The 142245-nt window shown below is 42.8% G+C and overlaps 7 protein-coding genes and 1 non-coding gene across 26 annotated transcripts; 3 read left to right on the top strand and 5 right to left on the bottom strand.

Moving 5' to 3' along the window:
* Positions 1–43636: 43636 nt before the first annotated feature.
* kcnk15 (potassium channel, subfamily K, member 15) lies at positions 43637–45117 on the bottom strand. Its single transcript, XM_034538009.1, has 2 exons — positions 44829–45117; positions 43637–44631 (listed from the first exon to the last, which is right to left on the bottom strand). The coding sequence occupies exons 1-2, from the start codon at positions 45109–45111 to the stop codon at positions 43637–43639; spliced, it is 1278 nt and encodes a 425-aa protein (XP_034393900.1). The 5' UTR covers positions 45112–45117.
* A 5813-nt stretch (positions 45118–50930) lies between these two features.
* On the top strand, positions 50931–56517 carry ogfr (opioid growth factor receptor). 3 transcript variants are annotated; one of them, XM_034537927.1, is made up of 7 exons: positions 50931–51335; positions 51918–51983; positions 52093–52174; positions 52265–52343; positions 53292–53358; positions 53792–53940; positions 54028–56517. In XM_034537927.1, exons 1-7 carry the CDS (start codon positions 51000–51002, stop codon positions 55139–55141), a joined length of 1893 nt encoding a protein of 630 aa, XP_034393818.1. In that variant the 5' UTR covers positions 50931–50999; the 3' UTR covers positions 55142–56517. The 3 variants fall into 3 exon arrangements, with proteins under 3 accessions (XP_034393818.1, XP_034393821.1, XP_034393820.1); XM_034537930.1 differs by lacking the exon at positions 50931–51335 and adding an exon at positions 51354–51796 and having other exon boundaries at positions 54028–56067; XM_034537929.1 differs by lacking the exon at positions 50931–51335 and adding an exon at positions 51354–51799 and having other exon boundaries at positions 54028–56067.
* A 1696-nt stretch (positions 56518–58213) lies between these two features.
* Positions 58214–71737, top strand: col9a3 (collagen, type IX, alpha 3). Its single transcript, XM_034537907.1, has 32 exons — positions 58214–58427; positions 59267–59335; positions 60463–60498; positions 60714–60785; positions 60876–60929; positions 63015–63050; positions 63377–63400; positions 63601–63654; positions 64604–64657; positions 64757–64798; positions 64885–64941; positions 65071–65124; positions 65231–65284; positions 65428–65481; positions 65588–65641; positions 65775–65828; positions 65941–65994; positions 66088–66141; positions 66236–66289; positions 66375–66419; positions 66515–66568; positions 66678–66731; positions 67290–67343; positions 67440–67511; positions 68133–68168; positions 68371–68415; positions 68769–68801; positions 69350–69496; positions 69595–69649; positions 69735–69917; positions 70261–70338; positions 70639–71737. The coding sequence occupies exons 1-32, from the start codon at positions 58362–58364 to the stop codon at positions 70821–70823; spliced, it is 2037 nt and encodes a 678-aa protein (XP_034393798.1). The 5' UTR covers positions 58214–58361; the 3' UTR covers positions 70824–71737.
* Positions 71738–72462: 725 nt separating this feature from the next.
* Positions 72463–75346, bottom strand: LOC117733972 (transcription factor-like 5 protein). Its single transcript, XM_034537967.1, has 6 exons — positions 74808–75346; positions 74556–74694; positions 74302–74464; positions 74010–74199; positions 72998–73139; positions 72463–72588 (listed from the first exon to the last, which is right to left on the bottom strand). Exons 1-6 carry the CDS (start codon positions 75344–75346, stop codon positions 72463–72465), a joined length of 1299 nt encoding a protein of 432 aa, XP_034393858.1.
* Positions 75347–77687: 2341 nt separating this feature from the next.
* Positions 77688–107418, bottom strand: LOC117733921 (death-inducer obliterator 1-like). Of its 3 annotated transcripts, XM_034537861.1 has the most exons (17): positions 107300–107418; positions 105986–106063; positions 105824–105886; positions 104573–105722; positions 104207–104465; positions 103648–103974; positions 103280–103460; positions 89488–90016; positions 88921–89080; positions 88677–88793; positions 88453–88554; positions 88143–88311; positions 87434–88055; positions 87175–87328; positions 86990–87079; positions 86696–86891; positions 77688–86310 (listed from the first exon to the last, which is right to left on the bottom strand). In XM_034537861.1, exons 3-17 carry the CDS (start codon positions 105852–105854, stop codon positions 78254–78256), a joined length of 12144 nt encoding a protein of 4047 aa, XP_034393752.1. In that variant the 5' UTR covers positions 105855–105886; positions 105986–106063; positions 107300–107418; the 3' UTR covers positions 77688–78253. The 3 variants fall into 3 exon arrangements, with proteins under 3 accessions (XP_034393752.1, XP_034393755.1, XP_034393753.1); XM_034537864.1 differs by lacking the exons at positions 77688–86310; positions 86696–86891; positions 86990–87079; ... (5 more) ...; positions 88921–89080; positions 89488–90016 and adding an exon at positions 97739–99241; XM_034537862.1 differs by lacking the exons at positions 77688–86310; positions 86696–86891; positions 86990–87079; ... (5 more) ...; positions 88921–89080; positions 89488–90016 and having other exon boundaries at positions 99489–103460.
* Positions 107419–107531: 113 nt separating this feature from the next.
* On the bottom strand, positions 107532–127203 carry LOC117733742 (protein kinase C-binding protein 1-like). 15 transcript variants are annotated; one of them, XM_034537592.1, is made up of 24 exons: positions 127031–127203; positions 125825–125885; positions 125343–125586; positions 125014–125190; positions 124005–124745; positions 119627–119697; positions 118884–119047; positions 116943–117164; positions 115568–115681; positions 115267–115359; positions 114948–115035; positions 114797–114852; positions 114605–114682; positions 114375–114490; positions 113780–114255; positions 113454–113582; positions 113171–113332; positions 112317–112835; positions 111220–111678; positions 110990–111126; positions 110813–110893; positions 110646–110724; positions 110268–110507; positions 107537–108754 (listed from the first exon to the last, which is right to left on the bottom strand). In XM_034537592.1, exons 5-24 carry the CDS (start codon positions 124016–124018, stop codon positions 108570–108572), a joined length of 3483 nt encoding a protein of 1160 aa, XP_034393483.1. In that variant the 5' UTR covers positions 124019–124745; positions 125014–125190; positions 125343–125586; positions 125825–125885; positions 127031–127203; the 3' UTR covers positions 107537–108569. The 15 variants fall into 15 exon arrangements, with proteins under 15 accessions (XP_034393478.1, XP_034393479.1, XP_034393483.1 ...); XM_034537591.1 differs by lacking the exon at positions 124005–124745 and having other exon boundaries at positions 125014–125222; XM_034537595.1 differs by lacking the exon at positions 124005–124745 and having other exon boundaries at positions 119627–119761.
* trnak-cuu lies at positions 126532–126604 on the bottom strand. Its single transcript has one exon. It is a non-coding gene; the product is annotated as a tRNA-Lys (tRNA).
* On the top strand, positions 126821–134263 carry zgc:113278 (uncharacterized protein LOC541528 homolog). The gene is made up of 12 exons (XM_034537603.1): positions 126821–126910; positions 128173–128724; positions 129504–129564; positions 129681–129799; positions 130894–131010; positions 131097–131155; positions 131824–131908; positions 132199–132269; positions 132740–132844; positions 133543–133686; positions 133856–134016; positions 134170–134263. The coding sequence occupies exons 2-12, from the start codon at positions 128605–128607 to the stop codon at positions 134241–134243; spliced, it is 1116 nt and encodes a 371-aa protein (XP_034393494.1). The 5' UTR covers positions 126821–126910; positions 128173–128604; the 3' UTR covers positions 134244–134263.
* Positions 134264–142245: the final 7982 nt, after the last annotated feature.

The following is a 142245-nucleotide window of genomic DNA, read 5'->3' as shown; positions in this document are numbered from 1 at the left end:
AGACTTGGGACAAGATTCACATGACCTGGATTAAACCTTTGACCTAAAAGTCACGTATGTTGCAACCATTAAAATACAGGACACAACACAAATAAGGCTCACCACCTGAATTATGAACGAGCCAGAGGAAAATATCTGTTATAAAACATGAGTTTCCTGGCAGAAGGTCAGATTGAGTCTCCTTTCCGCAACACTCCCCCCCCCCCCCCCACTAATCAGTTGTGCTTCACCGTTTAAGGACCTCATCTCCACGAACAGATTGCGTGGCGTTACACGCGTTTGTTCTCTTGAGCAGCGACGTTTAATTAATGTTTTGAAACAACTACAACATTGAAAACTGACCTTACAACCCTCTAATCAACTTACTAAGTGGTTTTACAATTATTATTGTTTTTTTTTTACAGATCCAAAAGCACTTCCACTAGGAGTTGTGATAACACCTGAGTGGCCTGCAAGGATTCAAAGCAAATAGTCAAAGGCCTCTCTATCCTGGGATCATCTCCTTTGAAACATCAGCGTATTCAATCCAGACCGACGTACAAATATTGGAGGCATCGCCTGGAAATCGTATACAGACATTCAAATGTAATAACTTGGAGCTCCTGACATTTCACTAGGACCTTTATAACTTTGGTTTATGACCAAAATAACTGCAAAACGAATGACACACATCAGCCTCAGCTGTACTTTTTGTTAAGCTAATGTTAGCGTGCTTAAATACACTAAAACTACGATGGTCGAACATGGCAAACATCAGCATGTTAACATTCTGATTATGGCCGAGGCGATAGCTCAATAAAATAGTGGATCGTCTTTCAATGGAATCGTATCGTGAGATGGAGATATCGAGATACACCTTTACGTAATACACCTTTACGTGGTCTAAAGCAAGCACATGCCAAATGCCTGAAAATCAGTTCGACCTCAGTCAAAATGAAGACAATAAATAATTCTCATTTTGCAATACATAAAAACACTGTAGTTACCATGTCGCTCTATCATATAGAAAAAAAAACACGCTTTATTGTGATAAATATCGTGAGAGATATGAAATGACCTATAATGCGATAGAAGAGCCCAGTGATATGACTGTTAGCATTTAGCTTGCTGTTGGATCAACACACACGAGCCATCACTCGACACTGATTGCCGTCATTATCTTCGAGAAGTTGTATTAATAACTCTTATTTATATAACGCCCCCCCCCCCCCCCCCCCCCCCCCTTCCCTTCACCACAGGCGTAACTGAACTGACACCCTCGGTCTCCTCTCTGCCGTTAACAACACGTCTTCACAGGAAGAGGTGAGAAATGTAATTTGGAGCTTCGAGTGCTTGAAAGAGAATGAGATATATCGCCCGGCTGCGTACCCCCCCCACCTCCCCCCCCCCCCCTTTACTGAAGTCGAATATGTTACCAAACAGATCAATGTGTCACTCTCAGGAATATTAAGTCAAAGTCTGTAAAAAAAAAAAAATCCTCCTTGTGGTTGTTTTTCCATTTAAAAAAAAAAAAACTTTAAACAACAAATAACACTCATATCTAATTATGTGAACTATATGTGTCAGTTGCACATGAATATTGCTTTGAATCACTTGTGGAATACATAGTGATGGAGCAAGTCTATTTTTGGCAACATTAGTAACTGGAACTATCCTTCTCCCCTCTGGCAAAGATTTTATTTTTTTTTAAAAGGCGAGACTCGGTCTGTACAGGATGGATTGGTTTTACTAATCTTACAGGAATTATCAATGAGCCTCCATCCAAGTTCCTCCGTCTGAATTACATTACCGAAGTTTTTGCAGGTTTCCAAAAAAAGTTTGAAGCTCGATTTGCACTGCGAATTCTTTTCCTTGTTTTGCCTTCAAAAAAACTAAAAAAAACTTTTCCACAATAATTATATCACTATGACTATAACATACTTTTCTGCCTTTGCGTTTGTCGTGTCTGTGATTTTCTCACTGGTTATCGGTGGGCAGATGGAGGAGGTTGAGGATTTGAGGATTTCTCTCTGCACCAATTTGAGTTTACTGACATATTAATCAATCTATGTGACAGTTTTGGAGCGGCTTGTTTATATTGTCAGGCGACTGTCAATTAAATCTGATCAAACCACAGTACTGAGGATGAGCTGACATTCAAGTCTAAACTCTCAGTAACTTATACAAGTTTGTTTTTATGTCACAACTTTGACTGATGCTTGTTTAGGCATCAATATTTAAAAGGAGAGAAAAGAAAAGAGAACATATTGTATATGTTGCTTGTGCTTCTCTGAAAAAATGGACTGAAAATTCCCAAACTATGTTTTCATTATTGTGATGAATATTTTAAAGACCTTAGCTTAAAGGGGACATATCATGCTCATTTTTTGTTTCTACTGGAACATATTTACATGCTCTAAAAACTCATACTGTCCGTCTGAATATAACTGTATTCCCCATCTGAACTGATCTGTTTTAGAGCCCGTTTCATCAGCCCTCCTCCAGGAAAATCACAGTCTGTTCCGTTTGGTTTGCCAGAAAACGATAGCGCACCTTTGCACAGGTAGTTCTCAAGCTGTGGGTGGAGCTACTCAGATAGGGGGCGCTATATTCTAATGGTTCTTGCATGTGACACAGGAAGGGAAGCCATACTGAATGGCTTGTTGAATCACGTGTTTTTCCAATCTCGGCAGTCCACTATTCATAATAATTACAACTTGACGCTATTTGCCGTTTAGTGATGCGCGGGGTAGCATAGGGTGGGTTTATCCGACGTATTTATACTAAAAGAAGCTGCCCACTGCGACTGAAAGAGTGAAACTAAACCATAGCAGTAAAATTACAGGCCGAAAAATACAGAAACAATGAGCTGAAAAAGGCTAAAAGGGAACTGTAGAGTCGGGGGAATTATCCTCTGTGCGTCACTACAAATTACCTGCTCACAGTCGTCATTCGACGCATTCCTCCTCCCTCGCCGGTTCGTATGATATCTACCCAAATGTGATCTCGTTATTTTTTGGGCAATCTTTTACAAATGTCCATCAGCATGAGCCTTTAGTGAGCCTGCGTCGGCCATCTTTCAGGGCTCAGAGACTGACCTCTCGTGTGGGGTCGTGCTGCGCGCTACAATACATCACACCAACGCAAGGAAAAGCGGAGCAGCTAAACTTATTACGATATTTAAAAATCATAACAAATACCCTAGTGTAACGTAATTCAGAATGCCGGCTCGAGATTACTGTTAATACTGAGGAGCTTATTGAGAAAAATAAGTTTTCAGGGACTTTTAATTTGTTCCAAAACGCCAGTAGAAAGGTAGCAGCCCAAGGTTGTGCTTATATTAATTTTGCAAAACTAATGAAAAGTTCACCGACAGTCCAGCAAAACTCGCTGCCTGTTTCAGAGTCGGAGAGACCAGACAATTCACACTGTGTTAAGGTTGTTTGTTGAATGAATAGTTTTTTAGTGACATCAAAGCGATCTGATGTACAAGTTGATAAAACAACACTGACATTCATTCCTCACACTCTTGGGTGTTTGGCGTGGTTACATGGCTCTGTGAGCAGCCTAAATAATTGAGGAGCAAAGAAGAAGAAGAAGAAGAAGAAGTAAGGGGGAGGAGTAAGAGGAACAAGCTTCAGTCTCTGTGGCGTTGGCGTTTCCAGCCTCCCATCTATCATCCAGATTAATCGGCTGTTCCTGTGGATGTAACGGCAGTCGAGCACATGCGCAGGTTTCACTCCTCAACCTCTAATGTAATTTTCCTAATTAGCTAATTCATGGTTTATGCATAACAAGCCAATCTATTCGAATATATATATATTAATGAGAGATCCGAGTTTGATTTTGTTATCGTCTCTCACTTTGTCATTATATCATATTAATGAATGAAAGCTATTAGTCCTGCATTTTTAAATTGTTGCCAGACAGAGAGAAATTAGTGTTTTCCCAAAGAAAATTAATTTTCACAACATCAAGATCTGGAATTTCACAGCAGCTGCCGAGAAAAAGAGGAACAAGGACCCCAACCCACCCTCACCTTTTTGTACTTCATTTTAAGATTATGTTTGCGGTGCATCATTATGACACTCATTAAACGCTCCTATGCTGAAACAGCGTCAAATGGGAGGGGGGGGGGGTTATCCTTGGCTGCTATCCAACTCATTAGAATCCCTGATGACGCTTTATGGGTACTTTTTGTATTATTATTTATTAGAAGCCACTATTTACCACGCAGCAAAATGTAAAACTATTTCAGTAACAACTTATAATTGCGCGCAAGTCCAACTGTTAATTTGAGTCGGAGAGGCAGATTGAGAAGTGTGGTTTGTTCGCTGTGCCAACGGTCACAGAGGTGTGACGGCTGCGGCCTCGTCAACGTGGTCGTCTGTTGTTTTGGCCCAAACATCAGAGCGCTGACTGCGAATGTGACAATACACACGGCTCGCGGTTTTGGCGAGAAACGCAGCTGACCGCAGTTTCTCCACTTTGGAGTCCGGGCTCCCGGTGTGGGGGGTTACAGAAAAAGTGGGGGTGTCACGAAAGATTTCTAAGACTCGTCCGTTTCGTAAAATAGCTCTGCACGTGCTTCTGAAATGCTATATTTAAATTCACATTGTAACAGAGTAATAACTCTTTAATTTTATAACTTGAGAATGGAGACATCCTTTTTTACCGTTTATATTGAATGTATTAACATTTTTAGACTTATATGAGAAGGTCGATACCAGAGGTGCATTAAGTCAAGTCCAGTCAATTGTCTTTATATAGCACCGTATTACAAATTCGCCTCGAGGGGCTTCACCGTCTGCACAGCATTCAACATTCTCGGTACGAGGAAAAAAAACTCCCAAATAAACCCCTTTTTGACGGAAATAAAAATGCAAGAAAGCTCAGAAACAAAAGGACAGACATGCAATAAAACAAAGTTATAGTATAGGCAATCAGCATGAGGAAATAATAGATTGTAAACATATATGAAGAATGGATGTGGAGAAACTTCCAGGTGCTGACAAATAATCCATTAGTCTTTTCCCTCATTACTAGCGAAAGCTAACCACCTCCATGGTCCCTAATCCAGGTGGCAATTATGTTCCAAACAATTGTTACACTTTTCACATTTTGCCGAATAAATTGCCTCTTTCGGCTCAGTGTGTGGTACATTTTTCTAATGCAATGAGGACCGGCAATTATGTTTCCTCCAATATTTTGCAGTCAGTTTTGCAGACACATAATGTTTCCTCATTATTGTGGCAAAGCAATACGAACGTCAGAGGTTCAGGATGACCATTTGACATCTGGTTTGGAGTCCAATCCATGATTATTCTAAATATATTATATCACGATTCATTTATTAATTTTATCATCAAGAATAATCAAAACGAGGTCTTTGTTTTGACGGTGGAGTGGAGAACTATCAGGCGTTTCAAATACGAGGTCCTTGACAAGCTATTTTAAGCCCGATCTCTTAAGACAAAGGAAACCGCTCCCTTTCCAAAGAGATTAACAACCTCTCCACTCCTGAGTGACACATTAGCAATTTCGATCATGTATCTTTGAGGTAAGAAAAATTGAAGGTCGCTATCCACATAAGTACCGTTTAATCTTACCAGACAAAAGAAGGAAGGCTGTGTCTAGATTACGTGCAGGGGGGCTGCAGACCTGAAGAATTCTACATCTTGATTGCACCCAAAGCTCAGATGTTCTCTCTCTCTCTCCTTGTGCTGCCAAATTAAATCCACCGAAAATGAACTCCATCTCACTCTTAATTAAAAGGTGCGTGTCCATGTGTGGGATTGTTTTCTCATTACGTAAACCCAAATCGTCTCCGGACCGCAAGGAGACGAGGATTGAGAGTGTAGATGTGGGCTTTGTTTGTGTAGATGTGGACTTTACTTGTGTAGATGTGGGATGTGGACTTTACTTGTGTAGATGTGGGATGTGGACTTTACTTGTGTAGATGTGGGATGTGGACTTTACTTGTGTAGATGTGGGCTTTGCTTGTGTAGATGTGGGCTTTGCTTGTGTGAATGTGGGCTTAACTTGTGTAGATGTGGACTTTACTTGTGTAGATGTGGACTTTACTTGTGTAGATGTGGGCTTTGATTGTGTAGATGTGGGCTTTACTTGTGTAGATGTGGGCTTTGATTGTGTAGATGTGGGCTTTACTTGTGTAGATGTGGGCTTTGATTGTGTAGATGTGGGCTTTACTTGTGTAGATGTGGGCTTTACTTGTGTAGATGTGGGCTTTGATTGTGTAGATGTGGGCTTTACTTGTGTAGATGTGGGCTTTGATTGTGTAGATGTGGGCTTTACTTGTGTAGATGTGGGCTTTACTTGTGTAGATGTGGGCTTTGATTGTGTAGATGTGGGCTTTACTTGTGTAGATGTGGACTTTACTTGTGTAGATGTGGGCTTTACTTGTGTAGATGTGGGCTTTGATTGTGTAGATGTGGGCTTTGATTGTGTAGATGTGGGCTTTGCTTGTGTGAATGTGGGCTTAACTTGTGTAGATGTGGACTTTACTTGTGTAGATGTGGACTTTACTTGTGTAGATGTGGGCTTTGATTGTGTAGATGTGGGCTTTACTTGTGTAGATGTGGGCTTTGATTGTGTAGATGTGGGCTTTACTTGTGTAGATGTGGGCTTTGATTGTGTAGATGTGGGCTTTACTTGTGTAGATGTGGGCTTTACTTGTGTAGATGTGGGCTTTGATTGTGTAGATGTGGGCTTTACTTGTGTAGATGTGGACTTTACTTGTGTAGATGTGGGCTTTACTTGTGTAGATGTGGGCTTTGATTGTGTAGATGTGGGCTTTGATTGTGTAGATGTGGGCTTTGCTTGTGTGAATGTGGGCTTAACTTGTGTAGATGTGGACTTTACTTGTGTAGATGTGGACTTTACTTGTGTAGATGTGGGCTTTGATTGTGTAGATGTGGGCTTTACTTGTGTAGATGTGGGCTTTGATTGTGTAGATGTGGGCTTTACTTGTGTAGATGTGGGCTTTGATTGTGTAGATGTGGACTTTACTTGTGTAGATGTGGGCTTTACTTGTGTAGATGTGGGCTTTGATTGTGTAGATGTGGGCTTTGATTGTGTAGATGTGGGCTTTACTTGTGTAGATGTGGACTTTACTTGTGTAGATGTGGGCTTTACTTGTGTAGATGTGGGCTTTGATTGTGTAGATGTGGGCTTTGATTGTGTAGATGTGGGCTTTGATTGTGTAGATGTGGGCTTTACTTGTGTAGATGTGGACTTGTGTGTGCCGGTGCGTAAACATTTTCACCTCGCCTGAGCCGTTTGTACATTTAAAAAGGGGACATATTATGTTCATACTTATATTATATTACAAAATGTTTACATGCTTCAATGTTCTCTTTATTTTCCCTCATACTGTGTCCTTGTATACCTGTATTCACCCTCCGTATAATTTTTTTTTTTAAATCGCTCCATTTTAGCGCCTGTCTCTTTAAGAAGAAAAAAAAAAACCCAGTCTGCTCTGATTGGCTCGCGAGAAAAATACAGCGCACCTTTGCAATGGTATTCTCTTGCCGTGGGCGGTATATGCTAATTGGCCTGCAAGTGAAGTGGACCCGAATCTGAATGGCTTGTTGAAATAACATTTTCTGATCTCGGAAAGCCCACGAAAAAAAACCCGACAGGGAATTATCTTATTTCCACAGTGTGTGTGGTGGTATGCGCTCCACATAGCCACATGTGTGTGTGCACAGGCACTGAAATAAAAGTGTGTTGTCCACGATGAGTCCCTTTTTTTTAAAAGGTGGTCGGATGTATTTGTTCGGACGCCTAAACCATCGTATTTTCCCCGTAGTTGGAGACACTCATGCACTTTTTAGAGTGTTCTAGACTGAACTAACATCTATAAATCGCCTGTTCGGTTTCCTTCTGAGTCGCTTAGAGGTCAAAGATCCATGACCTGGGATCTTCCTGCAGTGTCAGCCTTGTGACCCTCAGGGGGCCAAGTGTCAGCAAAAGGGGCATGCGTTCATATTCTGCATGGTGAGGTTCAGCCTGTGCCTGTTTAAGGTTGTATCCTAGTCTGTATTTTGACATATTGTTGCTTTACTGCATAATAGTTTTAGAACAATAGACATGTGTTGTCATCAATCTTGTGTGTTTATCTGTGATTAACAAAAACACATGTACATGTGAGGTAACGGCAGAGCAACGCCAAATTGCAATGCCTTGGCTACAGATGAAAATGTTTTTTTTATCATCAATTGTTTCTGGAACGGGCACTAAAACTAAAACAAAATCATATCAGCACACTCAGAGAGATGCACAAACAAAACCTATTGTCTCCCCGGTGATGAGATTTTGAGCGTCGGGTGATAGACTGTGCCGGGATGGGGGATTGGCAGCGTCTCAAGATGGCTCTGAAGGCTTCTCTCTCTCTCTCTCTCTCCCCGTGCCATGCTTTATGGTTAAGAAGCCAACAAATTGGGGAAAGTGGCTTTATCTAATTAGAAAATACATTCCTTTAGCGAGCAGTCCCCCAGGCAGAATCATCATTATTTAAGCTGGCTGGCCTTGAGAGAAGCAGAAAAAGCGTCATTCAGATACATGTCGGAATGCTCGCCATGGAAATAACGATGTGCAGCAGATATGCTCATTGTACAATTATTGGATTTTATTCTTCCCCTCTCTCAACATAATGCACTCTTTTCTCCATCGCCTTAGTCTGCATAGTCTGACACATCTCCATTGTATATTAAAAAGGCCAAGTAATAATTATTTTAGTGCCTTTTTCATTAGACAATTTTCATGCTGTGGTGAAAATGGTCTTGCAGATTGTGAGAGTGTGTTGTTCCTCCACATTAACGCGTCAGAAGTGGCGCAGCAATCGCCAAAGGAAGATTGTTCTCGACGCCTTTTAGATATAGCAGCATAATAGACATGATATCTTGTAATTATGTGATATTTTCCCCCGACGTATTGAGACAGAATTGTGTTTCGCAATAACACAATTGCAGCTGCATACTTTAATGTAGGATTAAAAAAAGAGAGCTAATGGACCGAGGACCGTCCACCATCTTATTTACTGAACGGCACGACGCACACCGTCATAAGCTTTGATTTTAAACCCACAAGATCTTTGTACACTGCACATGGCTGGATTTTGCACTACACTATTTTGGTATGTGTGTGTGTGTGTGTGTAAGGCCACTTTGAAGCTTTTGTTTGTACAGTGAACAGTCTTTCAGTATCTTCGGCTACAGTGAGCCCACCTTTCGCCCAGCACTGTTAATGAGGCCTCTGGGAATGGACACGGTGTGTGTGTCAACACATAAATCTTTTTCACAAGTGTGTGTGTGTGCGCCTGTGTGTGTGTGTGTGTGGTAGAGCGATAGAGGGAGATTACAATCTCATTTTTTTAACATTTGGATTAGGTTCTCTCCAAAAGTGGAGAAATTATCATCATCCACATCTGCGCTGATGGATTTCTTCAAGTTCAAGTTAAGCAAACACACTGCATTTCCTTCTCGCTTCATTCTATATCTATTGTTTTCTACAGGACTAAAAGTCAAGCCAGGGGCTGCAGTCATCACCACAAAAAACATATTGTAAAATAGATAAAGCACGGAGGAAAAAAATACTAATAAACAAATGATTGTGTTGTTAAATCCGCACCACTAATGGGGCAGAGTCACGATCGTTACTGACCAAAATCAGAAAAACAAATTGTACTCTGGACAAATTGTCCAATAAACATTTCTAGACAAAAAAAGCACTGCTTCTATAAACAGGTTATTTTATTCATATTTGATTACTCTTATGAGTTTTGTAGTCAAATGACTCTAATCGCATTACATCTAATGGGGCAAAATTGCATTCACAGTATAGTGCATATGGATTCCCATCAGATGAAAACATGACGCTGCTTGCATCACCTCTGTCCAGATGTGTATTCATATCTATATGTTGACGTGTTTCTGTGTGTGTGTGTGTGTGTGTGTGTGTCTCAAGAGAGCAGACAAAGTCTAAAGATCAACATGCTGTAAATCATTAAATGTCTCCCGTGGATCAAATTGTCCTCACATTCTTCCATCGACCCACCCTCCCACACTCCTATAAGCCTGGTTGTCATTCCTTATAGTTTGAACCCTCCAGGGAGGCCTTTCACGGCAGTTGTGGACCTAACCAGTGTCTTCCTCTGACTTTAACAGAGTGGGTCACGGATTCGAGGCCCTGCAGAGAAGGTGAGGAGGTGGACGGTGTCTTGTGTACAGTGAAGTCAAAATGTGCTTATGAATACGAGAGGAAGAAAATTGAAGAACTTGGAAACAAATAGACTGGCAGGAGAAGAAGCGGTGGCCTTTACTAGGAGATATCTTCAGCTTTTCCAACACGATGTGTGAATACACCGGTTCTTTCGTGTATTTTGCGTTTGTATTATTTGATGCGTTTCTCTAACGTCACCAAAAGGTCCCGAACAACTCATTATTTTTCCAACTGTGTTTGAAATGTCAGAAATATGAATATTTCCAAGAGGGGGGGGAGACGTTGGACACGAGGCGGATGTGCAGTCGTCTCGCTTTCTGCATGAGGGGAGGCCGACTAAAATACCCCCGGTGTATGAAACCAGTCTGGTGCCATAAACATGCATTTTTTCAAATGGTCAGCAGGGGGCGACTCCTCTGGCCCGTAAAAATAAGTTAGATTGTATAGAGGTCAATGAGAAAATGACCCCGCTTCTCACTCAGTGTATTCCCTCTGTGAACATTGTGAACACGAGATTATGGTCTCAGTCGCTATTTTCAAGTTTTCCTTAATGTTCATTTAGTAGTAAAATAAACCATAAAGCAGGATACAGTTTAGGGTGTGGCTAACGTGATTGACACGTCACTACCACAGATTTGTCCGGTGTGGACGTTGTCCGTGTTTTTGTCTTACGACTTTAATCCTTTTACAGTGTGTTTTCAGTTAATTGGAAAATGTTTGTGTTGCCTAAAAATGTCATATTCAACATTCGGTTGTACTTAGCTCCGCCTCCCGTTTGTCAAGATGGCCGACGACCAAAATGCCAAACTCTGATGTATACGAACGCATGTCAACATTCTTGATAGTAAAAGAAACTAAACTAAAATTCAGTATCCTTTTGTTTTTTAAAAAAAAGATCTCTGGATGCAATGACAATGCTGCAGCCGAACCCGAGGACAAAGAGCCTGACATTAAAAATAGAAACAGAATGGGATCAAATATTTCGTCAAAAAAAGTGAAGGTGCAGAAAAGTATGGAAATGGTGAGGCATGGCAGAGTGGATGAGATATGTATTTAACCTCTTACAAAACATAAAAATAGTATCAATGGAGCTCTCTCGTGCTGTGAGTGACGATGTAAAAGGGCTCTTAACCTGGATTTCCATAATGACAGACATTACCCAGGCTCAGCTAGCTTGTGTACAATGAACTATATCATTGAATGAAAATGAACTCCTTGAAAGCCGACTGCTTGAGATGGTCCAGAGTCACTCTTCACGAATCCAGATTTCTCAACAAAAAAAAATGATTAAAATCATTCTTGTCTGTCCATAATAGAATTAACACGCAAGGAAAATTAATTATGCATCGCCGTGATTGAGTTTTTGCTTTTAATCACGACAATTTCAGGCTTGACCAAGCTTCGATTGGCCAATTTAAGAAGAGGTTAATGGCTTCTTATTATGGTTTGATTTCTCATTGCGCAACGAGGAGTGCCTGGACAACAAGGAGAGCCCGAGTGACCGAGTCCTTTTCATTGTGGAGAACACTACACACTTATCTCCCTCTAAATGTAAAAAAATAGGAAATGATTTGAGATTGTTGAAGGCTACTGGATACTGGACACACGGGGAAGAAAAATAAAGTGCTGCTAATCTCAGAGGAATCCCATTATGTTCCCGTTATTTACAGAAACTAGGGCTTGGTGATGTAACCCTGCGTATTGTCAAAATCGTCCAGATATGTCCATAAGCTCCGGCAAATGGTAAATAACATGACCAGCCAGTGAGGATAATGAGCGAAGATGCTCAAGATTTTTTTTTACAATGCAATCTGGGGGGGGGGGGGGAGGGGCTGAATTTCACGACTGCACTACGACAATTTGGGGAATTTGGATGCAAAGAAAAAAAAGGAGCCAGACTCCCTGGGCAGATCACTTTGTACTGATTTAGGGGGGCCGGGAATCCTAAAGCTGCTAATGGCTACCCCCCCCCCTCCCCCTACTAGACCAAAGTGGTTTGAACTGAGGGACCGACATTCTTACCTCCAGAACTTGGAACCCCGTCCTCTCGGGGCTAATTACTCAGTATGATTTATTGCTTTTTGGGGAATGGTACAATATGTATATCCCCCTGTAAAGACTCCAGGAGCCTGCAGTTTAAAGGTTGTTGAAAGTTGCATTTCTTTGTCAGCTAATTCAAGACCCCTAAATTGCACTGGGATCAAACAGTCAGTCTAATGATGAAGCATTTTGTGCAACAAACTTTTTTTTTATTAAAGTTTGTTATTCGGGTTCATTTATACTGGCCACACAGTGCTGTTTATGGTTGTGCTGATGTTTTCCCTGCGCGACCTCATTCTCTATTTTATACAATACTCGCAGTGGCATCTGTTGTCTTGTGCTTTATTATTATTATTATTATTATTCTCAGGAACAGCCCGTTCTCATTCCCAGGGCGTCAAATACCTTTTTTTTTGCTTTCAAGTAACCGCAAGGTAAACCCATCCGCTTCATTATTAGACGCCCAGAGTGTGTGTGTGTGTGTGTGTGTTTTTCATACACCAACCTAAGTGGTGTTTTTGTTTGAATACATAACCATAACCACGCCTTTGCTGCGTGCTGGAGGATTATAGTTTGACGCACTGGGAAGGTAAAGGGGTTGCTCAGTTACAGTCAATGTGGACTCTGTTCTGTATACTTCGTAGAGGACATGTTCCCGTCACACAGTCAAATATCTATTTGTCCCAATAAACAATTTACAATTTGTCTCGCTAATCTGACTCGTCACATTGAGACGGCATTCTTAAAACCCTCTTTTTACGGTTTGACAGGATCTTTTAAAAATAGCCGAGGCTCAGCGAATACAGAGCTGTGACAACATACAGAGGACTATTGTCCCTCCGCCCACAACTCCACAATTAGACCACAACAACACACTTTAGAAAATATAAACAAAGCGTTGGCAAACAGATGCACACACACACACACACACACACACACACACACACAACTCTGACCCACAATACCGCTTGCTAAAAGTTATTCAATGTCATCTACATGTGAATGTGTTTTTTGTTGGTTGGTTTCTTATCACAATGAATTCCAATTGTTTTCAGTTTCTTCAGTTCTTCATCTTCATCCTCTTCACATAAGAAAAACCTCTCCCCCCCCCCCCCCCCCCCCCCCCCCCCCATCAAAAGCACGACTGTTTCCTGCTGCAGGAGGACGCCGCGGCCTGCAGTTCACAGGCTTTTGATGCAAGGACAGCTCGGAGATGCTCGCGGTAAATAGAACTGAGGGAGGAAAGTGGTGAGAAAATGCAAAAGAGCTCCTTTCTTATTGAAAATAAAGTTTTCCGTCGGGCATCTCGAACCAATTGACAGAGAGAGAAAAGGAGAATTGATGGTTTTCATATCACAAAGGCTGTCATGCTGACGACAGAGAGCTCCATAGAAACTGATAACAAGAGGTGTAAGATGGCAGCTGTAAGCTTCATTTCAAGGTTCATTACTGTTGTTCCGACGTGAACACGGTAGCACTCTTAATACTTGTAGGTTCATTCGTAATCTAATTGCCAAAGTATTTTTCTTCTTATTTATTTAGATAATTACTCGCGGACTTTTGGGTCACTGGAGCACAAAATTGCCGCGCGAAAAAAATGTACGCCGTTCACTGCGCGGCGGAGTTATCGTCTCCGTGGCAACCGGTCTATTTACTGTTATTTAAAAGCGAGACAATAAAGTTCACGAGTTCAAGAGTCACGTTTAAAAAGGCTAAGAAAGCGGGGATGTGGGGGACTCGTAGCGAGACAGAAGATTAACTTTTATAGCGAGAGGACGCCATTGATTTGTCTCGCCAACAGCATCACATCCGACATAAAACAATCACACAGTACACAACTGGAGTACACACAGTCGGGCTCAACAGCGTCGTCTGTTTAAAGCTGGATTTATGTCACACCATCAGTGAAAGCATCACCCGGGGCTTCAGACTCAATGGTCAACTGAGCAATAAAGTAACGCGCCGCTTGCTTAACTTAACTACATAAGTGAGTTGACATTTCAACTCCAGCTGTTTTCCCCCATCAACATAGTGTTGTGGACAGATGTACTCGTTTTTATTTTCACGATCCAGATTGTAAACACTTTGACCCCAGATGCTCTCCAGACGAGAGGAGGTCTGCTGGTTTACTAGTGACGAGTTTTTAAGTTTTCTTTTTTTTTTGGAGGGCCCCAGAATTTATTTATGAGCTTTTTTTTTTCCATATCAAACAGAAAAAGACTCTGTTTCTATCTTTCTATTTTTGTGCCATTTAAAAAAAAAAAAACGTGCTCAATTTAATATTCAGAGCTTGCGATGGCTCCTCAACATGGCAACGGCTGAGTCCGCAGTTAATGGTGCCAACAGTGCAAACATCGACAACAGTGCTGACAGAGATAACAGTGTTACCTTGGGGGGGCAATTAGGGGGTTACCCCTACTTCCTGCTCCGGTGTTGTGCCACATTTTGGTGGCCTAGAAATCATCTTGTTAAACGTTTGGTTGATACATGATTTCCTATGAAAAGTGAAAAATGAGTCCTCATCCTGCAACACACGGCAATTTCCGCTTGTTACATGCAATGCAGTCTTTTCAAAAATAAACTTCCTTCTTCACAGGAAACTCACCTTTTTTTTCCTCACAGGTATTACTATGAATGCTAGACGAGACCAGCCTGCTTGGCTCCACCCTCTCCTGTTGCACAATAAACCAAGATGGCGATGGCCAAAACTCAGGCGCAGAGGAAATAGGCAGGTAAAGTGAAACAAAAAAAAACTCTCTCTTTACTGAGGAAAAGGTCGAACATGGAACTCAGGTAGAAGGCGAAGTCACACAAGAGACGAACAACAGGAACAAATATATATATATATATATATATATATATATATATATATATATATAAAGGGGGAAACCACAGATGTAGGCCATGAGCAATCAATTCAATTCAGTTTATTTTGTATAGCCTAATATCACAAATTACAAATTTGCTTTACAATCTGTACACATACGACATCCCTGACCTTTGACCTCATATCGGATCAGGAAAGCCTGAATACACCGATGAACGGTTACCGGATTGGATGCAGACGTCAGAACCGGTGAATCTGAGTGCGGAGAGTGAATTCAACATCCATTCTACTTTCGGTAAGGAGATCCTATACGTTGTTGAAAAATAATGAAATGCTATCAATTCCTGCTTTTGATCTCTCTCTCCGATGCAGCTCGCAAGTAGATGGAAAGAAGGAAGAAAAAAGAAAAGGAAATTGGTAAATCCTACGACTTTAAGAAGTGTAGCAGTCAAAAATAAAACCTCCGGATACACACTTTACATTTTAAAATACACATTGCAGAAATGTGCATTTTTCAAAGACAGTAGAGAAGTGTGTGCTCTTATGCATTTTCTTAAAATCATTATTCAATAGCTCTTTAAGCCCTATTTGGAGACTATTGTGATAAATAGCATTGGTCAAAGTGCCAATACCTCACTGGTAAAAGTGACTCACTGGGTACACGTTTCTAATAAAAGGGTGTACACACACGCTGTAACAAAATGAAGACGCACATGGATCTATTTTTGATAGCAAATGTACATTTTCGTCCTGACAATGCATTTCCTGTTTACCAGAAAGAAATACTTTATAAAACGTAAGAAGAGGAAATCACTTTAATGAGATCCACGCTAGATTCTACGATTACGGAGGTGTAGAAATGTGTCTCTTGGAAACCAGTAACGACCAAGTAGAGGCCTCACTGATTAAGATTATTCATGTATTATAATTATATTTAATCATAGATTTACCTGGATGCCAATATTATGGATACATTAATTGATGATCACATGTGGAACTTAAACTTCTATTAGATGGCAAAAGCTAATGAGTTCAGTTGGTGTCCCTGTTGGACGGGAGCTTAAGAAACTAGAGAGAAGTGCGCACACACACACACACACACACACACACACACACACACACACAGAATCATCACTGTAGGACTGATCTTTTTTTTTTCCCCCTTTCAGTCGTTTTCCTACCCAGGAGCCTCGCTGCCTTCTGAGACTTCTTTACAACACACACATACCGTGGGATATTCATGTCTACTCCATAATGTGTAAATCCTCTATTACCGTAAGTCTTTTTTATCTTGAAAGAGCTTCGCGAGAAATGAAAAAAGAAACGCCAGTAAATGAACACAGGAACATGAGAGAGAGAGAGAGAGAGAGAGAGAGGCTTGCATAGAAGAAGAAGAAGAAGAAGAAGAAGAAGAAGAAGAAGAAGAAGAAACAGACAGACCAAGAAATACATTTAAAAGAAGGAAAAAAAAGTGAATGAGGCCTGATGATGAAGACTGGGGGCAGGGAAACGTAACTGCTCAGAAGCCATTCATTCCCCAATCCCCCAACCTTCAGATCTGCTCAATCTTCCTCCATTACAGGCCCGATGCACTTCCCAGTGTGTGCCGCTCCGGTGTCGTTTCCATCTGACACTTTGCTCTTACCTCTGGTGTCACTGGAAAATGAAAAAAAAACCTGAAAACCACAGCAGAACTTTCTGTTCCACACACCACAGGCTGAAAATTGCCCTCTTTTCACCACCGTGGCTCCCATTTCGTCCAGTAAATGCGTGTTCGCTCGCTCGAGATCCATGCCAGACCTCGGCGATTCCTCTCTGCGCCGGCGCATCCATTACTCTGAATGTATGAGAGACATTAAGGCAGTTTGCATAGTAAAAATGCACATAAATCAACTCGTCCTTGTCTGAATGACATGTAATATGCGAGTTGTGTGTTTTTTTTCTCCTCCTTTTAATCAAAAATGATATGTGGCAGAGAGGGATTAGAAATCCTTTTCCTGACTTTCCTTAAAGTGTCTCTAATCCCACTTAATTCTGCTCTGGCTCCTGCGCTGCTGTCCCTGTGTTGTTTATGTAGGTCTACTTTAGTCAGATTTAGCACCTGCCATGCCATCCCATCACCCCCACACGGGTACACCCAGAAACCACTTTCAGAAATACTTTCTCCTGCTATCTCTTTCATGCAAGTGCTACTATTTATGGGCTTTGTCTTTTTGGCTGGATGCGTGTGTGTGTGTGTGTGTGTGTGTTTATACTAGTGTGTCGTGCACATCACCTTATGCCTGTGAGTGTAGTGTGTCTATTTATAAAAAAGTCCATACTTGAAAATGTCAACTATATTCCATCCTTTAAAAAATTAAGGTTAAAGAAAACAACTCGATCTTAAACTCAATTTAAAAGTACAAATCATAGCCAATAGATTCACCACCATGGTTTTAGGCCTCCATCAACCACTCATGTTACAGTTTACCCTCCATGTCCGTCCATATAGTCTTCACTTTTATTTTATCCTATGAGACATTGTGTAAAAATAGTTTTCAAAGCATATGAACGCTTGAGGTTTTGACCTTTGACCACCAAATTCGAATCAGTTCAACCTTGAGAGCAATTTGGGCGTTTGTGCCAATAAACGGAGACATTCGAATCGAGGCGTTTTCCCGAGATGCAAGGCGGGGGGGGCCGTGCGGTCACAGTGGCCTTGACCTTTGACCTCATACATCTAATGAGTGGATTGAGTGGATTTTCTCTATTTCAATACAGCTCTATCTTAGCATGTTCCAGCACCGTCTATGTGTTCAGAGTTCCACCATTAAACATCCATCAGATTAAAAAGGATTTTGACCTTTTTGCCATCATTGGTCCTTTCTTTCTCGTTAAAGATACTCTTTTTTTTTTTTTAAGTGTCTTGATCCAACTGTTGAATGGTTTTGTGTAGGCAGTTAAAACACTTTACGGTTTAGGAAAGAAGTGAAACATTTAACGGAGTAACCTTCAGAAAAGTGCTTTTGTTGCCTGAACCAAACCACATGTGGCTCTCAGGGAGCAGACCGTGGGCTTCAATATCAAAGTCTTCTTGCATTTTTCTGTAGTGACAAAAAGACTTAACATTCAGCTCTTTCACTTCGACACTCTGACCCTCAAAACCATCACGTCCTCCAAAACATAACCAATGTCACCAAAACATGTAATGCGTCTGACATTTTCAAATATCTCCTTTCCTTCTACTGATTGTTCAAGTCATCAATCCTTTCAAACTGATTCCTGCAGCCCTCATCTGAAGAAGCAGACCTTTGCCCTGGAAGCTTTGTTCAAAAAGATTTTTTTAAAAATACTTTCTGCCAAGCTGCGCAACACTTTTTAGAAACCTTTTTGAGAGGATTGCGTAATGAACCTGCCGATGGAACCATTGCTTTTGTTTTCTCCATTTGATCAACCGCAGGTCTTTTTTGATAGCCACGTGTTCGCAGTTCTTGAAAGCGTCCTTCAACCACCGGAAGGGCATTTCAGAGATGTGCGTAAAAAAAAAAAAAAAAAAAAGGTTGTTGTGTCTTGCATAAGTCTCCAGAAGCTCCCAATACATCCAGACCAGCGTATGCGAGAACTTGAATAACAACACACTGTGCTGGTTTTTCTCCTCCAGGACAGAATTCAAACAAATTAAAATGTGATGTCCTGACTTTACAGTGGAAAAAGCAACCTTCCCTTAGAAAAAATCTTCAAAAAAAACCCCACAAACTCCCCATGGACCCCCCTGAGGTCAAACAACATCCTGCTGCCCCGAGCCCTCAGGACTATAGATCCACATCACTGGGGACTGAATTTCCTGTGTAGCTGCACTCCAACGGTGGAACTGCTCGACCACCTGAGGTCACCACAGACGGTGGGGCTTTAATAATCATAGAAATGCAGCTACATAACCTGTGGATTGAGCTCCGGTGGAGCTGCTCAGTGGCCACGCTGTGGTTTCACTGGACATCTTCCAGGTGTGAATGTGTATCCGACTGTGTGAAGGAGGTCAGGGCGTTCCTGAAGAAGGAAGAAACTCTCCCTTTTAAATAAATAGAGATGAAAAATTATGGTTTCTGTTATTTTTGTCTGATTTTTTTAATCAAAATAAAATAGCTTAAAATGGATTGCCTTCTTTAGAGGCTTAGAAGGAAACCATCCTGCCTAAAACCTGCTCCTTCTATGCGATATCTAAACTATGCAAACTAAAGAGTAATTAAAAAAAAACTTTTGTTGTATGTGCGCCGTAACTTTAAGTATTACAACGTCTGCCACGTTGCGGTCGCTGGTTGAATTTCGACTTTGACGACGCTCTAGTTTTTATTCTCACGCCACAGAGAGGTTTTTGGGGTTTTAAGTGAAATCAAGTTAAACACCGGATCAGTATATAACATTTTAGCATTAGACAGACTAAAATGAGAATAGCTTGTTAACCTTCAAAAGGTCTTAATGGCAATTGCCAGTTTAGCCGGTGTGCATAAAATCAATCGGATGTCTAGCCAAACACACGTTCATGTTTCCTTTCAAAATGATTATAATAACGCAAGTGATCCCATAACTTTTCGTACATTTTAATACGTTTTATGACCAAATACCTGAAAAAACACAAATCTCCATCAGCTGTACGTTGTGTTTATTCCTATTCGTGCAAATGTTAGCATACCTGCTGGCAGGTATGCTAACATTTGCCGACATCAACCCTCAGCTCAAAGCAACACAGGCGTCTGGCCTCGCACGATTATGGTTTATGTTCGGGCAGCGCTCCGTTGAGTTTAAGTAGCGATCATTGTCTGTCTTTGGAAAAGAGGAGAAAAAAAGTGATTTGATGCGCAAGATTGACCAGAGTTCACATCCAGAGTCCCTAGCTTTGCATGCTCATCACTACAGTTCACACAGAAAGAAAAAAAAAACCACTCGACGGTGAACATAAACTAAACAGCAAATTACATTTTCCCCTCAAAGCGTGGATGTAAACAAAAATTCACGTGATATAAATCCTGATTTCGAGGAGACGGCGTTGCGCAAACAGACCGTAAACCCAATCTGGAGCCACGTGAGTGAAGCGTGTACGAGATGTTTGTGCAACACGCTGCTGCGGCACAGCTATTTTTAACTGGAGAATTGCCGACCCTCTGATGATGTACATCTGGCTGCTGGTGAGCTCACCTGGAGCTACAGGGTCTTATCTGCCTCCGCCGCAACAAAAGTGAGAGTTGCTGCTCCTCAGAAGTGCCTCGGCAAAGCATGCGGGTTTTGAGTTACGGACTCGGTCGGTAATGGAAACTCAGCCTTCGGGGGTCGTATTGGACGCACGAGTTTTCTCATCAAACCGGAGAGCATAATAATATGGTTGGTGCAGGGACACCTGTAGGGGTCGTGGGGATTGTGGGGGATCGGGGGGTGGTCGCCGAGGTTACTTAAGGCTTTGAGGTGATGATGTGAAAAAAGCTAGAGAAATCATTATGCTGTTGGATGAAGGCTGGTATTATTACAAAGTGCACATTTAGCGAGAGAGGAATGTTTCTCACATTGCCGTCTTGAAAGTTGTGTTTTTGTGTGTGTGTGTGTGTGTGTGTGTGTGTGTGTGTGTCTGTGAATGAGATGCTGTCCAGACTTTGAGGATTTTCTAATTTCCTGTCGAAAGAATGATGTCTTTCTGAAATGTTCAGCCGCGACACGTCCCGTAAACGCATGACATTCTCGCGAAATTAAATTCTCCCAGAGAGAAGAAAAAAAAAGGGGCGCGTCAAAGCCAGAAAAAAAAGAAGTAACATCTTAAATATTACTTTGAGAGTCCGTATCATCGCAGGCTTTTTGTTCCTCCTTTAACAAACAACGTGCAGCTTAATGTGGCAAAGAGACAGTCTGAGTGATCTGAAAAGGGATTTCAGAGAAGAAGAAGAAGAAGAAGAAGAAGAAGAAGAAGAAAACCGACTGCAGCCTCACCAAGTGTACCAGGCAGCCAAGCGTTGATAGCCTTATCAGAACACTCCACAGAGAGCTCGCAGACAAACTTTTCACATCAGTGTGCAGGCCTCTGTTGTTTTTATGTTCAGTGGAAAGACAGAAAATGTGTGTGTGTGTGTGTGTGTGTGTGTGTGTGTGTGTGTGTGTCTGTGTGTGTGTGTGTGTGTGCGAGAGAGAGAGAGAGACCGACAGCCAGAGATAGATACTCTATAATGAGTTTCCATAAAGCACTCTCGGTGTGCTATCATTGTCGTGATTTTATGAATTCATCATAAAAGAGTGAGTAAATGTCACAGCTGAATGTAATAGAGCGCGATGCTGCGTTGGAAAAGGCAAACGAGTAAGAAAATGAAGAAAGGGAGGTGTGTAGGGGGGGGGGGTTGAGGAAATTGTAGGAGCTCCTGAGATGATTGGGCCGATAGCAGAAGCCACGGCTGGTGTTGTTCATGTGTGCCGTCTTTACCCGTGGACGAGAGAAGAGATAGAGTGTGTGTGTGTGTGTGTGTGTGGGGGGGGGGGGGGGGGGGGGGGGGGGGGGGGGGGGGGCTGACCATGTCTCTAAATAAAACATGACATTGATTTACGAGCGTGAGCAGAAGGTCTTCACACACACACACACACACAATCACAGTGCAGTTAAACCACTGAGTATACTCCTGCACTGTACATCTCAGCGAATTCCACTTTGCTTCTCGACGGCACACCTTTGGGGACTTTAAAAAAAACACAAAAGAACTTCTCCTCCTAAGCTTCAGAAATATACTCGTCGGACAATCGAACGAACTTCAAAGCGTGGCAATTGTTTAATTAATTTAAAAAAAACAATCACTCCGCATTTGCGTGTGCAACATGAAAGCAATAAGTAATAAACTCTTCCTGGAAGCGCCGCTTTATGAAGTCACTGTTATGAGTTGTAGATGTTGTATTAACACCAATTGCTGTTATCTTGCTCTGAGTATTACGCCTTTTGACTCATTTATGTATTGTTTTAAAGGTTTTTAATAGTGCAATGTTTATTTACTGTCTGAGACAAATGAGCGAGATTCACCAGCAATAATGACTCACGACTTAAATTGACGTTTTGCAGGAGGCTGTTGCAAATAGTTTCATATATCTCCGAAAAGGTCAAAAGTGTCACATCAGGAAGAATATTTAACTTGAAATTGAGAGTTTTCTAGAATTGACTCGCATGCAGAAACAAGTTGGCATGCATTTACTGTAGGTATTTTAGCATATAGGTATTTTCAAGGTTATTCATTTAAAAAAGGAGTTGATGGGCTGTAAACTTCACATCAGCAAGGAAGGAGGAGGAGGAGGAGGAGGAGGAGGAGGAGGAGGAGGAGGAGGAGGAAAAGTTGAATGTGCTGGCTGGCTGCAGGGCAGGACTGAAGGAAACATAAACCAGTAGGTGGGGAGAAGCAGTAGAAGAGTACTCGGGCTGCCAACGAATATTCTCATATTCCATTTCATTATCCAAACCGCTTGTCTTATTTAGGGGTCAAGGGGGCACTGGAGCTGGATCCCGGCTGACATTGGGAGAAGGCTACGGACAATTAATTGAGTCTCCATTCACTTGTCTTTGGACTGTGGGAGGAAGCCGGAGAACCCGGAGGGAACCCACGCTGACACGGGGGAGAACGTGCAAACTCCACACTGAAAGACCGCCCCGGGGTCAGGAGGGGGGGGGGGGGGGTCAAAACCCAGGCCCCTCTTGCTGTGAGGTGACAGCCACTATCCCATCGTGTCATATTCAAAACTCATTTTGGACAGTTTTTTGGAGGGAGTTTTTAGTACGACTTAACCAGATGAACAGGAATATAAATTTAAAAAACTTCAGCTGTAAGTCTGAGACATCAGAGATTCCAAACACCTACGATAGTTCCTATTTATTAAAAAGGAGAAGTGTGATCACACTGACTGAACTCTAGAGGAATAGTTCAATTTATAAATGTACCTTTTTTTGTTGCTGAGAGCTAGTGTACTAGCACTTGCCCATCTAGTCCATTTAAATCGAATAGCAATGGCAGTAACCATCTTGGAATGATGCTTGAACAAATAAGAAACACAAAGAAACTGGAGCAACCGACCCTTTGCTGAAGTCCCGCCCCCTGGAGCGCAGCCCGACAATCATCGAGACCAGGGACCAGGGACCAAGGACCAGGGACCAGGGACCAGGGACCAAGGACCAGGGACCAGGGACCAGGGACCAAGGACCAGGGACCAGGGACCAAGGACCAGGGACCAGGGACCAGGGACCAGGGACCAGGGACCAAGGACCAAGGACCAGGGACCAGGGACCAAGGACCAAGTACCAGGGACCAGGGACCAAGGACCAAGGACCAGGGACCAGGGACCAAGGACCAGGGACCAGGGACCAGGGACCAGGGACCAAGGACCAAGGACCAGGGACCAGGGACCAGGGACCAGGGACCAGGGACCAAGGACCAGGGACCAGGGACCAAGGACCAGGGACCAGGGACCAAGGACCAGGGACCAGGGACCAGGGACCAGGGACCAAGGACCAGGGACCAGGGACCAGGGACCAAGGACCAAGGACCAAGGACCAGGGACCAGGGACCAGGGACCAGGGACCAAGGACCAAGGACCAGGGACCAGGGACCAGGGACCAGGGACCAGGGACCAGGGACCAGGGACCAAGGACCAAGGACCAGGGACCAGGGACCAGGGACCAGGGACCAGGGACCAGGGACCAGGGACCAAGGACCAAGGACCAGGGACCAGGGACCAAGGACCAGGGACCAGGGACCAAGGACCAGGGACCAGGGACCAGGGACCAGGGACCAGGGACCAAGGACCAGGGACCAGGGACCAGGGTCCAACAAGTATCCGGATCTGATCCATTGTCCCGGCATGAATTTCATTTTATTCAGTCTCGAGTGCCGGTTGATGAGATCTGTGATCTGCAGACTTTAGCTTCCATCTTTATCCTTTGAAATGTGTTTTGGAATCAGTTTGACATATTGAAGACCCGTCTGTCAGCTTCTCTCTCTCCGAAAAATCGCATTATTCTTTTTTTTTCTTCCAAAAGTAACATGATATTTATAAAAGGGAGTGCAGTCGGCGCCGTGGTGAACTGACGGCTAGGGGGCGGGGCTTAACAAAGGGTACATCTGAGGAGTAATCAGGACAATGAGAGGCACGGTTTCAGGAACCGTGACGCGATGCAAAAGACTCGCACGTAGTTTGACCCATTTCCACTTAGTTTGACCTCCGGTCGGCTCGGACGCCGTGCAGCAGTCACCCCTCGAGCAGCACCAAGTTAAAGAAAAGCGAGAAGTATTTTTAGATTAATGATGTATGATTACCGTCTGTAATTTTTCTTCTTTTTTTTGTACCCGGCAGTACTTTAGAAAGCTAAATCTGCGATCCATTAAATTAACCAAAGACCTTTTTTAAATGAGGCAAATCAAAGAGCCAGCTAACAATTAATACCGCTCTGAGAATAGCATCAGCTGAGCTGACACAAAATCCCGAGCTCAGTAAAGAGCAGTGGTCCAGATTAACATGAAAACTTTGGGAAAGAAAGGAGAGCAGCACGGGAACTTTAGCATATCTGTGTAATGTATGAACGTCATCCAATGATGGTCGTCCAATAGGTTATTAATGCAGGTACAATACAGCATGTTTTGTTATCGGGAAGAAGTTTTTGTCATATTTTAATCGTTAATTAATCTCCAAATGTGTTCTGTTTCCAGCACAGCTTTTGTAGCTTAGGAAGTGTTTGCTCAAAACACACACACACACACACACACGCACGTGCACATGCACATGCACGTGCACGTGCACATGCACGCTTGTTCCACCGCCACTGCATGTGCTGTCTGTGATTTCTGTTTTCTCGTTTCATCCTTTTGATCGGGCACAAATAATACCAAAATGAACGTGAGGCGTTTGATTCTCCTGCTTAATGTTTTAAAACAAACTATTGCTATACGACAACAAACAAAACCTGTGTGTGTGTGTGTGTGTGTGTGTGTGTGTGTGTGTACCTGTGATAGATGGAGGGTAAAATAAGAAAACAAAGCTGCCAGAGTTGTCAGAAATGCTACAATCAGTGCCGTGCATTGTGGAAAATTAGCCACAGCAGCAGAAAGAAGGGACAAACGCAAGGCGGATCTATTCTTATTATGTTCTGAAAGACGAAACAATAATCAAGCTTTTATATTATATCACTTTTTTTCATTCTTGCCATTTCCTTTTTGTGAAACGTTGAATGAATGTATTACCCCCTTCAGTGTAGAGCGGGTGTGTTTTTAATGAGTATTATCTCTCCATGCAAGGTTTATCACAATTTATTTAAACTTAACAGCAACTGCACTTCTAAAATGGCATCCATTAATATGTGGTATTTCAAAAGCCACATTCAACAAAGGCCGCTATTATCCATTATTATTTTTTTCTTCTTTTAGACGGAGGAACTTTGTGGGATTCACAGCAGAAAAAACAATGAGACGGTCGACTGAAAGGTCTGCACGGCTGCAGGCGGACAAAGCGGATGGATTGGAAAAACGTCCCCGTCGTCACCGCTGAGCCCACTGCGCCACTGGTCAGTCCCATTGGCTGTGGGAATCGGACTCAGCCCGCCAGTTTGACACCTGCTGAGCATTTATTATTTTATTTTTTTAAACATGTCTGAAGACTTTTACATGTGAGCTCTCTGGCAATATTCAAGACGTTCCTCACGATGTGGAATCTGGTCTCAAAGCACACAACATGTTCTCTCACCCGTGTACTCATTTCTAGTTGAGGCGGTAAACAAATAAACAATCAATTTGTTGCGTTTTGTTTCGTCTAATTGTCTGTGGTTATGTTTAATTATTATTACAATAATCGTTGTTACTATAAATGCATGTATCCCCCCCCCCCCCCTGGGTTAGTGAATGAGGGACAGATATTAATGTAATTACTATTTATTTACGAATGTATTTATTATTAGGATTACTATTCATACTTATTTTTAATTTCTTATTATTTCAGGGTTTAATTGTGTCTTGTCTGCAAAACTGGGAGGATAAAGAAGCACAGCGAGTATCATATAGGTGCGTGAGTATGAAACTCAGAGGATATTTATTGCCTCCGGCGGCCGTCAGCTAACAGCGTGAAATACGCCAACTGTGCCAACTGTGTTCACCTGATGGAGGAACTGGAGGGTGGACGGTGCGCAGCGGTCAATATCCTGTAAGTGTAATTAATCATAATGCGTCTTTCATTTTGTCGTCTCTGTCCGAGGAAGCAATTCTAATCAAATGTTTCACCTGAATTCAGAAGTGAGAGTAAGATATTCAAATGCTGAGGCAGGAGAACCTATTTGTTGGCACCATTGAGACAATGTTGGTAAAATCATTTAAATGAATAGTGGAGCAGAGGAAAGAAGTCAAAGCTAATTCAATAATGTAATCAACTGTTATGATAAACAATAGAATGAAAGGTTATCCTTCTTTCCTACATGTTGGAGTCATTCATCTCAACAAAACCACAAAGTTCTTCTTTTCCATTCTTGCGAGAAATTAATCAGTGACTGAAAATACAAACGCTGACATCGGCGTTTCACAAGCATTTGCTCAGGTTCACGTTTGTCTATTTGTTGCATTCATATCACCTCTATGTGTCACCTTTGGTGGTAACATTTACAAATAAAACTTGCGCCTTCTTGCAAAAAGAACAACGGGAAGGTAACAAGCAAAAGCAACAAATATATTTTTTTAAATATTTTAAAGAATATTGTTAACAAATATTTAAAATATATATTTAAACAAATATTGTAAAAAATATTGTAATAAATATTTAAACAAATATTTTAAATATATATATATTTTGCGAAGACGTTCATTCCCTTCAGTTTTTGGGTTAATCTACTCTTTAAAAACACTGAGCTTCATTCACTTTATGCCCATTTCGTGTGACTCCAGTTTGAGTGCGAGGACGACGTCGTCGTGCCGTTCCCGTCGTGTCACGCCTGCATATTCATATTTTGCGGAAGCTGCGGCCTGTATGAATGCATAAGATGAGAAACAGAAGGGTCTTGTATGTTGTCGAAATGCGCGCTAGAGCAAGCGTGAGGTTTAAAGTTTCATGAGAAAGCGCTCGGGTCTAAATCGCATCGCTTGAATATTGGATCAGACGAGCAAAAGAAGCAAAAAAAAAAAAAACTGAACAATCGCAATGTGTCAAAATCAACAAGCTCATCCCATAAACGTAATCACTTGGTGAGGGCTCTTTTCGGGCACCGGTAAACAGTCTACCACTTATTTCAGCAGGCTCACTGCGTCCTCAGAGTCAGTCATTTGAACATGATGCACATCCACAGCTCTCTGCTGCCAACATTGCTCCGTCATGCGAAGCGGTGCCAACTTTTACAAAGTATTCAAAAAAAATAAATAATAATAATCTGTCTGTGTGTACCGACAGATTCAGGAGCCTCAAACCTGTGGGGTTGAGTTATGTAAAGACCTTTTTCTTTAGAGGGCTTTTTAAAAAGGTAACAAAATCCAACAAAACTACAATACAACGAGCGGACGTCACCTTGTGCCCTTTAGCTTTCAAAATATCATTTGTGACTAAGCATTTTGCACGTGTATTTTGGAGGCCGCTGCTTTCGGTTGGATGAGGAGTCGAATTATCTTTTCTTTTTTTTCTTTTTTTTATAAAAAAACAAGGTCCGTAATGTGTTTGAGCCCAGTGGCCACATTTAAAGTGCTGCTTACGCTACTTGTATCTCAATGGGACCTTCCTGGGCTAAATAAATGAAAAGAAAATAAACTGTGTGGCAGGATGTAGCAGTTTTATTATGTACCAATAAGCCACCGGCACCACCTCCTCTTTGCTCGTCTCCTCGTCTCCTGTGCACCTTCTCGTATGTGAACAGAGCTCTGAGGGTTCACTGAAGATCACATCTGAAAGAGGAGCCGCTGGTGCATACGCTATCGGCATGGCATTTTTTTAAAAAAAGAGAAAATTGCGTGTTCAAAAAAGACGAGGTTGACAAGGAGGGGGGGGTGGGGTCTACCGCGCGCCAACAAAGTGCCTTGCGCCTCTGCCTGCTGCTGCTGCTGCCTGGTGTGGGGAGGGAGATGCAACCTGTCAGAAAGTGAGGGGGCTGGCTGAATGACTTCACATCACCCTTTCAGCTTCAGCAACTTCCCATTTATATTGTAATGCAAATCCACGGCCTGTCCCAGATGGTGCTTTTCCGGCATCGTGGGTGCATAGAAATATGATTATTTATCCCAAGCACTTCTAAAGTCTTTAATGCACCCTCCTCCGTCTGCTTTCTATCCCCTCCTTTTCCCACTGGCAACGGTTTTAAAAGTCTGTGCAGTCTGAATGCGTCGCTCCCTAATGGCAAGGAAGGGGAAAGAATAGACGGTAAATTTAGGGAGAATTTAACAAGGGAGTACCTAAGAGATTACCCTGAAAAAAAGCAGGGGAGAGACAAACCTAAGTGCATGAGTCAAGGAAAAAGGGATGGAAGAAGAAGAAGAAGAAAAATGCAGGTAGATAATTTTCTTGGCCGAGAGGCATAAGCAGTAATTCTCACGAAAAGTGCTTTTAATCACCTCTGCTGAGCAAAATATAGTTCACAAGCCCATATCGGCACTGAACATCATGTTCCAGAAGGCACTGAATTAATTCTCCCCCATCTCTGCTCTCAGCGAGGTACACGGACAACAGCTTTGAAATCAAATGTCTCACAACACGCTTGGAGATTTTCATACACGACTGGGGCGGCATTTTTCTGGAACCGAAGTACGACTCCAGATAATAATGGAAAGTCTTCAAGGAAAATCACGTTACACGTCGCCGATGAGTTGTGAAATAGGGCGCCCTTTGCAAATATTTCTGATCCTCCCCAAAAAAATCACGTCACGAGTCCATTTTCAGACGTGACAGCACTTCGTGGTCGTCGCTCTCGATGCGATCGTGTAAGCGGGGTTATGCACAGTCGCATAAACGGCAAAAAGCTGAAGGTTTGTGTGTGTGTGTGTGTGTGTGTGTGTGTGTGTGTGTGTGTGAAACAGGCACATCCCGAGGGCCGGGTACTATAAGTCGCTCCGTTATATTGTCAGCATTTCTTTACTTCCCCCGCCACCAATCTGGCCGCCCGACTCAGAAGCATTTAGGCTGCACATCACACTTCCTACACAGAGTAATTAAATCACATCAACTCACCTCATTATGCTATATGTTCTGACGAGCATCTGCACCTCAAACTTACGTTGCCATGACGAAGTTCGAGTAAGTCGCAGGAAAAGAAAATGTAAAGAGTCGCAGAATAATGAGGATTACTTACGGATGACGGCCAGCAGTAAAAAAAAAAAATGTTAAAAAGTATGCAGGTGGTGCAGCGGCGTCTTTTTTTTCCAAAATGAAATGTTTCAATTGAAGAAAAGGGGAAAAAGTTCTATATATTTTTGTCTTTACTGCTTCTTAGAGGGTCAGTTGACCTAAAGGATGCAACCCAAAGCTTCAGCCGGCGTCCGTATCGGTTCATGCCACAAACTTATCTGTCATCGCGTCCGCAGCATATATTAGGTTGGACAGAACTGCTTGTTGTTAGAAAGGTTCTACTCTGCTTTGTTTTCCACTGGCATTTATACTCCATTTATACTCCATTAATACTCCATTAATACTCCAACTACCAATGTGGTCACATTGAACCATGGCCTTCAATAAATATAATGATCAAATGTGTTTGTGTTTAAACCACGGCTTTAAAAAAATAAAAACTTTCATGACTCATAAAGGGCTGCACGGTGGTGTAGTGGCTAGCACTGTCACCTCACAGCAAGAGGGCCGTGGGTTCGATTCCCGGTCGGAGCGGTCCTTCTGTGTGGAGTTTGCATGTTCTCCCCGTGGCAGCGTGGGTTCTCTACGGGCTCTCCGGCTTCCTCCCACAGTCCAAAGACATGCTGCAGGTTAATTGATCTCTAAATGTCCCATAGGTGTGAATGTGAGAGTGAATGGTTGTATGTCCCTACATGTGCCCTCGATGGACTGGCGGCCTGTCCAGGGTGTCCCTGCCTTCGCCCTATGTCAGCTGGGATAGGCTCCAGCGCCCCCGCGACCCTAATGAGGATAAGCGGTATTGAAAATGGATGGATTGGATGGATGACTCATACATGTGCACATTTTAACGGTCACAAAGACATTAATAAAAAAATGTGTTTATCGGCCGGTCACCTGTCACGGCCGAAACCCGCACGCCCTGACGTGAAGGAGGAAGCAGATGCCTCAGTTCTGCATAGAAATGAATGGGACATGAATTTTAATCCTACTGGACCGCACTAATGCAAAAGTTAAGATATCCGTGCAGTGCATATTCGGATAATGTATCCATATTTGTTTCAAACCCCCTCTACTTTACCCAAATCCCCCCCCCCCCCCCCCCCCCCCCAAAAAAAAACACATTTTCTCACTGCAGATAGTTTTCGTTTAATGCACTGAGGCTTTCAGATGTTTGCTGCAAAAAAAAACTTCTGCTATGACCTCAATATGATGGAGGTGAACAGAATTTCATTTTTTTTTTTTGTTGCTTAAAGCATTAAAAAGAAAAAGAAAGAAAAAGAAAACACTTCAATTTTGGAGAAAAACCCAACTTTAAAAAAAAAAAAAAAAAAAAAAAAGCAACCTCCTGATTACTGAGGATCATCCAAAAAGACTTCACCATCGACAGTTCTCCTTGCGGCTATTTAAGCAGGAAAGTATCCCCAAAAGAAAACAGCTAAATCTATAAGAAGCGCTTTACCGGTGCTTTTTATAAATAAATATTATAAATAACCCATTATATTTAGGGGATTAAAGCAGTTCAATGTCTGCCATTCACCGAGTGGCGTACGGTACAGCCAACATTTTTCACTGCCGCAGAGATTTTCACAATTTCTGTACGTCTTGCATGCAGCTGGCTTTTTCTTTTTTTTAAACCAATAACAAAACAACACTTTATTTTTCTCAAGCTTTCCAAATAGAGGCAATCTAACTTTAAGCAAATGTAAAATGGCTTAATGGAGCCATCCCCTGTAATTGCTCCACTCAGTCAAGCGTTCATTAAGTGCCGGGGAGGTTGGCTGCTCTGTAGCCTTTTGTACAACAACTTTCACTTCACTTTCAGATTCTTTACATCACAACGTTTATAAAAAAAAAACCTCTTCGGAGGGGGCGCCTAGTCTTTCCTTTTCGCTCACTGGTTCCACTTCCTCAGCTCGGATGGTGAAGAGCAGCTTTTCGGGGGTTTCATTGACACTTGGTGGAGCTGCTATCACGGAGCGATCCAAACGGGGTCCAGATGCACTGCAATGTGTCCCAGAGTTCCCAAAGAGAGAACAAAAGGAAAAAGGGAACCGACGGTCACGAATGGCTTCCACTCGACAGGAAGTGGCCAAAAAGCACAAGCAATTAAATCCATTTTTCTCCACGTATAGCCGACCCCAATACAGATTGCAGAATTAAACACTGGACATCTCCAGCATGGAATTGCAAGTTTCCCAATTAGGCCTTTTTTGTTGTTGTTGTTTTTTTGGGGTGTTTTTGGGGGGGGGAAACAAACAGCGTTCGTTATTCAACGATCCGAACCGTCGAGCGATTGTAATTTTTTTTTCTCCTTTTTGTGCGGCCTGTTGTTGTCCATTCCACATCACTCTCCAAACAGTTTACCTGCCCACACAAAGAGCAATAGTTGGCCGTGAGCCTGGATGGTCCCCATAGTTTCCTGTTGCTCACCATCTGCGCTCAAGGCAAAAAACCTTGCTACGGCCATTACGGCGAAGGGCCAATGAAAGAGATGAGCCTGGGAGGTGAACGGGAGGTTAATGCAGCGGCTACTCCGCACTGCACATTTTAGAGAGGAAGACAGACGGGGAAAATTAAGTTTGCGAAAATAAGGACAACGGCCGTGGAGCGTGTGGTCGGAGGCGATTGACCCGGTCGCTGAGCACACCCCACCCCCCACCCCCTTAGTTACCGTTGCTATGCGCGTGAAGCTTTTCCGCTCCGACGCAGAAAGAGTCGATTATACGACTATAAAATGTCTGGAGGAGGCAGACATCAGCATCCTCACCGAAGAAGGCATAAGAGGAGCATTGGGGTAGATCCCTTGTACTACATCTAGTATTATCAATAAAAGATCATGGAGATGTCATTCATTCGAACACTTGGGAGGTTGCAAAGCTTAACGTTGAATATCCTTCTTGGACAAGCAACACCGTTGTAAGATTGGATTTTTTAATAACGTAACGTTATCCAACCAGTTTGGGTGAGATCTCTGGAGTCAAAACTTGAGTGAAACTGTAACTACGTGATGCAGTTGGTTTACCTTTTATAAATAGTATTGTTCCGTCTAGTTACCCAAAGACACCCGGTTTAATCCGTACTTTACACTTTTGTCGTCGTGTATTTTGGTCGTGGAAGCTTGATCTATAAAGGACAATCCTCACCGAACTCTTTCAATGCTGAATATCTGATTTTACTCCAACCCTGTGAGACGTGTAAAAGGCCTACTTACGGTTTCTAAGCTATGATTGCACAATTGCAGTTCAGGTTGACCAATCAATGGGTCGAATTACTAGGAAAAAAAGGTCAATTCTGCCATAACACCAGGAAATGGGTAGAATCATTGGACGCGATCAATGGCAACAGATTGAGACTCGGGCCCGAAAATGACGTCGATCAACTAAATAAAGATACCGAGCCAACGTAATAATCCCCAAAAACGCAACAAAACAAACCTTAATCCATAGCAGGGTGACGCCTGCAGCTTTTGACCACATGTTTTCTATATTTTTCAGGAGGTTTGATCAGACGGAGCACACACACACACACACAGAAAGAACTTCGTGGTGCAGCATCACCATCTAAAGGCCGGGGACGCAACGGCACTCTCTCTCCGGGAGCCCCCGTGACAACAGCTGCCTCTTGCACAGTGCCTGTTCGCCCCCTGTAGACGCACACCGGGCCTTTACGAAACACCGCTTTCAGAATCAATCACTCACACACACCGCAGGTCACAGAACAGTTCATTACCGTTCAATTACCAGCGAATGTTCAAATAGTGAGCCAAGACAAGTAGCACGTTTTATAATGACACTATTAAAAGATGAACAAGAGATGAGTGCAAAACAAATAAATGAAAGCGGATCATGATGAGCTGAAGCGGATTGAGCTGGCTTCCTATTGTATTGATCTACTGTACTCCACTGCCATGCCATTTATCTCACTGAGATCCATAACAGCAGTATGATCTCTGCTAATGCCATTTCAGCAGCACGATAGATTAAAACTAAAGAATACATGCACACAAACTGCATCGCCGTCGACTGCGATGCACCCGGAGAGGTTAAAGTCTCTGCTGCAGCTAATTAGGTCACACTCGACACACCTTTTTTCCCTTCTTGCTCCCCGGCAATTATTCTAGCAGATAACACTCCTCGGTAAAATAGAAAGTTTACTCCTTCCAGATTTGGGATTTAATATTTCTTTTTTTACCCTCCATTTTCAGCAACCTCCCCGAGTGGAAAACCCCGGCACTTTGCTTTTAGTTTCATCAGAACAAAACAAAACACTTCCTGAAGTGAACGATTTCCCATTGCCCCGGTAGGTAATTAGGTAACATCCAATGCACGTGTTCCACAACGTTTAGCACTCTTGGAGTGATTTTACACCCAAAAAAAAACACATTTTTAATGAGATTTGTCATTGTTTTTGGAGCAACATTTAGCATGTTCTCGTTTTTTTTGACGTTCAAACGCGCTCTCCGGGTGGCAGTGGATTATTATTAATATACTGTGCATCATTTTTGCCCAAACTTCATCCCTTGTGTAGACATCTCTGTGGACAGTCCCAATAAAAGCTGCCGACGGTGAGGCATGGCTGCTTTGGGAATTAGGTGTACTAATCCTTTAACAAATACCAACAAGATGATTAATTATCTATCCATCCATCCATTATCTTTAACCGTTCATCACAGAGCTTGACGTGTAAATAAACCATTCACGCTCACATCCACACGTACCCACAATTTAGAGCCATCGAGTAACCAAAGGATGAATTTAAATACAACGTGCCACTGTGTACGTAATGAGGAAAGCTTGAAACTGTGGTACAAGGTGACAAGTTCCTTTTATAATAGGAATAGTATTATTTACGATAAAACGTTATCATTTGATCATCGTTTCATACTCGGCTCATCTTTTAAGACGGACTTATGAATCAACACTGACAAATTTTTTTTTATCTCCTTTGCTTCGCAGCGGGAAAAAGCTCTCAGAAAGTGGAAGTTTCGATGGAGCTAAATTATGGCTCCAAACATTAAAATGAGCGTCGTATTCCTCCGACAGTCGCCATTAGCTGCTATCGTTGTGGTGGAGAGGGAGGATGACAGATCAGGCTCGTGATAACCCTGTCATCAGCGCGATTAATGCAGTCATTATGCAAAAATGAAATTATAATGGCTTTTATTTGTCATGGCAGAAATAACTCAAACGGGGGTTTATTTGTCAGAAGCTCACTCATTAAGATATTTTGCATCAAAGAGTTAAATGCGTGCGTATTAAAAACAATCACATTTTAGAAGAACTGCAACGAGCGACACGACTGCATTGCGAGGTTTGAAAGCCATGAATCAAGCAGGGGGACAATGAAAGTGTCAAAATGTTGAATTATTTCAGAGAACAGTGCACGTTTGATCGCGGCTTTGAATCGTCCATGAAAGCACATTTTCCTTCTTCAAACGCTCCCCGCCGAGCGCGGCCTCGCAGCGAGAGAAATGAGACAGAAAGAGCGACGCGAGAGAAAGTTGGCTGGCCGAGCGACTTTTTTTCTCTCTCGCAGCACCCGGCCAAGATGGCCATATTGTGTCTCCTAAACAAATCGAACAGGTTGGCACGGCGACGGGCCGGGGCCTCCCCGCGGCGCTCAGAGTCACCGAGTCGGCACGACTGAGCTCCTCCGCTCCCCAGGTCACCGCATGCAGCGGCCAGCAGGGGGGTGGGTGGGTGGGGGGGGGGGAGACTCGGACGTGTTTACTCGACTACTGTTTGGCGAATATTCCAGCTAAGGCCTTATTTTAATCCTTTAAAGAGTTGGATGTTTATCCCCGGGGTCGAGGGTTTCACTGACGCATCAGAAATACCTCGCCATGCGTCATCTTGTGTTTTTTTACAACCTGAAAAGACACAATATGGTGAAGCTTATAGTACAAGTACACCAAATAAGAATATGTTAAGCTACCAAGACAGTTACACTTAACTTTCATTACCTGAAATCACATTGTAAGCTATAGCTACGCCCTAAAGCATACACTGCTTTATCGTCTATTTACCCAAAATGGGACCATAATTTACTAAATGAACATCATGTTGTGTTGAAGAAGACGTGAAACTAGCGAAAGAGACCATAAACTCATGTGTACAATATTTACTACGGTAATAAATTGAAGTAGGATCATTTTCTAATAGACATCTGTACAATCAGACGTTTTGCAACCAGAGGAGTCTCCCCCTACTGGCCATTAGAGAGAATGCAGGTTTCAGGCATTGGCTTCACGTCTCTGTACTGGAGGTTGCCACCGGAGTACAACACCGGTACCTTTTTGAGCTCAAGTTGAATCGGCAGCTGTCTGACAGCTTGTGAACATCACAAACTTCTTACATTTGGTATCTATATGATATGACTGCTGTGTTGGATGGTATTATTGTGCTGGATACTTTCTAAAGAAGCTCACACTGTCAAAAACATGTCATATATACACGTATATAGGGCTGCTCTCTCTGGGAAAATGAAGACAGCGCTGTAAAAGAAACGTCTTTGTGCGGCACACACACACACACACACCTACACAAAGCGCATGTACACACCACATACGAACTCACACAGACATGAAAGCCTCAGTTGCCCACGTCCATTATAGCGACTTCCCAACGACAGCTCTTTACAGGCAAATAAAGGGTATTATTGTAAGAGCTGTAAAAACACCTCCCGTTATGTGTGTCAGACAGTCAAACTCTGAGGGAGAAAAAAAAAAAAAAAAGATGCAAGATGTCCAATGTGAGATTAAAACAAAGCACAAAAAGAATCGATAAAAAGGGAAAGATGGAAGGTGGAAAAGGGAGGAAGATTAGCCACAAACTGCTGTGTACTTACTGGGATGCAGACAGGCTAATTGCTCCGAGACCAACATGAGGCACTGAAAATGGGAGCGTCAGCAGCTCTGATCGATTGTTAGAAGTCGTGCGCTCGTGTGTGTGCGCGTGTGCGCGCGTGTGTGTGTGTGTGTGCGCGTGTGTGTGTGTGTGTGTGTGTGGCCTACAGGGATGATTAAACTGATCAGATGACCAGCAGATATTCGCAGTGGAAGACGTATTATGATCCTCTGTGAGGCTAAAAGTAGACCAGGGATGGATAGAGCGCTACATTATTTAACAAGAGCACAAGAACTGTTATTTTAAATACATTTAACTCGAGTGTAAAAGTAATTGTGAAAAGACGTACTTAGATGAAAGTCAAACGGAGGTCATTCACAATATCGCAGCCTTACATTTATAAAAAAAAAAGGGTAATAGAGGGGTGGAGGGAGGACAGGAGAAAAGAAATGTATGATGATGATGATGTTATATGATAGATCTATTAAATGAAATGACCCATTCAGGCTGCAAACAAGGTGTATTAACGTGTCAACGCTACACGTCACACACCGCAGAGCCCTAAAGTCCAAACAAACCATATATTCCTGTTTTATAGACGGCACTTTGCAGCCTGTGCACACAACCGATTATTATTATTCCTCCGTGTATCCTTACAAGAAGACACCAGAAATGAGATACAGCGCACAATTAAGCAAAAATTGCCCGATTGTTAAATAGGAAATATGGACAGCGCGGCGGGTGCAACGACGAGCATTATTCAGCCACATGTATTAAATTACCTGACAATTCTTATTGACTCAAAAACAGTATAAAATACATCACCGAAGCAGAGAAGACATGGATAAACAATATCAGCTCCACAGCAGCAGCAACGCACGAATTACAGCGAAAGAAAAGGAAAAGAAGAGCTGCACAGTTTTAGCACAAAGTGTAGTGCGCGCACGCACACACACACACACACACACACACACACACACACAGTGACGTGTAACGTTACTCACCTGTCTTAATGTCATTCTGCTCTGGTGCACCACAAAGTTTTCCTCAATCGGTTCAACTCCTCCGCTCGTTCATCCTCAAGAGCACAATAAACCCTTAATTTTAACTAAAAAAAGGTGATCTTTTCCATAACCTAAGGAAGTAAGGTTGTTTCCTAAACGTGCAGATACACCTGGAAGAAAGCCTCTCCCACGTGCCCTTCATTTATGTTCCCAGTGCATCATGGGAGCATGGAGGAATTATACAAACTAGCTAGCTAACTAGCCAGGAGTAAGCTTAATTAGTCAAATTTGACAATTTAATATTTCATCACACACACAGACTTCTTCATTGTTCATCGCTATTGCCGGAGAATCCACCAATCACAGCACAGTACTTCCAGCCAATCACACGGATGTAAGAAGAGAACTGGATACGGGGTCGGAGGCGACGACTCGGTTTTTTTCTATGAAAGTTGCTCACCTGGATGCTCATCAAAGGGCGCTTTAAAACCCGCCTTCCAGCCCTCGATCTCGGCCTCATTCATAAATACTCGGGACATAATGATTTAAATGAGGGATATTCAAGGGTTTGTATTGGGAAGTTGACCTAAAAAGATCTCTTCCATTCAAGTTCATGAAAATGTTGCGCTAAGCGTTCAGGTTTACTTAGCTCCACCCCTCACTTCTGGTTGCAAAATAAAACCAAGATGGCGACAGGACAACATGTAGAACACATGGCTTCAAAACTGCTCAAACCAATACATCAGGTTCTTACAGTCTGCGGGGGAAACAGTAGCGGCTTTACGACTTACAAATAGATGTTGTGGAATAAAAAGTACAAAGAACACCCCTGAAATGGACAAGTAATGAAGTGGAAGTGTAAAGTAGTTTATGCTTAAAATGGAAATACTCAAGTAAGGTATTGCAGTACTACTTTGTTACTTTCCTTCGCCTGTGATGTGAAGATTATGTGCCAGCGCTTATATATATCGCTGATTATATCAGTTGAATTGATTATATGTCGATGGGAAGCAAAAGAAAATGTACGGCGTCAGTGTCATTTGTTAACCACGGTGCAGAAGGCAAAAAGAAAAGCATCATTTACGCTGACACAATGAACAATGAGTATTGGCTATGAAAGATTCCACTTGTCATCCTCGGCCACCTAATTCCATTTCACACACAGATCAGTTGTATCGGTGGCAGCTCGTCCTCGTTTAAAACCATTAACGACTTTCCTGGAGAGAATTCAGCAGACTGGATGTGATTATTCTGTCCTCTTTTGTGTGCGTGTGTGTGTGTGTGTGTGTCCAATGTGTCCAGTTTGAAGTAAGTGTTTAATTATTGTGCTGTTTGAGCACACTCAGTCAACATTTGTACTGAAATGAACAATGAAAGATGTTGCATATAAGAAAAATCTCACATTGATATCGGCCCTTTCTTTGGTATCTGTTCACAGAGATCCTAATTGTTATTCATCATCGTTTTTAGTTGTGGGGGAGAGGGGGGGGGGGCAAAAGAGCTACAGCTGGGCAAACATAGGAGGCACATTGTGCAGCCATTTAGTGCGCCACTGCCTCCTAGTGGTGACTGCAAGTGCTGCATGGCTCGTGCATCTTCCTTCAACCACCAACTCAGTTTTTGGTTCTAGCGACTCTGTCTAGTGTGTGTGTGTGTGTGTGTGTGTGTGTTCATTGCTTTCAAAGCAGAACATTTAGGTCGTTGCCTGTGCTCAAACTTCTGGGAATTACACCTAAAGAGCAATTTAGGAGTTAAAAAGTTCTTAGCTGAGTCACATTACATCTCTCTCTCTCTCTCTCTCTCTCTCTCTCTCTCTCTCTCTCTCTCTCTCTCTCTCTCTCTCTCTCTCTCTCTCTCTCGCTCTCTCTCTCTCTCTCTCTCTTGTAATAAGCAAAGTCAGGAAAGTGCAACTTTGTAGAAATAGCCCCATGTTAAAAGAAACTACTGCAAAGGGGCGGCATCTTGGAGGGTGTGATATGGTAAAGTCCCCTCTGGGGTGTATTTTATTGAATAATCTGCATAGTTCATGTTTTTTTTTAAGGCGTAACAATCCCTTAATGGGACTTTCATTTTTCAATTAAGGTCAGGGCTTCATCCCAGAGCTGTGTTTATAGATAAATAGATAATATTCTACTTTTTTCAGTGCATATTTCATATCAGTGCGATAAAGAAATCCGACATGAGTTTATTGATTTAGTCTTCAGGCTTTTGATGCATGCTTTCTGTACTAAATGGAACAGACACTTTGAAATTGACCCATTATCTTCGCCACACAAGATGTATTTTGTCACAGGTTTATATGGGGGGAACAAAATAAACACTATTACAGACTTAAAGTGACACCCGCTGCATGTGAAGTACTATTCATTCACTTTTTACAGGTAAAAAGTAACACCAAGGGATGTAAGGAGGCTCTGTGCTACTTCCCAGCAGACTACATTTTTATATTTCAGAATTAATTTCCAGTAGCTCTCAGAGGAGTATAATTATCTCTCCACAGAGTACTAGCGCCAGCTCCCGTTTTGATGAGTCTCCATTTGATGATCCCTTTCCACATCATTCATTTTAGCTAGGAGATGTAGCACTTTACTTTGATCCATGTCCCTGGGGCACAAAAAAAAGAAAAGAAATCCCTCACAAAAAAAAAAAAAACTAAAAATTGTTTGGGCAGATAATGAAATGGCTGCATAAGATGAAGGGGTTCTTCTGTCCCCCCGGGGGAGGGGGGGGGGGGGGGGGGGGGGGGGGGGGGGGTCCATGTTACGCTAATGTATTTGGGAAAAGAAAGATCAGCGCTCTGTTTCATCTGTCCACCAGCGTGGATTCAAGTCCACCTCTGGATACAACGGAGATGTGCTGCAATGATAATATCATCCTTTTTAGCCTCGAACCTCATCCATCCAAATGAGGCTCGGCCCTCCATACTACACTGTGCTGTTTAAGCCTATATATCTTATATCTTAAGCCTATCTTACACAAGTGTTGGCCATCTCTGCCGTGATCCATCAATGTAAACCTAATTGTGTGCTGGTTTCCAGCCAATAATTTCTTCGTACACCACTCAGGCAGTTCGCTTGATAACACGGTTCCCGGAAAAAAATGAATATTTGAATCGATGTGTATTTAGTACGAAACGACGTCGCGTAATTTGTATTAGAAATGATAGCTACACATTTTGATTTGACAGGTATTGATTATCTAATGAGATTATGGCAACCAAAGCTAATAGGGAAAAGGATCTGGGGATAATGTAAGCATTAAAGTACGGCGGTGCGCCCAGAGGAATCCTCCAAAAACATCTGTATTCTCCATTAACTCTCTTATTTTCACACGGTGATGCATGGTAGTTAAGAGTCCTTGACCTCTGATATGATGATGTTTCATTTTTTTTTTTTTTAAATGAAGATTTCTTTCTCTACTAGGGCTGGTCAGCTCAATACCTAAAGTATCAATACTGAGCCTTGTTTCGTGGCATCGATAGGAGAGTTGCTCGGATCAATACCGAAGACGTGGATCGGGCTCATGTTAGATCACGCTCTGGGCATGTGAACTCTCTCAGTGCAGCCTCCTCCGAACTTTGTTCTGAGAGTTCACACAGGAAACATTTGTTATTCACCCTTTCAAATATAAATATACGCACACAATGAAGGAATCAACAGACCGACGTCAAACAGAACTGCTTAATGTGTTCAGAAATAGGCCGTAAAGATGCAGGATCCGTATTGATATTGAACCAGATTTTGTGGTATCACCCATAGCAACCTGCTGCTCTGGTTTTTCATAACCATCACAGCCATAAGGGGTGCTGGATGTTACACAGCTAATTAAAAACCCCTTGAGACAAATGTGTGGTTTTGTTTGGATGTATACAAATTATTTACTAGACTTTGCTTCTTCCTCATGTGTGAACTACTTTAGTATTGACCTGGACTAGAGATCAACAGGACTGACACCTCGAGGTCCCAGGACCCTTAATTCCAACAACTCAATGTGTATCCAAAAGAGGCAAAAACACAGTTTCCATGAACATAATAAAATAGCATGGTAACTGTGTCTGAATGAAAATGAAATAACACTTTTTGCAGATGAACACGGGGATGCCGTGTGGACAAATGCTGCCCTCTAGTGGCGAAATGTTTTACACGTGAATCTTTGTGACTTTCCTTTCCTCAAAGGAGAGTTGTCACCTGTAGAGGGCCCCCTTGTCAAGGTTATTGTATCTTTTTTTTAAATCTCTTCATTTTTTTTAAATCAAACAGAACATATTGTCCATTTTGAAAAGTGGACAAACACTTTTAAAAAAAATACTTGTTGCACACGACGGTTCAGAATCAGAGTCACGAAGATGTGACAATGCGAGGAACAAAAAGGAGACGTTTGTCTATCCACGCAACCAGAGCAGATGGCGTTTTCATAAACCAATCACCATTGCAGTATTCTATTGCCCAATCAGTTTCACATTTATATGTAAAGTAGCTCACTATTCCAGCAGATCAACAGATGGCTGCCGATGTATGCCCGGGGACACTTATGTAAAGTCTTTCGTGATTTGTGTTCCTCATTTCAAACCCCCCCCCCCCAAAAAAAAGGCAATGTGCAGACGTTAAGACAGATGATGTGATTTCCATCTTGTGACAGGAGGAAAAGGTGTGAGGTTCACTGACTGGAAATATTGGGTGCAGCGCTCGAAGAAGGTAGCCGCTTTCTTTTTTGTTGTTGTTGTTTATGGCCATTTTATTATTAATTTCACATAAAAACAGAGAGGACTACTTGGGAGATTCAGAAGAGGTAAAAACAACAAAGTCCTGCATTGAAACGGTCACTTAAGCAAAGGTACATATGTGTTATTAACACCACAACGCACTCAAAGCTAAGGTTTGTAATCTTGAAAAACCAGCAAGAGTAAGAAAGACTTAAAATATTCCAAACTAAAAAAAAAAAAAAAGTCCAATAAAAATCAGCTAGCAGCACTAGCTCTAAAAGTCAGGGTGTCAAATACAGATTCTTTTTCACGCCCCCCTGACGCACATGGCGCCCTTTGGCACGTCTGAATGAGTCACACCGGGTTGCAATGTAAGCTGTATATAAAGTACATTATATAAGTATAAGTATAAGATTCACCTCAGAATTGTTAGGAAGTAGAAGTTCAAAAAGGGAAGTAGAAGTTTAAAGAACACATTAAATATATCTACTTTTGTAAGGTACAAGTATCTCAAAAGAACAATACTTGAGTAAATATAACTATTTACATATACTGCTATGTTAAAATGAGCTGAAGCTTTGGTTGAAATAAACCATAATTTAGTGTGCGGAAGGTCTTAACTATGTATTAAAGTATGGAAACAACAGCTTCCTGTGACCTAGATGTCTAAAAACATTCACTTTTCAACCATATTTTGATCATTTCAACCTCCACATCTCAAAACATTCTCTTGACGTGCAAATCATATAAATGCTTCCTGTGTTTATCTTCAACTGTGATTCAGTAAATAAATATATTACCATCACAAAGAAGAGCATAACTCTCCACATATTTCCCTCCCGTGCCCCCGTTCCTGTTCAAATAAAAGAGAGAAGGACAAATACAAAACAACAAAAGTGGATTGTTCAATCATTCAGCAAAACTTTGATTAAAATAAAACGCCTCAGCCATATAATGGTCCTTTCCCTCGGTTTAATAAAACAATACTGAAAGAGACTCACATCGAATCTGAATGCAAACCATGTCTACATGGAAATAACACCTCCCCGGCTGGAAAGTGACCATTTTTTTTGGAAGTTTATTTGTAACCTGCTACATATCTGTTGTGTGCTACATCCATTACATTAGAATCAGCCATGTGACAATAATTATATTCTTTATATAACAATAATGCTGAACAATGCACAGAAAAGTTATTCCAACTCCCCCATTATAAGTAATACAATGATTTTTATTAAATTCACTGAGCTAAGAAGCCACACATCTCATGTGCTTGAAAGTTAGTTACGGCTTTTCTTTTAATATATATATATATAAAAGTAAGCTGACATCTTCTAGCTATGGCATGAATAGTGTTGGATTGTGTCGGAAGCAGGAGCAGAGAGTCCCCTGAGGATCATTCACGTATACCTTCACTGAACAGTTAAACAGTCATTAATAAGGACTATATCCAACATACTTTTAAAAAGCCAGAGTGTTTACATCTGTGCAAAGCACTGGTGCCTCCACGTTGTGTGCTTTACATTCTTTTTAGCATGCACGTTCGCTTTCATGCCAGGAACACAAACATAAATAAAGTCGCGGTAAAAGAGGAGAAGAAATATCATCCTTGCGTAAACAAATAAATAATTGACCACTCATTCATTTACCAGAATGAGCGTCTTCTGACATGCACACGGTGTGTAACACAAAATACACTCCCTCCCTCTGGTGCTCTTCACACCGACTTTCTCCTTGAACGAGGGAACTCCCGGAAGCTACGCCCCGGAGAAAACTTGCTTCCTGGGGAAGAGAGTCCGGTGTTGTCCCTGGAGCCCGGCGAGCAGCCCTGGATCTTATAGGACACCGAGTTGTAGTAAACAGAATTGATGTGGCAGCCGCGGTGCTCACCGTGGGACATGAGAGGACTGTCGCACATCCCCAAACGGTAGCACACACAGGAGCAGAGGGAGCTGAGGCTCGACTGCGGCCTGCGTCTGCCAGCCTTGATCTGAAAATGCAGCCTGTGTCTGGAGGGGCTTCGTTGCCTCTCCGGGTCCTCCGCCGGGGAAGCGATAAGGTTGGTGCAGCTGGTTCCTTCCTCCATGGGAAGGAAGAGCGTGCTGTGGCTGCGACTGCGGTTCCTCTCTCTGCGGAGGCCTCTGCTCTGTTCCCCGACGACACGGAGACCCGCAGGTCCAGCTAAAAAACCCCTGTCCCTCTTCAGCGACGCCCTCTCTTGAGCGTCCCTCCGCTCATCCTCGGTGTTCATGGTGAGGAAGCGAAGCACCACCAAGTTCAGGAAGGCCCCGATGACCGTCAGCCCCACCAGGATGTACATGAAGCTGAACGCCACGTAGGGCGTTTTCTCCTGGAGGTCCTCCTTCTTCTGCAGGGCCACAAAGTCCCCGAAGCCAATAGTGGTGAGTGTGATGAAGCAGTAGTAGTAAGCGTGGAAGAAGCTCCATCCCTCAAAGTGGGAGAAGGCTGCAGCCCCGACACACAGTGTTCCAATGCAGGACAGGAAGCCCACCAGGACCATGTTCTCCATGGACACCTCGGTGCGTCGACAGCCCAGGCACTGCTTCACCTTATGCAGGAGATAGCGGACAAAGGTGTTCATCCTCTCTCCCAGGCTCTGGAACATGACCAAAGTGAGAGGAATTCCCAGCACGGCGTAGAACATGCAGAAGACCTTTCCGGCATCTGTGCCTGGCGCCGCGTGACCATAACCTTAATGCAGAGGGGTGAAAATGAGAAGGCGCATAATACTATGTGCACAACACTTGGATGCCGGAGCATATTTCTTTAATTTGGATTTAGTCTGCAAAGCAAGCTTGACATGTTGCATTAATGTAGAGGGATGTAAATGGCAACAGAGTCAAACATGACCCCTCGTGTCTAAAGATAGCAGCATGACATCAACTTACCAATGGTGGTGATGACCGTGATGGCAAAGTAAAAAGAGCCGGCGAATTTCCATTGTCTCCCGGCGCGATGCGGCTCGGCTTGCAGGACCACTCGTTCTATTTCCCGGTAGTCGTGCTCGGAGAAGCGGTACTTCTTCTTCATCTCGTTGCGCTTCAGCTCCAAGATGCGCCTGCGGGAGCTCTCCGTCTCGGACTCCAGCGCGTCAAACACCGCGGCGCCGACCAGCAGGTAGGAGAACATGCAGAGGATGAGCGACAGGGTCCGGACGTTTTGCTTCTTCATCCTCGGCGTCGGCGTGAAAAAGTCGGCAGCAGAGAGATACAGAGGCGCGCTGGTTACAGGTGGTGCTGTGTCCCCCCCCCCCCCCCCCCCCCCCCCCACACACACCCCCCTCCCCTCCACCCCCTTCAGCGCGGTCTCCACATTGGTGTCGCTGCCCGTTGCGTGAGTCAGGAAAAATCAAAACCAGGTTCAGATGTCTTGTTTGCGCCGTGCGCATTGAGAGCGATCGACGCTCTCAACGCAGTCACCCGCAAGTGGCCTCCGCGTGCCTCTTCGCATGCGCAAACCAGTCCACAATATTTAAACAAATAATTAAAAAAAGATGTGTGAAATGTATGAATAAGCGTTTGCAGCAAAGCTCGCTCTTCTCCCAGCTGTGTGCAACAAGTGAAGTCCCGACTCAACCCAGTAGATACCAATCTCACGTGAGGAGGGGGGTTCAGCACCACGGACAGCGACCAGCCGCGTGGCACGTTTGAACTGGCCTTCAAACTGCGCATCTAAACGGGAGACCGCTGAGAAACACCTCAAATGTGTAAGTTCTCGGGTATGAAGAGAGATAAACTAATGCCCCCGTGACGTGATGAAAACTAAATAAACTTGCTTTGTTAGTGTTTATTTGCACCACCAACAAACATAAATGGATAAAAGGATTGTGTCCTTTTACAGCCTCACAATGATAACATAATAATGATAATAATAAAGTTATTATCAAATGGAAAATCAAGACAAAATCAAGGAGTGGGGATTTTGTATGAAATCTAAAGAATAAAAAGGAAAAAACACAAATAAAAGAAGATGTATACATATTTAAATATACATACACGTGCATAAGACAATATTTTTAATTTAAAAAAGTTTGCTATAGGCATTTACTGTTTTTTCTTGAATCGTGATTTCAATGTTGATCATTTTGAAAACATGTCAATGACTCAAGGACTTCATGTTCATGGATAACCTGTGGGTGTGCGTGCGTGCGTGTGTATCTGCATACTAGAACTGGTGCATGCTGGTATACAGTTGTTAAATAAACGAGTATGCTTATGGAAACCTATACTGTAGTTGATGCCGGTTGCCACGGTTACCTACCATGAAGCACCAACTTGAACTGTCAGTGAGGCCGGAGCCAATATGTTAAGTTTAATGATCCGGGCCCTTGTTCGGGGGAATAATTTTGCAACATCAACGGTCATCATTCAAGCTGGATTTATTTTTTAGTCAAACATGGAAGAAAAGAACAGAAACAATAAAACGTCAAATGAGCCTCCTCCTTTGTGCCACAGCAGGTATTGAAGCCACCAGCCGCGTGCTGCAGGTGCATTACCTTGTGTTCTTTTGTTCCTCTAAAACAGAGCAACCTGTTTTTGTGTTAAGTGGCTAAATCAGCGCGCTTGCATCCCTGTTGTGATTCAAACCAGCTCTCCGTAAAGCAATTACATCTCCGCTGATAAGAGAGGAACCCTGAAGCCCCCAACAGCCAGCCGTCAATCTGCACAGCGCGTCCTTTTCAAAAGCCCCAGGACCTGGGACAAAGTGAGGAGGCCCATCGATCCCCATCCGGCCTGGGCTTCAGGATAAGTATTTAGAGTCCAGGAGATGCTTCATTGATTTTGTTTGTCCTCTGCTCTCTCAATTACATTTCATTAGCACACACACATATTAACGTGTCATTTACGAGGAACAATGGAAACAGATGAAGTGGATTATGGAAATCCAAGTGTCCACTTTCTTGTTCAAAATGCCTCGTTTTTGTTTTTTTAAATGTCATATGTAAATTAATAAATTCTAGCACATGGATATCATTGCATTTACTCTATTGCAGTCTACTTTTGTTACAATATTAACATCTTTCTCAGGGTTGTTGATTGACAGCCGTTCCCTTTTTTAAAGCTACAGTACTACATTTTTCTTTTTTAGTTCCAACCAAAAACTATATTTAGCCGTTTCTAAGTGCTCATTACGTCTCATCTCGAAATGAATTACAATTTATTAACGAAAGGGAATGCCTGTCATTGTTCCTCCTGCTCTTTTGATTAGCGATCAGACTGTTGGAACAGCAGGAGTGTGAATATTTAGGAACTTTTTTTTTTTTTATTGCACTTTTAAGTTTTACAACCATCACAGAATAAATGTTTTAAAAAGCAATGCAGCGCTCGTATCTAATCGGGAAACTGGATTCATAAGATATGAATGTTTCAGAGAATGTTTACACAGCTGTCGTGTTAGAAGTATTTTAAACTTTTTAATGGTTTGGGCACCTGGGGGTCGGAGAACATAAATAGCCAACAAAGATTGGACAGTAACATTATTGAGAAAGAGCGAAAAGAACTGGGATGTGTGACGCAAGTGAAACAAAAACCCTAAATTGTATAAAATTGCATGATAACTTTGCAAAAATTGGTAAACACCACTCACACTGGGACCGGGTTCGTTATTGTTGTCTGGGCTGTGCACGTTGTGCCATTTATTGTATGCGTGTGGATTTATGACGCGTTTTAACCAACAAATCAAAGGCAAATTCCCACATTTGTCGACAATAAAGATATTTATTAATCCTATGAATCCTTTTCCTATTTTTTTTTACTCTCATGCCACATTAAAATGCTGTCAACAAAAAGCTTTTTATCTCTTGAAATCCAAACAGATTGGCTCAGTGGCTCTGGTGAGATGGTAATCATTCGGAGAAAAGAGGACCATTTCCTCACCGGCACATTTCTCCCATCATGCCAATTCTTTAGGGGGGGGGGGGGTGCTAATCTGGCAAAAAATCCTGGAGGAGGGTTTATAGAAATGAAGCTGTGAAAGCCAAACTTTTATAAATAAAAAAGGTGTTCTTTTGCAGGGAACAGAGGCTGAGCGTTGTCAAAGATAATTTGAAGGGACAATACATGAGTGCAAGACGAGGAAGCAGCTTGAAACAGAGAGGAGACCAACCTGTTGTCAGAGCAAGAGGACGAGGACCTGCAGACCTGGAGGCATGGACAGCGGTGAACTTTTAACTGCAGGAGCTTTAAGATGGACGATGATAACGACAGTGATGACGGACTGCATCATTTAGGACACGTATGATCATTTGAATTCGGATTGTCGGAGAGAATGGGATTATATGGTGAATCCTGGTCAGATACAAGGATGGGAATCATGTGAATTTTTGATGCTTCATTCTATAAAAATATATATATAATTACCATGGTATCTCTTTATGTGTTCTAATAAATATGTATTTTATTTTCTCAATAATATAATTGCAACCAAACCACGGTTACAGTTGCCCCACTCTGACTTCTGAACACATCAAATTAAATGTATGGCAGGTCATATAAATGTATTGTTTTCCACCTTATAGGAGTTCCAGTATGTTTACAGCGTGTGACGCTCCAGTGACTTTCTGTCTACATCGTTTGATTGCTTCAGAAAACTACTAAACTTGCTTAGGTTAAATAAACCAGTTGGAAACTGGTGGGCAGGATATCCCCAGGTGACCCTCGACTCCACCCACCAGGCCCTGCAGCAATAAGGAAGCAGGAATCTTAAAGTTACAAGGGGTAAGCTAAGTCTTAACATCACCAAGTCATTGTCAAATCTCCAAGAGACACAGCCAGACTGGGTTTACATAATTCTTATTATAATAATCCCTTTGTATATTAACAAATCTCTCCGTCTGTATCGAACTCTCTGAGAACAAGGCAACGGGGAATCCATTTTATAAAGCATGAGGCATTAACTAGGAACGGCTTAAACTGGATGCCTGCAGGGCCCGTCGGTTTCCACAGTAACTAAAAAGACCAAAAATAGAAACCCACACCAGCGACCATTCAACATTGAATCCCCCTGCGATAATAAACGGTTCTATTTATATCTTCTAATGGTGAAATACTTCCTGGTGATAAACGCATCAGTCCAATTAGTGTCAGAGGATGGACATCGCGGTCCAAATTACATGTTTACACCCCGGAGTCCTTTTTGTGCTGCTCGTCCTTAAAGAATGCAAACTGGAAAGGGAGAGAGAGAGAGAGAGAGAGAGAGAGAGAGAGAGATGATGAAATGTGTCTAGATGTTCTACATGTTATGCAACATTATACTTCTAATTCGTTACGTCTACATTTTTTATTACACAACATTTGTCTGACAGCAAAGTCTGTGATTTTTTTAATGTGATGTTTGTGGTAAACTTCAGGATTACGTTTTTTCCTCAATGGTTTGATAAAATTCTCTTACTTCTCACATGATTTTTAAAAAAGTATTGTATTGTCATCGTCACAAGGCTGAGAGGGCTGTCATGAAAAGTTAATTTCTTTTTAGATACGTGGTCCTAACGGGACTGCGACGCTACGATAGGATAATCTTATAGAATATGATGCATTTCTGTAGATTAAACTTCCCAACAGTATCTAAAGAAGTTGTAATTAGCACAGCTGTAGACATCTACAGTAGTAAAATGCAACATAGACAGTAATGCTGCAGTGAAGTGTATCCAAAAACATGCATAATAGTAAAACACCGACAGAGAAGATTTTACTGCACAGAGAGAATCCTGTTTTAGGTATATTGTTCTCCAATGTGAGGATTTGTCGCTTTACTGTGTAAAAGTAAATATAGTAAAACTACAAACTAGTGACATTATTTCATTGTCCTTCTCCCCCACTTCAAAAAACAAAGCACGAGTACTACAGCTGCAAGACTGTAAACACATCAAAAGAATGCATTGCGTGAATATAATACCCAATATAATATACCCAATGTCTCTCAGGATGTCATCTCCATGATGTCCTGTATACTGAAAGAAAATAGGAGGAAAAAAGAAGGAAAAAAAGCATTGTTTTTGTTACTTAAAATCACAGACATTTTCTATACCTATTCAACAGGTGTGAACTAAGTACTTGGTGCTGTCGCAAAGACTTGCAGTAGCTATTAGTGACATTAGGATCTTAAAACATGTTCTGTAATACGAGACAATACATGTGGCTGGCAAATGCAATGACACTGACTTACCATAGACTTCCAAATGAGACGCCCATCGTCTTCCTCAAGTGGGATGAACAAGAGGATGACAGCCCTTTTACGGTTGACGGCACTTGTCGCCTATGTACAAATATTACAGTTGTTGAAATATCCCTCAACACATCAATAATTACAAATAAAATGGCTAAACATGGTAGAATATTACCAACCGATGGTAACCTTTAACAAATACACTGACTTAATTATTTATATCCATAGGAATGTGATATATGCATAGAAAGCCCTGAGTAACTTGCACACATTTTCTTTGTTCAGTCATTATACTATATGTAGGATTTATTTATTTTTTCTTGCACACTAATCCAGTTTACAATGTTCCTACATCATCAAAGGGGGGGCTTGAGAGAAAAAGTTTGGGAACCACTGCAATACAGCAAGTGTGCTGCCTTCAGGTTCTGTCGGAAACTCTGATTATGTTGTATTAGAAAGCACACTAACAACTAATTAAGTGCTAAATGACACCGGCTGGCAGGGCGGGGCCTGTACACTAACCCAAAAAAAGGAATAAATTGTTTGCTGAAGTGTTGTTAAACGCTATTATATTTAAAAGCATATATACCCTTTTTTTTTTTTTTTTTTACTGTATTGTATTTACTGTAGCTAACTTGTGAGGCAGCAACTAAAAAAAAAAAACTACCGTTGTCGGATTATTTTTCTCTTAAACAGACAAAAGCCATGTTTTTAAAAAGGCGAACTTCGTTTCCGATTAAAAAGGGCAAACCACCGCCAAAAAACGCCATTTGTGCCCAAGTTATTGCGAAGTCCGGTAATTACTACTCGGCGTGTGAGCACCTGAACGCAGCACCGGCGCTGCAGACGCCAAACCGTGCTCCGCCGTCTGACGATGGTAGACTGTTAAAAGACGGATGGTCAGGGCCGTCCTCGTCTCACCCGAACAACATGCGAGTGTAACTCGATTCGTGTCCGTCAATAAAGCGCGTGCTCACGGGAGGGGGTGTGTGTGTGTGTCACACGTTCATTTAAAAAACAAAAAGAAGAAGAAGAAGAAAAAACCTTCGGCTACGTTTACGTTTTACATTTTTTTTTTTTATTATTATTATTATTTCCAAATCATGGAGTACGAATGCGTTTGTGAATACGACTCGACCTGGGACACGGAGAGTGATGGAGACGACCCGGCCGGAGAGAGCCAACCCTGTCGGTCATCTCTGGACAAAAACAAATCCGTCTGGAATCTAAACGTACGCGTTTTTTTTTTTAAATTTATTTTTAAATGTGTATTAATCGTTACACCGGGACAAAACCGCGACGTGCACGTGCTACGTGACCGCGAAAGGAATGCGTTGACTTTTAACTCCGGACGTCTTGCTCACCGGAAAGCTAACGATAGCTATGCTAGCTGGCCTAGCTCGCCTGTGGCGTTATGTCCGCTTTCTGTGTGGGGGGGGGTGGGGGGTTACAAGTCGCCGACGTGACGTCGACACATTTAAGTTACGCTGCTTACAGCGATTACTATTCACCGCGTGTAATTTATACTCTGAATGGATTTAAATTAAGTGTTAACCTTGTTGTTTTTCGTGAGTGGGTAATGGGTTAGCTTGGCCTGTCAACTCCCAACGTTACTGTACAGTGTGTGTGTGTGTGTGTCCGCTTCCTACTACGTTGCATGTTCGTGGTGTCGTTAGTGAGGATCACACTACTTGTAGTTATGTTTTATTTATTTTTACATTAGGCTGCATCGATGCTAAATAATGTCGGTTATCCACATCTCCAAAATGGTGTGACGTTGAGGTGGTGAATTTCACTTTCGCTTTTATTTGCAGCGGAATCACACGACCAGAAACATGAGGGCAGCAAAGGACATGCAGAACTACAGGAGAGGGTATCCGGTAAGTCATCTCCCCAAATGCATCGTGTCCAGCATAACAGAGAGAGAGGAGGTCAAATTATATATAAATATATGGTTTTCTTGTGTGTGTGTTGTTGTTTTTTTGACAGAATCTTACAGATGACGAGTGCTCGGAAGACAAAATGAACAATTTGCAGTTTTATCTAAATAAATTTCCCTCCTCTCCTGATGGTAACGCGTTTAAAATATTCTTACAAGATACTTTAAATTTTCTTAAATGTCCATCCACTGACATGATGCTTTCTTTATCCTCTGGTGCAGATATCTACATTGAATCATTTCTGAAGGAGTGGAAAAATGACTACAAGCGACTGGAGAGAGTCCACTCGTACATTCAGTGGTGCGTGTGTGCGTGTGTGTGTGCGTGTGTGTGTGTGTGTGTGTGTTCAGTCTGAGGTTAGAAAGCCAGTGTCGTCTTAATCTGGTGAGCTCACAGTCGGAGGCATGCAACACACTCTCAAAGTTAGTGAGGAACTTTTAACAGGTGATCCAACCTTTAAAAACCAATGCCTCGATATGACCTGCATAAATAAATGAGACCGTCAGCGGGAGGATTGGCTATTTTGATAGTTATTCTTAATGCTCGTCGGTGCCATTGGGTCAGCGTCTGTGCAAAATGAGGTGAACTCATGCAGGTTCACCAGAAACCTCTCAAGCTCAGACTTTTAACGGCCGGGCTGGGCTCGGCAAGCTGGGGGGAAGTGAGGCAACCAGAACCAGCACCGCGCATAGCGGACAGTCGGTTCTGCTGCAGTAAAATGAAAGGTTTTCTAAAGGAAATCTGGTGCTTCGGAAACACTACCACTTCTGTCCACAGGAGCCGCCAAAATCAATGCAAAATGAACTTTCCTCGCAGTAACTTTAAGCAAAGAGTGTTTTCTATTTCTTTTTAACAGTAAATAACGGTAGAAAGCTAACTTTGTGCACCATTAAGAAACATTACAAACATACTGCCTGCTTTCAAAGAGCCTGCAGGGATAGAATAGCACACATGTATGCATTGGTAAAGCTTTTACCAAAGATCAACACTACCCAAGCCATTACTGTTTTTTTAAACAGTGTTAAGAAAAGAGGAGCTATGATTAAGTTGACACTAAATCCCAATTATACCCAGAAGGATGTCATGGCAACATGAAGGCTTTGCTTTCTGATTCGTGAGTGTTTATTAGAAGGATATATTTAGTAAAATCATAGGGCTTCAGAGTTGTAGGTGGTGTTTGAAGTCATCTTCACGGAATGAGAGTAACGTTTCGTTAGATATTAATTTGTTTCTCATTCTCATCTTAAGGTTGTTTCCACTGCGAGAGCCGGGGGTTAATTACATGGCTTCAGAACTCACCAAGAAAGAAATCGAGGTAAGTGCACAACATGAAACGGACCAATAATTAATTTGACCATTTATGTTTATGCCGTAAAGTCAAATCTGGTGACTGCAAATCAAATGTCATCCATTGAGTTGAATGTGCGTTTCAGATGCTGTGGCTAGAGAAAGCTTCAGAGGATTATCAAAACTAAGGGAAATCGCTTATACAGAGATTGAATGCTGCATAACGTGAAATCAATTATTAGAAATATTGTGTTATCTAAATGAATTCCACTAACATAATTAGCACCAGTCTTAGAAACTGTTATCAAGCAAACACTACAATTGATCAACCTTATTTTAATGTTTAGGAAACCTGTTAAAAAAATTCATCTCTTTTCATATGGGCGGAACCCATATTTTCCACTAATTTTCCTACATTTAATTTGTTCATACCGTTTACCTCCACTGTTTATGCTCACCAGGCCTTCAAGAAGAACGAGGACGCTAAAAAGAGACTAGTCGAGTCCTATGAACTCATGTTGGGCTTCTACGGCATGCGATTGGTCAACAAGGAGACGGGCGAATTGAAACGAGCAGATAATTGGAAGGAGCGATTTGGAAACCTGGAGCGGTGAATATAATAATAAAAAAAAAAGTCTCATACATTCAACGTCTGTCTGTACATGTCGATCTGTAATCTCAGCTTCATCTCTCGCAGGAATATGCACAACAACCTGCGCATCACTCGCATCCTGAAGAGCCTTGGGGAGCTGGGCTTCGAGCACTACCAGACCCCTCTGGTGCACTTCTTTCTGGAGGAGACTCTGGTCAAGAAGACCCTCAGCAGCGTCAAACGCAGCGTGCTCGACTACTTCCTGTTTGCCGTCCTGGACAAGCAGAAGCGGCAGGAGCTCGTGCGCTTCGCCTACCTTCACTTTGAGCCCAAGGACAAGTTTGTGTGGTGTCCCCGAAAGATTCAGAAGCAACTCAGGAAGGCGAAGGAGAGACACGATGCCCTCGGGAACGGAGACGGAAAAGAGGACGCGTGTTCGCGGAGTAAAAGCAAAGATGGAGACGCCGTCGTGCAACAGAAGGAGGACGCGCCGGAAGATGTGGCGAAGGCTCAGAAAGGAACCGATAAAACGGCGAGTAAAGACGGAAGCAAACCGTCTGAGGCGTCGCCGCCTGACGCAAAACCAGAAGCGGAGAGCGTCGGCAATGGAAACGCAGAGTCCAGTGACATTTCTGTGAATGGAAACGACTCCGCGGCTGACGCCGATGAAATGGATCAGTCGTCCAGTCCCGACTCCGCGACGGCAAAAAACGAGCCTTGCGAGGACGCGTCGACCGACAGCCCGAAGGCCGCCGCCCAGGAACACGACACCTTTATGCAAACGGACGCGGACGCCGACACGGAAAAGCCGCCCAAGAAGAAGAGGGAAGACGAGGAGGAGGAGGAGAAGGAGGAGGAGGAGGAGGAGGAGCTGCAAAGCAACGGCTCCGCCGGGGACTCCGCCGGCGGGCAGGTGGAGGAGAAGGCCGCCGCGAATAAAGCCCCCGCCGCCGCCGCGCAGACGAGCCCCTCGGCGCAAACGCCGCCCCCAAAGACGTCAAAACATTCGCCCTCTCTTTCTTCCGGAAGAGGGGAAAAAATCCCGCGGACCGATTTCAATCAAGTGCCAGATAAAAAGGAAGAGGAGGAAACGTCGAAGGCGACCAACGGGTCGGGGACGAGCGCCGACGGGGCCGAACAGACGAACGGGAAGGAGTCGGAGGACGTCGACATGGAATCGAACCCCTCGAGCGCAGACCAAAATGTGAAGACTTCATGAATAAACTGAGCGACGGAAGAGAAATGCATTAATTTGAGCTTAAATGAAACGTAATATAGGGACAGAGTATGACTTAAAAAGACTTCCTGGGCCTTATTTCTACTTTTTATTTGTCGCTTTAGGTATCAATTATGTCAATTGTGTGACTTCATTGCGTAATGTGGGACAGGATGTGCGTTTCCACAGGGCCGTCAGACAAGATTTAAAGGAGAAGTCTGGTTATTTTTATTTATTTTTTTGTTATTGTCAACAAGTCCCATGGAAAAAAAGGTAAAAACCAGCAGCCGTGTTGTGAGGAGTTGCTCTCTTGTTCTGTGTGTGACTCTCAGCTCCGTGCTCATTGATTCTCATCGACATGAATCCTCAAATGTTGACTACATAGTTGTTGTTTTTTTCTTAATGTAAACAAATTTCACAGGAGGGAACTTTTTTTTTTTGTCAAATGTTACGCAAACGGGACTTCTTTTTTTTTTTTTTGCTTCCGGGGTTTTGCGAGTATTTACAGCAGCATGTGTGATTGACTGAAAAAGAACTCCTCTTATATAATTATTTATGATTTATATTATTGTGATGAAGGGGCATGTTAGCCAGCGTGACACACAAACAATACTTGTGAGTTTCATAAATGTATTGTTTGTCTTTTCATGGGATTTGTTGACCAAACAGAATATCACCAGACTTTTTTTTTTTAAGTAGTTGTCATATTTAATATCCCTACAAGCGCTATTATTAATGTAAACCCAGAAAAGTATTTTTTAACACCATAATACTTTTGCGAATTTAATAATTGTTTTTGCACTGAAAAATAATTAATTGGAAGAGCTTTTCTTTTTCTTTTTTCCCCCGCGCTCTCTGGGCTGTTTTTGTGTGAGTAAAGAATAACCTGTACTGGTCTGTGTTCCTGCTGGACCCCCCCCCCCCCCCCCCCCCCCCCACCACCACCCCTGTTCAAATAGATTTAAGACTGAACGTCACTTAAGTTATATTTCAAAAATGTTGCACTGACTTCTTTTTAAACAACTGAAGGCCTCGCCAAAAAGAAAATGTGATAAGACTGGTTGATTGTACTTCATGTATGTCTCCTTGGCTACGAGTTAAAAGGCCGCTGGATGTTAATTTGACACAAGTGAAGTCCGTGAAAATGTACGAGCCTGGGTGAGTAACTTGATGCATCTTTCTTTTTTTTTCTTTTTTTTTGTATTTGCACTTGAATTTCACTTAATTATTAAAAGTTATGATATTTACTTAATGACATGCGTTAATTACTTTTAGAAAGTGCTGGATTGTTTGTATATGAATTGTTTCTCTGCCCCCCCCTCCCCCCCCCCCCAACTGGCTGTTGACGAAGCAGAATAAAGTTATATCATTATTTTTTTTAAGCATTTATGAAATTAGTGAGTGTGTGTGTGTGTGTGTGTGTGTGTGTGAAGCCCCGTTAGTCACATAAACAGCAATTCTCAGAATACCACTGTGGTAGATGTCAGTTTATGCTCCTATTGCCAAGACTATTATGACTATATGCAGCATATAGTCATAAATATCTTTTCTCTTTTTTTTCTTTCTTCAGCCCAGTAAACAGACCTCTAGCTTCAGTTACATGACTCACGACGGAGGGAAGAAGAAAGATGTTGAATTTAGAGATATTGACGCAACACGATTTGTTCAGGAAAAATCCAGTTGGAGCTTCTTCTTGGTTGCGTTGTTCATGCCAGCCTCTATTTAGAGATGTAGGTTGTTTGTAATGGACTTATTTTTAAATTAAATTATGCTTTTTGGGGTCACGGTAGTATGATAATAGGGTGGGATGTTCAGACAATTGGTGGATTGACAGAAAATTAATAAGCAACTATTTTGACCGTGCAGTAATTGTTTCTCGAGAACATAAACATGAAACTTTCACTTGATCAAGCAGCTGAATTGTGGGGATTTGGGGCCTCTTTTAATCGTTATTTGATAGTGAACTAAGCGTTGGGAGTTTAAATGTTTAGCAGACATCACTTTGGGCTTCAGGAAATGTGGATTTTTTAATCTTATCTTATTGACCAAGCGGCCCATTAATGGAGAAGATAACCTGCAATGGGCACCTGGTGCATCGGGGTCCAATAGAGTGCAGCAAGAATGAGTCCTAAAACCCACAAGTGAGTCGGCGTGTTCGCTCTTCAGGTTCCCTCGTCTCAAAGCCGATGTTTTTTATTTTTTTTTAGTGGGTTTTTATCTAGATAACTGGAAAAATGGTATGTGGTTAACACAAGCTTTCGAGATTTTAAAGTGTAGTTCTACGATATAAGATACGTCAGTGAATACAAATGCACAATAAAAAAAAAAAAAGACAAAGGAAAAAATGATGCAAAGGTCATTCACAATGCTGTGACCTCTGGTGTGTTTATGTGGGCAAACTCAACATAAACACCGGATTTACATTTCCCACTTGATGGACTTAGTGGTTTGGTTTGTCTCCAACCCAAAGTTAGCTTTTTACTTGTGGCGATTGTATATGTAAAAAAAAAAATCATAAATGTGTCTTTGTTAATGATCTGCACTGATTAAAAAATCCAATTGGAAAAGTCTTGTTGGTTGTTGTTTGTTTTGTCAAGGGAACGATGCTATAACTTCCTGGTTGGCCTACAAAACTTGCCACCGAGTTGCATTGTGGGAAACGTAGAGTGCCGTATTTTTGGAGCTTCACAGATTCGGGTCAGGACGTCTTCAGTTCTGACCCTCCTATTTCTGTATGTGCCAAACCTCATACGAGTGTGAGTGCCCCTTTAAGTAATTGTATTTCTCCACAATGACGAATCCATTAAATAACTTTTCAGAACTCTGCAGACTTTTGGGTCCTTTTCTAATTGGCCCAAAGCAGGAACCCCCGGATCCTTCTGCACGTGTTTAGCTCAACCCACTTTTCTCGGTATCCGAAATGGTTTCGCCTCTGCTTGCTCGCTGCTGCCTCCCTCACTGACCCTCACCCCCCCCCCCCCCTCACCCCCCTCGCCCCTGAGTCCAGTGCGCCACAGTGAGTTCAGCCCCTTCGGCTGGAGACTCGGGTTTATCTGGATCCGACAGAGGAGCGCCACTCAGGAGCTGCGCGCCGTCAGGTTATCAGGAAGGCTCACGCTGCGGACGCCGGGGGGGGAAGTGAGAGAGCACCGGGAACCGGGGATTTGACCTTTTTCTTTTTCCGCATATACACTCGGGGTTTGTGAGGGCGAGCGGAGGAGCCATGGCGGTGTTCTCTGCGCTTTGGGTGCTCTTACTGTGCCAGCTTTTGACGTCATCCTCTGCCCAGGTAAGGGTCACCAACCCGCCGCGTGCGTCTCATCCGAATGCTGCTGCGCATCTTTCTTTATTGTTGTTCACGATGGCGTTAAAGTTGTCCACCTATTGATAGTAAAGGCTATCCGCTGTGCACGTGACAGTCTCTCTCGTGTACATCGGCATCAGATCTGACCTGCGTGCTCTCCACATTTAAAGCCCGAGGCTCTTGACTCTTTCTCCCACGGACTGACCGTGGACCAGTGTTCTGCCTCTCCGCCGCTCCATAGGCCTGTTGTTGCGCCCCCACAGCAGCCTGATTGTGTGCAGGTGGCTGTGCCTTTCGCACTATTTGGTGAAGTCGGGGTCATGTGTGTGTTTCTCTCTCTCTTGAACCTGTGGAATGCGCGCGGCTCGGAGCGCGCACAATGCCGCCTCTGTTCGCTCGGGCTCCAATGCGCACGAGCTCATTTGGACATTCTTAAGGGAAATGCGTTTATTTTGTTTAGATGAACTATGAGTTAACCACTTATTCGTGCTTTTTATTATATTATTATTTAGGCTTCCTCGTGTGCCTTAGGGGAGGAGGGGGGGGGGGATTTAAAGCGTCTTTACGCACGACTGTTTGCATCATGAGATCGTATTTGATTTATAACTAGTTATATTTAGAATTATTACATTTTGTCCTGATTTAAAATGGCACACATGTTATCATTATCGTATGGTCGATGCCAAAATATACCAGAATATCACCAGAATAATAATTTACTTCAGTTTATGTCAAACCACAACCCTCATATAGGATATGGAGCGGTGGTTGGCGAAGGAACAGAGGATGCGTAATGCCTGATTGTGTTAAATGTTGTGTTGCAGAGGCCGGGCCCCAGAGGAGCTCTTGGGCCCCAAGGACCCGCGGGGCCACTGGGAAGGGATGGCACTGATGTGAGTTGACCAGACTACAAACAGCTTCTTTCTACTTTTAAAATGAATGCGCCTCAGAAATGTGTTTTTTTTTTTTCTCAGAAAGATGGGCTGTTACATTACAGATCAAAATCATCATAAATTAGGGTATTATCAAATTCATGCCACAGTCTGTAGTGATAGTTTTGGTCAGTGGACTTCTCTACTTTCTTTCTTTTCTTTTTTTGTAATCTAATTCACACCCATAAGCTGTCTTAAGTAGAAAGGGTTTTCTTTGTGCATACATGTGGCTGAAATGCTTCTAGAAGTTTGTTTTTATCTCCCTGACTCCTCCCAAAGCCCCTCCCCCAAGTAGGAAATCATAATGGTGGATGTCAGGTAGGCAGGGTTTAAGTATGTCTAATAAATGGAGTTATGTAGGTGAAAAACTGTCCTTTTCCTTTCCTATTAAAGCTCCAATTAAGCATATATTATCATACTGGGACCAGCTTGCCTTCTTCATCTGGTCATTAACTATCTGATGTGTGATGTCCATCGTTGTATCCAGTCAGTAAATATTGACGATACAAGAACAGAGTGAAGCCGCCAGACTTACTGACTGGACTTAACTGTTTAAGGGGTTTTGCTGGATGTGATGTTATGGTTAAAAAAAACCTTTATTTACACAAGTTATAAGAGGAAATTGGATTACAAGGTGAAAAGAAAAACTTTGGTAACAACGTTATTCCCTTTTATATTCATGTCTGATTTTTGTCAAATGTTCCTGTTATTTAAAAAAAAAAAAAAAAAAAGACAGTAAATGTTGTATATCCATGGCAGGAATTCTTAAATAGTGGTTATTTGAGTGACTCCAGTAAAGTGCAGGCTCACAGAGGGCCCATTGATACATTCCCCAACCCGGTGAGACCATCTAGAGTTTCAGCTCGCACCTCCGGCCCCCTCAAACCAAACTGGAGCTTTTATCATGTGACCAGCATCGCCGATTCCTCCCAGTGCTCTTCCCCCAGTTCACTGCAAAGGCTGAACAGTTTCATATTGTTTGTGTTGGTATTGAAGTTGAATAAAGCCTGTGAGGCGGTGGACATGACATTAATAAAATGCACATTTTCATTAGGCTCTTATTTAATGTTCTTCATTCTCATTAACAGGGCAAACCTGGACCTGCTGGACTGCCAGGGAAAACAGTACGTTTTCCAACAAGTTTTACTCGATAAGAAACAACAAGCTTTTCTTTTGCACAAAATGTTTATGATGTTAAGAATATATATATATATATTTTTAAAGAACGCCTGAAATAAAATGTAGATTTAGGACTAGAATAAAATAAAAGACCCTCCCATCCTCTCTAGACTGGCTCCCTCTTCTCTGCACTACTTCATGAATGTTTATCCGTGTATAGGGTCCCAAAGGGAAAGACGGAACACCAGGAGCGGCAGGAAAACCAGGCCTGCCCGGACTTCCCGGGGTGGACGTGAGTGACAGCGACAGTTTTTACACACTTGTCTTTGTCCAGGAATGTCAGCGATCAATGAGCCGATGATGTCACGTGCTTTCTCTTCAGGGTTTGACGGGTCCCGATGGTTCTGCTGGGAAGGACGGACCCTCCGGGGAAGCAGTAAGTGTGTCTTACTCTTTTGATCTTTTTTTTTTTACTTAGGATACGCTTATAAGACGCACCCAATTTTTAAATGTGATGACTGAAGATCTTCAGAGGGGGGGGGGGGGTCTAACCGGGGACGAGGCCAATGTTTCCTCTGTCGGCGTGGATTTGTCTCGCCGGCTCACCCTCCTTTGCTGGGAGTATTTTTAATGAGGGATCAGAATCGGATTTAATTTCTTGCCGCTTCCCCTAATCCGGCCTGGAATGCAAAGTGTTTTTCCACCAACCTGAGAGACCGGGAGGGGGACGGTGACCTGTGGCCCGTAACGCGTACACGTCCTCCTCCGAGAAGACAGAACCACCACGAGTCCATCCGCACCGCTGCATGAACACACATTTAAAAGCAAGATTGAAGGACCTTTGCTGTAAGGCTGCTAATTCACTGTCAAGACAGATAACACCCCCCAAGCAATTCAACTAATTAGCCAACCCTAATGAGGTCGCCTGCGTCAACCAGTGTCTCTAATTACTGAAAGCACTACACCGTCATGGCTGCTTCGTAGTGCTGAAGAGGACAAACGGGATCAAACGGGTGGAGTTGGGAGACGGAGCACAAGCTGGCGTGCAGCAGTAATCAGCAGACGAGAGGTCGTCTTTGTAACACAATACAGATTTCTATCTAATTACAGGCGCATCCGCCGAGTTGTGTTATTCCGAGGACTTTTTCTTTCTTTTTCGGCGACCCCTCACCGGTCTTGTTTGCACGCCGGGGGAATGCAGTGAACGAGTCGCATCACGGTGTCACGCTTGTTTTTCCTGCCCTTTTTTCCCCTTTCGGGCAACACAAATACAGCTGTGAGGGGGAGAATGAGGGGGGAGGGGGGAGGAGAGAGGGGGGTGGAGGAGAGAGGGGGGGGGGGTCCACAGGGAAAGATAATTATCATTTATTTGTGGAACTAGTTTGTGGGAGTCAGAAATAACGGATGCATCATGTTAACAAACCGAAGCTAGTAAAGGAAAGACACACATGCACATGCACCATCATCTTAGTTGATCGCAATAACTTTAATGACGAGTTGCAAAGTATTTGTGATTTTTCCACTTTCAAATGACCAACAAATAACTACATATTATATATTCCTTTTTTTTATTTCATTATTGTTTTTATTAACTGATTTGCCAAAGAACATATTTGATAGAAGAGTCTCCAACACTGATCGCGTTACAATAAGACCACTGTTATGCTATTTTAAAGGCTTTATAGAATATAAGATAAACATTGCTTCTTATTATTGTGTGTAGCTGGACTGGGACGAGCAATTGTGTCAAACACCACATACATACACACACACACACACACATTCATACAAAGCCTTATAGGTACCACCATTACAATAACTGAAAAAGAGCTGAAAATATAATAAGAAAATATTAATCCAGACGTCATCATTCTGAACTAATCAGTCCAGTAAAGGAATCCTAAACAACTGAAGCTGCTATAAATGCATTTAAGCCAAAGCGAACTTACATATCATATACACAGATAATCTATTGCTGCAGGTGAGCTGGCAGCCTTTTATGGACTCTGAGGCTCCGCCCATCCAGGAAGCAGAGAGGCAGGTAGAGGAGCGTTCAAAGGGTTCAGACGGGTTTCAGGGCCCCACCGTCAAACCGACAAGTGTGTGTGAGTGTGTGAGGGCTCTCAGACACGTTCAGGACTTCATGCACACTTTGCATGAGACAGCATTTCTGGAGACTAAGCCTGAGGGAAAAGGTCCACAATTCATCGCGCTGTGACAGTGTACACAGGGGGGGGAAGCCCAGATGTGTGTAAAAAATAAATAAACAAAGCGAACAGCACATTTACATAGATAAATTAACTTCACATGGAATCAGAGGATCAATTACCTTTTACATTCATGGTTTCATCATGAACCAAAACAACAAAAACGAGGACATAGATGACCTTTTAGAAGACCCTTCAAATCGGCAGTAAACTCCGGATTGTACACAACATGTTTGGGTTTGTCGTTTCAAGACCCTTTTTGGTTTCATTATGTGTGTGAGGTTGATTGTGGCATTCTGACTTGCTCTCCACAGGGTGACCCTGGACCTGCTGGGCCACCTGGATCTCCTGTAAGTACCCCCACATACCATGCAACACCACAGAGGCACACAGCAGTCTGACTATGACGTTATTACGAATATTACCCTGAAAGACTTCTCCTCCGCCGACGCGTCACCACACACTGTCACGGAGAATACTCGAGATGGTAGTTTGCACTGATTTAACTGGACTGTAGATGTGCACATCCGACCTCGCGGCGAGCCACCCGGGACGAACCTTCAAAGTGGATTTAACGCAGCGATGCATCGCATGCTGGTTATTGATGTTGTGAGCAAATTGAATCGTTCCCGTTTTGGTGTTGGTGACTTAATGTGCCTTCCTGTGTCTTCCGTAGGGCAGAGGGAGAACAGGAGCTGCAGTGAGTACGCAGCGCTCTCCTCTTTCGTCACTCTAATGTGCAGAAAGACGGAGACTGTGATGTATTTGTCATCATTTACCACATATCACTGAAGCGCTGCTTATCACCCTAAGAGGGGATATGCGCGTAACGTGTGACACAATGTCAATAACGCCTCCGATTGTGCGCACACGCGTAATCCGCTGTCTTTTCATTTCCAGGGACTTCCTGGAACCAACGGGTTCCCGGGCGGAGTCGGACCGCAAGGCTCAGCGGTGAGTATCCTGTCCGATCGCTCCGGTTAAGACTTCCTGTCCTCCGATTCGACGATAGTCAAATCATTCTCGTTATCTATTTTCTGACTTTTTTTTTTTTTTATTCAATAACCAGTTGGCCACACACACACACACACAACTTTAATGTATGACCTGGAACAAAAAGGGAAATGGCAGCGGAATTCATACAACAAGCTTCTGCAGTAGAAACGGTCAATCTAAGAAGAAATAAATTGCCCTAAATGTCTAAATAACATAGCAGGAGGATGAGAATAAGGACACATCAGCATGTGGACTGGCCTTCTGGGTCACAATCTATTTGGATGATCCTACGCTTATACCCCGGCTTGTGGTTAATTAAAAGATCACTCGGTTTCAAAATGATGTTTCAATATTTTTTTTTAGCACCGTCTGGGTCAGAAGGTTGGGCTTAGCATTAAAAATACAGTTTAGGTCAGTATTAGACTTGTTATCGGAGTATAAAGAGAGGCAGCATGGGGTCAAATGAAGTATTATTGATCTACTTTCTACTAAGTTCATGCGTGTTGTAATTTGAGTAGTTAAAAGTCCAGTTGCCTCCTTATAAAATATGCGAACATATATTTTTGTCTGAAGTGTTTCATCAGTCTCAACAAGTCTCCTAATTCATTGATTAATTTAAGGGTGAGCACAGAGAAACGTTCCCCCCCCCTTTCTGACCTCAAAACAGTCGCCGCGTGTCAAACCATCTTCATCATCCTGAAGTGACGATAAGCAAAACACATTATTTCTGAGTAGGAAGGATCCTTCTAGTGTTCCTCTACAATCACAGCTGATTGTAATAACTGTGACTTCACTTAAAACAAGTTGTTACAATCTGAAGAAAAAACAAAAAACAACTCTCATCACTTTTGTTTACGAAAGTGCCGAAGATGCGACTAACCTCGATTCTTTTTATCCCGTTTCTCAGGGTGCTGAAGGTCCTCCAGGACTTCCCGGACCTTCTGGCTCTGACGGACCCCCGGTGAGTGCTTATTAACTGACCCAGTGTGCCTCTCGTTGGATGTCTGTGGATTCACAAATGCATGGCTGTATTAATGCGTGTTCTCATTTCCTCCGTCAGGGCCTTCCGGGTACCCTTCAGGATCTTAGCGGTGACCTTCTGGTAAGTTCTCCCTCCCCTGTGAGACCATCGCAGTGACCAGTAAACTGAAGATGCGTCCTCAAGTGTGTCGTCTCTGTCCTCTGCAGTGTCCCGCTATCTGCCCCTCTGGTCCCTCGGGTCCTTCTGGGATGCCGGGATTCAAGGTAAATATCGTGTCCGTCACGGCCCTCGATCCATTTCGAATTGTCTGCTTCTCGTGGGGAACGTGCAGAACGGATGTGGCCCACCATACAAGTCCTCATGCACACGTGTCTGTATTGCTGCTCACGTAGGGTCACACGGGGCATAAAGGAGACAAGGGAGAGCTCGGGAAAAATGGAGAGAAGGTGAGTTTATTCTTTTCAGGGTTTGATTAGCATAGAATAAACCTAGTACGTGCACAGTGTTGCTTTTATTCCTTTTTGTAATCTGTTGTCCCCGTTCTGTCTCTAGGGTGACGCTGGTCCATCCGGCCCACCAGGTATTCCTGGGACTGTGGGTCTGCAGGTGAGTCGCGCAAAGACGACGCACAACTTGTGTTACTTTTCACCTGTCACCCATCCCATAAGTTGTATCTCCTTTTATTACAGCTTATCCGGGTACTTTTTTAAAAATGTTTTTTTTTTAAATTCATGATGCTGTGTTTTCAGGGCCCACGTGGTCTCAGAGGTCTACAAGGCACAATGGGATCTGTAGGAAGCAGAGTAAGCAGCTTTCAGAACCGGGACCACCGCTTGTTACCTCTCACGGTGCAGACATTTTAATGTGTGTACTCACAGTTGGTTTCCTTTGACCTCCCTCTGTCCGTAGGGCCTGCCTGGTTACAGAGGCAAACCTGGCATCGCCGGCATCATTGGAAAGACAGTGAGTCTCTCCTTTTTTTGGAACGCACTTGAACAAAAACAAAAAAGAAGAGATTTTGGTAGTCGTTTACATCCTGAATAGACGGCTGGTCCCATCAATGAATAGCTGTGTGTGTTTCATCTGATGTCTCCAGGGCGACGTGGGAGTAAGGGGACCGCAGGGATTCAGAGGACCCAAGGGAGAAATTGTGAGTAAAATACTTTTCATTTGTGATTTTAGTTTCACACGTGTAAATATGAGATATATAAATGACACCGGTCCTTCCGCGTGTGTGTGTGTGTGTGTGTGTCTTTCAACAGGGTAACATTGGCCCCAAAGGAGGTCCTGGAGGATCTGGACCCAAAGGGGAGCCCGTAAGTGCATATCTTTATTATAAATGATACATTTTTAAATATACATCGCCTCCGGTAAACCACGGGAGTCACGCATGGTCATGTCTTCTACAGGGTATTCCTGGCAGAGATGGCAAAGATGGGACACCAGGATTAGATGGCGAGAAGGTAGATTCCACCTTTTTTCTTTGGGTGTTAAATGTGCGACGTGATTGTGTGAGTAAAGCGGACGTCAAGGTGACCGCGTTGTCTCTGTCGACAGGGTGATGCCGGACGCCACGGGGGAGTTGGAGAGAAAGGACCAAACGGACTTCCTGTGAGGGTTTTGAAATAAAGACTCTGGTCTCTAATTGACAATAAAGGAAGTTCGATTGTAACATCCGTTACATTTTGTATTCCAGGGTCTACAAGGAAAGGGTGGTTCCAAGGGGTCTAAGGGAGAAATTGTGAGTATTACAACATGTAAAAATAGAGTTTAACCTTGAAGATGATGTTAGGACCCTGGAGGACAACTTGTATCTTCTCCCTTCTTTCAAATCAGGGTGATGCAGGAAAGGATGGGGAGACGGGACCCTCGGGAGAGCCAGGTATTCCTGTATGTATCTGATGGTCACAGCCTCGCTGTCATGTCACTTAACCCTCACAACGTTTTGAGTCTGGACTCTAAACTTTCCTGACTTGCCGTCTTCCGTCTCCTCCCTCAGGGTGATATCGGCGTCCCAGGAGACAGGGGGATAGCCGGACCCAGAGGAGTGGCTGTGAGTTAACGCTTCCACGATAAACTGTGGCGCCGTGTGTCTGTTGTGGAGCGAGGAAAGCTTCAAAAAGCGTCAATTACAGGCTATTTAAAAATAATATTTGCCCCATTTAGGCGCCAACTTATTAGACTTTCCTCTTCGCGGATGGTCTGGAATGTAAAGCACACACACGGCATGAAACTAGAATAGCTGAATAATAAAGATACTGCACCTCAAAGTTAATGCTATGCCACTGCAGTTGATTCAGTGGCGTGCTGAGGTGGAAGGTAGCGATGAAGAGCCAGTGATGAGAGCAGGTATTCATAAAAGAGGAATTCATAAACAGAGAGGTCTTTGTTTTTTCACATCAGACCCTGGAGAGGGGGAGAGAGGGGGGGAACAGATAAAACAGCATAGAAATGGCCACACGTCTCTCGCACACTGCATAACGACATGATAATTAACACAAACCATCGTACCCATTTTCTTTTAGTTCTGAATCTCTCTTCATTTCCAGTTTGATTGACGACTGTAAGTTGTTCCTAGAAGGATTACATGACGATGTCTGTTGCCCAACAGGGAGGCATCGGGCCGACGGGCAACCCAGGACCACAGGGAGGGAGAGGCTTCCAGGTCAGTTGCATGACATCACAAACCATCACTTTTCTTTAATTTTCAGTTTACTCACTGGCTGTGTGTGTGTGTGTGTGTCTTGTGTGCCGCACGCAGGGGGTAAACGGAGCCTTGGGGGATCCAGGTCTTCCAGGCCCAACGGGTATCCGTGGGGAGTTTGGCGAAAGGGTGAGTTTGACGTGTGTGTGACGACATTAAATGTGTCCCCGGGGTTCACCGTCATCCCATATAATCCATCATACTGGATAGGTGTTTCTTCTAATAATAACAACACATATTCTCTTGGTTATTGATTTAATCTGCTAGTTATTTTCTCAATGAATCAATTAGTCGTGTAGCCGATATTATGCAAAGCATTCACAGAACAATATTCAGATTTGAGAAGATGGAAAAAGAGAATTTTTCCTTAAAGAATTACTCAAAACTAAATTTGTCGATTGACAAATCAATTAATTGACTAATCGTTCCAGCTCTAATACAGTATGGAAATAAAAAAATCGGGTAAAAGCTAAAATGCCGTGCACCTATCCAGCACCGTGTGTCCACGCGCAGGTCGTCCCACCTCCGTCTTGGTGGTACAAACTGCAGCCGGCAGGGAGCTCAAACACAAACGGGCCTCCTGTTCGGAATCTGTGGTCAGAACAAAGCCGGTCTTTATCCCGCTCCGGGTTCCCCTCAACCAGCCCACCTCACTTCCCTTCATCCCCCTTCGTTCCACCGCAGCCGGCCTTCCACAAATATCTCTACATGGATCTCATTTATTCCCTCTCCCTTTTTTCAACCCTACAGGGTCCAGTCGGAGCCTTTGGAGCTAAAGGAGACATGGTAAATATTTAAGTTATAGCTCAAGCTGGTCATGTTTAAATACAGTGTGACCTCCACTGAATGAAGTCTGATGCTTGAAAGTCTTTTTCATCAGCCAACGAGATGATGTACTTTTCTTAGAAATTCTTCAAAACAAAAAAAAACAAAAAAAAGTTACGAGATTGAAATCAAAAATAATTCTGATCGTCTGTTGCCTCCCTAGGGTGTGGCAGGAAGTGATGGCCTACCAGGAGAGAACGGAGAACCTGTGAGTCATTTCTTAAGTTTCACATGAATCAGAACCCCCAAACACGCAGCATCGGTGACTAGAACCTGAAGGAGAACATTAAACATCTTCACGTTGGTCTCCCGTCAGTTTTTGTGTAGAAAATAATCGTTTTGTGTTTAGATAGTCTTGATGTCTTTGAATGTAAAGAGTCAAATCTATCCGTTTATCTCTGGCTTTTGAATAGACTGCGTTGTGGGCATTATTTACATTTTCTAAATGAATCCACGTTCTAAATGTTTCATTTCGATTGATTGCAGTAACTTGTAGGAAAGCTGCCACACGTATAACGTTGAAGTTTAAGCTGTGTAACAATCTGTTCTTTATTTTCCCAGGGTCCTTTTGGCCCGGTTGGACAAAAAGGAGGGGTGAGCGACATCATCTTTATTGTTTTTTTTCATTTGTTACTTGTGTTTCGTAACTCTTAATAGAACCGCTCCGCTTCAAACCGGTTTTCTAGACGCCGGTTGATGTTCTCCCATTAACACAGAACCCAGTTCCATCAGATGTCGTGCTTTAAAAAAAAAAATAATAATGGAGCCCAGCTCCAAGCTGTTGCCCACCAGTCATTTGCACATGCTCCTGCTTCACATTCCAGGTTTAATAGGATTAATTAGTTAGGTATTGCTGGCTTTGGCTTTATTAGCCCGTCGGCCGCTGCCGACCACAAGGGAGAGACGAGTCGCATTAAGCTGCAGCACAATTTACGTAATTAGAGACACGGTACTCACAATGCTCACTCTCATTCACCGTTTGCTCGTTGGGAGTAATTATCAAGCATCGCGGCGCCAATACGAAAGCCGCCCCCTGCATTTCGTCTCAACGGACCCAGTTGGCTCCTCGGCTGGTGGTTTTATTAAACGACTTTTGGAGAAATGTAATGAGTTATTTAACGGGTGGTTCTTGTTGATTGTAGTCAGGAAAGCGGGGTGAACTTGGACCGAAGGGCGTGACGGGTCCACAAGGAGAGTTTGGGGCAAGAGGGCGTCCGGGAAAAACAGGAATAATGGGCTTCCAAGGGGAGCAGGGTCTGCCTGGAATTGCAGGAAAGACCGGTGTACCTGTGAGTGCTCTTATTTATTTTTGACACCTATTAATGTTTTCTAATGAACTGCCTGAATGAGCCTACACTTTAAAATGTCGGATTCACTTGCGTTTCAGGGTAAACTGACGAGTGAGCAGCACATCAGAGAGATGTGTGGCGCGATGATCGACGGTGAGACATCTTAATCTTGTCCTGGTAACGTCGAATAAAAAGGTGAGCTGGATAATTGACCTTCTGGTGTTTTCCAACTGCGCAGACCAGATTGCGCAGCTGGCGGCTAACCTTCGAAGACCCCTGGCCCCTGGAATGGTTGGTCGCCCCGGCCCTGCGGGGACTCCAGGAAAGACTGGAGTTGTTGGCTCCATCGGGCATCCAGGTATCCGTGGACCACCGGGGTACACAGGCCTGCCGGGAGAACTCGGAGACCCAGGACCCAGAGGTATGAAAAGTCAAACCAGTGCTGACTTTTGATCTATTGAAAGGACGACAACAATAACTCGATCATCAGTTGTACAATGATGTGATCTAATTTGCGAAAATCAATGATGGAAGAAAACATTCTCATCTTTTGTCCAAATAAATGCCCTGAAAAATATATATATATATATATATATATATATATATATATATATATATATATATATATATATATATATATATATATCTCCCTTCTACAATGAAGCACAGCAAAAGCATTAAAGTAGCATAACATGGGAGCAGTCAAGTGAAGTGAAAGTACACACATGCACCAATGATGAAAACGATGTCTGTCTTCACAACAGGTAATGTTGGCGAGCAAGGTGATAAGGGATCCTTTGGCAAAGCTGTTGATGGGCCCACTGGAGACCAAGGATACCAAGGTACGTGGCCTTACATATAAAGTTACTATACTCTACATATGCTACATACTCATCCAATAAGAATAATGATGGCTGCACTCCTCGAGTGGTTTACAAGTGGAACAGAGCAACAGTATAATTAATTTTAATAGTAACACCTGCGCTGTGATATAACTCGTATTATTGGCACTGACATCAAACACTGTCCTAAAACAAGGTGCATGATGCAAAACTGCCTGAGATATTTTCTCCTGTATTAGAATAAATATTAGACCGTTACGAACCGCTGCCTTCCGCTCATTCCCTGTACGCCGTCCTCAGGTCTTCCAGGTGTACCCGGAATTGTCAAAGAGGGGCGTGATGGATCTCCAGGAGATCCGGGTGAGCCTGGAGAGTCAGGCAGGGTAGGTAGGACTGGGCACCAGGGACCTCCTGGAATCTGTGACACAACAGCCTGCCAGGGAGCATCGGCCGCTGGAAAATCCTCCAACCCCAAAAACCATTAAACGTGACTTCCTGCAACCTGATGCCATCCACCCAAAAAAAAAAAAGGGAGCGAGGGGTGATAAGTGAGGGAAGGAAGGAAGGAAGAGCGATCACAAAAAAAAAAGTCCTCTTTTATTTAAATACATGTATCACAAGAGGTGAAGAGTAACATCAAACGGGTGATATTTTGAGAGGGATCGAGGGAACATCCCAGGAGTGACGTGAATACCAGAGCAACTGAGAGACAAAAAAAACATCAAGATGACATCCAGAAATGAATTGGACAGGAGGCACAGAAGAGTCCAAGAGATCAACTACATTGCTCCATATACTACAGTATCACATAACAAGACTTGACCTACAAACAACTGGAACATTAATGAGTCCTTTTGGTGTATAAAAACTTTGTACATGTTGTTTCCATGCCCCCAATTACCTTGGTTACCATCCTTCTGGCAGATGACGCTCTAAAAACAACGTCTCTGAAGTGAATGCGCATGTATCGTGGCCCATTAATGTAAATCACAGGTGTTACCTCAACATACAAGCTAACAGTGTAAGATATGGAAATAGGCGACAGAGCTAAAAAAAAAGCTTCCGTCGAGGAGCTGTGTATGTATTGTAAAAGGAATAAAAAACGAATAACAAGGTGCCCAGAAATTGTGTAGATTAATGAAAAAAACTTTTCATAGTCTTTTTTTTTTACCCCCTTTTTTCTTTTCTTTTTTTTTTTTACAGCTTCTTTGTTTTTCAATGTGAAGTTGATTCTCTAGGTTTGAGAATGAAAAACAAAATAAAACATGTGGATGCATAAATCAGACATTGTAAAATAAATTAAATAATCTTGTTTATAAATACAATGACCACATCCACTATGTACTACCGGGGCTGTAACTATTAAATATACATGACCTTAAATACTATTTATTATTTGTGGGGGACTGTTGTATGTACAGTAAGATGCTACAGCGACATGTTGTAAAAAAAAATAACAAATAAAGCCACTTTTCAGTAAAACATTACTCTTCTCTACATATCAAATGAACAGTCTGTATATCTGAGTAATATGCTAACGCCATGAAAATCAATTAATACCATTCATTCACAAAGTAGCAACACTCATTTCCATGTAAAATGTAAGTATTGGAGTGCATTTCCAAACATTAAATAACTTTTTTTTTTTTTTTTTTTAAATCAAGCATATAAAAAGGTGTACTTACAATAAAAAGGTATGATAGCTGAAGAGATGAAATCGAATCATTAGAGCACAATCTCACCTGTTTTCAAAGGGAAACAGTGCCCCCTGTGGATGGCTCAATAAAACAACTTATATATTTATTTATTTTTTACAATGTGGGGGTAGGGGTGGTGGGAGGGAGATAATATATTAGCTGTAGAAGAAATGGCATGGCACTTCAAACACTAGCCGGATGCCGTGTGGTTTTTGAGATGCAGCTGAAGAAAACCAGCCATGTTTGAGCATCCGGTGGTCTGAGCCTGGAAACCTTTTTAAATAATTGTTACGTAGTCAGAAGCAGGGCTGCTTTTTTTTTTTTGTTCTCAGTTAAAACGTTCCAACACATTGACCTTTAGCCAGACCTCGTGGTACAACCCGGGCTGAAATGTGAAGTTCACATGAGATAAAAAGGAGTGAGAGGGTCATTGCTCTACCGCAAGAGGGATGCTCAGTATCTCATCCATCTCCCGGTGGATTGGATCCGGGCCTGAAGAAGGGCCGGATTTAAGAAAGTGTCCTTTCCCATCAGCGAATGCCGTCTGAAACTCCTGCAAAAGAGAGAATAGCAAATGGTTGTGGCTGATGACAGATAGTACCAGTACCGCGGTGTTTTTAATCTGTGCCTATCTAGACTGCCCCTCTTGTCCTCCCGGTGGTGGAGGTGGTGTTACACACATTGTTTTTACTTCGCTGCCAAGATTTTATACGATTTCCACATACTGCAACGCTAGATGATCCATCACAGTAAAACAATAAAGTTGATTTGATTTTACACTTTGAAAGCAAGAAGATATTGATTTTAAGGAAAAAGTAATATCGTGTGATCCGCGTTAGTTATTACTCAGGCACTGAGAGCAGCCCTGGGTTTCAAGTCTCAAATAATTCAGTTGCAGGATGATGGAAGCCAAACTGCTTTACGTTCAACGTCAATCATGCTGAAACTGAACGCGAGCTCACTTCTTTGAAGGTGTCTCCGTAGGTTTTCTTGATGTATCCGAGGAAGGCGGTGGTCCACTGCAGGGTGGTGACTTTGTCTGTATCCGACTCACAAAATGGCACCAGCATGTTCAGCTCGTCGCAGTACAAACGGATCCTCTTCCTGTGCAGGAGCAAAGACGTCACGCGTGTTATTATCAGTGCCTTTTGCGAGCTTTACTGACATGGCCTTTAGATCCCGAAGTCTCGTGGGTCAGAGGATCTTGCCTTAGACAGTACACAGTGCAGAGAGACAGGAAACATTGGGAGACAAGAGGTAACACATGCAACGGTCCGCGGATGGAATTGAATGGAGGACAGGCAAGGCGAGTTCATTTGAATAGCACCGTTTCACTCTAACTGAGAGAAAAACAGACATAAGTATAAAATAAAATACTTTTTTTTTTAAAAAGGTATATACACGTTTTATGAAAGTATAAACAAGTTTAAAACCAAAACCAATAAAATACTATAAAAAATATAATGAAAAACATTTAATTAAAAGCTGTAGAAAAGAGAACAGTCTTTAGCTTGGTTTTTAAAAAATGGCTTCAGTTGGGCCTTATCTTCCAGGGCATACTATACTATGACTTTTAAATAGTTTTAATATAGTTTATGGTAGCCTCTCTACTCTGCTGATCGTGGTACAGTGCACACTCGTAAATTCCCACTACGGAACAAACCTGTCCATAGGATGTACACAAATATTGTAAACATATCCATCACCAGGAAAAGCATTGCCTTTACAGTAACGCAACACTTGTCCAAATCAAAACAGCGTACAGTAAATGAACGAGGGAGCACTTTAGAGTAATATAGTCTGTAGTGACAGCTAAGCTACATACACACATTTGTTATACTAACCTTTTTTTCACACCCCGAGAGAATTTATATGACTATGGCCCAGAGCAAAAACATCAAATTCTGATTTTAAAAAAAGTACATTAATATGTCTGGATGAATTCCTGAAACCAGTTCACAAACTGTGACTCACCTGCGTTCCCTCTCCTTACTGTTGTGCCTCTCCCTGCGCTGGATCAGTGACATATGAGATTGAGGTCTTCTCGAGGTGCTGCTCCCTGATTCCCCAGCTGAGCCTGGGCCAGCTGAAGCAGACCTGCGGTGTCGAGAGCCGTGGGTGCTACCGTGCTTCTTGAAGGCAGCTGGTGTCGCCACGTCGTCATCTTTGAAAAACAAGAGTGCATAAAACTGAATTAGGAGACAAACAACTGGTGAAAAAAAAAACTCCCAACGTATGAAATGAGAGTAGGTTTAGAGTTTATTACTTTCTATGTTCACCAAATGCTGCTCCTCCGTTGAGTTGCTGCCACTTGTATAGTGAGCTGTCGTGACAATCCTCTCCGGGCGGAAGTTAAATGAGAAACTCTTGGGCATGATTAAACCCTGATGCTTGTACGGTTCAACCATATGAGGATTATGGCCAATCACCTGAGGTTAAAACAGGAAAATAGAGGATTGAATAATTATTTATACCTGTGCTTCCTATCCAGCTGTGAGTGCATTTTTTTTTTCATCATACTTGTTCACACATGTTGGTGACTGCGTGTGGGCTGGAAACCTCAAACGGATTCGCTCTGTCAGTTTTTATCCACTTGTGCATTTGAGGGTGAATGGTCGCCTCTTGAGCCTCCGCAGACTGCTGAAGCATTGTCAAAAAACTGAAACACAACAATGGAGATATTGCACATGACATAAAAATAAGCATTATGGGGCTGTATTTACTGCTGTATTTACTTAATAAATATTAGTACGCTATATTCGTGACGCCTACTTGCTGAGAACTGCAGACTGGATATCTTGCGGTCTCGGGGTGTCGGCAGACAGGCTGTTAAACCTTTTCTCCAAGCAAACTCTGGCGGACGATCTGGATCGCATCTGTGAAGATGTGCTGCAGTCGGCCCGTAGTTCGGTCGGGCTGTCCTGCCCTCGGACTCTGGCCAGCACAAAACCCGGCACCTCACCGTGAGAAGCCGGTGTCTTCTCTCCTGGCATCACCAGATAGTGTTCATCAGTTGAAGTCGACAGGTCGATAGCTTGAGTGGGCATGACGGGGGAATCGGGGTGAGACCTGCCGTCGGGCACATCTGGAGGGGCTGCGTGTGCCTCCATGTGTACCTGGATGAGGTGCTGGAGGTGTGTATATTCAACCTCGGACATCTCCATCAGACCGAGCTCGGGTCCCAGGATCTGCCCATGATCAATTGTCAAACATGCACCTTGGCTCAAAATCACCCCGCCGGGGTCACAGGTGTGTTCTCTGGACGAAGGTGATACATGGAGGGTTGTACAGGCCGAGGGGAACGATGACATCCTGGTCCTCTGGAGATGAGCTGGAGATCAAGGAAACATTAGCTACTCATTAGCTACATTAGCTACATTGACACCAGAGCAGGCTATGTAGCTTCAGCCCCCATGTTAATCAACAACCTGTTGGCGTGGTTTATTAATTAATTAATTTTTGCTACAACATTATGGTTTCAAACTAGCCAACAAAAACAACACTCACATCATCCCGAACAGCCACGACCTCAAACTGCCCGGAGCTAACGTTAGCGTTGATTACGAAAAAGCTAACGTTCGCTCGTGACGTCACGGCAGCGAAAGAGCAACTTTAAGCTAGCTAGCTTGTTAATGCTAGTTTATACACTCGAGTCCACGCGAACGTCAAATATGAAACTTTTTCTACGGACGAGTCGTTAAATTTAGCTGGACTCTAAATAAGACGCAGCTCTATCAGTCGGCTTTCTAAAACGGGGCTTTATTATTTTTGGGGTCTTTAAACTTACTTTGTGTGCGCAACCTCGACGAAGGAGCGATGGCCGCCGGTGAAGTGACGTCGTTGCGCTTCGTCAATGTCAATGTAGTGGGGTCACAAGATTTAATATTTTACTTTATATGTCGTTTCAAAATAAAATATCCTTATTTTACTCCTTGTAAAAATAATATGCAGCGTTGTGAATCAAACGATCCACAACACTGCGTAACGTAGTTTCCCCAAGCTTATAACATGCTGCTGACGCATGAATGCATTAGTAATAATGAACTATCCTAAAGTATAGTGAAAGTATACTAAAATGCTTAGTTCCAACACTGTAAAAAGAATACTAATAAAACATGATTACTATACATCTGAATCAGACGTGTTTATTGCCAGGTACGTCGAGGAATATGATGCATAACAATACACATAGACAGAGAATAAAACAATACAACATATAATAAAAACAATAAACATATATATAGTGCAATAATAGATACATATGGTCAATAATAAACAGATAATAGTACCTTAAAACAAGTATATATTTTGTTAATAAAAATGCAGAGTGTATTTTATTAAGAGAAGAAAAAGCATCCCAACAACGAGCAGAAGCTTCTATATTTGAATAGTATGCCGTACTGGACTCGATAACTAATATTAAAGGGTGATTTTGTTTCAGTTAATTTTGTCATTTAACGGGAGCAAAAATAATCTGATAATCAAAAGTGTTCTTCAATAAAGGACTTTGTAGTAACCTGGCCTCCACTTCATCCCACTCATGTAATTGTCATTAAAATAAAAGAGACATATGGAAGAGAGACATAATTAAGCACTAACATGTCGAATCACGGAGTAGATTATAGGAAAGGGGATATTCTCATTAATTGTGTACAAGGTCAGAGTTCAAAGTAGGCTAAAATAAAATAATAAAGTACATCGTAATGTTACTTCAGTACAACTCGATCAATATCAGCTCCTGATGTGATGCCTGATGAAGGACTGAAGATTCAACTGAATGCTGTCGCCCCCTTCTGGTAAAACAGGAGCTTTGCAGGTAACTGTGGAACATTAGGTTCAGTCCCCTGTGAGCATGATTTATTTGTCCTCTTTTCCCCCTTCTCTCTTTTTGGACATACCCATTGTCTCTCCACCCTCTTGTCTCATCATGAGCCTTTAAGAAGCCCGAAAACGAATTAACAGGTAGTCTGTGTGTGTTAATTAGGCCATCCCCATGTTATTGTGAAAACACTGTGATTCAATCCAAAGCATCATGTGCTTGTTTTTGCTATATTTAATGGTAGAATGTTTACAAAGATGTAATTATCGAATAAAGTAGTTTGTATTGTGATATATAAACTACCAAATATGGTAGCAAAAATTCCTAAATAGCATCAATAAATAAAATTATACCTACACATTAATGTATCAGTGTTAAAACACCGGCCAGGACATTTTGTCTGCAAGTTAAATTATACTATAAGTTTGTTATCCTTGGAAACAGTTTTTCCAAATCAAAAATACACAGTGTTACTCTATTTATCAGTCCAGATTGTTTTATGTTGCCTAGTTTTGGAGATATGGGCCGGAGAGATGTCTGCTTTTTCTCGCATATATTTGGAGTATATAGCTTGCAGTGCTCAAAGCCCCCAAAATATACATTTAAAAAACTCAACAGCACTGTCTCTTTCCAGAAATCATGACTTGTTTTTTTTCTTCAAGATAATGCAGACCTTGTTCTGAGCAGTAAAGAAGATTGTACCTCTAAAAGATATAAACGTTTGATTTATTACCACAAGCAGAAAGGTGCCGGCATTTTAATATGTGATTTTTTTTTTCAAAATAACACAAATAGGCACAAATATTGATGACAAAATCAGAATACACATTTTTTAAAAAGGTATATAATTTTATTGACCTCTTGCATTCTAAAAGAACAATTAAACAAGGCATTTTTTATCAGCAGAAGAACATAAAAGCCAGATATAGGCTACTGTACTGACACTATAATTATGTTAAAAATCAAAAAAACAAACACAACCTGTACATTCTCTGTACAAAACATTTCATAACATTTCCAACTAGAAATGCACATCCAGTTGAAGTGATTGATTAAGTTTAAGAGGCATTTAGTCATAATCCAATTTAAAAAAAACACAACAACAAAATGCATCTATTTTGAATGCAAGACAAACTAGAATATAGTTAACTTAAATACCTCAGAGCATTTTCATATCAGGCTACAATGTCTGATCTCAATGTCCACATTATTTTGCATCTAGGTCTTTTTGAAATTTTAATAAGACATGGACAAACGCTTTCCTTGAGAAAAAATACATTCAGTGTTTATGCTGTAGTATTTCTATTCAGGTTGACGATACGGAGACTTTTTGCAGGTCTAGTTTGACAGCCTTACTGTCTGTCCTAAGGGGTCCATGCGTTATGATTTTAGCCAGTGTCTAACTCGATTTGACATCGCTGTCAATACTTTCATTAGTTTTAGTTTCTACACATGTATCCTGTTTACCAGTTTTATTGCCCACTTCCTTTTTTTGTTCTCCATCCCCTATCTTTTCATTTCCCGGTGTGCTCATATTACCAGCAGGACTTTTCTCCTGCCCTTTGATCAACTCTTGCTCTCGACTCACTGATCTACCTCGACTCCACGTTCTGTCTGCTGGGTGATCTATTTTTTTCCGTTTTGGGCTAGGGACATCAGGATTGTTGATCATATGATTCGGAAAGCGTATGAGACCTTCTGTTGGAGTGGGAAGCAAGGCAGCTCTGGGTCTCTGGGGTTTTACTGCATGTTGATTTTGTACATTGTCAAAACTGGGGCATGAATTTCCTCCTCTGCTTTGAGTTGGACCTAGGGGTCCATTGTATGTTGCAGAATGTGGATCCCTAGGGCCTTGAGAACTGTCAACTAGATGAGGACTATTGAAATGAGGTGATGATGTCATGTCTGGCCCTCTGCTATCACATCCTGGGCCCCTTATATTTGACCCTTGCATGTCATCCTTCATGGCTGGCTCAAATTCTCTTGAGTCTAACCCTGGGCCCATATCTGGATGTCTTCTATCAGACCTAGGACCCTCAGTGTTTGTATCCCTCCACTCATGCCCATGTCTTATATTTGAACTTTCAGGGGCTCCTCTAATATCTGTTTTACCAGGCCCTAGCCTTCTCATAGCTGGACGTCTACTTCCCCTCCTAAAATCATGCTCAAATCCTGGTCTACCTGTTCTCGGGCTTTCTATGTCTACACCCTGCCTTTCAGATCCGAATCCCCCACAATCTGAAAACCCCTCATCGGTCCCTGGACCTTCAATGTTTGAATTTCTGTTTACAGGCCCTGAGTATCTTGAATCTGGGCCTCTGGGGCCTCTTCTATCAAGACCTTCCACTTCAAAATCGCTCCTGTTTGGGCATGAATTGATCAAGTCTGGAGATCCCCTGTAACCCCCCCTTCTCATAGTAGCCCTTGAATCTGGCTGCATCCAGTCATTCCCAATATGCTCCCCTCTCATATCTGATCCTGGTTCTCCCATATTTGGACCTCTTCTATCACAGCCTTGCCCTTGATTATCTGGATCTCTTTCCACACTGAAAAATGGTCCACGCCCCCTTCTATTTGATCCAGCACCCCCTCTTTCTGGCTCTCTCCTTCCATTTCCAGGTCCTCCCCTACCAGGCCCTGGGCAAACTATATCTTGGTCACCTTCGATAGGCCCTGGGCCGCGGCAAACAGGACCACTCCAATCATCTCCTGGACCTCTCAATGGCCCTGGAAATGGCATAGTTGGTCTTTTCTGTATGAACCTTGGCCCCCTACTTTCAGGGCCTCTCCATTCCCCACAAGAACCATGCCTACTATGTACTTGAACCTGCTCACCTAGACCTTCTTGAATGGGGCCTGGACCTCTGTTGCCATGTATTTTCCAATCATTTCCTGAACATTCCCTTTCATTTCCTACAGACTCCATATTGGGCCCTCTTCCATCGGACCATTGCTCCTCTGTGTCTGTGCCTCTTCTATCAAGTGCAGAGACCCTGAAGTCTGGCTCGTTCCATCTGTCTCCGTGATTTAGACTGCTTATATCTGGCTGTGGTATTCTAATGCCTCCCCTTATAGGCCTTGAACCCCTCAAGTGTCGTCCTATTCTATCAGCTCCTTGGCCCTCAATATCATGTCTGGGTTCTGAACCACTTAAGTCAGCCCCCTCCCAGTCATCTCTTCTGGGTCTTATACCTTTCTGTCTGATGCCTGGGCCTCTAAAGTCTGGACCACCAGATCTTCTGCATTCTGGACCAAGGCTCTCCATGTCCGGACCTCTTCTTTCAGGCACCGGCTCCCTGAATCCTGAGCCTACAGGTTCTTGTTTGCCAGGCCCAGGGCCATCAATGTCTCGACCTCTACTTTCACAACCCAGTCCTCTAAAATCTGGACCTCTTGGACGTTTCCTATCAGGCCCTGGACCCTCCATAACAGTTCTTTCAGGCCTTGCACCCCTGATAGGTGGACCTCGCCAATCAGACTCTGGACCCTCCATATTTAGAGGTCTTCTTCCTGGCTCAGGCCCTCTGAAATGTGGACCTTCTGGACCTCTCCTGTCAGCTCCTGGGCCCTCTCTGTTTGGATCTGAATACTGAAGCTCTGGTCTCCTCATGTCTGGACCTCCTGGGACTCTCCTGTTGGACCCCAGACCATCAATACTGGAACCTGGTCCTTCTGGCCTTGGTCCCTCGATAACAGGATCTCTCCTGTCAGGCCCTGGGCCCTCAATATTTGGTTGTCCACTTTCTGGCCCGAGACCCCTGATGTGTGGTCCTCTCTGTCCTCTTCCATCAGGCCCTGGGCCTTCTATGCCTGGACCAGTTCTTTCAGGCCTCATTCCAGTAAAGTCAGTCCCTGGACCTCTCACATATGGTCCCTTCATGTCAGCACCATGTATATCAGGGGTTTGATCTCCTAGACCTCTCCTGTCAGGTCTTTGTCCTTTCAACGAGGGAACTCTATTTTCACACCCAGGCCCTCTAAATTCTGGACCTCCTGGTCCTCTTCTGTCAGGCCTTAGTCCATCCATAGCTAGATCTTTTCGGTCATGCCCTGGTCCCTGGAAACCAGGACCCCCTGGTCCTCTCCTTTCTTGACTGTCCATGGTGTGACTCCTCTTTTCATGTCCTGGCCCACTAAAATCTGGAACTTCTGGTTCTCTCCTGACAGGCCAGAGGCCGCCCATGGTAGGACCTTCTCTATCAGGTACTGGTCCCCTGAAATCTGGATCTCTTCTGTTAGGTCTTGGGGCCTCCATAGGAGGACCTCTCCTTTCAAGTCCCGGGCTTCTGAAATCTGGACACCCAGAACCTCTACTATCAGGCCCAGGACGCTCTATAGATAAACTTCTCCTCTCGGGCCTTGATCCTCTGAAATCTGGACCTATAGGTCCTCTCCAATCAAGCCCAGGATCCTCCATTGCTGGACCTCTCCTCTCAGGATCTGGTCCCCTGAAATCTGGACCTCCAGGTCCTCTCCTGTCAGGCCCAGAACCTTCCATAGCTGGACCTCTTGCAGGTCTGGTTCCTCTGAAATCTGGACCTCCAGATCCTCTCCTGTCAGTCCCAGGACCCTCCATAGCTGGACCTCCCCTCTCAAGCCCTGGGCCCCTGAAATCTAGACCTCCGGGTCTTCTCCTGTCAGGCCCAGCACCCTCCATAGCTTGGCATCTCTTTTCAGGTCGTGGTCCTCTGAAATCTGGACCGCCAGGTCCTCTTTGGTCAGGCCCACAACCCTCCATTGATAAGCCTCTACTTTCAGGCCCTGGTCCCCTGAAATCTGGACCTCCAGATCCTCTCCTGTCAGTCCCAGGACCCTCCATAGCTGGACCTCCCCTCTCAAGCCCTGGTCCCCTTAAATCTGGACCTTCAGATCCTCTCCTCTCAGGCCCTGGTCCCCTTAAATCCTGACCTCCAGGTCGTCTTCTGACAGGCACAGGGCCCTCCATATACATGCCTCTGCTTTCAGGCCCTGGACCCCGGAAATCTGGACCTCCAGGTCCTCTCCTATCAGGCCTAGGACCCTCCATGGATAAATCTCTGCTTTCAGGCCCTGGACCCCTGCAATCTGGACCTCCAGATGCTCTCCTGTCAGGCCCAATACCCTCCATAGCATTACCTCTCCTTTCAGGGCCCAGTCCCCTGAAATCTGGAACTCCAGGTACTCTCCTGTCAGGCCCAATACCCTCCATAGCATTACCTCTCCTTTCAGGGCCCAGTCCCCTGAAATCTGGAACTCCAGGTACTCTTCTGTCAGGACCAGCACCCTCAATAGATAAACATCTTGTTTCAGGTCCCAGTTCACTGAAATCTGGACCGGGTACAGGACCCTCCATAGCTGGACCTCTCCTTTCAGGCCCTAGACCAACCATATCAGGTCCTCTCCTTTCAGGCCATGATCTATTGAAATCTGGACCTGCCAGTCCACTCACGTCTGGTCCCTGACCCTCTATAGCGAGACATTTTCTTTCAGGTCCTAGTCCTCTGAAATGTGTACCACCAGGTCCCCTATTGGTAGGCCCCAGACCCTCCATAGCAAGCCTTGTCCTTTCAAGTCCTGGTCCCAAAAAGGCTGGACCCCCTGGTCCTAGCATACCAGGTCCTAAATTGCTCCTAGTTGGACCGCTCCTTTCAGGCACTTGAACCACCATGAAATCTGCACCTCCTGGTCCTTTGTCATGCCTGAGGTCCTCCGTGTTTGGAACACTTATTTCAGACTCTGGTTCTCTAATGTCTAGGTCTCTAGCACCTCTTCTGTCAGGTCCCTGGCCCTCCACGTGTTTACCTTTTCTAGCAGGCTGATGAATTCTCACTTCATTTTCAAATGGTCCTCCTCTGACTGAACCTGATCCTCTTCTATCTGGCCCTCTCCAGTCATCTCTTATGTCTGATCCTGGGCCACTCCAATCTGGACCCCTCATATGTGAAACCAGGCATTTATCTTGATTTCTAGGGCCCCTCATATCAGGGCCAACAACACTTGGTCCTGGACCTCTCCAATCTGGATTTGCAATGTTTGGAAAGCCATCACCTCTTGTATCTGAGCCACCCAGACTACCCATATCTTGACCAGGCTGCATATAACTGCTTTCTGGTCTGTTTAATTCATGCATAGTTTCTGATTCTCTCCGGTCAGTGCCATGTCCACTCCTTTCAGCCCAAATATCAGGCTGTGGTGCCTTGAATTGTTCTCTAGGCCCACTAATGTCTTGTTCACAACTTTCATATTTTATGTTTGGCCCTGGTTCTCTCATGGGTACATCTTGCCCTCTTTGTAGGCCCCACCTTTCATCTGTCACTGCTCTTAGAACTCTACTCTCTAAAACTGTAGTTGCATTTGAATCTAAACTCCTCTCTTGAACACCACCCGTCCTGCTCATGTCTGCATCTCTTCCATGACCCTGAAAACACCTTTTTGAAGGGTCCCTTACCTCTAAAGCTGGACTGCCATCATGCCTAGATTGCCTTTGAGCTCCCCCTGAACCCCTAAAAGATGGACCTGGTCTCCTTATATCTGGACTTGGATCTCGAAAACCACCAGCCATAGCAGATCTCATACCTCCAGTATGTGGATTTTCACCTCTATCTTTTTGGCCGCAACCTCTTCCTATAATATCTGGAGCCCTATCTTCTATCTCCGTGACAGCTGCGAAACTAAATTGTCTTCTCATTTCTGTATCGCTTTGTCTCATATCAGGGCCTAGTCCTTTTACTTCTGGGTTCACACCTTGCATACTATATAGGTTTTGTGTGTGTGATCCATGACCCCAAATGTTGGGACTTATGCCTTGCATGCCTGGATCTCTCATATCAGGCCCTGGGAATCCAATTCCTGCCTCCCTACGATCTATCTGTGGACCTCTATGTCCAAGTTCTGGACCACTCATACCCGGTCCTGGATGCTTTCGCACATAGTCTATTTCAGTTCCCTTAACATCTTTGCCTGTAGCTTGATTTGAAATTCCTCCCCTTTGACGCAGTACATCTTGATGCTTTAAGTCTGGAATACCACCTTCTATCTGTTTGTCTGCCTCACCTGGGCATTTAAGATTTAGCGCTCTCAAACCAATATCGCTAACATTTGATATTGGACCTCCATCAGAAGACCACAGCATATTGGACATTGTTGTTTGACCTCCAATAGGCAGATCATTATTTTCAACTTTAACATGTTGCGTCGAGACGCTGGTATTCGTCAAAGGATCTCGGATTTCCTCAATTTTTACAGCGATACTATTTTCTATGCGGTTAGGTTTCACAAACTGTGGCTCTGGATCAGGGCTCTGAGGAGAATCTCGAATGGGTGGATCAATTTCTCTTAGAGGAATTGAACTTTCCATTTTGCTCATAAATAGAGTCTCCTGTTTAGGGGGTTTATCCACATGTGTAGAAGATCCATTACTTGTGTCATCATGGCCACTGACTGAAGTTTTTTTAGGCTCCTGGGGTTGTGGTGGTTCTGAAGTTTCAAGCTTCACATTGTGATGAAGTTCATGTGAAAAAGGAGAAAAGCCTTTAACAGCATTCTCGACTAGATTACTTTTATGTCCATCAGGCTCATATTTAATAGGAAGCAAGGTAAATGATGATGTGTTACTCTCTACAAGTTGACCAACAACAGAGTCTGAAGAGTCTGGAGCATTACATAGAACATTTAAAGCAGTTGATTTCTCAAGGACTTGTGGGGAAAGTCCCCTGCTCTGCTTTGGTGAAAGGGACCCTGAATCTTTTATCCTAGGAGATGATGGGGATCTTTTACGCCCATGAGAATGTCGGCGTGTAGTATGCTCTTTACGGTGCCGACCCTGGCGTTCAGACTGCTCTCTAGTTCGATGACTTGACCTCTCCCTTTCAGCTCTTCTATGTCTATCCCTTTCCCTACGTCTCCGAGAATGTGAAGGAGAACGCTGCTGATTTCTTCTTGAAGGACTTCTATGGCGGTCTCTTTCACGATGACTTCGCTTCTTTGGTGATGGCTTTTGCTTTCTGCTGTGGTATGAATTAAGAGTGCCCTTGCGGCCGGAACTATGTCCTGTTCTAAACAAAGATGAATCACAAGTCTTTAAACTGCCTCCTTGAAATACATCATCTTGCATTTCATTAAAAAGTGTTTCGTCCTCAGGATCATAAGCTACATCAGAATCTTCAATCTCCCCAGCAGAGGAATAATTGTCATTTTCCTTCACATTGTCCTGCGTTTCATCTTGCTCTTGAACAGTATCTGTATCATTTTCTAAATTAGGGGTGGCTGGTAAGTCTTCAAGCTTAACAGTTTGTAATTCCACATTTGAACTTTCCACAGTGTCTGTAAGGTTGCTGGTCTTGTCTGTTGATACTGACAGTTGACTGAGAGGCAAAGATTTCTGTGGGGGAGACATCAGGGAATCAGAAACAGAAAAGTGAGCCATGAACATACCCACAGCCTCTCTCTGTTGACGTAGTGCTTCTTCCTGCTCCTTCAATTGCCGTTTTTGCTCTTCAATCTGCTTATTGAGCTCCTCAAGCATCCGCTGTTGTTCAGTTAGTGTTGCAGCTGAGACAACCACAGTGCCTGTAGGAATGTTCTGAATTACTCCAGCTGGGGTGGAAGTTTGTGCTGGAGCTGGCGTTACAATCTGGGTAGAAATTGTGGTTGGGGATGATGGAGAATCTGATGTTTGAGTTGAAACAGGTGGCTTTGCTACATCACTTTGAATATCGGCAAAGATGGTCTCGTCCTCTGGATCATAGGCCACACCATCATCTACAAAGCCAGATAGGGCAGGGCCATCTGCCTTAATTGTTTCTATCCTCTTAGGGGCAACCTGTCCATATCCCATTGCTGGATCATACTCCTCTTCTGGGTCATAAGGCCGGTCAAATTCATTTTCTTCTACCATTTTTTTTACTTTGGATTTCTTTCCATACTGTTGGACAATTGGATCCACCATTGATTGAGACACCTGAGAAAACACTGGGCCCTTCTTCAGACTAGCTGTTGGTGTTGTCGTCGTAGAACTTCTGTCAGAAGAGACCACAGAGTCAGTTTGCTTATTGCCGAACAAACTCTTTAAGATAGTCTGCAGCGGTGTCTTATTACTGGACGTTGTTGTGGGATTCTTGTCAGAGATGGTGGACTGAGTGGCAGCAACAGCAGCTGAGGTAGAAACAGGAGGGTGTGTTCTAATATAATTCAAACTAGGTGGCATGGTCACTGAGCCAGAAGAGTCTGATGGTGAACCAGGGCAAGGTGGTGTGCCAGGAGGTGTGGTGCTCGCAGGAGTCTCTGGATTGTATGGTTGAAATATTTCCAATTTGTCTGAACCATAGAGGACTGGGGGTTTTGGAATCCACATCGGGTCTTTGGACATATTAACTTTTGGTCTCTTCTCTTCAATTTCCTGAGGCAAGCTTCCTGGACGTTTTGCCTTCTGGATGACTGCCAGACCCAGGAGAAGATTGGGCCTGTTTTTTTCAAGCCCTGTGAAATAAATCAATAAATTCATAATTAAACAATAACAAAATACTGATAAAATATTGGCATAATAATCAAATTCTTTTTATTTTCGTAGAAGATAATATGTTACTTTATCATAAGAGATGGAAGTGAGCGTGGTATTTACTATGGATAAAATGTGTCTATTTTATTACAGTAGATGAAACAGCTCTCCCGTTTTCCTCCCTCATTCTGACCCCTTAAACCAATCCAAATTATCAAAACGGAAAAAAATATTAATTTGGTGAGATTTTACAGCCTGAATGAGTAAGTGGTTATTCCTGCGCCTTGCAGGTGTTGCCATGGATACTCGTCCAGGCCCAATAATGCATACACTGACTATTAGAGGTCGTAAAAATCATTAGCATACCTGGTCCATCAAAAGGTTGTAGCATTAATGGGATTGGTTCCTTTGCACTGAGTGGAACAAGGTATATATCCTTGATGGACCGGTTGCTATCGGCGACCACACCAAAACGTCCTCTGCTGCTGAAATAGGAGAACAGGGAGACATAGGCCACCTCTTCCTCCTCTGTTGCAGGGTGAAAACGGATCACACATAACTCCTAATAAGCAAAGAACAAAAAAAGAAGATGTAAAATGTTATTATATATCCAATATTATTGTACAAGACACCTAAAGAAACACTAAATCTACTACTTGCCTTTGTAAGAGAGCTCTTTAGTTTCGCAACATACTCCCATACTGTTTGAGGCAGGATTCGTCCTCCAATTTGTATGGTATCAGGTAGATCCTACACGTAAGAGAAAGAAAATGTTCATATCTCAGTTAATTCAATGACAGATCTTTTTGATACAATAAAAGTTATTATTGTGCGGTACTATATACCATTTTGAGATTCTCAGCAGGTCCTGAAATCAGATATCCCTTGGTGACAAACTTGGCCACAGAGAGCATATTTAGGAAGCCTTTCCACACAATGTCTTGCTTGGCTAAGAACTGAGAGGTCTCACCATCAGCTGGGGATTCAGAGATCACGGTCCTGAGACACAAAACACAACAGCACAATGACAATCATATCCACACATTAATGCACAAATGTATACCTCCCAAAACAAAATCACTTAGAGTACAGTTCTTCATCTACCTTGAGGATGTGCCATAGAGTCTGGGATCCACAGAGGAAGACGGTTTCGTCAAGATAGATTTAGGTAATGGTTTCGTTGGTGGTGGAGAGGGGGCTCGTGTTAAAGGAGATGCAGTGATAGTCTCTTTAAGAGGAGCATAAGGGACCGATTGGTTACGAGTGGTGTTACTGGGACCAGTGGTGCAACTGGAAAAAGCAGAGAACCTGCTTGCTGCGGTGCGGGGGTCACGCCTTGTGATAGTTACAGTGGAGACGGCAGGGATCACAACTGGTGTGTATGCTCTCTTTCGTGTAGCAGTTTTAAAAGTGTCTGGAGTTGGGGATGCGGGGGATTCCATGACAGGGGAAGCCGGAGAGTCTAAAGTAGGGGAGGCTGGAGAGTCCATTACTGGGGAAGCAGGAAATTCTACAATAGTTAATGCTGGAGCGTCAATAATAAGACGGGATGAAGGGTCAATTAGGGATGATGTCGGCGAATCCATGTCCGGTGAGTCGGGTGGCCCACGCAGAGGGGAGTCATCTCCTGCAGTCTTTCTCCAAGGGGGTTCATATTTATCCCTCGTTTCAGAAACCTTGGGTTTTTTCTTTGCGGGTTCCTCTTCTTCCCCAACTAGCATTTGACCTTTGGGAAGAAATAAGGGTAACAATATATTAATTGCATAATAACGTCTATTGCACCGCTAATTGTAAAACATCTTTTTTAAATTACCTGTGCATATCTTGCATTTCAGGTCAAAGAGGTGAGCTTTGTGCTCCGAAGTTGTGTCCTTCAGCATGCAGGCGAGAATATCTGGTAGAGCACTTCTCTGGCTTGGCTGGCTTGTTCTGGTCTTGAGAGCAGGAGCAGGAAGACTTTTCTTCTGTTCCTGGAAAGCAACCTATACAGACACCGAACACACACGATCAGAAAGAACTTACAACGATATCATAACATCCATGGCCTTTCATGGGAAGTATGTATGTGCCGCAGGAGAGAGAAAATAGTTATTATATAAAATGCAAATGAGACAAGTACCCACCGTGCTTCTATTGGGTCTAGCGGGATTCAAACTGGGCAAATCAACCTTCACCGCTTCAGGCTTCTGCTGCAAACCTGTCGCTTTAGCAGCAGAATCCTTAACCTGGATGCACGATGGAAAAAAGATAATCACCTCTGACACAAAACACTGCTTCAACCTTCAAGTTCAAGGATTATATCTGATTTTTGTCTTAGCAGATGTGTTTTATATCTAATCCACTTTACCTCTGTTGTTTCTTTCGCACTTGGCTCTGATGCTTTGGTAGCCTGCATATCCTTCTGGCTCATCCTAGCCAGTCTGAAAGGGCTGATCTCTCCACGTACGACCCGACACAACAGACCCTAGAGAGGACCCATAACAGGATTGTCAGTTTGCTAAGAACATAATTAACTATGAGATTACCGAGAGAACATCTCCGTACAATTTCTGCAATAATGCAAGTTGCATGCAGAAGAACTTCAAACAAACCTTGTTTCTTGGGTCCTTCAGGTTGAACATTATAGTTCTGTACTTGTTCATGTATTTGCTGTCTGTGTTGCGAAATATGTCAAACATCTCCATCTCGATGCTCGCGACGAGCTTCGCAACTTCACTCTCGGACATCTCCAAATCGTCACAATCACACAACCTTAACAAACAAAAAGGCAGTTCGTCGATTAATGACCGCTCTGACAAATTGAGATGCAATTTTTACACTTTGATTGTTGTATAAGTGCAAAAGCAATTATTCCTGGAGTCAATCATGAAGGAAAATAGTCTGTTTTGTCAAGGAAAATAGGGCTGATTTAAAAAAGATTTTTTTTCCATTTTCAACCATGATGATCTGATTTTCTTTTACATTTTTTATATGGTTCATTACATTAGGATCATCTTTTAGTTTATCGCTTAAGCTTAAGTGTGCATTTACTCTTTCAAAATATTATTATATTTTGGCTCCTGCCACCATCAATTTAACTATTCCTCGTGCTCATTTTGAATGTACAAATCAGATCCATCAAGAGAGTGTAATAAGTGTAAAACAAAAAAGACTTTCACCTCTTAAACAGGATGCTGGAGAGGGAACGCTGGATGCTCTGTCGGACCTGGTTATTGGGCTGAGAGGGTCTGGAGGAGGGAGCGCTGGGTGCCGGTGGCACCAGCAGATTTCTGGTTTCGTTCAGCAGCGCGGGGGCCGAGGAAGGCTTCTGGCCCGATGCCGAGGACGACACATGGCTGGACGGAGGCTGGGGTCCAGGCTGCCTCTTTGGGATGACGTACGTGGTTTTAGTCACCATAAGAGCGCCCGTTTCATGATGTCTGGGAGCCGAGGTGGATGGGGATGGAGACGGACTAGATTTTGCTGCTTTGGGTGGTATCGCAAGATCTGATTCTGCAGATTGCTGCTCAGGCACCCCACTGTTGATTGGCTCCTTTCCTTGAGAGTGGCTCTGCGGTCCCAGCCTGCATCCCGACTCAGATGCAGACTGGGAGGCGGGAGCGGCATCTTTTGAGGTGTCCTCTGGGGGTGGTTTTGATGGAGTAACAGCCTCACCATCAGCCTCTTCCTCTTTACTGTCCTTAATAGCTGTTAGAAAAAAGAACAGCAGGGCATTTTGGTAAATATGAATCTAATAACTGACATAAACCAACATGTCACAAATCAGTTGAAAGTTAAAACACTTATTAATAAAATATGTTCCCTGCCTATAATGAAGCAGGACTGACACATAACACATATTCCCCAGTGAAACTGAATTTATGAGCAGTGTACAGTTACAACAGAGAGTTAAATCTAATCCTTTGCATTTGAGTGGGCGGCTCAAAAGTGGGCGGGCTTAGACAATCCTTTCCTTGTCACTAACAGTTGCAAATGGATGGATGGATGCCATGATAATATTGGTTGAACATGGTTGGTACTGCCTAGTGCAAGCACACATATTTTGTTTTACAGTAAGAAAAAGATGATCGGGATCAAGATAAAAATACGAAGAAACTTCCCCGTAATAAATTATTCTGCATATTTGGTTAAACAGGTGCACAATATGACTGTTTTTTCATCTCGAATGTACATGTTTGTCTATATCAAAAATGTTGAGTGAACAGGCCCTGTATTTGGAATTATGATCAACTGAGATATACACAAAATGCAAACATATAGAGTTTACATAAACCACTGATGAATGAACTAATGCCTATTATTATGTTGTATTATAACACTCTTTCACTACAATGACAAATTGAAACATAGCTGGCTTTTTTCTTGTCAAGTTTCATAATGTTTTCTGGTTTATAAAACAATACAATTTGCATTAAGCACATTTATAATGTACTTATCAGTCAGTTAACATAAGCTTTTTTAACATGAATAGTAATACTGGTGTGACTTCCTGTTCTTGTTTTTTTACAATAACAAATATGAACCACACTACTAGCTATACTGAATGAATGCCTACATTGAATGCATTGAAGATTCAACACATTGGATTTGCACAAAACAAATCTTTAAAACTATCAATTGTCTTCACGTCTTATTTCATCAAACTAATGTTGTGTTTATTTGAAGAAACACAAACTCAAAAGCTTGAGTCAAGACACAGTGAAGCATCATTTCCTGCTCACTAAATCCTTTAATGCCTATTTTCTATTTGAGATGCTGGTCAATGAGTTTTTTTATACTGACATTCGATGGATTCTGGGATATTCATTCATATGTGTGTGACTGCTACTTGTTTGGTCATCTAAGGAAAATCTATGAGAACCTGAGACTACACTTAGATTATATTCAAATTGCATAACATTTTTTTTTTTTTTTTTATCTAGACTTCATTGATATAACCGGTTAAGCATCTTTTACATCCCTTTTTTTAATAAAACATGTCATTATGAAATAGAATTAGCTGGAGATGGGTTTTCAATCAATGAATGCGTGCTTGGCCTTAAATGGCTAAAATGCTTTTCATAAGTAATCTCCAGGGGACATTTCCCCTCATTGAAGAGTTTCAGGGTCAACATTTAAAGTCCTCATCCCATGCGGAACAATCTCAGAGAGCAACGCGTTTATAGTGAAGACACAAACATGTGGTTTGGAGTTATTCCTGGTCTTCAGTTTTGCAGGAAGTGAAAACATCAATGTCTTTCTAAACATTGTTGGCCTTACGTGACTTGGAGGATATAAATGATGAGCGTTTAAAATGTGATTACAGAACCGGTGAGTTACGTAATGATACTTTAAAAGCTGTGAATGCACTTCACATTGACTAACTGATTTGAATGTTATCCACACAGGCAAAATGGTCTATGTTGCTTTCAAACTCTTGATTAATATGTCTTTTGTATTTTTATGCGGAAAATTAAAAAAAACAAATCAACGCCAAGAAGATGCCTCGACTTGAAATTGGCAGCTGTGTCTCCTCCTACACTGGGACTGCCAATATCGACACAAAAAAATAAAGTTCCTTGTATTAACTTTAACGAGAACAATTTGTTTATTGCTGTTAAGATTAGTTTGTTTGTCAACCCAGACCTGAGGGACGCATTTCAAAATATAAGGAGAGGAAAGTGGAGATGACAAGTTTGACTGACACACATTATTAGCTGCCGCTTTAGTGTGTGAAATATATTTTAATTTCCCTCGACAAATCTATGGCTGTCTGACCCAAAATTCCCAACGAAGCTGGAAACAAAGATATTGTAAAAACCGTGCATGTACAAATGTGTTCACAATGCAATATGTTCGCATTATATGGATGCGTTTAAAGTTCTTTTTGACCAATCAACATGTCACGCAGTTAAAAAGGGGAATATCACTGTTTAATCATATAGATACTCGTGTGTAATTTGATATGTTTAAGGTTTTGAGTAAACAAAGTCTGGAGATACTTAGAATTAGATCTGGTTTTACTGGACAACTTGCATAATGAGTAAGTAAGCTGACTTTAAGCAATGCAGCTGTGCAACCACAGCAAGCCCTGCAGAGCTTGTGTGGTATGGATTGGAAGCCTCATCCATTACATGATCAAGTGGTTGAGGATTTATGGTCAGGAGATGGAAGGCCGCTTTAGAAACAAGCCAGCGTGGAGAAGATGAACACGTGAGATAGATTAGCCAAAATCCTGATCTTAGATTAGGGAAAAGTCATACTTTATTCATCCTATTAAATTCAACCTGTGCATTCGATCCATCAGAACCGTTTAGGAGCAGTGAGCGGGTCACAGGGCAACACCTGGAGAGTGAGATCACGTGGAGTATTGTTACTAATAATCAGAGCACGACCTGAAAACCCACACAGACGCGGGGAGAACCTGAGCGTAGAGGTGTGAGCTCATGGAGATGCAGTAAATTCAAGGTTGAGCCTCGTGGAGATGCAGTGGGAGGGTCACATCTGTGGTGTGCGGCTCCCACTCCCAAACCGTCTTTCTATGTAGGCGCTCAGATGAGTATCATTGAAGGAATGTGTGCAGATATGCCTTCTGAGCACTTCTGAGCACTTCTGAGCACGTCTAACACGCTGAAGAAGTGCTATTAAAAATGTTTAAATAAAGAGAAACTATGACGCATCCTTTTACAGATTTTGAAAACAGTGAGAGAGTGAATGTTTCTGGTTGTGAGGATCGTCTGTAGACACTTCCCTTGCTGCCTGTAGACGCCGACAGGCAGGTAGACAAACGAATGGAAAACTAAATGAATCAAATAATGAAAGAAGGAAGCGACAAATATTCAAGTTAGTCACTTTCTATATATATATATATATATATATGAGGAAAAGAAAGAATGAAGAGTCTTTATTTTTGCATGACTACGCTATTGTGTGTGCGTGTGTGTGTAAAAGTGAGGAAGCAACAAGAGCATTTGTCTCAGTGAGCGTGTCTGGTTTTCAAGGTATGAAGCACTCTTTTAGAAGCTATCATTTGTGAATGAAGGAAAATCTCGACTAAATTAAGATTTAGATTAACCCAACAAGTCAAAAATAAATAATTTATATTCATGCAGTCCTCACAGACTGACACGCACTTCTTTATTTCTGGTATTCTTGATGAAAGTTGAAAGAATAATTTATTTTCCTTTATTCCTCTCACACTTCTCGGTCACAATCTTTCTTGGAGCCAATCGGTCCTCGGACGCCATTCTTTAAATATCACATCGACTCTGACGTTCTAGCAGACCCACTACTGTGCAGCGCACCATCTCCCACCACCATCACCACCACCGGAGATTCAACTGAGAGTTTCCATCAACCACCTACTGGTTGTATTTTACCACCAGCTGCGTCTTGACTCCGGGGGATTTTGTCCGATCGCTCATCTTCATATATATATATATATAATACGAGGAATGAAAAGCGTCACATTTATGGGGTCCGTCCGCCAAAACCACTCTGTCAATAACCTCAAGAAATATTGTTATACACTTCCAAATGGCCTAAAAACAGAGTATAGTAGCATTACACTGATTAGTGTTGTATTTGTATAGAGGTCAATTAAAATCATCCGACTCATTTCTATCTTGTGTTTGAGCCCAAAATAACTCTCATAACCACTGTGACTGAAGCTTTGAGAGGCCTGGCGGACTTTTCCTCTGATGCCAGTGATAAAGATGTTACCACTTTGTTCTCTGACATTTAAAACAGGAAGAAGTTCCTTGTGATGACCGTAGGAACTTGGCCTGGTTTTTCAGACCTCTGGATCGCTGCTCACATCTCAGATTTGTTCAGCAAAAACTAAAATGGCAACTCGGTCCGCTTGTCAACAGATGCTAACAACAACAAATTAGAAGACCGATCTGTAATATCGACTTTTATATGCCTCCCTTTGCACAATGTCACACTTGAATTTATTTAAATTTGAACGGCTAACCATCAATAAACAATAACCTAGGTTGGCAGGAAAACTGATTGGACCTATAAGAATGTAACTTCTTTTTTTCCACAGCTCATCAAAAGGTGCCATCCGGACAGAATTTGTGTCTATTTATTTATTTAAATGAACGAATATTTTTAACCGAATGTAAAGCGTGATATCTATGCAGACACGCTAATCAGCTAGCTCCTTCTTTTAGACTGTTAAGTAACATCTAACGTTAGCAAAGCAAAGCTTAAAAAAGGGCAAATAATGACATCAAATAAAACTACTGAAAAACATTCCAGATGGCGTTGAATTCAGGGTTTGATGCGGCTGTTTTCTTAATAAAACTGAGCTCAAACATACACAAACTATAGAGCAAGCTGTCATTTAGCAGTTGGCTTTTCTTTTTTAATAAATGACAACTGTAAATGTAGATTCAATGGATCCAGTAGCAGACAGACTGAGGGGGTGAAGAGCTCCCCCCCCCCCCCCCATTTGTTTCATGGCTCAATGCTTGTGAAGTGTTGCAGAGATGAAAACACAATCATATGTGATATATTGAGACTGAACTTACCACTCTGCTAGCTCATTTATCAAAACCATGAAAGAAAAGAAAACTACGTTGTCCTTAAATAAGCAAGATACTTCAAAAGCGCACACAACTATTTGTGGTATGATGTATTGTGTGCGTGTGTGTGATATCATTCATATTTACCATCTGTCCTCATTATAAAAGTCTGTCTTTGGTTGTCAGAAAATGTGCAGATATTGGGAACAGAATAGATTAGTTAATGAGTATAACTGCTTTAGTTACATCACCGAAATCTGAGATAAAATGATATTTTACACTTCATTCATGGACAGTTGTTTCAACAGAATGTATATAGAGGACCAAAAGGTTACCAATGCTCTTGATGAAAAGTTAAGGAATCGCCAAAGTTATTGTCCCCAATGTGTGCATCAAATTTCCCGGAAACCCAACAGTCAGTTGTCTCGTCACCATGGTAACACGAGAGGAACAAAATTCCCCGGAGTCGGCGGAGTTCATTATCTGAGAACGGTGAATTGTCTGTGTAAAAACGAGTGGAAATTAATCCAATGGTCGTTGGGGTGTATTTCAAGTTGGTGGGCGCGATCGACCAGTTTCCGTCCATAGAGTCGCACGGCCCTAAAAAAAATGTTTTTAAAAGCCCCGCACAAATATTATAGTTCACTATTCATGAAATGCCAACGCTTTCCAGCGCCTGCAGTACATCAGATATGTTTGTGTGTCCTTGTTTTCTGTGGTCTGCTGCAAGAGGTCCGTCTTCAAATGTAATGTCGTCAGCCGTTAGCGTCGCACTGGTTACCTCGACGTTGTCTAACGGATTACTGCAGAAAATAAACTCCGTGGCGAACAAGTTAAGTTTCAGAAAGATAATCTTCACACCACTTTTGTGATTTTAGACGCGTTAATACTTGATGTGTGTTCGGCGGCGTGATTCCCTTTAGTCTCCTTTAGCTAACGCCTTTTTTTTTTTTTTAAAGACGCGGAAACGAGTGAGTGGGATATTTTCTATTTCATATTGTGGAACAAAACGTAAAAAAATCACTCAAAACTTGTGTTAACTACAGGCCATATTTCAGATTTTTTAATTTTTTTAAATGCTGACTCGTCACCGGGTTTGAGGACTCATTCCTGCAGGCTTTGTGTTTAACAGGCCGACATTTAACCTTTCTTTTGTTTTACATTACCATCAACGTGAGACTAAATATCACTGTGAAATACTTAACAATGTGTCTTCCATTTTGATTTGTGTCGATTCCTCCATCTTTATTTCCGCTCACTTGTGGGTTAGCATGTGGGAGATGAGACAGTTCATCACTGGAGGACAACAGGGTAAGGGGAAGCTATGATTATAATAATATATTATCATGAGTAAATAAAAGCATGCTCCGTGGTTCAAAGGGGATTTCTTTTCTCTTTTTTTGACTGTCAGGATGAATGAGCACCAACATGTTAGGTCTCACTATTCTGGGGAGATGGAGAGTTTGTGTACATGTGTGTCAAGCTGCTGCAATACAGGTTCACCCTTGATTGGTGCTTTGAGTCACATGAGGTTTTGAATTGTGTTGTATTTAAACCATGTGTATTACTGGAAGGTAATATATTGAGTGGTTTTTTATACTCTAGGAGCACATAACTCCAGAAATCATGTCACCATTGTGGGATTGTGGCTATTTTATCACATCACTTTTGGTTTAAACATATTTGAGGTTACGTCATCCGTACTATTCCACATCTCTGTTATTAAGTTTGACAGGAATCAAGCATGTATTAAATACAGCGACGGAATATTCTCTCAGAAAATGGAACAGTTTGTGAATGTCAGCAGTGTTTTCTCTTTGGTTGCACTTTACTCGTTTGGCCAGTAGAGGGTGCTCGTGTTTCACAATTAAACAGTTGAAAGTATTGAAATTATTAGACCGTGCTTTGAGAGCATGAGATGGAGAAACCGAAGTAAAAAGAGTTTAAAAGGAGGAAACAAAAAGCTGCAAGTAAAGGTGAAATAGAACATTAAAATGGATTTAGGCTAAAAGGTGACATTTATTGGCTGAATGTCTCATAGAGAACACTAAATATTCCACATACTAGTGTGTGTGCACTGGGTAATTAACATACTACCATACCAGTGTGACTTGTTACTGCTGTAAACACCGAAACCAATCAACAGAAATCACATGCCTCTCCCATGTCTGTTGCTACATCATGTGGTCGCACCGCCCTCAGGCTGATCTCAGAGTGCAAGCTGTGCCCTCTTTGAAGGAAATTATTTGTCAAGCGAAACTAAAAAAGTGTCACGGTCAAAGTGTTTGGAAATACCGGTTTGGTTCCCTCCTTTAAAATGTATCAGAGTGACAAATGTTCGTGAATGAGCAGATGTTCTCCCAGCGGACTTCAAACCAAACGGATTAGTTTGAAACGGTTGAAATAATAAAAAAGGAATAGACCTCGTGAGATCTTTGCCCAGAGATTGTCGAATGGTTTTGTCTGATACAATCATACCATCATAGGCATGTAAAGATCTACGTTATGTGAATGCACCTTTGCAGTTGTGGTTGTCTCAACTTTATCATCTCTTCTATTTTGCACATTTTGAGGAATTCTTGTACTTATTAATGTGAACGTATTTTGTGTCGCTTCTCTGGTTGTTGAGCAATAAACATGAAGCAGAATAAATGACAATGACCTGTTTAAAAAGGGTACAGCGGTTTCCCCCAGTCAACATCTCCTGTCGGTGTCTATTAAGTATTATTAATGTACTTGACCACAAATAATAAGCAACTTTGTTTTAGAAGTTACGGTGCTGGCCATGACGCCCAACATCCCTGGTCCAGGTCTGGAAGGGGGGGACCTTTGAAGAATCTTTCTACTAAAATATATATATATATATATATATATATATATATATATATATATATATATATATATATATTCTCTTTTATCTTTAAAAAAGGCACAAAAATACCCCAACACAAATACAGTAAGTAGAAGATATTCAACAATAACACAGCAGGCCATGTCACATGATCTTCTGTTTTGTGTCTGGATAGTTTTGTTATTTTTCATATATATATATATTTATATTATTTAAATTCTTTTAGAAGAAAGTGTGGTTATGTTAAAAAAAATTTTTTTTAAAAAGAGTTCGTAAAAGAAGAAAAAAATCTCACTTTCAAAAGCATGTTTAACTTCCCTTAAACTAAATGTTGCTTTAGTTTTAGACAAAGCACTGAAGTATGCGATTTAACATTAAGAGGGAAATTATAATAAAGGGTACTATGACAATTCCCTCAAACAAGTTGTGTTTTCTTGATAAATATTTACATAAAAAAGGAACAAATTAGGCATGCTTTGATAAAATACAAAAGAATGACTTAAAGGCTGTTTTGCAATCAATCAATCAATCTCCTCTGAATGTGAATGATTAACTATGAGGACCATTGTGTTTTGGCCTATCCACAGTATTTGTTGAATGGTGGAGGTGCACTTTGATCTGATCTGTAGTCAGTTATGCACGTCTCCCACTAATAGTGAAACTCACAAAACACAGGTGGGGAAACTGAGACGTGGTCGTCGCTGAAGGCAGCTCCATCCCCACAGACTGAGGGCGTTAGCAAGCAAACACGTTGCTCATCGGTCCATGCGTGGAGGAAACCATTGAAACCATCTGGCAGTGAATTCAAAATGAAAACCCATCCACATCTTCGTTGACCAGACGGCAACCGGTTGTATTCTGAGGCAACACTTTGCATTGTTTTCTTGGATGTCTCTTTGAAAATCGACAAAGAAAATGAAAGGATATTTGTCAGAATGCTCATCATGCGGTCTGAGTGAATAAACCTGTGTTGATGCTCCTGTATTCACGATGAAACGCTCCATTTTAGAGCCTGTCTCTTTAAACCCCCGTCCCCAAAAAAGCCCAGTCAGCTTAGATTGGTTTTGGGGGGGAGGGGGGAGTGGGGTTGACAGGAAGAGTAGCATCAAATCACATTTTTTGTGAGAAAACTGGACTGGGTTGTCATATTTCAAAGTGTGTTGGCTGGTAGGCACTCTAGAAACCCAAATGTATAGCATAGAAAAGCTTCTCTCTCTTTTTTTTTTCACAACATGCTCCCTTTAAGCTCCGACCAGTGAGGCAAGACTTCCCACTGAGGATCACTTTGAGGTCCAGCAGGAGCAGCAATATCCTTCCCTTGTCATCTTCAAAAGGTTTTTACAGTTCATGTCGCTCCGATAAAAGTTTCCATGAGATCCATGATGTCAATTGATGCAGAGATGAAACGGCAAACGATCACGTGTGGCGTCACCGGACAAGCGCCTCTGTTCACCGGGCTACACCCGCCATGGAGGACTGCTGGTTAGCAGATGCGGTCTCGGGCCTGCATCTCCTGACCTTTCAACCCCCACTGTGGACCTGTGAGACGCCCTGCAACACAACAGCTGGATACTTGACCCCTGCTGGCAAAGGGCGAGCAACCCTGCTCTAGAAATAAGGCCCCCCCACACACACACACACACACACACACACACACACACACACACACACACACACACACACACACACACACACACACACACACACACACACACACACACACACACACACACACACACACACACACACACACACACACACACACACACACACACACACACACACACACACACACACACACACACACACACACACACACACACACACACACACACACATTCAGAGGTTCATTGGCTCCAGGAGGCGTCGAGCAGAGGTGGATGCAACAGGTGATGAGCGAGATGAACCGCTGGACAACTATTGTAAATGGATTTATCGTTTAAGGAACATGTAGACGTTGTCCTGTGTTTTAGTGATTTATGTTTGCCGTTAGTGTAGATCCATGATCAAAGTTTGCATATTCGATATATCAAAGAATTCAGAGTTTTAAGAAGTCTATGTTTGTAAAATAAATGTCTCATTATGCGCACCTCGGCACCTCTGAAACGTCTGCCTGAATAGAAAAAGTAAATCTGAAAAAGTAGATTTCATTGGAGCTACTTTCTCGATGGAAGGAAGATCCAAAGTAAACAATTTACAGCGACGTACTGTATTAGTGTAGCAGCAAAGATACTTCATGTTTGAAACAGAATTAATAATTATTAGTCGAATAGTAACGATCAATGTGACACAGGGAGCAAAAAGGTAACACGGGTCATAACAATGTGTTTCCCTCTGTGGATGATGGGGGCAGATCTCTAATTGGTCAAACACTAACATTTGATACGTACTACTTTTAACAGCCTTTCACAATATTTGCAAACGTAAGACTAAAATGTGAGGTTAATAAGGTTCATGCCTTTAAACCTTAAAGTTACTGTGAGGACCTTATTCCTAATGCTTGAGAATGGTGCCACCAGGTTGAATTCTGCACAACATCCAATGAAATCCTGCAGGTTCACCACAAAAGGTCCTTCAGCTCAAGACTCCGGCGGGGCCTCCAGCAGCGACCAGTCTGCCGCAGACCGACTCAGATCCAGCTCCGCTGCAGCCTGCAGTCCCGAGCAAAGCTTCCCCCTGACTGCTCCGCCAGGTTCCTGCTGAGAGCAAACATCGCCGCCATGCTGCTGGAGGCCCAGGCCGTATTGCTGGGCCCGCTGGTGGGAAGGGAGGCACAGGAGAACCTGAACCAGGACCGACTGGAGCAGCATGTCAGACCCCTGCTGCAGTCACATTAGAGGCTTTCTAAAAAGGGACCCTTGTGCTAAGAAACACTGCCACTCATCCACAGGGACCGCCAGAATCAACACCAATTGAAGGTTCCTTGAAGGAACGTTAACTTATTAGGAATGCAGAAATCTCTGCAGTGCATCATGCTGACAATTTGGGTTTGGTGAACAAATATTTTACTTTAATGTAATGGCTGTAATAAGTTAAATATTTATTTTATCTTTTGGTGTTCTCGTGAACGTGAGGTTTTATTGCTGTTGCTTTACTAGCAGTAAAGGTTGGGGAAAAAGGGCGAAGAAGCTGGCCCCTGGTCACACATATTATCACTTTTGCTGCCGTTTGTATGAATATATATAGAGAGAAATATGGAGTCATATGTGAAGGTGTACGCATAAACAATAGGGGTAGCGGTTCCAGAATCAGGTTGTTCTTGTACTTCCACCCATTGACAGAACTAAATGTGACCGATTATGACCCAAGTAGGCTTCTTTAACAACTATACCCAAACTCTAAAAAGATGGCTATCCTTCATCTCTATCTCTAGAGTTTGTATATGCATGTGTGGTGAACTGTAAGCTTTCTTCGTTTGCAGGAGGCTGAAGTCGCTCGGAGGAATGCAGCATTCTCCCCCCCCCCCACCGACCGACCAGCTGACCCTTCAAAATCATCTTCATGGAAACGTGACCCCAAATCTCCCGTTCACTGTTCGGTGAACTCCAGGTGGAACGTCATTCTAGCTCTGCACTGATGAATCCTCCAATCGCCTCTGCAGAAGCAAGAAGGCAACTACTCCTCCATACCAGCTACTCCGTCCCGATCCATTCAGAATCACACTCAAGATAAATACTGCTTTGTTTGTGCAACAACGACTGGTCTGGGAATGTGTGTGTGTGTGTGTGTGTCTGTGTTGATGGATAAGACACTGGAAATGCAGCATGATGGAAAAGTGTTCCCCCTGAGACATGGAAAGTTGTTGGGGCAAGACAGAGGGACAGGAACAGTTACAAAATGTTATGTTGTGGGAATTGGTTCATTTTACTTTGATGCAACTGAAAAGGGAAAAAAAAAATGTGAATGAGATGATGCCTGATATTCATAAGACAAGTAATAAATGTTCTGTTTGTGCGAACGAACCACTGGTTTGGGGTTCTTGTTTGAAAAGCACAGGCGTGAAAAGGTGGTGAACCAAGTTTTTCCTGTCTGGCCATCTTGCCAGCACTTGGCAAAAGCCCTTTAGCCGGAGCCACAGTGGACACTTAAACTAACCCGTGAACCAAACAATAAACTAAAATTATTTTATGGTTTTCAATCAGCAGTTGGCCAACAAAATAATAAAACCTATCACAAGGCCACTTATCACTTCAGAGGTCTACATATCTGTGATGGGAGTTAAGGATCTCACACTTGAGTATGATTGTTTTGTTTTTTTAAAGAAAAAAAATATTTGCAAGATGTGGTTCAATATTTCAGAGACAAATTGGCTTTTGCTCATTGATTACAGCTTAAGAGAGGTGTGTGTGTGTGTGTGTGTGTGTGTGTGTGTGTGTGTGTGTGTGTGAACAGTTCAAACCGAGAGGCTCACTGCAGACACATCCCAGATATGTAGCTACAGCTTACGAGGGAAGACAAGGGTTGAGGGGTCGCCTGTAACGGTGTGTGTTGTGTTGCATTTGCAACATGCACCTAGGTTGTTGTCGCACCTAGGAGTAACATTGATATACAGTAAAGACGTGTGGAAATAGGCTAGATTGTGAATATGAGAGCCAAAAACCACATCGACAAGCATGACTACGGGTTCGGTATTACACAATTTGCCGGGTGACTTCTGGCACGTATTTGCGTGACCAATAGTAGGAGTTTGGAGACCAAACATAGTCAGAGATTGACCACTTTCTCCTGGTGAAAGATCATGTAGTGATTCCAATGTCGCTGGTCAGTCATGTAGTGTGAAAACCACGACTTCAAGACTCCAGATTATGAGACTGCACAACTATCCGATGGATTTGAAAGTCGTGTGGTGTGAAGGTTGGCTGAAGCTGAACATGTGAAGACTTCATGTGCACTGCAGCTTAAAGGTGAGAAACCCACTGTAAACCTCGACGGTAGAGTATTCTTCGTACAAAGTTCAGCAGCTTTGTTCCCCGTACGCGGCATGTTTCTAAAATAACTGTTGCTGAAAGTGTGGACATGTCAAGCCTTCCTTTCTAAAAACTATGCTTCTTCCAATTCATACAGTGATGTCATTATCTGGAGCACATATTCTTCAGTGAAAACCTTTCGAGTTTGCCAAAGACCTTTGCAAAGATCAGAAGAGAAAAAGAGAACATTGGGGCAGTGTTCCAATACACTGGTACCAAGGACCCGGCGGTAAAGCACCCAGCACTGCCCAACACACAGTTGCGCCGTTTTGCATTTTCCAGTTAAACCAGTTATGTGACTGGTTAAAAATGAGTTTGTGTTTTGTTGAATGCTTAAATCCTCACTTTGAGACTTTTTTGGCATATTTTGGGCATTTAAAATAATCAAAAAGGAAACTAGTAAAGTAAAATACTTACCCACTGCTACTTATCAGTCATCCCAGAGAGAGGAGGTGTCCAAGTGTGTGTGTCCAAGTGTGTGTGTGTGCATGGGTGTGATTGTGTTACGTAGTGCCACGATTCATAGAGGAAGGAAAATCTGTAATGCCCAAAGAGGCACTTTGTGCATGGAGTGTAAACTGCCGTGTGATCTGAATGTGTATGAGTAGCGAATGGTACATACACGCTGTGTTTAACTTAGATGATGGTATGGAAGTGGCCTGCACTTCTGTGAGACTGGGGTCGCAGGCTAAGGGAGATGCAGCCTCCTCCTGCCCATCATCTTCCTTCACCTCCTCCTCCTCTTCACATTCCTCCTCAGCCTTTTCTGCTAATCTCTTAGAGATCCTACCCGACCTCTGACCCTGTGATGAAAATATGTAAAAACAGGTCAAAATCCAACTTCACTTCATAGTATAGAATAGATTTTCAACACAGTGCTTTCCCATGAAAATCAGAAACTGTAGAAAAGACTCAACAGGAAAATATATTGCCTATGCACTTTAAATGTCGCCCTCCATTTCTCAAGTTTCTCGAGATGAAATTGCTTACCTTAGCAGCGGGTCGGGCAGTGACAGCTTTTTTTGGTGGCCGTCCTCTGGAGTTGGGCACCTTGGGACCAGAGAGAGTCTTCATGGTGACGGCAGCGTGCTGCAGAATACAGTCAGTGCCACAATAAACAGAGTCCTGTAGGGCTTGTCTGGAGCACCCGGGCCCAATGCACAGAGGAAGCAAGCTCTCGGTCTCCATCTCAGCTTCAGGCTCAGCTTTAGCTTTTGGCTGAGGCTCCGGCTCCGGCTGAGGCTCCGGCTCAGGCTGAGGCTCTGGCCTCGTCATAGGAGCCTCCTCCTCCTCCTCGTCCAACACCAGCACAGTCTCCTGAAACCAGAGTCTAATCTTAAACCACGACAGCAAACTTCTGTTGTGCAAATCAACTGATTGCTAATGATTCAAATATAATATTGTGATCTCATATTTGCTGTCACACAGGAATTAGAGAAATATTCAACCTAAAAAACTACCTCAACAAAGCTATTTAATTTTGTCATTTTAGTGACAAAAGGATAATAAGCTATCTGGAGATCACTGGAAACAAAAATGAAATTCTAACCTTGAGGACTTGCTGCTGCTCCTCGTGGCCCTCCTCCTGTTCTCCACCAGCAAGACTCAGCGTCAAGCATTCAGGATAGCTCAGCTCAGGCTGCGGTTTAAAGTAAAGCTTCGGTTGAAGCTGGATTCGCTTCTTTGTAGTGCAAGGAGGGCAGATGTACTCTTCCCCTTTCCTCTCCATCTTACGGCCCTGTGCCGCAGTGATACCAACACAGTCGCCGTGGAACCAGTCCTGGCATTTGTCACAGCAGATCATGAACCTATAAGTGAAAACAAAAACAGCAACGAATCAGGAAGTGAAACGAGCAGATGGTTGAGGTAAACCGCCGAAGCCCAAGATATCTTGTTATCAGAAATGAGCATCTACCTTTTATCTTGTTTTTGTTGACAGATGCAGTACAGAGCATTGGAGTCAGAGCCCTCTGTGTCTGATATGCCTGAACACTTCTTTTCGCTTATCTTCTCCTCCTCTTCCTCCTCTGGTGCATCATCGTACTGACCAGGAGTCACATCAGTAACCTGGTCTAAATCAGTGTCTATGAGTATGCAGTCTGAGCTTGATTGCTGAGTGGGACTGAGAGTGATATCAGAGTTAGTAGAGGATATCTCCGTTTCAGCAGAGCCGTGTGGATCATTTTCTTTTTCCTCCTGCAACTGTTCAGCTGGATTAACAAGCACCACCTCATCATCGTTGTCCTCATCATGTACAATGTGTGATTGAAGCGCAGCGGCCCTGCCCCTCCCTCTGCCCCTTCCTCTACCTCTTCCCCTTCCTCTGCCTCTCCCCCTTCCTCTGGCCTTGCCTCTTCCACCTCTACCCCCTCTAGCTCTCGTGTCTCCCTGCTTGCCTTTTGATATCAGTTGCTCTTTAATCTGTATCAGAGTCATTTCATCACTGTCCTCTTCTTGACTAGAAATCAACACCACATCATCGATGTCCCCTCCTGCCTCATTGTCAGGAGTAACAGGTCGCAAGATCTCCATGTCATCAGCAGATTCAATATTATCAGGCACCTCTGTGTCTTCTATAACCTCTGGAGGAGGAGCCTCGGTGGCATCAGTGGCTTCCAAAATGTCGGGAACTGCCAGAGCATCTGACATTTCTATTGACAAGCCTTCATTCCCGCCGAGCAGTGAGAAGGCAGTGTGGAAGGCAGACCCAAAATCTTGCCATAAGCTGGGGTCAAGGCTCCCTCCTGCAGAAGCTTCGGAGGCCGGCTTGCTCTCCTCGGACACAGGTGATGATGGGGCAGACCACTCAAGCTCATCTAGAACACTCTTAGTTGCACTATTAGCTCTCTGGGTGGGGGGGGTTTCTGGAGTGGGCGGGGGTGTCTGGTTGGTTCGACGGCTTCGGCCTCTGCGTACAAGCGGAGGACTGTTGGTTAGGTCTCCGATTTCATCCAAGAACTCCCTTTTTGCAATGGTGGTCCGCCTGAAGCCCCATGACTTTTTAACCTGAGACATGGTCGGCCTAACACTCGACTCTGCCCCTTCTGACTGGCTCTGTTCTTCCTCTATGGAAAGACAGAACAACAGAGTCAACGCAAATAAATCTCTTTCATGTTCATCATAATAACAGGTTGTGTGCATCACAGCAACTCATAGACTCATTTACCTGCATTATATCCATCGGTGTTATGTTCCATTGGGTCTATTTTGACATCTACAGCTAACAACTCTGTCAACAGACAAATACATCAATTGTTAGTACACAGCTTCTAAGGACTTTTAACTATTGAGAAAGATGGATGAGGACTAAATGAAGAAAAATAGGTACCTCTAGAAATAAGTCACAGATGGCTGCAAATGTCTAATTTTCAGGATGTGCAGTCATTCCAATTGTCACTCTTTGAAGCTGGGTAAATAAAAAGGAATGCGTAAAGAGTTATTATAAATATAAGGACAAAATAAGGCATAACTTGATTAAGGATATCCGCTGCTGTGTGACAAGGCAGACCTGGCCATCCATTCCAGACTGAAAGATTTGTTCAAAAGCTCATTCCTTTAATATACGAACAAATGCGCTAAATTGTTAGTTTATTTGGGCGACTGAATTAAAACCAACACGGTCTAATAAAGCAGCCTAAAATACAGCATAACTTCATATAACGTTAATTTTTTTTGTTAAAGCTGTCAAGAGCAGGGTTGATTAAACCACTGATGAATTGTATAACACTGTCAGATATTTCTAAACATTAACATTATAACCTTCATGAAGATCGGGGTTAATGCAGGGCGGTTGTTCTATACTTCTTTTACTGGTGAGCAACAAAGTGGGTTTAACTCAGACTCAATCAAGTCAACTTGGAGCTTTAAATTACCCCTATTTTACAAATTAAGATGAGAAAGTGACATTCAAAAACATGGGATAATAAAGTTCCAGTTCCTCAGTACTGTATTCTATATGTGTTAACTTAATTATAGAATGAAGGAATGTAAGGCTAGCTATCCACATGTTGACATGGGTGTAACTAACTGGGTTGAACACGAGTGCATTTTAACACTTAACGAAGGAACACGTGATGAAATATACTGTTTCCAGAATTGTGTCTAATTAAAGCCTAGTTTCATCCAATGTTGTCTAATTTCTCGCTTGCATCCAAACGCGTCGTTTACTCAAATTTAAATCTGTTTACATTATTTAACGTTGGTTTCCTGTTGTGGGCCTGAAGATGGACCCATATTTTTGTTTTGTCTGGTGCAGACTCAGCCTGGTGTAGGTGGTACATTTATGCAAAGTCTCTGCCACAGCACTGACGCCTATTTCCGTGTACTTTACATTCGTTCACAACATTAACAGCTCTTGCTAATGTCACTACCAGATATCAGCCCGATGTGAAAGGGGCAGAAACGAAACTTTATTTTTATGCAACGACGCAAATACCCAAATAGATATTCCGTAAAGAGAGTAGAGGAGTATATTTTCTGTTCTCTGCACATCAATTTAAGCTAAAGTTAGCCACTAGCTAAAACACTACGCGCTAATAAATGCTTCACGCTGCGAAGCTAGTCGTCCCCACCGCTTCCGAAACAATAATTACACGTTGCAGCCTTGAACGTGAACGCTGTACGACGGAAACTGGACTCATACCTTGAACCTTATCGATTAGTTTTCCATGTATTCATGGGTTCGCACAGCTAGCCAGCTAGTAAGCTAACACAGCCTTCCATTTTCTCTTTATCGCTTTGCCGTTTCGTAATCTCGCGAGAGTTACTCGTCACGGGCGTGAAAAAGCCCCGTGGCTTCCGGTTCAGCATGGCGATCGTTAGCATTTTTTTTTTTTTCAAAGAAAATATGTCTAAATGAATCGAGGTGCACTGCGTTAAGTTGATCAGAGCATATTTATTTTTTTCTTCACGAGTCCATTTATTGTATGTACAATATGTAAACACGAACACAAGCTCAAAAAACAGACATGCGCACAGGAAATAATATCCAGCCAAAATGCAGTTTCTATTTATTCCTACCCAATTCTTACAGACAGTCTGATCAGGATTTACACCAGCAAGTTAAACAGAGGCTGCGCTTACAGCTGACATTCATATGAAGTAATTAATTTTTTTTTTTTAGACACATAGAAATGTGATTTCTTTAAACATACTATAAAAACATATAACACTATAAATATTGTTCAGGTATTTTTCTTACAAAAACTTTGTACAGTTTACATTTTTTGTTTTTTATAAATCACAGATATTTTTTTTTTTCATGTAGGTCTATACAATGTTTAACTACAATACAAAGTTGGTATGAGCCAAAAAATGCCCCCCCTCCCCCTCCCTCCTGCTGACAGTTGAAAACATTACGTTTAAACTTGCATTACTCAAAATATCTCCGTTGACATGAAGTGGACATGGTTTTAACAAACTTGCATAACTCAACATACCTCTGATGGCACCACGATGACTGAATATCAACTGTTGGTGGCTGTTTTTGTCTCATAATATTGAGATAAATCCACTAAATGATACAGCAAGTAAAGTATTTAAGAGCAGCATTGAAAAGTGTAAATATTCTGTGGGTCGATACAATCTTGTTCAGACTTGAAACAAAGTGGTAACAGAGCTATAGCAAAACTACAATATGAAAACATACAACCTCACATTTTATTTCTCAAGACAGACTACTTTCACATTGTGAATCCACCTGAACACAGACTTTGTGGAAACTGCAAATGAGAGATGAAACAAAACGACCAAAAAAAAAAAAAAAAAAGGTCCACCAAGCAGATTTAGTACACATGGGAATGGAAAAGTGATGCGTCAGAGCTGTGGGGGGCCTTCGAGCACCAAGTTTTTGACATCACAAGCCTTCCACAGCGGCCTGGCAAAATTTGCGATAAGTATCTGTAGTGTAGCGGTTAGGTCACCACGGTAACGCCAGCACCGTCCTTGCTCTTGTCAATGCACGTGGGAGAGTTGCTTTTGTCTGATAAGGGTCCCGCTGCAGGGGTCGGGATCTGCTTGGCGAGAGAGGGGCTCGATGACTTGACTGAAGGGCTCGCGTTGGAATCCGCTTCTGGCTCCTGCTGCGAAGAAGCTGTGGCTGGAAGGGGAGAACAAAATACAACGTGAGAACATCGACACCGCGTATCCGCAGAATGGGCCTCAGAGGCAAGGCGGTGTCTATAAAAGCAATGAGGTAATCTGTTGTTATTGTTGCAAAGTTATACTTTTTCACTTGCACGATATGAGCTTTTAAAAGGAATGAGTGCTTGGGTGGAGAGGAGCCGAGGTGACGGAGTTTATATTTATAGGAGGAATGACGGACTGTCTCGGATGGTGTCATGTCAGTTATACATTTATTAAAAGATGCTGTGGTATAAATGTATGAATCATTGAGCGGGAGCTGCCTTGCAGTTCTTTTAAATGCAGTGGAGTGAGACAAATTGTGTATGTTCAAAACAATAATTGACTATATAACCCTTCTGAATAAAATGAGTTTCACATCAGACTCGAGAGAAAGTCGATGGAGATTGTCTTTGAAAAATCTGCCTAATTATGGAGTTATAAACTTCAAAAAATTAAATCATTTTAGCATATTTTCTCAAACTGTCACTATTTGAATATGAAAGTTTGCGATCCGGATGCCATTTTGAAAACTAATCGAAACCAAGCACCGCCCACCTGCCAAAGCAAACTCTCATTTGACAGACAAACAGATCCCTAAAATGTGTTTCTTAAAACATTTGAGGCGAAATCTGGATTAATATTTGATCAACGCTGCAGGCTGACCGGTTAACCAGAATTCATTAGCGTTAGAGACTCCTCGGCTCTGATTGGTCGCTTTCCTTCAGGTGCGGAGGAATATTATTATTATATTGACCGTATATTATATTGATTTCTCACATATTATCCGTCTCATGTACTCCCGTCAGAGTATAGTGACAGTTTCATCACCGTTTATACCTATATAATAGTTACCAAAGACGGCTATAATCCACTATTTCACAAAAGCGACAAGGAATTTAGAATTGTGGTTTGTTTTTTTCAATCATACACAAGAAAAAGCCAGACAGTAAAGTACAAAAACTTTTTTAATTTTTGACATGAATCTGTTTAACATCAGGAGAATTATCCATCCTGATGGCAGAGAAGACATATTGTGTATTCCTCGACAGTACAGTGTAGTACACAGTTGTTTATTGCCATGTGTCTTTCATGTCAAATAACATTTTCAGTTTGGATCACAGTACCCGAGGAGCAAATACTGGGTGCTTCATCTGCAACAGGAAACACTGAACTGGGGGAAGCGTTCACATCGAGAAAACACATAGCTCGAAGAAAGAAAAGACTTTATCCTGCCTCTAAATCAAGTTTAAATAATAAATAATAATATATTTTTGTTTGAGTATCTATGGCAGACAGTTCCATTAGATTTTTAATGTCGATTTAATGTAATACAACAATGGTATTTCTGTATTTTTATTTGCCAGTTATTATCTTTAATAACCATTGTGGGACAAACCTTTTGCATCACGGCACTCACAACATATATCAACGACAGATTGAATGTTCATATTGACCACACTAGTGTGCCGTGAGTGTCGTCATATTACCTGACTGTGTGCAGGACTTCATGTGTTCTGGCCAGTGGGCTTGCTGGCAGGGGTAATCACAGTAACTGGTATTCCAGCAGCAATAGAAGATGGCCTCCTTCCTGCAATTAGCGCACCACTGTTTCTTTTTGGTCTCGTCCACCGCCTGCTGCTTTTCCACCTCCGTCTGCTTTTTCACCTCGGCCACCAAGCGTTCCCTTTCCTGCTCCAGGCTCTGCCTCATCTCTGCAATCGTCAGTTCTGCATTTAAAATGGAGACAAAAGTCAAAAACGTGAAACTCACGTAATATTAATTAAAAAAGGTTCAGGAGTATGTCAACTCTCAAAACGTGTTGCGACACATTCCTGAAGCAGAAAAAAACAACAAAAAAAACGTACCAAGATTGTGCTTCATCTCCGATAACTCTTGTTGATGCAGCCACTGGAGCTTCTCAATCTCTATCCTTAGCCGGCGAATCTGTGGCAGCAATACACAAGAGGTTAAAGCTTGCCAAGTATTATTATGACGTGTTAAATAAGCATCGGTCTATATGCCGGACATTTACCTCCGCAATTGTGTTTCCTGATGTGTTTTTTGAAAGATCGTTGTAGATTTCAGTCATTGTCCCTTTTATCGTGTCCATAATCTGCAGATTTGTGGCAAAAACACGTGATATTAGCCGACAGTTTTAACCAAGAGAGCCGTTATTAAAATTTCTAGGCAGTACAATTGGCCAAATTACTTTATTTGTGTACTTGGTGATATCCGCAGCCACCTCTGCTGAGCCTGTGGGGATCTGCACGTCTCCTGACGAGGAGCTGCCAGATGTGACCTGGGCAGCTGTTGAGGAGGAAGTACTCTGAGGCACGTCCTTTTGCACTGAAAGGGGATAAATTATACATCTGAATACACATTTCATCTTTTGTATTTCGTGTTTTATGTTCAGATGATTGATTTTGCCTGAGTGTATACCCTTGGCAGCTTGTCTGGTCTGATAGCGGGTACTGGAGGAGTTCTGCTGTTGGGACTGCAGCTGCTGAGGCCCCGGACTCTGGGCCGGCGTCTCCACTGGTGACTGATCTCCATGCTGCTGCTGCCGCTGCACCTTCTGCATGTGCCACTTCTGGGAGGAGGTCTGAAATTTGGTTGGATTCCAAACCACCGCCCGCTGCACGGCCTGAGCCGTCTCTTTGGGCAGTAGAGGGCGCTGTTTCTTTACAGCCGCGGGGATTGGGGATGTTGCGGAGACCGAGGCGGGAGAGGGTGCGCTGCTGGTGGATCCGCCGGTGGCTGTGGTGCCACTGGGCTGGCCGGAAGCTGCGGTGGAAACAAGGTTGATGGCTGCTGTGATGGCGGGTTGCAAAGTGTCCTTCAGGTTAGGGGCGGATTCACGTGATGGAGCAGCTGCTGCTGCAGAGGAAGGCAGTTTACCTGAGCAGAAAATCAAAACAAATCATATTTCTTCATAAGTGTGACGACAGCTGGGTTAGAAAGACATTAGGTCACCAGACCTCTCTAACCTACTCCTCATATATATTTAAGACTAGTGGCATGAGGATACATTAGCCACTTCTAGCATCAGAAGTGGAATACAAAATTTAAAACATTATCTCTGCAGCAATTTTTGAACCATTTTAAAAGTTCAATGCTACATCTGTGAAGTACTATTTTAGTGGAGAAATGTGTTATGGTCAACTGCAGACAAATTAGAAATGGTTAACCATGCATTTTTTGTCTCAAGGTCTGTTTTATTATTTGGTTGAAATTGAATTTTAAAGTTTTATGGCTATTGATATTTCAAATAACACTTTTTGCATCCAAAAGGAGATGGTAATGGTGATAACGTTTGTATACTGTATAGTTTACATGGGAATTTTTCACAGACATCACTGACGATTGAAATGTATAAATAAGGAAAATGGGAAAGCCTCAGGCACCACCCTAAAGACAAGATAACCGAGAGCATTTAAAGAATAAAACATTTAGTTGCAACATTTCAAGGGTGTCATTTCCTCCCAGTTGTCCTTCTAACGGGAGAAAATGGATCCAGCTCGTCAAGGGCCTCTCACCTTCCAGCTTGGCAACACCGGGCTCTTTGAGAGTTTTCGCCGCGGAAGCTCCCGGCGGTTCTCTTCTCGCCCTCTTTGAGTCACGGCCTCCATGTTCGTCGCCCAGGTCGATCACCAGCTCTCTTTCAGAATCAGAGTCCTGCTCAGCCGCCGATGTGGCAGCAGCGGCGGCGGCGGCTGCTGCCCTGCCCTCATCTTGGGCTTTGGGTTTGTCAGCGAGGGGCTGCAACTGGGGCGTCCTGGGCTTGTCCTGGAGGCCCCTTTCAGGGCCGCTGGCGCCCTGCAGAAGTTCAGGGGTGGGTTTATCCGCTTTCCCTGGAACTCCCTCCTTATTCTCTCCATCCGCGTTCGCTTTGGGCCTTTTTCTATCCGCTTTGTCCTGGTCGTCCTGGACGGAGCTCTTTGGCTTGTGTTCCTCGTCGCTGAGATACTCGCTGTCACTCGAGTCCGATTTCTCAGAGTCGTCAGAGTCGCTGTGATCCACACCTTTGTACACGTCTTCAGAGATCTCGTCTATCCCTGAATGGAGAAAACACGCAGGAGTGATTACAAGTTTGAATTAAAAATAGTTGCCTTTGCCGTCAGCCTGACAAACAGCAACCCTAAGTCAGGAGCAGCCACACTGTCTGATATCACATGTGTCCGCTTTTTGGGTAAATGTATTGACAATATTAAACATTGTTGAACAAAAATAGAAGATTACGCATACCGTCATTCAAAATGAACAGTATCAAACTTTAAATGTGTATTTTTCCTGCAAATGCACTCCAGAAAACTGCAATATTCTTGAAATTACTGGAAGATTTCTTTTTGTACAGTATGAGAAAATATCAGTGATGTGATTGGATATGTACCGAGCTGTGCCTTGCAGCTCTCAATCGTCTTGTCCAGGCTCCTGATGTGTCTCTTTGGGGTGGGAAGGGAAGCCGACGCTCCTTGTTGTTGCTGATGTTGCTGCTGTTGTTGTTGCACGGTCTCACTCAGCTCCTTCAGATCCATCTCAGCCTTCACCCGATCTGAAAGGAACATGTTCGACGTCAATACCAATTCAAGCATAAGCTAGCATGGCAATGCTGTGTTGATCGTTAGCCTTTTCTAACATCCTCATGACCGGAGAGTTGTGCAGTTGGAACTGACCCAGGTTGAGATTGAGGATGCCGCCTGTGCCTGCGGTCCTCTCCTGCTTGGGGACCAGTCCGGGGTTGAAGGGCTTCGGGCTGCCTGCCGCGTTGCCTGAAGAACCCATCTTCCCGGAGACTGGAGATGCTGTAATCACAAATGTAAAATAGTTTTTTAAAAGAGGGCAAGACTCTTTTAATGGCCTTATTTAAGCTCTGAACGTGAAATAAACAAACTTGCTATAAATCTCTGTAAAGCCTGCATACACTTTCTGTAGGTTCAACTGTACCAGCAACCCCTTTTCAAGTCATCATTTAATAAATTACTCGTGTACAAATATTTACCAGTGCAGTCCATCGATTCCTCTCCAGTGCTGTAGTGGAAGGCAGGATTCCTGCCGGGCTTTTCCATATCCTGCTCCCCATCGGACCCCGTGTGAATCGAGGAGTTGGTGCTCATGGGAGACCGAGGCATGTCCGTCAACGAGACCCTCCGACTCATGCCACTGGGCGTGGAACTCTTGCCGAGGACCATCTTCGGAGACGCGGTTATATCGAAGTTGAAGCGAAGTTTATCCAGTTTCTCCGTTTTCACGGTCCCGGCACTGGGGTTGGAGGGGTCCAGTAGCATCTGGAGCTGGTTGTTGGGCGTGAAGGGAGTGCGGAACGGTGCATAGTTGAATACCCCAAATTTCTTGCGAATGTTCTCCACGTAAACCTCCATCTCTTGCATGGCGCTGTTGAAAATGCTCTTTGTCTTCTTCACGGAGAAAGGGATCTCTTTGGACATGAGGTAGCAGTTGTTGATAGGGACCCAGGCCCTATATATAAAGCACAACAAAACATTCACCAAATTAAAAGGACCAGGATAATGAGTTCGGTCCAACAAGCACAAACGCAGAGATCTAGATGCTCTTCAATGCTCACAAGCTTCTCTCACCTGTCATGTTGCCCAAAGAAGCGTGCGTCTACCTGTCCGTCCTTGTCCCGAAGTGCTTTTGCTGGCCAGAAGGGAAAGCCCTTTAGCTTAGCCCAGACCAGAGGGTGGGGTTGACTCTATAAAGGGGCAAAGCAAAAACAATCAAATACCTCACAGATCAAGAAAAAAAGGAAAAGAAAATCTCACCTAAAATGTATGAATACAGTATTTAAGATCGTGTAAGGACCTACACATGGCTCACAAAACCAGTTGTCCCTTTTTTGGCATGAAGACAGGTAGCACTCTGGACACACCTCAATCTCATTCATCTATAAATACATATTAGATGCAATTAATTTATAAATCAGACACATCTTATCTTATCTACAGAATATTTGCCTTTGTTATTATTATTATTATGATGGGAGGTGAAGCTTCTTTACCTCATGTTCGCAAATCTTGACGATGACTTTTGCCGTCGCTGTTAATTTGTGATTACCTGGAAAAAAAAAAAAAGTCACAACAGAGTCACAATCGTATTATTTTTAATTGGCATTGTAGAGGGATTAGTGATGCGTGTCAAAATGTTCCTACCTCCATTGTAGATGATGCAATTGTGTAAGATCCATTTCATGTCAGCAAGAAAGGCCTCAGTGCAGCCATACATTTTCTTTTTGATATTCTATCAAAAAGTGAACATAATAAAAATGAATGTTACTGCACTGAATATATCTAAAATATTGTGTTCTAATCTGGTGAAGAGTAACGTTTTTTATTGCTTATATTATATGCTTTGTGTACATGTATGCATACATAAAGTACACACACATTCACAATAAGTGGATTTATTTTTGTTTTAAATACCTTTTGCATACTTCTTTTACCATTTTTAAAGAAGAATAAGCAATATTACCTTTTCTAAAGTAGACAGGTCCATGGGGTGGAAAATGTACTCTGCATAATCCGGGTGCTGTTCCAGAGCCACAGGTTTCTGAAAAGGCTCAGTCTGCTCGGTTTACACAAATAGGAAGAAAATAATAATAAATAGATGCGTTAGTCTCATATCCTGGATATATGTCCTCGACTTTTCTTTTTGCATATCAAAGTAACGTCATATCAATCCTATTTATATAGCTTAATAGCACACATTTGAACACTTTCATAGACATAGGCAACTTTCAAACCAGCATTCAATGGATCTTTAAAAGACTTACCCCAGGCTGTTTAATCTTTTGAAGTGCAAATTTGAGCAAGTAGGAGAGTTGGTCTATTGTCAGCATTGTCATTGCCTTGCTCTGGGTTTCGATGCATTCAGCGACAGTTATTTTCTGCAACAATAATACAAATCGTTTAATAATTAATTACAATAATGAACCCATAATGAAATGAACATGCATCAAAAAAAGGACATTGGACCTCATTCACCACCTGCTCTAAACCCACTTACGCAGTTTTTACAAAATATTCTGACATCCGTCAGCGTTTGTTTATTTGAGATTAGTTATGATGCAAGAACATAAGCTCCAAGCACATGTGAGTGCCGACAAGGTTTGTGCAAAAATAATTGGTTGTAGGGTTTTCTTCAAATGCTACAGTTGTATAATATGGGATTTAAATTACAATATTATTTCTTTTATCATATTTAAAACATAATAATTTTCAAAGTGTTTGAAACCGTCAACGAAATTCAGTAAATAGCAAAGCTGTCTGTTGCATTGTATTCATATAATAAATATGCAAACGTCAATTAGGTGCAAGAGACAATAAAAAGAAAAAGAAACAGAAAAGTTGCAATCATATACACTACTGACACTACTAAACTTGTTTGGCATTCACTTCCTGTATCTCCACTTCGTGCTCTACCCTTTTTCTTGGACTTAATATTTGTCCGTTTCAATTTCTGTGTGTGCAAAAGGCCCTCCATGCCCTTTTATGGAGATTTACAGGGCGTACGTCAATGCTGATTCGGAAACAACTGGCACACACACGCGCACACACACACACACACACACACACACACACCTTGAACAATGGGATTCATCGTCATAAGGAAACGGATACGAACAATTCTGCGGTTTTAGAACACATCCTGAATCTTTGTTGACTTTTCTCAGGAACATTATTTAAGAAAAAGACACTTATTGGTGAATGAGGCCCATATGAACGTACACCTGAACTTTAGTTTACATTACCTGCTTTCTTTTGATTTAGCAGGTAATGCTTTCTTTTGAGATGAGAATATATATATATATATATATATATATATATATATATATATATATATATATTTCCCTAGCAGATTAAAATCTCTAACATCTAACTTGCAGTGTGAGCAGTTAGCTTGCTGGGGTGTCACACCATGTGCCAGGAGAGGCCAAGAGGTCTGGAGTTTTATTTTTCCTCCGATCAACCACAGACCAAAAAAAAAAATAAGGCAGGAGATTTCACCGATTAGTTCCTCCTCTCCGGCTGACGCTGCACGTGACACATAGTCCGACACCCCTGTAATGTCATCCAAGCAAGCGTGATTGTGCCTCGCCACAATCATTCTCTGCACAGCCACACACAGACGCGTCTTCTGCGAGATACCTCACACTCTGGACAGAACCAGTCGCCCTCGGGCTCGGCTGGTAGTTTGAGGCACTTGGCGTGGTACACCCTGGGGCAGAGCTCACAGCAGAGCACCTGGCCCTCGCGGTGGCACAGCCAGCAGTAGAAGTCATTCCTTCCGTCCTGCGGCACAACATCAACAGGGTCTGTGGTGAGTGCCGGCTGCTTCATATAGTAAAAGGGACCATGTCTTAGCTCTGACTGAAATGCAGGCAAGAAAAACAAGGGGGCAGGTTTCAAAAAACACGCAGGAACACAAAAAAGGTGCAGTGCAACAACAACAACAACAGCAACAACAACACAGCAATAAGGTGGGATAAGCAGGGTAAGCAGCATTGAGGGCCGTGACGGTCATAAAACTCACACGTTTTAGAGCAACAACAAAAAGTGGGTCAAACAAGAGTAACCCAACAGGTTTTTAGAGTGTGAGCTTGAGGACGGCTTCTTGTTTCTATTTTATAAATGTTATAATTACAAAGCTCACATTGCAGCTGAGAGTTAACGCAATGCATAATATGGTTCTCTGTTAAGAACCCGGCTGACACGCTGCGGATGATACATTGGAAGGATGAATAGAAGCGGATGCATCTGCTTTCACAGCTCAAGATGACATTTCACAGTACAAAAATATCTTAAGCTTAAGCCTTAAAGCTTACACCAAAATCAGTGTTGGGTATATATATATATTCAATAAGAGTAGCCAATCAAAAGCATGTACAACACCGGTCAGAATATTACGCAAATAAAACCTAGAATCATGCAAGTTCAACGGATGACGAACGGGTAAACAGGAATCACTAAGCACCACGTTAATGTGGCAGGCACATGAAAACATATGCATCAGAGTCACATACCATCAAAGTGCATAACACTTACATTTTGTCGTACAACAGGACATAAATGAACAGAGGTGATTTTTTTTTTTTTTTTTTTTTTAAAGACGCAAAATGACTAAAAAGGTAACTTAAAGTAAGTGTAAGCTGAGAATGCACTCGTGGCTCAAAAACCCTCCACAACGCGTCACGTCTCCACGTCACAGCAGGTAACATCCATTCACGTTGGTCCACCTTCAAGCGGACAGTACACTGCACTCAAAACCTAAAAATTGGTGTGCTCTCGCAGGCAATGTGGTGTGTTTTTGGACCAAGAAAAGACGTCCCGCATTGAACTTTGACCTCTGCAATGTGTGCAGGCCTCCAGTCATTGTTTGATAAAAAAATATATATATTTCTGTCTTTCCACGTTCCAGGTAGTCCAACACTAAAAAAGGTCCCGGTGTGCCTCAATCAGAACGGTGTGTCGGAAGGCTGCGTCGACAATTCCTGTAACTTTCGTCGTTTTTTAAAAAATTTTTTCTTTTGTGGCATTTCTTGGGTGTAAAACATTACTAATTACTTTCAGGAGAGACTGCCTGAGAATGAACCGTTATCCCCATTTGAAGCGTCCACGTCTGCAGGCTTTTCACCTTTGTGGAGCACGGCCGTTCAGACCGGCTTGTAAACGCATTCGATTTCCCACGAGAACCGACAACAAGTCGTACAAACTTATTATTATTTTTTTTTTAAGCATAATCTGGCCTAAAGTGGTCTTGGACCAAATAAAAACTCTTGATTTAGGTGGAATTAAAAAACTGAGTTTCTCCACAAAGAATTACTTTAAAATTTGGTGTGGACCAGAAATGTGCTTCGAAGTATCTTGGAAATAAGTCGTTCAGCATGAGAAAAGACGATAAAAACGACTAATCAACGAGTAAAAAGGCTATGTAATGTTAATTGCTCTAAAGTTGTCTTAGTTTAGGATTATTCTTGGTTCTATTTCTTGGGCCAACTCCCACTTTCTGGTGTGAAAGGACAGGCCGGTAACACCACATCCCTTTCGAGAGCACACCAGATCTTGACTAGAGTGCACCGGAGCACTTACCTGGTCTTTGCTGTGACAGTTGACGGCCCCGGGCTTCTTCTTTCTCTTGACGGGGCTGGGGGAGGTGTCCGAGGGAGAGTGTCCGTTGGAGGAGTGGGTGGGACTGGACACCTTTCTCTTCTGTGGTGCCGCGGTTCGTTCCGCTGACCCCGGTGGATCAGGGACTGGAGGCATGAAAGACAAATCGGGTCATCACACGATGGGAGACAGGCTTGTATTGTTTACTGCACGCCACACGTGTTTAAGAGGATTAAAAAAAAAAAAAAAAAAAAGGTGCCATGGCGGTAATTTAGCCATTTCTAGAATAAAAATCAAGAAGGATACAAACATAAACCGTAATCCCGATCATTCCTTGTTCTTAGAGTTTAGAGAATCCAAGGAAGTGCAAATTAAAGTCACTTCAAGCTTGAGAAATTAGTGCTCAGCTCTTAGACTTTACATCAAGTACTGACAGCAATCCCACTGATTTAAATGCAGTTATTGAAGATGCCCCTTATACATATTAACGTACCACTTTATAGTAATAAATAGCTGGAGGGCTCCCCCCGAACTGTGTGTTGATACTTGACACAAAACAGGCAGGCAGCCATGCACAATGGCTTATCGTTGCAGTCCTAAATAGACCAACGACATGCATTGCACCGCTCTCTGTAAGATGCAGTAAATAACCTTCCACATTCTGTGCACACGGGGTCGAGGAGTTGAACTGCTAATGCGCCGTGCTCGGCCTCAGAAGAACTTACCTTTGGATCGTACAGACGCCTCCATCCCCTCTACCACATCAGACTCCGTTTTTATCTCCTCCTCAGCCAGACTGCGGAGCGCCGAACAAGAGCCACCCAGAAAGAGAGGCAAACGCGAAAATCAGAAAGGGTGTTCTGAAAAACCACATCAGCATAACAGTAAACAAGTGGAACACCACCTAAGGCACCCGGGTCCCAGAGGATCCGTCAATAGGGACCTCTGCCGGCTTTCCATTGTTATTGTTTTATTTGATTTCGGGCACATCCCTGACAGCGCGCTCGCGAAAGTTCAAATCTTTTCCACGTTATCGGTGACAAATGAGTCTGAATATGTTCTTTATGTTCCAAGGGGGAGAATGGCAACAATCGCCATGGCAACGCTGCCTCTCCGCTAAGCACAAGTTGATATTCACAACAACACGTAGGGCCATTTTTTTTTGTATTACCCTGCAACTTTGTCCTTCAGGAGAGATCGCAGCTATAGATTGCTGTTACGGTCCTGATCTCTGCTGCACTTTAATAACAAATAGTGAATAGACCTGTAAGGAGGGAGTCATAAGGAGCCGGTCTATCCTACTCCATGGTCTCATGACGAATAACAGTCCGCGTTCCTCTCCAGCCCCTTCAGTAACAACAAGGGGGACACAGAGGATTTGGACCCCATCCATAGAGACCAGCAGCGAGAGATGCATCGAACCAGCTAAAAACAAGGTCGACGTAAATGATCTGCGTCTTCAACGCAGCCACGTTTGTTATGTCTGTATCGGCAACTCTTTATTTGGCGCCACATGTTTTACCATGTAGGAAATATTCACGTACATAGTTGTGGAGTTACGTAAGAATGTTGTGTTTTTAAAAAAGAAAAATCTGCCCTTTTTCTGCCGCTGAGTTTACAAAAGCTGATGTAAAACGGTCCAGTGTTAATATCATATCAAAAATAACAAACGCATGAATAATAAAGCGCTCCAAGAGCGAATAAAACAGCATCTCCAACATGCACATCTAGCAAGGCCAGTCCTGCTCTCATTTCATTTCCTCTGTGAAAAAAAAAAAAAGATTTTTTAAAAAGGATGAGAAGAAAGGGGGTCTGGCGATAAATGAAAGTCTTTGAGTTTTTTTTGGCTCCTCCTTTGTCAGATCAACAGAGGGCCTTGTTCCAAGGATGTCGCCTTTATTCACAAGCCCCGGGAAGAAAACCCTCCCAAGGACCCCCTGACAGGTCACACACTTGACCAGTTCATAGCGTTGGCTGCAGCTCTGGTTTCCAGCTAGGATGATGGGTTTACAGGCCACGACTCAAAGGTCAACCACATTTGTGGGATAAGCTTCTTTCTTTTTTTTTTTCCTTCTCTCTCTCTTCTGAAAGTAAAGGAATGCTCTTTGAGTCCCCTCCTCCACCCTTAAAGGAGACATTCCACACAAAGTTGATCCAATGTCAGTTCGCTGACAGGCACAGGGAGGTTAAAACACTCCTAACAGCGATCCATGAATCAGATCTGACGAACCCAACTCAGAGATCAGATGTGATCACATCAGCGATTAAACCTATACTCGTTTAACTACCAAGCCAACCTTGGTGTTTGTTGCACAACTCTGGTTTTAACAATGATTACATTCTTTCTACCAGACAAAATACCAGATACTGTGAGCATGCCGACTCTTCAAGGCTACTCTAAATATGTTCCCGGTTCTCTCTCGGACTGGCAATCGCAGAAAGCTCATCGAGCTTGAACTCAAAAATGCATCATAACCTGTGTTTTCTGAAAAGAAAGAAACAAGGCAAACATGGTCGCAGTTTCTTTTTAAAAAGAAAAATGGCGTATGGGTATCTTGTTTCAGGCTGCCAACAGTCTCACTCTCACACACTCACACACACACACACACACACACACACACACACCCCTCCCGGGGCCTTCCTGTTCCGGACTGAGTGAACAAACGAGGCCCACATGAAAATAAGACTACGAAAGCCAAGCCGCTCTGCTACGTGTACCACAGCCCTGAAAAAGAGAAAGCATTCACCATCACCAGGCAGAGCTTCTGAACAACAACAACAACAACCACCATGAAGAATATACACACACACGCACTTAATGGCAAGACATTGCTGCAACTGCCAGGGTGAGCAATGGTGAAAAAGTATGCTGATCCAGAGGACATTTCTCAGATCAGGAGCTATGATCCATCACACAAGGAGAGTTAAGGCAAATAAATCCTCAGCAGATTCTGGGATGTATTCCAGAGAGAGACGATGGGTTCAAGAAAAACACTGACAGTATTCCCCTCTGCAAGTAGTACCTGATGGACAAAAAGGAAACACTGACTCAATGCCTTTAGATTCCACTCCAGTGAGAGACGAGCAGGGTTCTCTCGTCACAGAAAATGGAGGCCACAGCTTGCTCCCCTCCCCCCTCTCCCCCATCCCCCACTCCGAAGGCTCAGACTCTCAAGCACTGGCACATCCATGCAGGAGGACCAGAGAGAGAGAGAGAGAGAGAGAGAGAGAGAGAGAGAGAGAGAGAGAGAGAGAGAGAGAGAGAGAGAGAAAGAGAGAGAGAGAGATCTGTGGAGATTACAATCCAACATTAACAAAACAAAACCCCCCCCCCAAAAAAAACACGGCCGTGTCAAGACAAACCTTCACTGCCGATCACAGAGGCAGAGGAGGAACACAGTGAGGGAGACACGAGAAAATCCGGCGGAATGAGAAGCACTCATCTCTCTCTTTTCTTTTTTTTTTCCTCCTTTTTTTCCTCCTTTTTTTTTTTTTTTTTTTTTATAAATGTCTTCGATCTTGGCTCGCCTCCTTCCCTTGAATACTGCTGTCATAGAATAATTAGATTTCATTTTGAAGAAAGAGAGACCCTCAATGTGAAGCCACACGGAGATCCTGGCGAAGCCATTCTCTACACTTTGAAGAATGCGCAGTTCATTCACATCAAAACGGACAAACGGCCTCTCTAAATGGCAGTCGAGGAAAGCCATTCGATGCAAACATCATTACTGCACTCTCCGCTCTGGGACTGCCACTGCGAAACTCTTGGGATTAATACCATTGACTACAAAAACATCCTACTCACTGTGCCACACACACACAATCCCAGAGAGATTATTAGGCTTTGTAAAAAATAAAAAAGCCCAGAGACGTTCAGTTCAGCTTTAGCAAGACCAACGATCGCATGCAGACAAATGAAGAAATACCTGAAATCAACAAAAACACAACGATTAAGAGCAACAACAAAAAAAAGGTACAAGTTCCTAGTTCACATTGAATAAAATCAAGATTTTCTTTAACAAGATAAAAGATTGTTTTAGCATGACTCCTTTACAAGGTTTAAACAATGGATCAACACCAGACTATATACCACAAGTACGGACAGAACATCCTGTATTAAAAGAAAGATTTGACCTGGATTTTTTTTTTTTTTTTTTTACATAAGGCTTTAAAAGGGTGAATCAAAGATGGCTGTGGAATTTTCCAGAAGGCCCTTGCTCTCCCCGCTGCTCTCCCTCTGATTGTCAATCTTTAACCTCGACTGCAGCTGCAATTGGCTGGAGGGCCAACCGGGTGGAACATTATTGGTCAGCGGTGCTATGCTACACGGATCACAGTGTGCCGGCTCCCCTCTTCCTCTTAAAAAAGCTTTTTGCTGCAATGCAGAGATTTCACCCCCATGCATTAGACGCTTTATATTCCTTTACTTTAGCTTGCCCTTCTTCAGGATAGTCGACACCAGAGGGGATTTGAATAAAAGGCCCTTTGGGAGATTTTTTTTTTTTTTGTGGGTGTGATGCATAACTCAGTGGCTCTGCTGTTCAACCTACGCCGTACTATTTGTCCCGACGCCACGACACACTGCTGACATTTCTCCACCATCGGCGGAGCAATTATATCACTGGCTTTTAAAAAGAGTTTTAACTCCTTCCAGTAAAAGTGAACTCCTGGTTGTGGTTCTGCAGAGCGAGGGAATTAAGTCTCAGAAAACACTTAGATTGCAAACGTTGCTATTTTCTGGCTTGTCCTGGCAGATGAAACACGCCTCGTATCAGGCCATGAGAGAAAGAGAACTGTCTTTGTTTCGCCCACGCAGCTGAGACTGCTAAAACGGTGGCACGTTACGTAACACAATGTACAGTAAGTGCTCTAAAAAATTTAAGCCAACAAACTGTAAAGAGTCCCCTTATACACCAGGGCCCTGTGTCGTGTTCTTATAAAATATCTTGAGAAGAACAGCATTTTCTTTTGTATCTGTATCTTACATATGTGTCTGTATGTGTGTAAAACTGAAAAACCACAGAGAGAAAAAGAGAAAATATTGCAATGTATGCACACACACACACACACACACACACACACGCACACACGTCATGTAAAAACCTGTTAGGTCTCATGTTGTTCCTCTGCCCCTGCAGTCTGATGTGTAAGAAGAGCTCTCTAAAAAACACAAAATGGCCACTGTCTGTCTGACGGTTGGAGGAAGCAGTTTCACAATAGGTCTGCAGAGAGAGAGAGAGAGAGAGAGAGCGAGAGAGAGAAGGGCAAAGCCCCGGGCGGCAAAACTCAAGGCCTACGGCTGTAAATAGAAGTAACCTGCGTCCCAAGGTCTCATTTCTAAAGATTCGACTGGAAGGGGATCGCCCTTCGACTAAAAAAGGTCTGTTTCATGTTTGCTCTTTCTGTCATCGGGGTGGAGTGTAGAAACTCCATTCGTCCACCAGGACTGTTTTCTGCAAATGTTTTTTTTTTTTTTACATACACACGTTCAGGCCGGAGAACTAGTATTGGAGTCATGCCCCTGCACTCCGTGTCCTCCTAACAAACACGTCTGTTGCCCCCCACGTCTATTCCCCGGCCTGGCATGACACACAAGAAAACAGCACAGAGCCAATCCACTTACAAAGGGTACATAATACCCGCCCTCCTCCTCCTCCATTGCCCATCCCCCATTCTTTCTCTGCCAGGCTACAACACAGGACTGCCACAACAGAAAAAGGAGGTGTGGGTGCCATTTTTTAAAATCTAACTCTCCTTTGCATTATATAAAAAAGGAAAAGGATTTGCCATGGTCCACTCTGCCTCCTGTATGGCAGCCTGGTTGTCTGGGGCACCCATGTGACCCTGAGACACAGAGAGAGAGAGAGAGCAAGGGTGAGAGTCGTTACCCAACCCCCCACCCTCCTCAGCACTGCGGAGCAGTTGTGGAGCAGTGAGGCCTGGCGAGGCCTCAAATCCACCCCAGCTCCTCCTCCTCTTCCTCCTGCACACTAAACAGATTTGTTTAAGGTGTGCACATTCATCATGAGAAAAACCAACAGTCACCACAACGACAAGAAGGAAGCCATGTTGTTATCAGAGATTTGAGATTAAAAAGAAAGACAGAGCTTACCTCTGTGGATGCATGGCTGCCTGACACACTGTTATGTCAACACTTATAAAACATGGAGGACACTCTCAGCCCTCAGCCGGGGAAGGCTCCGCTCTTCAGGCAAGGCGATCAGGCCCCAGTGATGTTAGCCGGATCCTGACTGGTCGCTCTCCTCACAGGCAGGATACAAGGCTGCGTCTGATTGGCCGAAATGTTTCCTGAGTAATTATCTTTGTTCAGTGCAGGCAGGGGCAGCACGGTGAGTGTCAGAGACAGGGGAAGAAAAATAAGCAGAGAGCTAGGCCTAAAACCATAAAATAACACGATTAATATGAGTATTTTTGACATACCAACCCAAGTGTGACAACGTGTGAAGCTTCCAAGTGTAGAACCTGCCCGTAGTTGTCTCATGTGAAGGCTTTAGAAGTAGAAATGGCAGCATGTAGACTGTGAAGAGCAGGACACCATGGCTCCTCTGCACAAGCCTCCATTTTTTTTTTTATGTGGAGAGGGCCTTTGTTTAAACTCCTCCCTCCCTCTTGGCGGTTTCCAGAGAAAGAAGAGGCTGTAGCTCTTCACCTATTTCAGGCATTTCTGTTTGCAAAAAAAGAGAAAAGGAAAAAGGGAAAAAGACCTTGAGTTTTAAGGAAGCTATGCCTTTTTTTTTACGTCACACATTACTGTTGTTCATAACCTTAATATATAATGGACCAGTGAGGGCTAACTGTACACACATATAAATCAAGTCCATGTTTAGCAAAATGTAGCAAATGCAATAAAGAAATGAGAATAAATATGTATCTCCTCCTCCTCCATGAGAAGGAATACTTACATTTGAATGTGTACACTGGAGGAGCTTTGTTTGATTTGAGGATTCCTCTTCAACATCTGTGCTGCAATAGTGATAGTACAATAATATAAAAATAAAACACAATAAAACAGGGTACCCGTTGTTGTTGTCCTTTTGACAATCAGTAACAGTGAAATACACAGTGATTGAAAAGAAACCTGTATAATAACTCTGCCATAAATACAATATGTTATGTTTTTTCTGCTTTATATATCGATGTCATGATATGAGACTATATGAAACCAGATATTGTTTTAGATTTTGGATATCGTAATATTGTTAAAGTCTTTTCTTTCAGTAAAGAGATGCAATTGACATACCAGACCGTTCTAGCTTTTTAATTATTTGCCTTTACACAGTTATTATATCCACGTTACTGATTACTATTTATTAACGTAACGCAATCTTCTATAAAACCAACACAAACTATTGCCTTTTAAATGGCCATAGAAGTTAGACACACTGTATAAGCAATTACTGCTTCAGATTATCTTCAACTTCACGTGCTTTGCAGTTTTTTGTGGTGACGGACAGGCGTTTCCACTTTTCCTTTCCTCCATAAATTTAAGTTGGGGTTTCAAGATATTAGAAACTCCCTTAAATATAACGGATTCAGATAAAAAGAGAAACTACGGTCACAAAAAACACAAAATTGTTAAGCACTCCAAACAAAAACAAAAACAAAGTAGCGCCCAACGTGGGGCTCGAACCCACGACCCTGAGATTAAGAGTCTCATGCTCTACCGACTGAGCTAGCCGGGCAATTCTACCTCAGAAGATGTTAGCCATTTTTGATTCGAGTGTATGTATTACATGTATGACGTAATTAAACTGTGGACGTCGCTAAAGGCGCGTCACGTTGAACTGGCGCGAGAGCGGGGGGGGGGGGGGGGGGGGGGGGGTTCAGGGCCCGCTCACCTAGATTCTGTCTCAAGACTGACCTCTAGCGACACGGAAGGGAAAGTGTTTCATTAAAGTCAGGTGAACGTGTCTCAAACTTAACTTTGAGTAAATTAAACTAATATAACGTTTGGCGCACAAAACACTCAAGTTACAGCAAAAAGACACGTAAGTTCACGACGAAATGAGTGAAAACGTCGCGGCGTGCTAACGTTTAAACGTCCAGTAAGTGTTTTGTTAACCGTCACTACAATGATGGCCGTGTTACGCCATGTTAATGTTAATTACCTGACCGTTGGTTTTCTCTCCGTAGATTGTCCGTAATTCAACGTCGAGCAAGAGGAGACGCGTTAAAGCCGCCACCATTTTTATTTTATTACCTGGTTATTGGCTTGGTTTTCCTTTTTTAAACGGGAGCAATGTCGAGCACACACACACACACACAATCGTAGCTTCTGGGTTTTTTTTTTTCTTCTTCTTTTTTTTTAAACTAAAAGTTTCAGTGGCAAGTGAACAAAGTTGGGGGTTCGATGCCCGGCTCTTCCTGTCCTGCGTACAACATATTACTCGAGTGCAAAATTACTATCAGCAGTGTTTTAATGCATCAAAAGTAAAATGACTTATTATGCACATTGAACCCGTTTACCCTTATAATATATTATTTGCATTAATGTGGTGTTAGCAGTAACAGCATTTGTGGCAGCTCCAGTTGAAGCTAATTGTAACTTAAGTTTTTTGGGTAGTTCATTATATAGCAATCATTATTGATGATTATATAGATTGTATTTAAAAAGTAACTTATATGTCAGATACATGTAGTGGAGTAAAAATAAGAATATAGTGAAGCGTAAAATAATGTCAATACACCAGCTAAACAGAATTCAATTTATATGTACAGCACAGTATAAGTAGAGAGTATACAGTACCATTACAAGTACAACACTATACAAATGCCAACAGAAATTGGCATCAAATTGTACCAACAGGACACAGTTGTGTGATATATATATTATTAGCAGGGTTTTTGTATTTGGCAAGCAGTTTGCATAGCATTTAATGATAGATCTAAGGGAGTCCTTTGAGACAATCATTGGGACACAGACACAACAAAATAGGCTTAAGAGGTGAAATTGTTGCATGAAGGAACTATTGGACATGTAAAAAATGAATAAATAAACGGGTTCATTTAAAACTCTCTGTTTGACAATGGAGGTTAGCAAATACAAAAAAAGTGAAATATCTTAACTGACTTATCAATGTATCTCTTCATCACTGACTCACAATAACGCTGTCTGTCCCAGGTATATTCTTTAAAATCTGAAAAACAGATCATTTCAAATTAAATCGTGCTGAAATAGTACATCATTACACAATTACGCACCACTAAAATCTGTTGTAGCCACATCTAACTCCTTTTGTTTTTAATTTAGGAAACGTGGACGCTTACGTGGAGTCCCTGAATGCACCACGAGCCCAGGTTCTCCTTCTACGTCAACGACACTGGGCGGTTCATGAATGGCTTTTTTTTTTAAGTGGGAGGGGCCCCGTCATCTGACTTTACCAGGCAAGGGAAGAGAGAGAGAGAGAGAGAAGAAAAAGAAAAAAAGTGGGTGTTGTGCTCTAGTGTTTGGATTTTGATGCGATGCACCTTCATGCCTGCTTTTGAACGCACGAGCGAAGCGGGGTCACTGTGCGCGCGCCGAGACATTTGGGGAAGAAGAAAAAAAAAAAAACACCCAGACGCGCGACCCGTGAAAGCGAGCGCCAACCCCGGCTAAGAGACTCACTGACGGGGAGGGGTGGGTGTAGGGGTGGGTGAGCAGCCCCGAAGCCAGAGAAGTAGAGACCCGCGTCGCTGAGCCATGGGGTTCCGCAAGAAGAGCAAGAGCCCTCCGGTGCTGAGCCACGAGTTCGTCATCCAGAACCACGCCGACATGGTGTCGTGCTTGGCCATGATTATCCTCCTCGGCCTGATGTTCGAGGTACTGTGTGATTGGGACCAAGGGGAGCTGTGTGTGTGTGTGTGTGTGTGTGTGTGTGTGTGTGTGTGTGTGGGGGGGTTAGCCGAGTGATGTTAGCTGTCAGCTAACTGTCGTTAGCTCGACATGACAGACAGTCAGCACTTTAGGGGCAGGGCGCGAGCGTATCTCTCCCCCCTCTCGCTCGCCCCCTCTCCCCCTCTCTCCCTCTCTTCTCATGTGTCTCACTGATCGCCAAAGAAGATGGCGAGGAGGCCCCACTGGCACCGCTAACAGGTCATTCCACCAGGCGGCTAATGCATTGCCACCGTAGGAGATCAATGCATACATGCATACATGCATGTATGCATGTATGCATGTATGTATGCATGTATGTATGTATGTATGTATGTATGCATGCATGCATGCATGCGTGGCCTCATAAGATAGTCGTGCCACACATTTGATCAGCTGACTTTTGAATGAAACAAATGAGGTGAACTCGTCCCCACCCCGAAACCAAGCCAGCAGACTAGAACACGCTGTGGCTCGGTCCACCTTTTACCTGTGAAGCTAAAGGATGATCTGTGAGCTTGGTACACTGAAGGGCAGGTGAGGCTCATTGCACACACTCACCAGGACAGGGCGAGTAATTGTAGCCATGGTACTGAACTTAAAATACACATTTCTTTGTTTTTTGTGTGTGTGTGTGTGTGTGTGTGAGAGAGAGAGAAATGATTGTGTCGAAAAAAAGGTATCGGTCCACTGATCCTGTTCTCTCTCTCTGTGTGTGTGTGTTCCAGGTCACAGCCAAGTTCGCCATCATGTTCATCACAGTCCAGTACAACGTAACACAAGTTCTTGGTGAGTGGAAGTTTACAGGTCCGGTTATGTAAATCAGATTTCTTAAGATGGCTCACGTTAACTGCATTACTAATAAAAAAAAAAAACAACTATTGTGTTTCTCTTTTCCGTTGCAGACGAGAAAAGTGACCCAGTGAACCTCTACCAGTACGGTCCTAAAGATGTGGCCACTGTGTTTTTCTACCTTCTCATTGCGGTCATCCTTCACGCCTTGATACAAGAATACATTCTCGACGTGAGTACATCGACGGCATGACGGGGGAACTGTGTTAAAGACTCTCTTTCGCCTTTCTCGGCGTGCACAACGTCAGACGTGGTCCGTCTCGTGTTTCATTTCCAAAAAAGCATCAAATAACAGCTGATGCGTTTTCTATGTTCTGGTCCATCGCTGTGTTTTTTTTTTTTTTTGGGAGATAAACCGGTCCAAGCCGGCATTGGGGAACATGTTCATGTTTCTTCTGACGTCTTTCAGCTGTCGGCTCTCGGTGGGATATCATTTATGGGAACAAGTATTTTTATATATTTCTATTCCAAAAATTAAAAAAAGAGCAACAAGGAATCTTTTTAAAGATTTGTCCCTCCTTTTAATAAAAGGTACGATCCCGCTTCTTCATGTCTTAAAACAATAATGTGAGCATTGAGGTTTCACTTTTTAATAATCCTCCTGTTCATTAAAGGACCAGTGTGTAGGATTTTAGGGGGATTTATTGGCAGAATTGGTGTCATCATTCATCAAAATCCTTGTGTTTCGCGAGAATAAGCCCTTCATATCTACATATTGAGCCACGTTGTGACGCCATGTTTCAGACAAACCGAGAGCGACGGCCTTTTCACGTTTACGCTACCTGAGGGCCGCCGTCCACACTTGGAAAAGTGTGTGTGTGTGTGTGTGTGTGTGTGTTTTTCGTTGGTTGCCATCTGCAACCTCAAGGCTCTTTGCTTCTAAATCTTATGCACCAGTGTGTTTTGAAGAGATCTATTTTTAAATCCGCTTACGAGACACAAAGTGTGTATCAATGTATTCAAACTGGGGTTCAGAGACTCTGAGACGCGCAGGGTCGAACCGAGCCTGCGATTAACAGACGACTCGCTCCACTTCCTGATTGAGAAGATGCCGATTCTTTTTTTTTAGAGCTGTGACGGATATATAACTCGGTAACAGGCAGCGTTGTATGCTTCGCCTGCTTTTCTCCACACACAAAAAAAAAGAGTAAATTCATGTGCTCGTATGTTATCTTAATACTTTTTTAAAAATCAACAAAGGAACCCTAATGTCCTCCCCCCCCCCCCCCCTCCTTCTTGTGTAATATTTTTTCTGTTTGATTTCAGAAAATGAACAGGAGGTTGCACTTGTCTAAAACCAAACACAGCAAGTTCAACGAGTCCGGACAGCTGGCGGCGTTCTACCTGTTCTCTTTCATCTGGGGCTGCAGCATCCTCACGGCGGTACGGGGGTCAGGGGTCACGGAGACGCGCCGTCCCAGCCGGCATTAGGCTTCATCTCACCCGCTGTCTCTTTTTCTCTCCGACAGGAGGACTTTGCCACGAATCCTACTTTCTTATGGGAGGGTTATCCACACACTCACATGGTGTAAGTACATACTGCTGCACACCAGAGCACTCATATTAGGGGAAGTGTGTTGAGTTTCAGCCCTTCTTTTAACATTCCTCCTAACAAACAAGTTGGCCATTTTTTCTTTTTCTTCTTCTTCCAATTAGCATTTTAGTATTTTTGTCCCTTCCTGATCTGAACAACCTGACGACCCCCGAATAATAATTTACATAGTTGAATCTGATTGGTCAAGTCCGGCCTGGGTTTTTCTTGCTCATTGATCCACCTCTTTTTAAGCTTTATGTATCAATAGAAAAAATAGTAAAGAGATATATGTTACTATCGCTTAGCGTGTGTGTGTGTGTGTGTGTGTGTGTGTGTCCGTAGTGCTGACAAACAACAAGCATCTGTTATAGCCCCACAAACAGCTGATTTGAGAGAATCTTTCTTAATTGAAATATATATATATATATATATATATATATATATATATATATATATATATACTTTGTAAATTGTTATTTAAATTTCACAGTCAAAGCTGAATGCCATATTTATTGCCGTATATAATGCCGTACTGCTTTGACTCGCTGTATTTTAAATGGAGATAACAGACCTGTGCACCACATTATCTATTGTATATTGATATGATCTTAGCTTATGTTCAAGCCGAAGTAACACCCAAACTCTCTCTGTCCTCTGTCTAGTTTTCAGGTCAAGTTCTTCTACATTTGCCAAATTGCACATTGGCTCCATGCACTTCCTGAGCTGTACTTTCAAAAAGTACGCAAGGTAAGGAGAAAAATGCAATATGCAAATGTGCTCTTTTCTTCTTATTCTTTTACGCATTTATAGATGATATTGTGTTTTTTTTTTGTTTTTTTTAATTTTCCTCGAGAATGTTTCACTACACATTAAATAAAAATGTCTAACATTTACAGGATACGTCAATACTTCATGTCCCCGACTTTGAAAATACTGCGAGAAATAACATGTCATCCAGATATTTATTTTTATAATCTTTTACAGCAAACTGCTGTTTGTGGTTTCTGCTGCTGTTACTAACACAAACCCTTCCACAGGAGGACATCCCCCGTCTGCTCTATTACATTTGCCTCTACGTTGTCCACATCGCTGGCGCCTACGTCTTAAAGTAAGTGAACTCATTACCTTTTTTTTCTGAGGAATCATATTCTACGTATATATATATCGCTCATAAACATCGAGAGTGTTTAAAAAAAAAAAAAACAGGTGCCAGATGAAATGGGTGAAGCTGTGTTAGTGTATGAAAAAAAAAAGTATGTCTCCATGTTTATGGACTATCAACTTAAAACTTTAAGACTTTTCCTTTATTGGAGAATTAAAAAAAACTATGAGGTGTCATACTGGTCTGTGAACCAGACCAGTTATTTATTTTAAGATGCAACTTATCTCCTCTGAAGTGGAGCGTCTCCCTCTTTGCTAATCTCCTTTCCTTTTTATGACTATTGATGTGAGAGGAATGTCTCCTGATTCACAGCCATGTTCTTTTAAGAGGAGCATGTGTGGCCCATGAAGTCCAGGGTTGTCTCCTCGTGTTCCTCACGTCCTCATCTCATGTCTCTCTGCGTCCCATCTGTTCAGCCTCCACCGACTGGGCCTGGTGTTGCTGGTCCCTCACTACCTGGTGGAGCTCCTGTTCCACGCTTCACGCCTCTTCTACTTCAGTGACGAGAACAAGCAGAAAGGGTATTGAGTCACCTAACAAACAAGTTGGCCTTTTTTTTCTTTCTTCTTCTTCTTCCAATTTGCATTTTAGTATTTTTGTCCCAACAACCTGATGACCCCGAATAATAATTTACATAGTTGAATCTGATTGGTCAAGTCCGGCCTATCACCTTTTTTTTTTTTTTTTTTTTTTTTTGCTCATTGAGCCACCTCTTTTTAAGCTTTATGTATCAATAGAAGAAAAACAAGTGTGTGTGTGTGTGTGTCACTGTCCGTAATGCTGACAAACATCTGTTATAGCCCCACAAACATCTGATTTGAGAGAATCTTTCTTAATTGAAATATTTAATTTAAGAAAGAGATATATATATGAATCTTTCTTAAATGAAATGTGTATAGAAAAGACATGTTATATGTTTAATTTAAGAATGAAATGTATGTATATATATCTATATTTATTTAAATATGTTCCATTCAAGAATCTCGCGCTCTGATAGTGCTACGTTCTTATGCGAATGTAGCACTATCTGATTGCTCTGATTAATAAATGTAAGCCTATTATTTGATGTTGAAATAGCCGTGCTGTTGTTTATGAATGAAGCATGATCTTTACTTCCATTGCCTCCATTTTTTCCGTCACTGTGACGATTCCCCAGTGAGACCAGCAGTCGAGTCGGACTCCTCGGAGCTGATGACTTTGATTTTTGTTCTCCTTCCAGTTTTACTCTGTGGGCGCTCCTTTTTGTCATCGCCCGCCTCCTCACCCTCACCCTCTCAGTTCTGACGTTTGGCTTCGGGCTGCCCCGTACAGAAAACCAGGGCTTTTCCCTCGCGGAAGGCAACTTCAATGTGCTCACCATAAGGCAAGTCCACATGGCAATTAACAGGAAGAGCCCTTAAAGACTTGTACCCAGCTGATTTACAACACGCATTCAACTTTTAAAGTTGTGTTTTTATTTCCTGTTCCCAAGTGAAAGCACTTTAACTTTTGTGGTTCTTAAACTGTTGCCTCCCCCCCCCCCCCTCCCTCAGGATGTCTTGTCTGGCAGCTATCTGCCTGACCCAGGCTTGGATGATGTGGAAATTCATTAACTTCCAGTTGAAGAAGTGGCGGGAGCACAGCCAGAACCAGGCCTCAAAGAAGAAGGCGGTGAGCCCGAAGAGCAAGCCTCACAAAAAGGAGCCTACGAGGGGTGAGTGTGTTTCCGAGAACCTCAGCATCCGGTCCATCAAACAGACAGAATGGGATCCTTGTGTTTCGGTCTTCTCATTATTTAACCTTTTTTTTTTTTTTTTTATAAACATGACAGAGCGCTCATTGTGTCTCTAATCGCTTGTCTTGTCAGGAGGCGCCGCCAACGGGGTCGTGAAGTCCGAGGATAAAACATCGCCACGGGCAAGAAAAGCCAAAGCTTCATAGAGACGGGAGAAAAAAAAAAAGAAAAGAAACTGAGTGAGGGAGTTCTGACAATTATGTCTTCACGCAACTTCAAATTTTGTCTCCGAAACAACAAATGTTTAAGCGCACTAAGAAACCTTACAACTATCTTTTTTTTTTTTTTGTGCAACTCCTTTATGAAGAAAAAGGTTCGGTGTAAACTGTCTGCTAGAAGTGTTTATTATTCATTTGGGACGTTGGCAGGGACAGCGCTGGGTTTGACGCTTTAACAAGAGAGACTTCAAAGTGTCCTTTTTTTTCGTGCAGAACTACGATCACTCGCCGGGTACTTTTTTAAAACGTCAACTAATTTGACATGGAATCTGTTAACGTCACCGTAACTTTACAAAGCGAATTTTCACTTCAGGGCAATGTGATATATATAAATATATAAAGTGTTAATGTGTGCAGATGGACTGAAGGGGGGCGGGGCATTCAGTAAAGCTCAGTAAAAAGCTCAGTAAAGCTGTCTCACGTCCCAAAATGACATTCTGCTGCCGTTGTCGGGGGCGACGGGGAGAAAAGATCCTAAATGAATTGCTCTCGAGGAATATGTCTGATTTTTAGGTTTATTTGGCATCGCTGCAGCCAGAAAACTGAAGCCTGTACGACACTCCTAGATGATTTTCTGCCTCTTTTTGAAATCCAACATGTTACAGGATTGAGGCACTTGTGAACGGGGGGGGGGGGGGGGGGGGGGGGGGGGGCTCGACTTGAGGAAGCTGCACTGTAACCCCCCCCCCCCCCCCCGGGACGCTGTGCTGTACGCATACAGTGAAACCTTTCTAACGGCATGATTGGAAAACTTTGAGCAAGAAACTGTTTTTGTTGTTGTTTTTTTAGGCTGCCGTCCAGTCTTTTATATGGTTATGTCAATGCATGATGGTTCAAGACTTGTTGAGTTTGCATCTCACACACACACACACACACATTTAGTGGCCTTTTTACAACTGCTGCGGGCGGTTTGAGTTATTTATTTTTTGCCATACGCGACAGAAAGTTATGCTTTGACGAGCTATAGCCAGCAAACACGGCGGTACATGGAAACTGCGTTTTAGTTAACCCCAAACAATACAATCTTTCTTCAAGTGTCCTTATAATGTCGGCGGTGTGTATCACTCGTTCTGCTCGTGTTGCGTTCCGTTTGCCTTCTCTGTTCGCTTTTTTTGTTTTTGTTTAAACTCTCGGGTATCAGGGGACACGCCATCCACCACTTAAACTATAAGTTACATCCCATGGTGCAACGGGAGGTGCGTGTGTAAGGGATGTGTTTGTACGCACACACTGTCTGCCTACTGTGTTTGTGAATTAACGGGGCGTGAATGATGATGATGATGATGTTGATGATGATGGTGATGACAACGGTGTTTTATTGCCCGTCTCGTAATATAATGATGGCCTGTGTGCAGAGCATGAAATGTTAAAGTCATCTCCACTGGCTCTCCGGCCCCGTTTTGTTGTATTTCACCAAATGCATTCCTAAAGTTTGAGTTGACTTCGCTCGGGCCCGACACGCTTCTGTGTGCGACACACTCGAGTTGTGGATTGGTGTATGTTCTTCTGGGTTATCGCTTACTAAATGCTTCTGTGTTCAGTGTCTCTGCCATCCTTTTTGGGTGCCCCCCCCACCCACCCACCCACCCACAGAGATTCTGTGATTTCTGTTCGCTCCTTCCTGCTTCACCCTTTCAATGATCCTGACATTGCTATGGGAGCACACGTGTAGTACTGTGGGGCCTGCTACTCCTAATCCACTGTGCATGCGAAGCTCTCCTACCTGTCTGCAGACAGTTGGAGTCCAGGGATGAGATGACGACATTCATTTTTGCTCCCTTTTTTAAGCTCTTTATTGGGGTCTTTTTAAAGCCCCAATGTCTGTTGTATGGCATGTGTCATAGAAGGGAAAGCGGAGCAGAGGACGTATGTACCAGCCTGTTGTTAAACTGTCTCCGATGTAAAGGAGTAAGAGGGGAAAAAAAACTGATTCCAACCCTACACTGTATTAAAATGTGTCAGATTTTTAAGCTATTTTTATAGAGTGGAAACCTGTTTTAAATTCACTGTTCAGTACACGCGTGTGAATATTTGTTTTGCATCCATATTGATATGAATTTTTTATATATATATATATATATATATATATATATATATATATATATATATATATATATATATATATATATATATAAATAAGAATGAAGCTTGCTGAACTGCTAGCGTGGATATACATTGTGGTACGAGTGTTTAAAAAAAAAAAAAGTGTATTAAGCCGAACTTCATGGCCTTATTAGAGCAACGTGAACTCACTTGTACAACACAATGCTGCAGGTGTACTCTGCAGCTTTCACAACTACATGTTTTTATGGTCGTGAAGTACGCCGTCATACCAGTCACCCACACCAGTTTGAATATATAATCAGAAGGAGCAAAAATGGTCAGCAAGGCGTTGTATTTGTTCCAGTCCCGCAGATGATTTTTTTTTTTTTGTGGATATATAGAACAAAACATTTTGCCCGTCGGATGTCACGCTGGACAATAAATCGTCTCTGAAACACGAGCCGCCCTGCAGTTCACAGTGGCCTGTATAATCCCACAGGAATGCACTTCTTTTGCATAATATGATTAATGTCAGAGCACCACACCACTGCTCACTTGGGCTGTTTCTCAATGAATTACACATTTTAAGAGTTGCTCGAATTTTCAAATGTGTGCATTTTGTAATTGTTGAAAAAAAGATTTTGGGGGGGGGGGGGGGGGGCTGCAATGATGTAACTATGAGCAACCTCTAGGTGGCAACAATCTGTAATGCTTTTGACCATATGAGAGCACTTTAAAGAAAGAAAAGAGGAAAAAAAAAAAGACCACCACTACAGCAGAGACACGTTTTATTGTATTTATATTAATTCATTCTGCATCGTCCTTGATTTGCTTTTATTTCGCCGCTTGTTTATAGATGTTGCGAGATATATATATATATATATATATACCTTTTTTTTTTTTTTTAAATATATATGTTGTCTCTAAACTGCTCTGATGGTATATATTTATGCATATTCTCGTGAGTTCTGATAAAAAAAATGTCTTCGTCACAATTTTCTTTTTTTCATATTGGAATAAAGCTTTTATTCATTACACAAACTTGATCACATGGTTGTTGTTGTTTTTTATTTTTTTAACATACTGCCCACAGGTAAAGAATTGTCTCCATGGAAACTCCATGGGGGGGGGGGGGAATAAAAAATGAATGCGAAAAGATTGCTGTGTCAAAGTGCACAGTGCATTATGAGAGCGATAGATAATTATCCACTCCTGAGGGGAACCAGCCGGTAAAATGTCATTGATAAAGCAGGGATGCGCACCAGTTATTGTTTTTTGGAGCGTCTCTCTCTCTCACCGCCTGCTCATTAGACCTTTTACACGTTTTTCACTTGCTGGATTTAAAAAAAATACAAAAAAATCTTTTATTCTACCCGGTGTCTGGAGACATGAGGAAATATTGGCCAAATCTTACTTCTCGGCTAATTACCACCAGGGGGCAACGCTGAGCTTTATTGCCTGAGGGACAGAAGCAGTCTGCAGGGGCAGAGCTGCATACAGACCTGCATTAATAAATCACTAGTCAGAGGGAGAAAGACAGAAACATTATCTTATCACACAGTATGCAGCTCGACACTCTTTAACAGACTTTAGTGTGAAGTCGACCCAACACTACGCGTTTATCCAAACATGGGAGTGTTCTCCAGACCTCCACCTCGACTCCACTGTTGTGCAATCTGACTGGTGAGCCGTAAACATGACATCTGCATCCGTGGACCGGTGAGGCATGAGCACAACACGGAGGAGAGACACCTGCAGCTCACCGCTAATGTGTTGTGTTGTTTCAGAGTAATGGGGTTTTCTCTGGGCGAGCAGACAGCATGATGGATCAGTGGGAACCAGAGAGGCGGGCTGGAGCGCTGCAGGGTCAGCACAAGGACAGGAGTTCACACACACGCTCTCCATCACACACGCACACACACACACACACACACACACACACAATGGTTGTATCGAACCCGAACATGCATGACCTGAACCCACCGAGGGTGTGCTTCAAAAGCAAACTTGCAGAAAGAGTCCCAACAAAAGTGACCAGTGGAGCGGGAGGGAGGGGGGAGAAAAATCACTATCCCACTCTTTTTTTCCCCCTTCTTCTTTAATTCCTCCCCTTCATCCAACAAGGATAAATCTCTCGCTGAATCGTCAGTATTATGTGTAATTTCCATATAAATTAGCTTCATTAAAAGGGTACTTTCTTATTTAACGAAGCTCATTTGAAATTCTGTATTTAATAAGACATGCAATCCCAGACTTGCAGACTAATAGCCAACAATTAGCAGGACTGTGTGTGTGTGTGTGCCTTTGTATTTGGTGTAATCTCTTGGATGTATTGCTGTCCCTCTGTTTTATTTTCATTGATTGTCTCATATGAGCAAATTGGGCAGCAGCTGCTCTCCCAGCCAGGTTTGCTTGCAGTGACCCGCAAAGCTGGATGGAGATCTGAGACGTTCGTGACCTCACGGCTATTTGTGAGCGAGCAGACGATGGGGGGGGGGGGGGGGAGTGTGCGAGGTGAGCAACGGAGCAGGTGTAGACCAACGAAGGGACAGAGTGCAGCAGGGGTGGAAACATCTGGAGGGATCGGAGGCACGAGGAATGAGAAGCAGGCGGAGGGAGTGAAGACAAAATGGTTAAAGGGAGGGAGAGGAAGAGAGAGATACAGACAGATGTCGAGCAGAGGGCTGTGATTTACAGTAGAGCGAAGCCGAATGATGGAGGGAAGTGTGTGTGTGTGTGTGTGTGTGTGTGTGTGTGTGTGTGTGTGTGTGTGTGTGTGTGTGTGTGTGTGTGTGTGTGTGTGTGTGTGTGTGAGAAGAGGAGAGCAGTGTCCATCAGAGCCAGCAAATGCAAATCAGAGCAGTCGACTAAATGAGAAGGGATAGGCGAAAGAGGCTATAGACAACAGTGAGATAAATGAGAGAGACTGAATGATTAGATGGGAGGGTTAAGAAAAACAGGAAAAATTAGATGTTAGTGGGATATTCATCCAGCATCACCCCTCATTAAATGCCCCCCCCCCTGCCTTATTAAATATCCAGCTTTCTATAATTTTGTGTGTGCATGTTTATGTGCCTGCTTTAATCATTCTTATTTAGTAATAGCTTGGCAAAAAAAATACAATCAAATGAGAAATGTATGTGGAAGTTCATTAATATAGCAAGACAATTGAAAGAGGAACAGAACAAATCTAAATGGAAATAAGTCAAGATTGGAGCCAGCGCAGCGTCAGATTCATAAGCACAGAGCAAGTCCTGAGAATAAGCAGGGACATGATGGAGTGTCGTCTGCAAGAGAAACGCTGCAAGAACTGAAGAAGCAGGGCTCCGTCGGCTCGGTATCCTGTTGCACACTCTCAGTTTTGGGATGTTGGCTTCCTTTTGAGAGCCATCTCGAATCCAATAATTGGACCCATATTGGACCCCATTACACCAACATTTACAACAGTGTTCTCCTAAAAAAAAAAACAGACTCTGCCAAAACTGCTGGGGAAAATTATGATAGCACATGTTAAAAATCAGGATGTTGAGCTTAAGACTTGGCTCACGTTTCCCCAAATCTATCCCCGCGTGCTGCTCTCAAACGTGGATTGATTACAGCTCGAGTTTGCTTTGGGCTCGCTCAGTATAGCTTTGCAATTGATAAACGCATCTACCCATGAGCGTTCACATGTTACGGCTGAGCCCGCGGCTTGCAGCTAACAGTGCTAACAGTGCTAACAGTGCAAAGTATGGCAAACGATGCTTCCACAACGACCCCGTCGGTTGGGCCGGCGGCGTCAGCGTATGAGAGCAGTGCAGAGCGCCGGCCGTGGGCTCGCCGTTGGGGGACGCTCTCATGCACTAGCATGCCCTAAGTCAACAAGCCAAGGAGGAGCTCGGATTACAACACACTCGGAACACACTATCTTTACACAGCAGATTGTTGTTTGCTGCCATATCAATGCTTTGAATCGCGTATATCGCACATTTAAAGTTTCTTTGCACTCTTGTATTCTTGTATTCTGAGCTAGTGAGGACCTACGTTTTTTTTTTTTTTTTTGGGGGGTCAGCACGTGTCGCTTTGAGCATTGAGCATTGAGCAGCACGGAAATCAACAAAAACAATGGAGCGGGAATATGATTTATGTAGCCGAACAAGCTGTGCATCTGGAACATGCAAGTCTTTACCCACCGACACGCGTGTGCACACGCACACACACACACACACACACATGCATGACCCAGACGGTAACTGGGACAGCTGACAGCGCTAGCAGGGTCACGTGTGTTTATACAGTCTCATCTGTTCCTCAGTTGCTTGAGCTCGCTCGGTAACACTCGGTCTGTGCACACTTCCACACAGACGGTAAACACACAATGCCAGGCAGCATCCCCCCCCCCCCACCTCCCACCCCACCCCCCTCCGCACTCATTCCTCTCCCTTTGAGGGTTTTGTTTTTCGTCGTCCCTCGAGGCTTTCCATCCACCGATTGTACGACTGCCCCCGTTTCTGCTTTATCTGCTCAATCGTGTTGTATTGATTTTGCATTGGATGTTGAGTTAGGTACGTTTCACAACCACAAATGGAGGCAGAGAGTTGACGGTTAAATGTGACCGGAGCATATGGTGGATTTCTAAAGGTATGACTAACTAATTGTTTAACACAGCTCCACCTTTGTTTATCTTCCAGTATTTATCTCTTTCTTCTAGAATAACTCTGTAATTGTCCCTCGCTTTTGAATAGTTTAATACATTATATATATATATATATATATATATATATATATATATATATATATATATATATATATATATATATATATATATATATATATACGTATATCCATGCGAGTGCAAATGAACCGACATCGAACTGTGTGTACATAGTCGAGGTCACCTCTTAACCTTCCTCAACTCGGCTTCAGAGTCCAAATTGCAACAGTATTTTCTGCATATGGGTTGCCTCTTTTCTCTCTCCTGTGTGTGTGTGTGTGTGTGTGTGTGTGTGTGTGTGTGTGTGTGCATGCTGTTCCACTACCCTCCTGAAGCCTCGTTCCTACCTGTTTGGAATTTTAAACAGCTTCCCTCTTCCTCTTCCTCTCACCTTCCCACAACTCTCTCTCCACACAGTCCCCTAAAGTCTCGCTCAACAATAACCACTACGATGGCAAATCAAATGTGATACATCTTCTGTCCGCACTGTAAACATCTCCCGGACTGATATTAGTCAGTAAGTGTACATTACCGTCTCTTTGAGGGTTACGGTCAAGTCGTATTGTGAAGACAGAAGACTCGATGCTGGTAAAGACTGTATGTGCGTTTCTTCACATCACATTTCATTTTTTCTGCCATTTCCCATTTTCTTTTACCCCGACGGAATTTTCTAAATGATGGACAATAAGTACCATAATAATGTGGTTTTAAATATGGTGGAACTGCAACCTGAAGCCAGCTGGCTATAGAAAAAACAATTATCCACTGTTTCACTTTATCAGGCAAAGGACTAATGAAGTCTTTCACTCCAAAAAGCAATAGTTTCCTAATCGCTTAAAAGAAAAACAGGCAGATGTTCTTAAAAGCTGTTCATACTTCCAAAGAATATATTCAAATGAGATTATTTGTAAGCAAACTCTGAAACAACCCTAAATTCCAATAATAATCAAGCGTGCTTGACCACATGGAGAGACTTTATCGTCCCCAACAATAGCATCGTCGTCACTGCTGCTAAAAATGTTTGTTAAGTCGGGGGCGAAAAGGCAAAAAAGGAATCGCGGACTTGGAGAATTCGTGCGTCGGTATTTGACGAGCGTGGAGGGAGACCTGCAGCAACAGATGCCTGCCGGCGATTCGGTTTAACGGGGTGACGCGTCGACCGGTGACTCCTCGGCCCGAATGCGTCCGTGGCTG

The sequence above is a fragment of the Cyclopterus lumpus genome, chromosome 7 (genome assembly GCF_009769545.1).
Source record: "Cyclopterus lumpus isolate fCycLum1 chromosome 7, fCycLum1.pri, whole genome shotgun sequence".
NCBI lineage: Eukaryota > Metazoa > Chordata > Actinopteri > Perciformes > Cyclopteridae > Cyclopterus > Cyclopterus lumpus.
Note: the sequence above shows the minus strand (reverse complement) of the source record. Positions and strands in the feature narration are given on the sequence as shown.

Excerpts from the sequence above, each read along its gene's own strand:
- col9a3 (XM_034537907.1), top strand. The coding sequence starts at position 58,362 with ATGGCGGTGTTCTCTGCGCTTTGGGTGCTCTTACTGTGCCAGCTTTTG. Across the intron at positions 63,401-63,600 it reads GAGGGAGAACAGGAGCTGCA|GGACTTCCTGGAACCAACGG; the intron begins GTGAGTACGCAG and ends TTTCATTTCCAG. Across the intron at positions 70,339-70,638 it reads TGGAGACCAAGGATACCAAG|GTCTTCCAGGTGTACCCGGA; the intron begins GTACGTGGCCTT and ends CGCCGTCCTCAG.
- ogfr (XM_034537927.1), top strand. The coding sequence starts at position 51,000 with ATGGTCAGGGCCGTCCTCGTCTCACCCGAACAACATGCGAGTGTAACT. Across the intron at positions 51,336-51,917 it reads AATCCGTCTGGAATCTAAAC|CGGAATCACACGACCAGAAA; the intron begins GTACGCGTTTTT and ends TTTTATTTGCAG. Across the intron at positions 51,984-52,092 it reads ACTACAGGAGAGGGTATCCG|AATCTTACAGATGACGAGTG; the intron begins GTAAGTCATCTC and ends TTTTTTTGACAG.
- LOC117733742 (XM_034537587.1), bottom strand. The coding sequence starts at position 122,048 with ATGGGGGAGAGGGGGGAGGGGAGCAAGCTGTGGCCTCCATTTTCTGTG. Across the intron at positions 117,165-118,883 it reads ACTGTCACAGCAAAGACCAG|TCAGAGCTAAGACATGGTCC; the intron begins GTAAGTGCTCCG and ends CCTGCATTTCAG. Across the intron at positions 110,725-110,812 it reads CAGGAAACACAATTGCGGAG|ATTCGCCGGCTAAGGATAGA; the intron begins GTAAATGTCCGG and ends TTGCTGCCACAG.
- LOC117733921 (XM_034537861.1), bottom strand. The coding sequence starts at position 105,854 with ATGGAACATAACACCGATGGATATAATGCAG. Across the intron at positions 103,975-104,206 it reads AGCAGCAGCAAGTCCTCAAG|GAGACTGTGCTGGTGTTGGA; the intron begins GTTAGAATTTCA and ends CTCTGGTTTCAG. Across the intron at positions 88,312-88,452 it reads CTAGACCCAATAGAAGCACG|GTTGCTTTCCAGGAACAGAA; the intron begins GTGGGTACTTGT and ends GTGTCTGTATAG.
- LOC117733972 (XM_034537967.1), bottom strand. The coding sequence starts at position 75,346 with ATGTCATCGTTCCCCTCGGCCTGTACAACCCTCCATGTATCACCTTCG. Across the intron at positions 74,200-74,301 it reads GCATTTGGTGAACATAGAAA|ATGACGACGTGGCGACACCA; the intron begins GTAATAAACTCT and ends TGTTTTTCAAAG. Across the intron at positions 72,589-72,997 it reads ACGGAGACACCTTCAAAGAA|GAGTTTCAGACGGCATTCGC; the intron begins GTGAGCTCGCGT and ends TCTCTTTTGCAG.
- zgc:113278 (XM_034537603.1), top strand. The coding sequence starts at position 128,605 with ATGGGGTTCCGCAAGAAGAGCAAGAGCCCTCCGGTGCTGAGCCACGAG. Across the intron at positions 128,725-129,503 it reads TCCTCGGCCTGATGTTCGAG|GTCACAGCCAAGTTCGCCAT; the intron begins GTACTGTGTGAT and ends TGTGTGTTCCAG. Across the intron at positions 131,156-131,823 it reads TATCCACACACTCACATGGT|TTTTCAGGTCAAGTTCTTCT; the intron begins GTAAGTACATAC and ends TCCTCTGTCTAG.
- kcnk15 (XM_034538009.1), bottom strand. The coding sequence starts at position 45,111 with ATGAAGAAGCAAAACGTCCGGACCCTGTCGCTCATCCTCTGCATGTTC. Across the intron at positions 44,632-44,828 it reads CACGGTCATCACCACCATTG|GTTATGGTCACGCGGCGCCA; the intron begins GTAAGTTGATGT and ends CTCTGCATTAAG.